At 39.1% G+C, this 129,583-nt stretch overlaps 12 protein-coding genes across 18 annotated transcripts; 6 read left to right on the top strand and 6 right to left on the bottom strand.

Annotated features, from left to right (window-relative positions):
- Positions 1-9,644: 9,644 nt before the first annotated feature.
- On the top strand, positions 9,645-10,985 carry LOC116260881 (transcription factor TCP19-like). The gene has a single exon (XM_031639403.2). The coding sequence runs from the start codon at positions 9,713-9,715 to the stop codon at positions 10,739-10,741; it is 1,029 nt and encodes a 342-aa protein (XP_031495263.1). The 5' UTR covers positions 9,645-9,712; the 3' UTR covers positions 10,742-10,985.
- A 3,825-nt stretch (positions 10,986-14,810) lies between these two features.
- Positions 14,811-18,223, bottom strand: LOC116261470 (peroxisome biogenesis protein 16). Of its 3 annotated transcripts, none has more exons than XM_031640241.2 (9): positions 17,781-18,223; positions 17,591-17,648; positions 17,260-17,473; positions 16,781-17,091; positions 16,379-16,644; positions 16,114-16,181; positions 15,974-16,035; positions 15,730-15,833; positions 14,811-15,337 (listed from the first exon to the last, which is right to left on the bottom strand). In XM_031640241.2, the coding sequence occupies exons 1-8, from the start codon at positions 17,847-17,849 to the stop codon at positions 15,772-15,774; spliced, it is 1,110 nt and encodes a 369-aa protein (XP_031496101.1). In that variant the 5' UTR covers positions 17,850-18,223; the 3' UTR covers positions 14,811-15,337; positions 15,730-15,771. The 3 variants fall into 3 exon arrangements, with proteins under 3 accessions (XP_031496101.1, XP_031496102.1, XP_031496100.1); XM_031640242.2 differs by having other exon boundaries at positions 14,811-15,237; XM_031640240.2 differs by having other exon boundaries at positions 14,811-15,833; positions 17,781-18,222.
- A 2,461-nt stretch (positions 18,224-20,684) lies between these two features.
- Positions 20,685-28,531, bottom strand: LOC116260790 (hydroxymethylglutaryl-CoA synthase-like). The gene is made up of 12 exons (XM_031639279.2): positions 28,066-28,531; positions 27,696-27,802; positions 26,544-26,676; positions 26,262-26,405; positions 25,402-25,560; positions 24,019-24,092; positions 23,845-23,920; positions 23,679-23,734; positions 22,013-22,100; positions 21,733-21,873; positions 21,501-21,650; positions 20,685-21,040 (listed from the first exon to the last, which is right to left on the bottom strand). Exons 1-12 carry the CDS (start codon positions 28,135-28,137, stop codon positions 20,819-20,821), a joined length of 1,422 nt encoding a protein of 473 aa, XP_031495139.1. The 5' UTR covers positions 28,138-28,531; the 3' UTR covers positions 20,685-20,818.
- Positions 28,532-35,482: 6,951 nt separating this feature from the next.
- LOC116260908 (ubiquitin-related modifier 1 homolog 2-like) lies at positions 35,483-38,581 on the top strand. Its single transcript, XM_031639444.2, has 4 exons — positions 35,483-35,608; positions 37,600-37,675; positions 37,762-37,844; positions 38,020-38,581. Exons 1-4 carry the CDS (start codon positions 35,586-35,588, stop codon positions 38,135-38,137), a joined length of 300 nt encoding a protein of 99 aa, XP_031495304.1. The 5' UTR covers positions 35,483-35,585; the 3' UTR covers positions 38,138-38,581.
- A 4,699-nt stretch (positions 38,582-43,280) lies between these two features.
- On the top strand, positions 43,281-46,250 carry LOC116259995 (ubiquitin-related modifier 1 homolog 2-like). Its single transcript, XM_031638044.2, has 4 exons — positions 43,281-43,358; positions 45,257-45,332; positions 45,419-45,501; positions 45,675-46,250. Exons 1-4 carry the CDS (start codon positions 43,336-43,338, stop codon positions 45,790-45,792), a joined length of 300 nt encoding a protein of 99 aa, XP_031493904.1. The 5' UTR covers positions 43,281-43,335; the 3' UTR covers positions 45,793-46,250.
- Positions 46,251-54,337: 8,087 nt separating this feature from the next.
- On the bottom strand, positions 54,338-59,228 carry LOC116261437 (ATPase GET3A). Its single transcript, XM_031640186.2, has 7 exons — positions 58,765-59,228; positions 58,309-58,433; positions 56,988-57,138; positions 56,490-56,600; positions 55,579-55,717; positions 55,373-55,488; positions 54,338-54,602 (listed from the first exon to the last, which is right to left on the bottom strand). The coding sequence occupies exons 1-7, from the start codon at positions 59,023-59,025 to the stop codon at positions 54,426-54,428; spliced, it is 1,080 nt and encodes a 359-aa protein (XP_031496046.1). The 5' UTR covers positions 59,026-59,228; the 3' UTR covers positions 54,338-54,425.
- A 1,727-nt stretch (positions 59,229-60,955) lies between these two features.
- LOC116260015 (SPX domain-containing membrane protein OsI_21475-like) lies at positions 60,956-69,459 on the bottom strand. Of its 4 annotated transcripts, none has more exons than XM_031638074.1 (13): positions 69,116-69,459; positions 67,777-67,893; positions 67,494-67,700; positions 66,344-66,415; positions 66,016-66,136; positions 65,563-65,874; positions 65,029-65,133; positions 64,444-64,901; positions 63,051-63,352; positions 62,766-62,953; positions 62,041-62,231; positions 61,350-61,483; positions 60,956-61,252 (listed from the first exon to the last, which is right to left on the bottom strand). In XM_031638074.1, the coding sequence occupies exons 4-13, from the start codon at positions 66,394-66,396 to the stop codon at positions 61,014-61,016; spliced, it is 2,103 nt and encodes a 700-aa protein (XP_031493934.1). In that variant the 5' UTR covers positions 66,397-66,415; positions 67,494-67,700; positions 67,777-67,893; positions 69,116-69,459; the 3' UTR covers positions 60,956-61,013. The 4 variants fall into 4 exon arrangements, with proteins under 4 accessions (XP_031493934.1, XP_031493932.1, XP_031493933.1 ...); XM_031638072.1 differs by having other exon boundaries at positions 67,494-67,674; XM_031638073.1 differs by having other exon boundaries at positions 67,503-67,674.
- Positions 69,460-80,848: 11,389 nt separating this feature from the next.
- LOC116261180 (uncharacterized) lies at positions 80,849-81,390 on the bottom strand. The gene has a single exon (XM_031639811.2). It carries the CDS (start codon positions 81,320-81,322, stop codon positions 80,978-80,980), a length of 345 nt encoding a protein of 114 aa, XP_031495671.1. The 5' UTR covers positions 81,323-81,390; the 3' UTR covers positions 80,849-80,977.
- Positions 81,391-93,900: 12,510 nt separating this feature from the next.
- Positions 93,901-98,214, top strand: LOC116260926 (sorbitol dehydrogenase-like). The gene is made up of 6 exons (XM_031639462.2): positions 93,901-94,092; positions 94,802-94,869; positions 95,042-95,278; positions 95,495-95,785; positions 96,351-96,538; positions 97,671-98,214. Exons 1-6 carry the CDS (start codon positions 93,978-93,980, stop codon positions 97,861-97,863), a joined length of 1,092 nt encoding a protein of 363 aa, XP_031495322.1. The 5' UTR covers positions 93,901-93,977; the 3' UTR covers positions 97,864-98,214.
- Positions 98,215-99,492: 1,278 nt separating this feature from the next.
- Positions 99,493-104,606, top strand: LOC116260847 (sorbitol dehydrogenase-like). The gene is made up of 6 exons (XM_031639366.1): positions 99,493-99,798; positions 99,904-99,971; positions 102,734-102,970; positions 103,225-103,515; positions 103,850-104,037; positions 104,212-104,606. Exons 1-6 carry the CDS (start codon positions 99,735-99,737, stop codon positions 104,402-104,404), a joined length of 1,041 nt encoding a protein of 346 aa, XP_031495226.1. The 5' UTR covers positions 99,493-99,734; the 3' UTR covers positions 104,405-104,606.
- Positions 104,607-109,714: 5,108 nt separating this feature from the next.
- LOC116261103 (calcium-dependent protein kinase 26) lies at positions 109,715-114,650 on the top strand. Of its 2 annotated transcripts, none has more exons than XM_031639717.2 (6): positions 109,715-109,872; positions 111,668-111,734; positions 111,946-112,542; positions 112,615-112,911; positions 113,619-114,005; positions 114,135-114,650. In XM_031639717.2, the coding sequence occupies exons 3-6, from the start codon at positions 111,963-111,965 to the stop codon at positions 114,392-114,394; spliced, it is 1,524 nt and encodes a 507-aa protein (XP_031495577.1). In that variant the 5' UTR covers positions 109,715-109,872; positions 111,668-111,734; positions 111,946-111,962; the 3' UTR covers positions 114,395-114,650. The 2 variants fall into 2 exon arrangements, with proteins under 2 accessions (XP_031495577.1, XP_031495576.1); XM_031639716.2 differs by having other exon boundaries at positions 111,668-111,759.
- Positions 114,651-117,539: 2,889 nt separating this feature from the next.
- On the bottom strand, positions 117,540-124,035 carry LOC116260867 (uncharacterized). The gene is made up of 4 exons (XM_031639387.2): positions 123,454-124,035; positions 120,981-122,666; positions 119,010-119,181; positions 117,540-118,878 (listed from the first exon to the last, which is right to left on the bottom strand). The coding sequence occupies exons 2-4, from the start codon at positions 121,914-121,916 to the stop codon at positions 118,364-118,366; spliced, it is 1,623 nt and encodes a 540-aa protein (XP_031495247.1). The 5' UTR covers positions 121,917-122,666; positions 123,454-124,035; the 3' UTR covers positions 117,540-118,363.
- Positions 124,036-129,583: the final 5,548 nt, after the last annotated feature.

The following is a 129,583-nucleotide window of genomic DNA, read 5'->3' as shown; positions in this document are numbered from 1 at the left end:
TATCTTACGACTAAATGCATCTTACAATTAAGAAAATACTTCTACCCATTTCTCAGATGATACGTTCTACCATACTTCAACTACTATGGTTCAAGTACTCTTAACTAAACTCGGGATGCTAGTGGGCACCAGCAAATCAATATTCACATAAAATAAGAAAGTTCAATATAGAGAGAATAGTCTCTTTGACATAAGCTGGTAGTAATATACTCAACTGAACCTTGCTTATCAAAAGAAAACAAAAATATGCCCCAGATGAACAGTAATACAACCAAAATAAGAGAGAGAGAGAGAGAGGAATTGATTCTTATTATCTTCACCAACTTTGAGTTCTGACACCCCTTTTGGTCTTGCTGCCCATATGTCTTGGTATCATATTGCCAGAGACCATGCAATCTTTGTTTCATGCAACTCTAAGGTCGTTTGAGAGGAAAAGAAGAAAAGGGAGGGGAAAAAAGTGAGCCCCTTTAGTTAAAAAGCTTCTCTGCTTTTCTCTTTAACCCTTCTCACCAATACCAAGGGCTAAGGTGCATGTTTGTTGGAATCGCTTTATCCTGTGAAAGTATATTCCTGATGCTCCCTCTCCCGCGTATGCAACACATATCTTCATGGGAAGAAAAGCCATCCTCTGCTGTTCTATCCTCACATCTTATGGCAGACCATTACCTGTTCGAGCATCCCCCGTACAAAATCTTCAAAGGATTTCCCCCAGTTTCTCGCTTTTTCGGGATTTTCCTTTTCCTCTGGGGCGTCGGACTTTTACAGATCAATCATCGGCACCTTGCAATGCTATCTTGTAGGCGAATTTTTGACCGCCCCACTCAACCGTACCCTGCACTGCAAGTCCAACCTTATCTCAGTAGCTTGCACTTGCGGATGCCTTAGAAAGTGGCTCCGTGTATCTTATAATTTTCCACATTTTTTTTTTCCCTTTCTCCTGCCCCGAGTGCACTAATTTTAATACCAATCACTGGTCTGGCCAGATAATGCGTCAGAATCCTTCAAGGTCTTTAAAGAAATCATCACGTAAAGCATGACCAAGTTCATGAAATTGGTTTTCCTTCTCTGGTCATCCATGCGATCTCGTATGCATGAAAGATTCGTCTCTTACTATTATGTAGGACAGTGCTGTGTGACAAGGCCTTCATTATCTGACCTTGTAGAGGGCATGCTTATCCATGGATAGGCCCCCCGTGGCTTCCGTATCCATGGGGTAGGCCCCCCGTGGCTTCCGTTTCCAGGGTTTAGGGTTGCTTCCGAACTTGAGTGGTGCTTGTCACAAAAGCCAACCACCAATTATACTGCAATCCTCAAAACCGTGTGACATTAAAATAGATCTTGCCCTTTTTGTATGTATGTTCAATAATCTTATACCTCAGAATAGAAGATCATATAGGGGTTCATTATTTGAGACTCCATTTTCAAATCCCAGAATTTTATGTTAGAAAATTGGTAGTCTAAGAAACAAACAACATTTCTTTTATCATGGAATTATCCGACGGACGGATGAGGGCAAGATCTTTAATTGCTTGAAAGTGGCTGGATCAGACCCCTGATATGGCTAGACTTAGTGTCCCTAACTAGAATATATCCTTGAAGAACTTAACTGTATGAACTAGTTCAGTCTGTACATAAGAAAAGAAGAACATCCGGTGTACCTTTATGTTAGTAATTATGCCTTGTTATCTTATGATCATGGTTTAAACGTAAGATGCTAATAAACAAGGTTAGCTCTGATTTGTGATTAGGGCTGTACAACTATATTTACTTCTAACCAATATTTCATTCAGTTTTTCTTAGCCATAATCATAGCAACATTTGTTATATATGTATAGCAAACGTCGACTCCATGTTTGTTGTTGTCCCATGGTCATTTGATCGGACGGCTCAAATAGTTTACAATTTTCTTTTCATTTCTTTTCCACTCTCTCTCCCTCTTCCCCTCTCCTTCATGCCTGGTTACATCGAACGCCGGCGTTCATACCTGAACATTGGGTCGGCCCGACCTGATAAGAGTCGGGCCCAGGTCGGTCCGACGTGGCGACGCCTGAAACCCAGGCCCAGCCCACCCAACCAGATTAAAATAAAAAATAATTTTCAAAATATAAAATCAAATATATTTTTAATAATAATATATATAAAAATAATAAAAAGTTTAAAAATAAAACCTACCCCATTACCCAAACTTAGTTACATCGGTGTCGAGTAGAGACACCAGCATGGGATGAAATGAGGCAGATGGAAAGAAAGAGAGTGGAGATTCTCTACCCAACTCCGTTGCCACGGCCTGTCACCTTGTTGGCAGGCTCACCGGAGCTCCGACGGCTTTCCCCCAATGCCGACAAGGGCCTGTTGGCACTCCGTCTCCCTCCCAAGACAGAAAAGTGCCAACAGGGCATTCTGCAGCAGGGAAGGATGCTAGCGTTGGGTGATGGGAGGGAAAGGAGTGAAAAAAAATTTGGACAACTTTCAATGAAGTAGAGTTTGATTTAAGTGGGCTTAGCTTGGTTGAACTCGGTTAAGTTTGAAAAAAAAAATAATTTAAATCTAAATTGGGTATGCATGTCTCTCTGGTAGATGGGGTTTCATGTTCAAATCTATATGCTGTCGCTTTCTTTAAAAAATAATTATTTAATGAAATATTTGTGTCAGTTCAAGCCAATTTTAGGCTCAAGTTTAATCGAACCAAATTCAAGTTTTAAGAATCAAACTCAACTCGAGCTCGAGTTCGAGTTTCTTTCAAGACACTCGTGCCATGTTTAAGCTGGCTCAACTCACTCGAACTCGCTCATGAAGAGTCCTATCTTCATGAACAACTTTTGGTTTCATATAATCACTGGATGTACATGGTTTGGTTGAAATTATACGCCACTTTACCCCTAAAATAAAGAATGGGGGAAGAAAAAGGCCAAGCTTTCTATTCCATCATTTCAATCGCTTTTTTCTTTTCCGAAAAAAAAAATATTGATACAAGCAAAAGTCGGATCGATCCGACCCACCTTTTATAAGAAGATAAAATAAAATAATTCAACATTTAACAGGTGAAAGGAGGGGAAAAGGCAGAATCTGGTTGACTTCTTCCTCTGGTCAAAGCACTCGGGAGTGGCAAATTCGTAAATGTCATCTAGTCAAAGCAGAAGGCTCCATTTTTCTACAAAGGCATCCAAGTTGTCCACCAAATTTGGTCTCAAAGCGTTTGTATTTTTCATTAATTAAACAATTACAAATAGCTCCTTCATATATGAGTGTGTGCCAAATTAGCGAATGAAGCCAAGGGGTCAAATTTAGGGCTTCACTTCCGCTTGACCAAGAATTTATGTCTTTTAAATATTTGTGCATAGTTAAATGAGCTCCTCAATATTAAAAAGGAAAATACGAAGACTATTTTATTATTTTCCGTTTATCTAGGCGTATTGTTCTAGAACTATAAATGTATTATAATTTGTAGAGCACAATTTTTTTTTTTTTTTAAAATATGGTCAAGGTGGGAATTTGACCATTGCAAGCTCGAAAGAGACTCATTATGTTCACGTGGACAAGCCATATCGCCGACGAACTTTACTAGAGATAATTCCAAAAATTTTATTTATATTATGTTTACCATGAAAAAGTATTTTAAAAGAAATGAAATAGTATAAGTATAAAATAACAGGGCATGTTCTTCCCAAGATTTGAGTGAATAAAAAGAGATACGTTTCGAGCATTTTTTTTTCCTTCATAGTTTAAGCGGTTTTGGATATCTGCTTTTCAACTTTTATACACATGTCATTCCTTTTTTTGGGCAAGATTTGAGCAATCTAAAAAGTAAAAGGGCAGGGATTCAATATTTTATTGAATCGGATCCGGACCATTGATTTGATTTAAATAGTTCATCACATTCAATTTGGAGAGGAGTGACATATCTGTCGATTTTTTTTTTTTCTCAAAATTTTTGCACTTCTTATCTTTTACTTAAGCGAGTATATTGATTTGGAAAGATCTCAATTCCGTTGATTCATTCTCTTGAACTTTGATCCGAAAACCAAATATATTCAGAAATTAACTTTCAAAGGATGAGCTCATTTAGGTTTTCGTTTTGGTATTTTGAGTCTGAGTTCACAGCAATGTCTCTACTTAGACTGACTAAACATGTACCTATGAGCGTGTTTGGTAGTTTGTCTAAACATGTACCTATGGGCGTGTTTGGTAGTTTGTCAAACACACATCCAGTGGCGGAGCAAAAAATTTATAGTTACCGAGCATTATGAGCTTAAATTTTAAGAGGCACTTATATGTAAATAAGAAAAAAATAAAAGAAGGGTTTTGATATATAAATATAAGAGTTTTAATGGGTTGTTGCGGCCCACACCAGCTTAAACGTAGCTCCGCCACTGCCCATGTAGTGTAGGGCTGGCACTGATAGCGTTTACCTATATAGATTTGGGACTTGTATCTAACCCGGGCCACAAGTTGAGGTAGAGAGTGTGGACCAGCAGGGAGGATGAGGCCGACGTATCAATCTTTTAGTGGGCCATATTGTTCCCAGTACTGCAAAAGTGGGTCCATAGCCCACCAACTGCATGCCGGTCAGTGGTCTTTGTGTCCCTGACGATCCAACTTGGTCCGGACCCACATTACCCAATATGGCCTTATCCTCTACCAACACATGCATCAGAAAACACGCATGCACGCACGCACACACACGTCATGTCTCCATTACATAACAAAGCATGATGGTAAATTTTCTTGTCATTTTCAAACAATGATATATATACAAAATCCTATTTGTGACAGAGAATAGCAGCAGCAAGCTTAAAAAAATAAAATATAAAAAATAGACAATTTTTTAAAAATTGTCACATACAAGAAGTTAGTGAACTTGGTAATATCATTATGTCTTGAAATATACGCAGTAAATTGCATCTTTTAATGGTGCGTAGATGTCTCACTTTTTTTGTAACCAAAAAATCCAACATATTGCACTTGGAAGAATAGTAAGCAAAGAAGCCTATACTCATTTCACAATTTAATGCGCCTATCGAGCTTTGCTGACATTTTCCTGATTTGAAATATAAATGGACATCATGCATTTGAAATATATGTAACGGATGGACTACCTATATAAACAAAAACACATGACAGATTGCATTTGAAATATAAATAATGAACGAACTATATATATCGAAGCTAAATATTCACTTGATATTTAGGCTTAGTTAAACATACGGCCTACCTTTGATTAACCAGCTTGGGGATGAATCTAGAAGCCTGTGACATGCCCAAATGAACAATGGTTGCTTGATTTTCCTTCTCGTTGACAACCCTAATCTGATTAGACTTGATTCCATAATGTTATAGAAGCTTGGGGGATGCTTATAGTTGTTAAATTTTGCATTTATGTGTTGTTGTTTTAGTATTGAAAAGTAAAAAGACTTTGCATTTGCATGATTAGACCCTTCTTGTATGGTGAAATGCCGGGTTGGACCTGGAGCTCTTTCGCCCCACAAAATCCGACCAAAAAGCCGGAAGATGCAACATGGCAAGGGTAGATTGACCCACGGGGATCCACCCGGGGCCATGCTACTGCAGTTTGATTCTTGTGGGCGTCACTACTTTCACCAACCAATTAGGCCAAACTCGCAAGAATTAGCATCAAGATTATGATAATCAACATGGTAAACATGACATTAATTCTAATCAATCGTCTCGATCCAATCCGATAAAATCTTGTTTGGCCTGGTACAATGGGGACCAGTGCGAAAGTTTACATCCATGGACCCACACATGCAAAGAGCAAAAGGTTCCACTTTCTTAGGCTTCGGTGGGCTTGGAACTCCCACCCGTGCCGCCGCCAACCTTGGCCGAGTCGAACGTTACGTCGAATTTAAAAATTTGAACGTTGAAACTCATCGTGTTGTCTATAGTTGAAGGTCTATTACAGAGAGCAAGAACAAGAAGAAAGAAATGAAGGCCAGCCCTTGTGGTCCATTACACAAGAGTGTGAGGTCATTCTCTCTAAAGCTTAGAGGCAGGCAACTTGGGCAAAGGAGTTTTAATATTTATCCACGTGAGACAAGACTTTAAGATTTTCTTATAATGTAATCTATAATTCTTTATGTTTACTGTAAATGCATTTGTAAAAAAAAAAAAAAGAATATATAGTTACAAGTGCAAGAATCTGCTTAGGCATTCAATTCCTGTTGGTCAGAAGTGGCGGCGGCCGAGTCAGAAATTTTTTGGCTGATGAACACTAATTTAAAAGATCCTAGACTCTTTAAATACGCAATGAGATGATTATGGGGTGGTAAGTTAATGAATGAGGAGCACCAATATATGAATAAGCAAATGGTTGGAGACAACCAATATGTAAACAAACAAATTGTGTTGGGCTGCATGTGCAACTGCCCACAGAAGCCTACAAGGGCAGGTCAATTCTTGAATGCTTTTGTTTGTATGGAATTTGGATTTTAATATGGAATTCCTTTTCACTTCAGCAAATCAAATGCTAAATCTAGTTCTCGGACTAAGACCATAAAAGAAGAACTAGAGAAAATCTAACGGCTGTATATGCAGAGACTTTGACATTAGACAACTCAAGGGCAAATCGTTTCAGCAACTAGCGAGGAAATGGCGGAAAGTCCATCTTGGTAGTAAAAGAATGGAGAGGAATGGATCTTGTCATCCCATCTGGTCTTCTGGAATCTGCAGGAAAATAGAAATGAAGGTATCTTAGCGCTCATGGCCAAGGTTTCTTGGCAGCCAAAATGATAAATTCAAAGACCAATATCGAATCAAGTCGCATTGATATCGTTGAGAAAGCAACAGAACTCATGGAAGGAAGAAGAACGAGTCTGTCAAGAGCTCAGAATCACCTGCAAAATCTTGCGGAAGTTTAGTCATCGTAAAATAATGGGGATACAATTATACAAACTACAGAACAGCCAGCTAATTTTGTTTCCTTTTACAAGGAAACTAACTGGAAGGAACAATAGGTCTCTCTTTAATGCATAGTTGCTGATTGTACAGTTACAGGCATCAACTGACAGGAATCAGAAAATAAATAACTACTTAGATCTTCGTTTTATTCGTTTACAATATATTGGAAGCATGAGTAGCAATGAATGGTTGTCCATCTAAAAGTTTTCTCAGAACTTCCCCACCTTAAGAAGTACTTAAAAGAGAGAAAGAAGAAAAAACAATGACGAAAAACCAGAGAGAGCGGAAGTTTCTAAGGAAGATGAAGACGGAAGGCATCGTACCATAAATTCTTGCATAAATTGTGTGGGTCCCTGGAAAAGACACCTAGCAGTGCCAGCTCCATGGATGCATTGTATAACCACAGGCGACAACCAGATACTTTGAAACCATGACAGGTCTATGGGAGGGAAGAAGACTTACGTTAGTCTGACACCTTGGTCCGTCCCACATACATCGCGCTTCTCCAGCCATGACAAGTAATTCAGTGAATTCATCTGCTTTGTTTGTAAGAAATTGTTTCCCTAGGAAACTATTTTCAGATTTAATTACTCAGTGTGCAAGTCTACAAAAAGGCCGCTCAAATTCTGGCACTGGATTAAAAAATGATGTAGCATGGCTGGTTAGGCAGACAGTGCTATAGAAGGCGTGTCATCGATCCCATTCTACTCTTCTGAACGGTAAACTGTGAGATTGTAATACTTTAGTTGACGGGTGTATAGTCCGCCACCCAATCTTGATGCAGCCCATGACTGTGAGGACAAGAGGAATTTGGACCCTTATTATATTGGTTATTCTGTTTCATTGGGAAATGACATTTTTTCCCTAGCTAAAGCCATCGATATATTTTCGTTACAAACACCTAGATTTCTTGTTTTCATCTATTTATTTTGCAAATGGGTTTCGGTGAAAAGAGAAGATTTCTAAAGATCTAAAACAAGTAAAAAGGGTGGAAATCATAGCGTCCTCTCTTCAACTGCAGCAGAAGTTAGGCAACCTTTTGTCTAGGGATCATGCAAATGGTTCTCTATCAAGGGACATTTAAATGCCTAATTGAGTGAGGATATATACGGGTTTGGATCTACAAAGTACCAATCGTAAATCCAACTCAATTGTTCAAAAGAAAAAGGGAGCAAGTAGTAGGCAATGAGATATTCAAACTCTTGATCATGACTTGTATGTCACCAAGTTGACGGTATGTCGTCTGTTGCAAGCACACAATGAACATTCCTCGTTCCAATTGATTGAGTTGTTAAAGAGAAGGTGAAAACATGAACTTCTATTTTAAGTTGTCAAATACGAAATTTCTTGATGGAGAACAAAGTCTGATATTATTTCTAGATATTGGCGTCAATTGGTTTCCATTTGTTAAGGGAGGGCCGTTTTCTACTCTTGCTTGGTTGTTGTGCGGTCACCGTTCACATTGAAGGATGCTGTAAAATACTGAATTTGTAAAGGCGATCGAAACTTTTCGTTTGACAGACGATGAGCTGGTAGCTAACGTGCAGTGCTCATATCTTTGTAAATTTTGAAAACTGACAAATATAAAGATGAAAATCAGCTATATATAATAATAATAAAGTTAGATTGCAAAACTTTCTTTTTATAACTTCAATCCTCTCTCTCTCTCTCTCGCATCAATGTCTAAAGCTGAGCATCTAATTTAATGAAAAGAGATAAAACCGAATTGTTTGAGTTGTTTCAATATGTTCAAACTCTCGCAATATGATGACGGGAATGAGCTTAAGTTTGAAATGTTTTTCATAAATTATGGCATGAACTGTGCTCTGTTTTTAATTAAAAAAAAAAAGACTTTACAACTAGAAAAATACATATAAAAATTTAGTGAATAGCTGCTGATTTTCAAATATTTATATTGGAAGCATACATAGGCATCGCAATTGAGCAAAGATGGTAAATGTTGAACTTTTGTTTTTTTTTTCTTGAAGTCACATATATGCGTCATATTTGAGCAAAATGGCTATAAGTTGTTGATTCTTATGAGTGATCAGTCGTGTGAATCACATGGCCGATGGTTACTTTGGACAAAAAAGATCGTATTGTCATACTTCGTTGCTGCCGACACACATGAAGCTTACTTTGGATTGCTTATTAATTTTGAACCGTGATTGGCAGCGAAAGTAGAGTCGCAACCGACCTAAGTGCAACGAAGGTGGGTCAGCTCCCCGCACTTTAGGCAAACATGGAGAACATGCCGATGGGTAGGTCCAGGCAAGATCTATATCGTAATACGCTCTCCTGACATGCAGCCGTTCCATCATCCCCTTTTAAACATATGAATTGGTTGTTCACTCGTCTTTCTTGTCACGTATTTCAAGTTTTAAAACAAGGTCATCTGATTCACATAATAAAAGTGGAGATGTAGATGCAGAAAGCAGAAGCAGAAGCACAAGCATGTCCCTTGTTTAACGACGAAGAAGAAGGAGATGAAGGAGAGAAGGGGAAAGGTGGGCGACGATGATGTTAATATTTAAAAGCAAAGAGAGAGGGGCGGGTGGAGACAGATGGACGCGTTTAGTCAATACCTAGATATCCTCCCCCCACCCCCCTCGGCCCCCCCAACCCCTCCATTTTTATACTCCATCTGTAGAGAGAGAAACTACTAACGAACCCACCTCCCTCTCTACAAAGCCATATAGGCACGGGTGACAGGTAAAAAGTGTAGGACAGGAAGAAGCATATCCATCTCTCTCTGTGTAGAAAGGAGCACATCCATCTCTCTCTCTCTCTCTCTGGCATGGAGATACGGAAGCGGGAGGTAGAGGAAGACGAAGACAAGGGGGAAGGAGGAGGAGGCACCAGCATAACGGCTCCCCACCTGGTTTTCCCGAAGCCGGAGCCTGACTCGTTGGTGGAGAGGAGTGGTGAGGGGGAGGAAGAAGGCGAAGGGCGGAACAGGACGACGGCCCTGGCGCCAGTGAAGAGGTCGCGGGGCTCCAACAGGGACAGACACACCAAGGTGGAGGGAAGAGGCCGTCGGATCCGCATGCCGGCCACGTGTGCCGCTAGGATCTTTCAGCTGACGAGGGAGTTGGGCCACAAATCCGACGGCGAGACGATCCGGTGGCTGCTCGAGCACGCCGAGCCGTCCATCATCGCCGCCACCGGCACGGGAACAGTTCCGGCCATCGCCGTTTCGGTCGACGGCATCCTCAAGATTCCCACCGACCACCCCTCCTCTTCCTCCACGGCCCCCGCTCGCTCCACCTCCTCCGCGTCATCCGACTCCAAGAAGGGACGGCGGAAGCTCAACACCACCGCTGCGGGCTCCGAGACCAGCACTTCAGCCGCCACCGACGGCGAACGACCTCCGGCCGTCCTCCCGTTCTGCTCCTCGATGATGTCGCACAGCATCTGCGGGCCCATGTGGGCGGTCGGCGGGGAGAGGGTGCTGCCCAACGCCGCCATGGGGATGGGGGGAGCCATCTGGATGGTCCCCGTCGGCGGCCACCCGCAACCCTCCGCCGTACCTCCCGGCCAGCATGTGTGGACGTTCCCGGCCCCACCCATCCCCTCGCTCGTCAACGTTGCCGCCCGCCCCATCTCCGCCCTCCTGTCCGCCACCAACGGCGTCCTCATGCCCCACCTCGACCTCTCCTCGGCCGCCGGGTCTTCAACCGCACAGCCTCCTCCGGCGGCCTCCGTCGAAGCCACGGAAGATTCCGGCGGGGACGTCAAGCCGGCTGAGCTCCACCAATTCATGGGCGAGGAGGAGGACCACCGCAGCGGTAACCGCGATCATTCCCGAATTACCCTCAAAAAATAGATTTTTCTTCCTTCTTCGTCTCTTTCTTGGTATGTTCTCTAATTTTCCATTTCATGTAAAAAAAAAGGAGGGGGGGGGCGAGAAAGAAAAAGGATAAAAAGAGTATCTCGAATCAAATAGCTGAGTCTTACTGACTTGATTCATCCCAAAGCCACTTTCATTTTCTTTTTTTTGGGGTTTTTCCCCCTTTCTTTTCTCCTTATGCATGTCAATCATACCGATGGTTCCTCTGTAATATTGAGCAACGTGAGGGGGCAGTTGCGGCTTTCAGACCTCCCCGTCCCCGAGCGTGGGGCGGGACCCGTAGGTGGAGCCAAAAGTGGAGGCACGTGTCAGCGTAGGAATGGTTGGAAAGAAAAACTCCCACATTTCATTGGTTGGAGGGAGTGGTGGGGCCTTGGGCTTCGCGGTGGTCAAAAGGGAGGTGCGGGCCCCGCTTCCTTTGTGTGTGTGTGTGTGTGTTTTTTTTTTTTTGCTGTGGGGTCCATTGGGCTCCGTGGACCGTGCTGGGTGGACCACCACCAGAGGTCATGTGATTGCTCGGGTTAGGTGCTCCCGCTGGGCCCCGCGTCGCTCTCTTCCCCACAATGTGCCAGCTCACCCCCGTCCCCACCAGAGCGCCTCGTGGTTCGCTCTCTCTCTCTCTCTCTCCCCCCTGCTCTTCCAGCAGCTACCGTGGGGCCCGCTCCCTCTCTGCACACGTGGGCCCACCTGCTCGTATTTAGTCCCAAAGAAACTTAAGTTGCCGTATTATTATTATTATTTTTATTCAAAAAGTAATTGACCATAGCACACGGGCTCTTTAATATTGGCAAAATGTCCGAACTGTCCCCGAAAGAGCCTTTGATATGTCATCCCGGTTTTGTGTGATATGATTATTTTTTATTGACAAAACTTTTTGTTTTTAACTATCTCACAACATCTGGTAATACAATGGAATATATATTAACTTTTAAGGACTCATCACATCCTGGGGTTGAAGAAGGAACCATTTGAAGTGACGAGAGACGAAAGAGAATTCAAAAAGCAGGCTTTCGAATGGCACGTGTAGCAACAATCTTTCTTGCTGCTTCCAGGAGAGAATTTGGGAGTCGGTATGGGTTGAGTCTTGAGACCTTCAGGTTGAAGCTATCACTTGGCATAAACTTCTAACATCATCTCTTGAACAAACAATAACTTTGCCCATCAAAAGAAATAATAAATAACAAGTGATTCCGTCGATCAAACAACATTCTATCAAGATCCAATTTTTTCGCTGTATCAATATCAAGAAAAAAAAAATGAAAACGAATACACAGGAACACCAAGATTTCCAGGTTTAGAAATACCAATGTCTTCCTACACTCACAACCACATTGAGTTCCAACTATTTCGAACTAGAACAGTTACAAGATATGTTGGCCTTCTAATGAAACAACAATTTGGAACACCACCATGAAAGCAGAAAATTATAGTAACATCACTCACCCACAAAATTTTGACACCCAATAAGGGGAAAGTCAATTAAATTGAGATCGGCCTCCACACTCCAACACTTTCCAGAGAGTACATAATAATGGCCTCGCAGTTTAAATGCACCGCAGACGAATGACTTTTCTGCTCGAAGAACATGTCCTTTAAAATATTTATTTGTATATGGCGGTTTCGTACAACTATCATAAGGTGGAACATGCTCATGTTTGCACGATAGACTTGTCACCAAGTGCTATATTCAACTTTGAGGATGTGATTAACATGGCTTACTTTACCTTTTGCACTTGAAGATTAAATCAAAGGTATGCACGAGATGTATGATATAACACCAAGATGTTTTGCTACTATAAAAGCATTCATTCAAACAAGACAACGTCTCTAGGTGGTGTAGGATTAACCTCTCCAGATTAAGCAGGCTTGAATGACGTAGCTGAATGGACAGGCGGCACTATTAGAACCATGACGCCTTCCTTTGGTGGCGTATTAACATCCACGACTCGTTTTTGTGTTTCATGCCTAATGCTCTCTCCAGTGCGAACCTCTTAATGTCAACTTGTCTCCTAGAACCTCAGACCGCTTAATGTAAACCATGGTGTCATGTTAGTAAGCACCAATTAAGGAAGTCACAAACAAAATATAAATGGAAACAGCTAATCTAGGTAGCACTGCAATTCCATTTGGTATATGATCTACTTCAGAGAACAATTTCTTTAAGCATTGACTGTTGTTCTCATACATTTTCATCATTGTATACAGTGTTCTTGTAGGGTTCAAATTGGAATTAGTAAGAAAAAGGACCAACCAGAAACTGTTCCGCGAATGGAAGAAAAACGAAAGGGCCAAAAGCATGTGGCCCCGAGACAGTGTCTGATCTTTGGCACATATATGTGCCAATAGATCATGAAACTGCTGCTGATTATCAGGAAAGCAATGATGCAATGCCACGTAGTGTAGTAGATGATGAGGAGACCGCATGATTGTTTAAGAGTATCCAGGATATCACTCATCATTAAATGAGATCATATATGGCAGCTCAAGGCACAGCACACACTTTTGAGAGGTTTAAAAAAGTAGGCAAGATTGAGACAAACAAATCACTAAAGGATGGGGGAAAAAGAAAAGCAGATAACCGTAGCATCCTCATACATTCCATCGTTGGAAGTATTCTTCAGCACTCGTGGACGTGTAACAGCACAAGGCTCCTTGCAACTCAAGAAGCAAAGATCAGCCCAAAGGTTCAGTTTCATACACCTGTATGGTAAGCCCCCTAAGAGTGCCAAAAGTTAAGACATCATAAGTTCAATATTCAGCGTTCATTACATTATCCTACAAGGTTAATCATAAGAGTGCTGCTAGACTTGAATGTCTTCATTGACAAACACCTGCACTATGTCTGCTGGGTTCACAGAAAACACTTTCCTTTGTTCATCAAGGAAAGAACTAATCAAAGTTATAACGGTATGAAAAGTTCATCGTCATACCACAAAAGAGACCAGCTACAGGGCCGTGACACCACAAAAGATGACCAGCTACAGGCCAGTGAACTAATGCACATTGACGAACTTGTAAAGAAATGGTTGAACCAAGTTTCTTTAATGGAAGTCCAGCGTGATCGATAAGCCGCACATATTCTTAAGCATTGATGGGTAATTGAGTATCAGTTTCAGTTGCAGCCATAGATGTAGGCTGTTATTTCAGACCTTTCACATTAAAAATAGCAAGACTTCCATTTCCAATCTCCATTTACCAAAAAGCCAAGGGAGGCTTCAAAGAGAATCCTACATATGCCAGTACCCAGGTTAGATGTAGAAAGAGGAAGACTGACACGACTGACATGCTACCATATCTGCAGATATGCAGCTTCTGCAAGGTGCTGCGAATTGAGATCAACATACGGTAGAATGTGGAGCAGCCCAGGCAGATGGAACGAAGGTTGTAATGATGAAGAGACAAGCAATGGCACACATATAGTCAAATGTACAGTAAATGTGCTTGAAGATATAAGTTACGATGGATATACATATCAATGAATCATGAAGCTGGCAACCTAGAACTTGTGCAATTGGCAAACAAGGACAATCTTGGACAAAAGGTAGGTGAACATACAAAATCTGCTCATAGGTAAACTAATAGAAAAACGTCATTGATTCTGTTGATTAGGTGAAATCTTCGCAATAAATGGAATAACCCATCTATAAAACCCAAGACGTCCGTCACATGGACACGCATGGAAGAGCACTGTACCTGTGTCATCACAGCTAGATATGATGGATACGGCTTGGACATAGGTGACTCATTTTTTGTAACTTTTTAGTATATTTTTCTTATTTTTGTATAGTAACATGAATATAAACAATCAATTTGTGTGTTTTATCGTTGCTCTCTGTCTCTCTCTTGCTATATATATGTGTATGTATATATATGTGGTGCTCCTGCACCCAAGTTTTCCTAAAAATATTTCACACTGTCTGCACCAGCACGTATCCATGCCCGTATCTGTACCCATGTGACATAGCCCAAGACAAATCCATCATTGTGTTCATACTCAAAATGGTTGCAGCACTATATAAAAAAAAACCATACCTGAATCCATGTATAAACTAATTTTTAATCATTTGGTATAACATAGGATGTAAAGATTTTCATACAAGGCAACATTCTTACTGTTAATTGCCACCTTTGCTTCATAATCTGTTGCTATTTGCCAGGATATTAAGATAAGAACAAACCAACATTTTCTTCACCTGAACACCATTTTTAAAAGTCCACGAAATTTCTGTCCCCCAGCATCATTCTTCGTTCACAAGTACAAGCTTTGTGACCAAAATGGTTGAATAAGAAACTCTTTCAGTTATACAAGAACTTCACTCGATGATGCTTGCATCACAGATCTTTCCTCCATTGTGTTCCAACAACATACAAAATAAGAAGCCACAGCAGCCAGATGGAACTTCTTATAATTTGAAAAAGTTCAGCAGGCAATAATTTTGAACAAAAGGTTCGCTTTTGTATCTGCATTCTGCCTGTAGATTTCACTATAAGTTCTTTCAATGCCATTATTGCAGTAACTTCCAATAGTAGAGCAGCCTATCTCATCAAGCAGAGATATGGAAAGGAAGTTTTCTTAAGAAGACAAAATGAAAAAATAAAGGTTAGGTTCAGGAGAATAAAAGTTAAATTTCCTAGATGATTTGCAAAATCAGTCATTAATCCATGCTAATAGTTCCTTTCGTGAGAAATGCAAAAGCCCAGGCCCTAAAGCCTGCCAAAATTGTTGGAAATATGTCCAACAAAAGAAGCCACAGACGTAAAGAATAAGCCCTTTTGACCTAGCATTGGGCATAAGCGCACAAAATATACCACAGCAAACTAATTTTAAAAGTATATAATCAAAGAAATATTCCTCAATTGCGATGAATGAGTTACAATGTGCTTACTTAGAAGGATAAATGGATTGAACCAAAGGGATTGAATGTTTTACAGACTAGGATTGCATTCCACAATATAATACCTACCTGAGGATCTAAACATAGAACTCCAATTGAAATACTTTTGGGTCATGATGCCGATGTGTACGTATACCGTGTTTGGGCACCAATAATCAGTTCAACAAGTTTCGCTGCATGCACAATATAAAGAAAACATTAACATGAACCTGCACTAAAGAAACTCAAATGTCTTCCATTAAGTTCAACAGCTCTTAGGATAGCGGCACAAGATATGGGGGACTGCATAAGTAAATGACGTAAAAAAGTATACCTGTAAAAAACCCTACAAAAGGTATGGGGTTCAATATTTTCTCAGAATTCTCAAGATGGTGCCTGAAAGACCAGAGTCAATATTATAAGCACACAAAGACACACTACGTAAAAGAACCATGGCAAAAAGAGGCAGTTTACCTAGTATATTTGCTGAAAAAAGGATCTCTCAAGATGTAAAATGCCCATAAAAGTTTTCTTCTTTTTAACTGCATTGTGGTTCAAGAGGACAAAGTTAGGTTTAATGAAACAGAGGATGCTAACAGAAGCAGTGCTTGCGTACAACAGGATGGATGATAACCAACAGCTCTTATCTTCTACTTCAGTTTGACAGTTTCTCGTTTAAAAGAACTGATTCATGAGCAAAATGATGCCATGTAGGAACTATAACTTGATGATTACTGACCTCATCTTTCTCAACAGCAGAAAGTAGAAGTGAGTTTTTGCCTTTCCGGGACAGATTTGATGTGAAAGAAAGCAGGCTCATAGCCAAAATGTCAATTGAAAGGGACGAAAACCATGGTATCCAGGACCGAAGTCCATATTTTCTGATAAATAGAACATAGATGACTGGTCTCATTATGTAAAGCACTTCTCCAAACACAAATGCAGCACCAACTAGACCCTTCTCAGAAAATACTGATGCAAGTGTTGGCTTCTCCTGTTGTGCATCTTGAACAAATAGAAGCAGCTATAATCAGCCAAGACAGTGCTTAAACTACATCATCAATGCTATAAGTTTCCAAAACGATTTCAAGGGGGAAATACTAAGCCTTCGGGTAAGAATGTATTGTTAGGGCTAACTTACCAGATTGTTCAAAGTCACGGCTCTGAGATCTGCTCAACCACGTTGGTTGGTAATTCATCTTCGCGTTCTCCCCAAATCTACTCAGTGCAACCATGGCCCTACCTTCTAGACTATGAGGACCACCGTCTCTGAAATCATAGAAGTGACCAGGGCCATAATGTGTACCAGGTTTGCCTGTAACAGACTGCATAGAAGGATTCCTAACGGAAGGCTGTGAAACATCCAAAGCATCTCCAATGTTCAACGTCACCCCTCCGTTCAAAAGCATCTTGTAGCCACTTTCACGCATCATGATCAAACGGATCATAGCCCTACAGAGCACATACCTAACGTTTAGAACAGAAACCTTTCTTCTCTATTTTACATGCCTCTTTCAAGGAGATTTTTAAAGGCACATTTTTGTTTCTATCGTAATTGAAAAGAACACAAAATACTCAATGCATTCATAAAATTCAAAAAGGGAACATAAAGGTGCACACTTTATAGCTTCTGTGAGAGCAATTGAGTTCCACTTTTTATCATCTCCATAGAAGTGTTGAGCTACAACTTCAACCAGTGTCTCCAACTCTTTGACAGCAGATAAGCATAAAGACCAAGGGAATCCATGATCCTGAACACCAAATTGAATCTGAGCTGCCGACTTTTCTATAATATGCTGATTGATACCAGCGACTATCCCCAAAATGGATGTCACTACACAACCAAAAAAAAAAAAATCATTCAACAAAATAGCCAAACCAAAAAATGGGAAAGTGAATTTGATGATGAAGACCATATCCTCATTAAAAATTTACCAAAACTCTACAAAACCTGCTTCTGGAGCGATCTCAGAATCCGAAAATCGTTCAGGAAGAAGCCAAGTCAATCCCTGCATAAGAATCAGTACAACATGAAAAACCGGTCAAAAGGAAAAACCTCCAATCGTCAAAAACAGCCACCATATAGGGAGCACAAACAAAAAGTAAAGGAAGTGCTGAGGGGGGTGAATACGGGAACTCACGTTGACGAAGGTTTCTAAGGAATGGACGAATTCCCTATTCTTCCAAACCCATCTCCTGTAGGCTTCCATTGCATCAATTATCAAAGCCAAATGCAACCCCCAAGATGAAAAGCTCAACCATTCGTTTAGAGAGAGGAAGGGAGAGGGAGAGTTTTCTTGCTTTTCACCATCAACTCTAGCAAAAGTACATGGGAATCAATTCTAAGTGACACAACAAATAGCTTACGCTATTTTAAAGATTCCTAAAGCCAAAAGCCCATGGGGGTATCAGGGTGAAACTGGGACGAAGCGGAGCTAAAGAGAAGAAACTGTAACCGAAGAATCACACCTTCAGACACATGCCCACCAACGAAATCGAGAGAGAGAGAGAGAGGGGGGGGGCTGAGGCGGTCCCAATGGAGGTTTCACCTGAGATAGAGGGGCCTGACCCGAAAAAATATCCGAGCCAGTTACATCTTAGAATTCCCCAATTATTGCTTGGATTTGTTTAGCATTTTAGATCTTACGGCGGCAGTCTGCTCGTAGGGTTTTTTGTTTTCTTTTTCTTTTTTCCTTCTGCAATTTTTTCTATGAAGTCTTTCTTATCGTAGTCTCGTAGATGATCGATAATTTATGATGTTATTCGCTGTTTGATTCTTCGATTGCCAATTTGGCATTGGTGCTTAGATTCGTCCTACTTTTCCATAACTTTGGTTTGGTATGTTGTTCGGTTATTGCATGTTTGTGTGTGAAATTACATCACCTGCTCCTCTTTACTTCGGTTGGTATTTCAAAGTTATTAGAATGTGCCTGAATTGAATCGAATCAATGTAAATCAATTTGATAATTTTGATTTAGTAGCCAATTCAAGAGTCACATCACGTGTTATTCTTACTTGTTTTTAAAATATTTTTAAAACTTAATTATTTTCATTGATTCTTATACCCTTTTTTTTTCTCAACGGATCAAAGGTGCACGGCGGATTTTGTCCAAAAATCCAACCAGGTATGCCAAAAGAAAGTTCTCTAATGAGGAGTGTGTTTAAGTTTTTAGTTGCTGTAAACAAGAGCAATCCACAATTTCAAGGGCATGTTTAACATAAATTTTACTAGGAAGGTAAACCATAGAGCATGCTTTCACTTGGAATTGTATCACACCTAAAAATCTCTGATGAGAAGGGGAGGGTTCCTTCTTTCCTTTGCTTCCTACTTTTCTCTTTCAATTTTAGAAATAAAAGTTTATATAGCTGGTGAGAAACGTTGGATACAAAATTGGTATTTTACCATTGTTCCTTGATTTGTACAGCAAGGATAATCTATCTGTGGAAGTGAGATTGTCATGTTTTTCAAAGAACAGCCGAGGTGTAATGGGAGAAGACCTGAAGAGGCTGGACAAGTTTGATAGGTGCAAAGACGGCGATCAAATCCAAGCATTATGGTGGAAACCCACCATGAGGCGAAGGGTGCAATCTTCTTTTTCCCTTTGTCACGAGGGTCCAAAGCTGCTTTTGAATCTAGATAGACCTATGGTATACCCGTCAACTTAAGTGTCTCATTACCATTGTTTGCAGTTTAAGAGCTCAGCACACGTAGAATCAAACTGCCGATGGGGCTCCCACTTACACAACTATCCAACCATCTATACTAAGCCGCTTAGGTACGACCCAACTCATGTTTTATTAAGGCTGATAATATATATATATATATATATATATATATATATATATATATATATAAAAGATTCAGCTTGTAGAAGCTAATCGATAACGACTGTGCATGTTATATATGTTTTTTATGGCGACTTTTTTATGAAAGAAATGTCTTGGACATCGCACTTCCCTACGGATAGAGTAAACCAAGGTAGGGCTAGTAATACCCGAGCCTTTTTAGAACCCACACCTAAAGAGCTCTGCGTGCTTTTAATTTAGAAAGTGCTATCTTGCTACATGCAATGCTACTAATTGGGTGACCTTGGTGGCTGTGGGTAGATAATGAAAGAGTTCACACAAACCTACCATTCCACATCTAAGAACAAAATAATTAGAGTTCCAAATCCTGTTGCCCAACTTAGAAATAATGTAACGTACTGTTTGAGATTTTGTTCTATTGTCTTAAATTTGTTGGTCTTAGGGTACTGCTTGGAACCCAGATATCTCAAATTCAATTCATGTTAGGTAGTGGTTGATCAGAGCCCAACCTGGAGCTCATAATCTTGTGGTCTTTATGAGCTCCAGCTTCGCCTCTGATCAACTGCAAGAACGCTTAGGGGCCGTTTAGCAAAAGTAATATGTTGTTACTGTTTCATGAATTTACTTCAAAAAATTGTGACAGATTATGAAATACTGCCATATTTATCTCGTGAATCTACCTTATTTTGTTTTTTTGAGTAGATTCATAAAACAATAACTTTATTTTGTTCTTTTGAGTAGATTCATAAAACGATAACTTGTTATTATTACCAAAAGTCGAGATCACATCCCTTGCTGTGGTGTTAGCACTGAAGACCCTTTGAGTTGAAGGAATAAAAGAGTTCGACAGACACCACTTGGGCATAATTTGATAGGATTCTCCACAAACCCAGCCCGCTCAAAAGGCCAAGAAGGGGGTAGCGTCAATAAATCGAGCGACACAAAGAAAACCCTACTTAAATTTGAGACGCTTACACGATCAGGGAGTTAGGAAAGGGCACCCGGCAGTTTATCAGTGAATCTTAAAAATAAGAGGTAAGCTTCGTATCAGTTGTGCCTGGCGTTGTGGTGGTACCAAATGATGGTACATTACAACGTCCAGGGTTCAAGGACTGGTATGGAAGAAAGGAACCTCAAAGAGGTAGGCTTTGCCGCTTTGTCAAATCCTAACGATGTAAGCTATATTATATATATATATGTAGTGAAGCACATGAAAAAGACAAAGATAGATAGATGACTTGCAGCAAAATAAATTAATTAGCACAATTCACCATGTTCAAACAGATGATGATCACAATCTAACACCTTCTGCACTACATCCTAAGCGGTAAAATACTAATTTCCTGCGGCTGACTGTGCTCATCATGTAAGATCAATGAGCATTAAGTTTGCCATTTTCACAGCTGACATCTGTTTCGCCCGCATCTTCACTTCCTGATTTCTTGGCATAAAACCTCCGGTACATGGAATCAACCTCCGTAAGGTAGAATGTTCCATTACTAAGCAAGCTCCTGTCCTTGGATGTCACGAATCCTTTAGCTCCATAACGGTGTTCCATCAGGACCATATTTTCGACAAATTTCTCCGGTGAAAACTGAAAAATAATGTATATATTCAATCACTATATTGAAAATGTCAATAGCAATGCCAAATTTTGAAGGATAAAAACAATGGCAACCCTGTTGTAACAGGACTGACCTAACGAAGTCAGGAGAACGATGGAACTCGAAATAGGCAAAATGAGATGAAAACCATCAGAAATAAAAGAAAAGGTGCTGCAAGAAATTGTGTGGTTGCTCCAAAATTAAGGGAAATAGTAATATGAAAGGTCGAAGAAACTTGAAAAGAAACAGCAACAGGGTTATGGCAATAAACGTTTGAGATGAGAAAGGAAGAAACGAAATAACAACAATTTTTCTACCTAAGATCGCTTATCCAAGACACCCATGCCTATTTTCCTCCTAAGATATACTTGATATGTACTAGACTTTTTCAATATGAAACAAAAGCAGCAGTTAATTTCTTGGACATATATCAAAAAATTATCGACATACCACATGTCTCGACTCCAGCTTTTCTGAGATATTTAGCACGTCAGCAATATTTGACAGGCTGAATGGATGTTCACCCATGTGTAGTTTCAAGGAGAACAAACTTGAAGCCAAACCGCTTCCATAGGAGAACATTAATATTCTTTGACCATCCTGTGGATATCATGTTAAGTGTTAACCCAAGAATATGCTGGATATGCTACAACAAACTAGAAACCTGACAATAAGGCATTACCAACGATTTATGCTTGTTATAAATAATGGACGCAAATGCTGCATAAATTGATGCAGTGTACATGTTGCCGACTTGCTTTGGCAACAAAGTTGATGGCTGTATTTTTATGTCGTATAGCTGTTTGGCCAGTTGTTGAGATACCTAAGTAAATTCCATGATAACTGTAAGCTAGTAGGAATGACAAGAAATCAAATTTTCAAGTTCGTAGAACACCCAGGCATAAGGATAATTTCAAAATTGATCCAAGCCATAACACTAAATCCAAAGAGCTGCATTAGACCTTTTCAAGATCCCGGTTCTGATAACTTTCATCACTAGACAGGCTTGCAAATGGTGCAAACTTCTCTTTAGCATTCTCCTCGACAGAACTACAAAAGAAAAAATTTACAAGCATGCTTAGTAACACAGATACCAAAAAATACATACTATAGTTGTTTCCAGGAATATGGAAAGAAAATATAGGGAAGCTCATTTTAAATATGTAACAATGCACTAGCAGATTTCAGTTAAAAAAGCTATCCCAACTAAGAGGCATGAAGTGTCTGTTGGATTTGGACAAAGGCCTTCAAAGGTGCCCCCACAACAACAGTGAGATACAGCAATTTATAAACGACCATCATTTAAGTCACATGGGTATGGGTACGGAGGTGCAGGTAGATACGGAAACTTTAGAAAATGTAGGTACGGAAATATAGCAGGTTATATATATATGCATATATGCAAAATAGCACAAAAAGACAGAAACTTTAGAAAATGTAGGTATGGAGACATATCAGGTTATATATATATATATATGCAAAATAGCACAAAAAGATCAAATAAAAACAAAATTTAAATAAACAAGTGGTATAAGTAAAAACATTATCTGTTAATGAACAATGACTCTAAAAAATAGATTGAAAAGTGAAAACTGAGTTAGAAAAAATTAAATCATCAAGTAAAATTAGGTAGATTGGATCAACTTTGAGCTAAGAAGTATCAAAGTGTGTCCAAGTACCCACTTTAGGTATGGGTATGGTGACATGGGTATGTGGACTTTACTAAAGTGCCCATGTGACTTTGACCATCAGAGATGGCGTTCTGTATCTTTACTTCAAGCCACACTAACAGAAGCTGAAGACCTAAAAGAACACTTCAAGGCATACTAAAAACTTGCCCAACCACAATGGCGCTAGATGATATGCCAACACCACTGGTGCCAGTACATGCCAATTTGAAATAAAACGTGTTTTCCATGCAAACCAACAGACATGGGATGCAGGATGGACAAGTTTAATTTAAAAGTGACTAAAAGGTTGAGGTTTAAGTTATGGCACCAGGAATAAAATTGGTAACATCTTTAATCAAGCTGATCTGCATGACTTAGGCGACACATAAATGGGCATAAATTGGTAGCACAGTTTCTGTGAACTTCATATCAAGGAAGAATCAGGTGCTAAGGTTAAACACCTATGCCTCCTGATCCTAGTTGAGGACAGAACGTTAAAAAGCTAAAGGGCAGACATATATGCTCATCCTTCCAGTTTAGTCCTTCTGTAATAGATAAAAAGTTTTAGAAGAACAGGTCCAGAAGAAATAAGTGGCCACAGAGGTTTGCAAAATGCCTGAATTTCACACTTCCGGTTTCTGCACCAGACTTCCCAAATGGAAATAAGTAAATACTATTATCAGACCAGATGTTTAAGATTTTATTCTAAAAATGAAGAACAGTGTGCTACTCTATTCAAGTGGCTTAAGCACCCCCAAATCCCACACAAAGGAACAAAAAAACAAAAAAAGCAATGCAGCATATTTGTTACAGAATTCTCAGCTGCTTCCTTATTCTTAGCTCATTGTCATCTCCATATTCAGTAGCTTAAAATTATCCCCTCAAATCCACGTGACAGCCATCCATTCAGACAGTAGGTGGATAATTGTAATCACAAAATCAGGTATATGGTGAAAACCTGGCATCCCGCAAAAAGTCATTGAATAGAAGCCTGGCAAAGCTTTTCTGCACAAGCTGCATTATCATTTTAAACCAAATAATGAAGAATTAGAACTGAAAGAATTTTAACAAATAGATCAGTTAAAAGAAATCCATGTTACTGGAGATTGAAATTAACAAGACACCTTATTGTATGGAGAATGAAAGGCTACATAATCTGCATCAAGAATAGAAAACTGCTTTCCCTCCAACTTCTCATATCTGAAATTGAACCAAGCAGGAATGAGATAAAATAATCTGCAAAATAAAAACCCACTAAAAGGAAAGAAACAAAAAAAGCAAGAAAGTCCTGATCTTACTTGGCACAAAATCGTTTGTAACAAGAGTCAAGTGCCATAAGGTAACAGGTCTGTGAAAGCTTTCCATCCACAACCTACACAAAAAGCACTCAGATTTACACCTGTTGACAGTATCATATGGTAGTGAAAACGATAAGTAGAGTAGAAGCTTCCATGTAGAACACCAAACTCAGGGAGCATAAGAGTCCCATGTGAGCAAAGCGAGGAGGATGGTGCCAAAATAAATATGGATACAAATCATTTATAAAATAAATATACAATCAGTAGTACAGAGAAAAGTGGAGTATCCTATGTGTTTCAATGAAAATGAACTCATAATTTGTCAGCTCGAATTTAGTCTGTGCATAATTTTTATAACTGTTGACCTAGTGAAGTTTCAAAACAGTAGTCTTAGTTGTCCCTAATAGCAACGGTGAGCTAGTTAATCCTCAAAAAAATGTATCTTTTTAGTTTATTGATTATAAAAAACCTATAGAAATACTGAAATAGTAAAGGGGTAGAAAATGCTTAGTTGAACAAAAATATTTAAAATCTATATCCCTTATAAGCTATAAAGTATAAAGAAAATCTTGTTTACTGAATTTGAAATTGATTACAGATCCAAAATTTTCTAAAGAAAGAAAATGACAAAATGCTCCCCAAAAGCATTAGTGATTAAATTCTTCCATTCAGACAATACGGATATTTAAATTGATATCTCAGCCACTGGGTTGTCAAGAGACATAATCATCTCCTTTATCTAGGTAATTACTGTTACAGTGATGAGACACTGAGCCGAATGCATATTATGAGCATCATACCCACAAGATTTACCAGAATTTATTATGCACTTTACCTTAATTAAATCTGCATTTACTCAGGTTAGGTGAATGACACAGCCTTCAGGCATTGCTAAATAAAGTTGCTGATGCTGACAGAAGACATTTTTTAAATGTACTTGAAATATAATACAGCATCCAAATTATCCTCAAGAGTACCTAACTAATAATGTGAAGCTCAAATTGGACAAGCAATATGGGCTTAATATCAATAATTAATTAAGCAATTAATTCATTAATTAATTAACTGACTAATTAATTAAGATGATGCAATAACATGAAATATCAGCACACTTTGCCTTCCACATGAGCAGGAAGGGATAAATAGGTGGTACTTGAGAAGAGAGAAGTCAAAATGATGATATACAGATCTATGGAAGTTACTTTCATTGCATGACAAAGGAATAAAATATAACAGTTTCTGGTATAACATAAATCTCAGTAACCACTTCATTCTGGTTGGCAGACTATGTTTTCACCAGATAAGCATTTGAAAAATCAGAATACCAGAAAAAGACATGGACCAAAATGAAAATTGTAAACATAGAAGAGCAGAGAAGCTTACTGGGTATTCACTTGCAAGATTGGGCTTGTAAAAGTCATAAACATGAGACATATGAGTTCCCCTGAGTTTACTTTCAAAAGCAAGAGGTGCGTTGGGCCCAATCAACATTGCAATAGCAGCAGCCCCTCCAGTTGGTCTAGCAGGTCCTTCAGCATAAACCTACCAAACAGAACTACTCATTTAAGTACATACAGCAATGAAAAGAGGAAAAAAGTTATACCTCCATATAAATCAAATCCCAACAGTCAGCAACTGAGTGAACAGGCTATTTTTTATGAACAGAAGAAGCACAGTTGAATGCTTTCATGCTAAGTTCTCAACCAAGGCATTTGATGGAAAACCACGCAAGTGAATACAAAAGGAAGACCCCCTTTTATCACTCATGGATGGAACTCTAGCTGCACAATCACGTTAAATAAAGCTAACGCCTCACCATCTCACTGTTCACCGATGCGGAATGGATATTAGCATGGCGTATAATAACTATAAATTGTAAAAAAATTTATTTAACAAAATGTTCTATTTATGGGGCTAGAGGCTGTCAATTACAAACTAAAGTTGTAAAGCATGTAACACACATAGTATTAACTAGAGAACATTGACGAACAGTTATATTTGTTGACAGCAAATAAACCAGAGGTTGCCGTGGGGTTAACGCCGGGAAATAAGTTGGAATGTTGACTAAAACAAGTCATGCACAATTTAATTGAAATTTCTTTATGCCAAACCAAAAGAGTACCCTGTACACTATGGATATGATAAGGAAATCAGAAGAAAGCACCCCGTTATGTAGTTTTGGTTGCCAACAATATCAATGACCAGGAACATCCGAACAGGTGATGCTTAGATAAAGTTCATACCGCACTATCTGTGCAGACGACGAGACCATAGCGCCCATCCCATGAGCTACTCTCCACCCAGTTTACACAATTGAACAAAGCAGCAGTCCCTCCATAACATGCATTTGTGGAGTCAACTCCTTCAATATCACTGTTGCCATATTCCTAAGCCATTTCATATTGACATTAAGTACATTGCCTCCAAACACGAAAAACATATGAATGCATTTCATTGTATCAAATAAAAAGAAAACAATTAATTGAAGACAGATACAGACATTTCATACGGTATTGAGATCTAACCTCAAATATGTGCATAAGCCAGGTCTTAATGGACTTGCTCTTGTCTATGACGGTTTCACTGCCCACTTCTAGACGACCAATCTGCTTCGGATCAACTCCATACTTCTGAAGAAGAGATGTGACAACTGTCAAGCTGAAAATGTTTGTGTCAGTTTTGAATCTACATGCAACAACTGATGTATGAAGAAAACAATAAAACGAATTAGGTGATGCAGGCTGTCAAATCTATAATTAATAAAAGAATACGAAAATCAGTTTCTTGCAGCTTATCTGGCTTTACAAACCCAATTTGCACGAATTTGCTTCGTAAGTGGTGAAAATCATTGAAGATTAGTAAAGGATATCGTCAAACATACTCACTTGTGGCTTATTCCGTTCAGTAACACTGATGGCTTTAATTTGTTCTTCTAAGGAACCTAGACCGTGGCATCCTAGTCTGTGAAACATAAGTTTTTTTTTTGTTTTTTCCGAACCAAATAAAACCCTGGATCTTAAACTTGATTAATTCAAATTTTGACAATTGAAAGACCATGTCAACCCAGTCATAGACCGAAACCTTACAAGTTGTAGGCACCGTCCATTTACCTTTTCACATATTTTTTTTCTCGGATCTCAGCGTATTCTTAATTGTTTAGATGAAAAATCATAACCAGAATGCAGCTAATTAATTGCATTTGGGGAGATTCGAAGCGAATTTCTCAAAGAGAAAAAGGGATAAACTACGTTATGTATTCTACCACCTAGAGAAATACCAACTTCACGCTGCGACACGCGGTTGGCAACAGCCATCAAATTCGACCGGTTTCGAACCACCAAAAGCATAACATAGCTCGAAAGTGGAGGACCATCAAAACCAGGCTAGCTCTGTTTTGCTAGTTCCAGTTCAAACGAACCAACACAATTGGTACAAATAAAGTAAAGATGAAGACAACTACAATTCATTATCATCCTTGTTGCTACTCTTCTCGGTGGCGATGCATACCAATTTCAACCTTCAAAGCCAAGGCAAAGTTGTTAGATAAATTGAATTTAATGAACCATTATGTCTTCTCTTCCCGTGCACTCAATTTAACCACATATCCTACTTTGATAGATGAAAATATTAACACGCACACACACGCAGAGAGAGAGAGGGAGAGAGAGAGAGAGGACCTCATAGAGATGACGTCCTCCAACTCTGTGCAGAAGGCCATGCAGTCTTGTCCCAGCCCAATTGTGTACTTCCCTTTGCTCGCCCCATCGAACGCCTCCAACGCTTCCTGAACGCCGTCCACCCGCTCAAATTTCTCTTCACACCACACATCAAGAAAAAACACACACACACAGAGAGAGAGAGAGAGAGAGAGAGAGAGGAACAAATTCCACGACCCACAAGCATTGGATCTCATAGAAGAAACCACGGGAAAAACCCACGGTTAAGAAATTTTGTTCACCACCCGAAAACAAAAGATGCAGAAAATGCAACAAGCAGATCGGAAAACAAGAGAGAGAGAGAGAGAGAGGGAGGGAGGGAGCTGTATGCCTGTTGAACGCAAGTAGGAGGGAAGTATATGTCCATTGCCAGGATCCCCACATTCTGCCTCTGCGACTCCATCACTCCCCAAACCGTGAACACCACCACCACCAAGTACAAGATTAACAAGTTGACGAGAAGAACACGAACACAAAAACAGAAGTTTGATAAAATTGACAAAACTTTTAGATACAGAGACAGAAAAAGCTCCTCCCTCCCTCTCTCTTGCTCTTCTCTCTCTCTCCCCCCCCCAACAAATGAAGCAGGATCCTAAGAAGTCGCAGACCCACTATTTATGTACAACAGAAAAATAAGGGGGAGAGAAAGAGAGGACGGCATTACACGCCCCACATGCAAATGGCGCCAATGCAGAAAGAGAAAGAGAGCAGTTTCAAGCCTCTCGCCCCTACTAGTTGGCTCTCTCTCTAGCAGATGCGCAGCAGCGAGAGAGCCAGAGCGGTGGCTTGCGCATCGCGGTGGGCGCTAAATCAGCCGATCTCCCGGCAGCCACCTACCGTATGCAATGCTGAATTGACGCAATTCTCCCTACGACCCAGCCGACCAAGCCAACCTCTTCGACGGGTCGGACTTCTTTCGGATCCAAGCTTTTCGAGACCCCCAGTTTCTGGGAAGGCTGAGCTTCCACCCGCTTCCGTCTCAGATATTGCTGAAACTTAGAGATCTTGGATCGTAGCCGGAAATTTGCATGATCGTCATCAAACTCTACTCAGTCCAGAAAAGCAAGAAGAAAACAAATTAAGTTGGATCCTGGATCGGAGATGCATCTCCCATCCTAAATCCGTCCTCCTTAAGATCACAGGAGCACCATTAAGCATTACCTTATATTTATAAAATGTTTTTGCATTTTAACAATAATATTATTTTGAGCCCAATACTACCAAGAACTAAAATCAAACGGCCAACGTTTGATTACAAACGAGTTTTGATAAGAACTCTTTGTCAAGGGTACATTTGTTCTTTAATCATGAAATGGATTATTTGTTACAGAATATTAAAAAAGGTCATCTTCATTGACCGGCCGGCAGATTTCAATTCCACTATTTTTCTTTTTGATTTACAACTAAGAGGAAATCTCCACGTGGATGCATAAATTAATGAGGCCGGCCGGACGCCCTGCCCCTGCCTGCAGGGAAGGGAATATCGATGTCCTCCCGCCCTAGAGTAGTGACAACCGAGACATTCGGGTCGGGTTACCGCAGTGCCATCGGGTCCACTGCAAGGCTCCTCTTAAGTTAAACCCAAGGAGGACTTCCTCTGGCCTCATTATTGTATCTGTGTGGATGCAACTGGCGGACCCAGATCCCATACTCAAATTCATTAGCCAAATCTGATGTTTGGATCTGGATTACTGTAATATGATTTAGATCCACGGTTTGGGGATTAAGCTAAATCCGATAAGGACACATGGTCTTGTTTCAAGTTGTCCACTTTTGGGGCTCAGGCTCATCTTTGGACCTTCACCAGATCCAAGACCGATCCAGTGGATTTCATTCCTTTGAGCGTGAGTAATCATGGCGTACCCATCGGGCCCAGATGAACTCGGACCATTTGGCAGGGTGGGTTCAAACGAGAGGGTGATGGGCACATGCGAGTGGTTGGTAGTTAGGGCCGCCGTCTGTGCATTAAGTAAGGCAATTATATATGGACCCATCCACCCAATAAATATTAAATGGCGAGCTGACCCACTTTTAGCGAGTCTACTATCCTGGGCTTGGACCAGACCTACTTGACTCTTAACTCTGATTCACCGCTTCATGTTCATGGTGAACTTGTTCTTTCTTTCTTTGCCTTGCAAATGGGTTTGATTAACTTCACTTGTGAGTACTTCTACCGATTATATTTATACATCCCCACGTCTTTCTGGTGTTGTGAATTAGGTGTATTTTAACACTATAATGGGAGGAAGGAGGGGCTGTTAGGATGTGATGTTGCAAGAAGATTTAGAGGTTAAACATAAATGTGCTGAAGGGGAGGCGGATGCCAACCCTGTGATGTTTCCTGATCATCACTTTTCTTGACTCTTGTGTGCTTGAAGGTTCGGTGTCTTTGGGTATTTGGTCACAAGTCCCAGCATCATATCATCACTTATATCATGATTTATACGTGATGAGACTCCTGTTACCATATATGGATTATATACTGATTCATAAAACACTTACAAGTTACTCTCATTGTCAAACTGGTCCTTATGGTACTTTTTTTTTCCCCTACTGAAAGGAATATCAGCCCTTCTTTTATGGGACCTACTTGATCTCTACAAAAAGAGAAAACATGAACTTCAAATCTATATCTTCCCTTCTTCCCACCCAACCCAAAAAAAAAAAAAAACTCAGATCTATAATTCCTTTTTTCAGTTTTTTTTTTTTAGTGTGGAGGAGGAACCTCTGGGGATCCCATTATCACCAAGAACTTTAGATCCTCGCTCTAACACACCCTTAGAGAATCTTATGTAGCTTTCATAAAAAAAACACTACCCAATTGACTTTTATTTAATCTCGGCCTAACGTAATTGGTCGGGCAATGAGTCGAGTGAAAGTCCCATCGACAATTAGATTCCTGGACTGCAAACAATGGCAAACATGATATTGTAGTTGACAGGTGTAATGTATGTCCACCTAGATCCCAAAATACTTGTAGACCCCAGAGGTGGGGGACGGGGCGTACCACCAACGGACTATTAAGTATATAATCTATGATTTTTTAATATTTACCAACAAAAGCTCCATTCCTCAAAGATCTTTAAGCTCAACAAGGCAATGAGTTCAAAGCCTTGTGGTGTGCCTCTCTTGGCATAATCTCGTACAAATCTGTTCAATCCCAGCCTCCCTAACCGAAAGAAAGAATTTTAGATCTTATGAAAAGTTTATGGATCCTAGCAAACTTAAACTTTAGATTTAAAAAATATTAAGAATTTTCTTGATGAAAAAGCAAAAGAAATATCTTCTAATTGTCTGGACACATTTCGTAGTAATCGCATCAAGTAGAAAGTTGGAACCATGTGCCAAGACAATGGAGAAAAAGTGAAAGGGTGTTCGATATTTGAGAAAAAAGAACCAATACATATTTAAAGACTAAAAGTAATCAGCTTTAAATGATGATTGGATGAGAACCAAAAAAGCAAGACCCATGAAAACTGATCACATAGCAAGGGGACCAGGCTAGCTGATGATAAACCATGCCTTCTCAAGGTAAAAATATCAGATCTACTAGAATTTATGATGCCATCACCAAATCTTTCCCAACAGGCATTGCCAGCCACCATCTAAGATTGCATAGATCGTTCAACTGTCAGTTAGCAGATGCCACATGCATGAAAACAGATGCCTCCAAAAGAGTACTTCTTTTCTCCCTTGTACCCACTTGAATCTTACATCTTTTATGTGAAGGACATAGCATGGCTGGTGTAATTGGCAGGCTGGTACAAGTCCCATCATCAATTCATTTTTCATGAATGTTATTCTTCTAAACTACAAATGGTGGATACATTACACTCTACAAATGTGAAGGGCACAGCATAGCCTTACTCCTCCATCAGGCCTTACTCCTCCATCAGGGTCCCAAAATAGCTGTAAACCCTAAAAATAATGGAAAAAGAGAAGAGCTTCGACCGCTTTAGGCATGTTTACATATTTTATCTTTCATGCATTGGTTAGAGTCCCATCAGAAGTCAAGGCTTTTTGCACTTGAACTTGTTGGTTGGACAATCAAACACGTCTTAAATAATTAACATTTCAACACTTCAAACAAGTCACGCTTTTTTTTTTTTTCTTTTTCATTTTGTTTTGTTTTTTTACCTTCAAAGCAGGGTTGGAGCCAGAGAGTAAGTATTTACCAGTTTCTGTAATCGACACTTTTATTTCAGTGGAAGGTTCCAGTTAAAACTAAACACCCAATTTGATAGATCTCAACTTGGCGTTTAACCTGTTTGAGTTTGGCACTTGGAAGAAACTATAGCCAAGGACATATACATGGTAAACATTGGTAAATAACATTTCCTCAAAAATTTGTAGTTTTTATTAGTCAAAGAAATTGAGTATTGAATTCCAGACTTTGCAGAACTAAGCTTGCAAGTGGACTCAAGTCAAATCCCCTGAATAGCTTGGCAGTTCCATTGGATATATAAAGTATTTGACATTTACAGGCATTTAGAAGTTCTGCGAAGAGAAGAAGAAAAGCATTGGAAAATTCAGGGCGTCAGGGAATCACGAGTCGCAGGAGACTTGACCCAATAAATGCTGGCTTGCATGTTTTGAGGAGTTATGGATTCCAACTTTCTTTGGGGAGTTGTCACATCATTTTCTCTGCCCGGGCATGTGCGGCTGCGGGCGTCGTTGTTTGTGGGAATTGAATTCCCCTGACTGCGTCTCTGTGAGAGAGAGAGAGCCATGAATGATCAACCACTCGGCTGCTGCATGCCTACTGATCTGACCAGCCGCACAAGTGGCACACGACCTTCTTTCGAATCGTGGCAGTGAAACTTTGCCTGTGGGAAGAGAGAGAGAGAATGAGAAGGTTAGAATTTTTATACAAACTGTATACTGTAACCGATTTCGTTTGTTAAAGGATATGTATATAGATAGGGAGAGAATGAGAGTTGTGGTAGAAAGAGAAAGAAGTTATATGTTGTGGGTCATTCTTGTTGTCTGGGAAGTGCAACTGGCCATTGTGTGTGGTCATGGTGTGCGGTGTATATTAACCACATCATCTATTCGATTCCGGAATATACTTCTTGATAGTATTGAGGAGCGTTCATGTGGGTTGATTTGGGCTAAAGATTGTTGTTCTTGATACTAGTGTGGTTAGGACTTACCCCTTTCTTCCCTTATATATATATATGTATATAAACGTGTTTTTCCTTTAATGATGCGGTGAAGACAAGCTCAAGTTTGTAAAAAAAGATAAAAGAAGAAGCATTTTCTAGTAAAATATTTGCAAAATTTTACTAAACAACATATTGGTACTTGTGCATATAATAAAGACAAACACAGTGCCCCCAGTTTTTATTATAAGAAAACTAAGTAACAGAAGAGCAAGAACAGAAGGCCTTTCTCAACGTTTTGAATGGTGGGTGTAGAGATTGCTCCAATACTTTTCTGCTCAAGTTTGTAAATGGTGAGTTGAAGACTGCAACAAATGTCTAGCAGCAACTCTTTAGAAGGAGGATGGCATCTTGGTCCAAGCTAGCTGCAGCCCCTGGATTTCGGAAGCTCTTGAAGGTCGCAAACAAATTCTTGTGGAATATTAGAGAGCGGTCTCAGCCGACATCGAACAACTTTTATTTCAGCAGCCTGGTTTTGAGTTCGGAGTTTTACCAAGAATGGGGTCCCCATGCTGCAGAATTTTGACAGACGGAGGCTGTGGTCTTTTTCGTCTCCTTTTCTGTAAAGCCTGTGATCAGGTCCCTATTGTTGTCTGTACATAAAGTTTGTTTCCAATAAAACTGGGCACTCCCACGCGGGAGGTTTCCTCGCAAATGCTGCAACCCTCGAAACACGATGCAGTGGGAAATTAATATCTACAAGTTTCTTTCTTTTCTTAAGAAAACTGCATATGGAAAGAGCGAAAAAATGTAAGCTAAGGCATTCATTATTTTAGTATTCGCATCAACGTTTCTTATAAGTTCGTCTTCCTCATTTGTTGAACCAAATTGGGTGCCAATATTGATACTCTCGATACTGGTTTATTCAAAATCATTCAAACATGGGATTTAAGGCATTATGTATCAGGAAATCGAACTGTAGATCCGAAACTTCGTCGTTTCGTGACTTGGGAGCTGCGATCTGCGATCTGCGATCTGCCATCTGCCATATTTATTGTAAGTCTCATGCCACTTGTAGAGAGCTCAAGCAAATCTGTTCCTGGAACAAGGGGAGGATCTGTCGAAAACTAAGAGAAAAAGTAATGTTTGCTTTACACATTCAAAGAGAATGCTGTCAACAAGGATATGACATGCAACTACTGCCAACTCCCTGCAGTCACAGGAGAGACTGCAGTTTTCACGTGAGAGTCTTTCTCTCACTATTAAAACTCTCTCTCTATCTCCGTGTACATAAAAACAGCCATCAAAGTAACGCGTATCTCAAGACATTTTATAAGAAAGATTCTTTTCCACACGTCACAAAATCTTGGCAATATATAATTCATTAGTATATTTAGAGAAAAATTGAAAAAAAAAACAAAGAAAAAAATAGTGATCAACATAGTTTAGTTTTTTGTCTGTTTTTACCTTGTTTTTTTTAAAAATTTATCACGATGGATTAAACAGCCCTCATAATAACTGTCATCATTCAATTTTCTTAGATATAAAAGAAATAATTGAATAATTTGTGGGTCAAAACATAGTATGCAACAAGGAAATAGGACTCTCAGCCAGCTTGCATTTTAAGTTGAAAAATTATATTTCCCAAAACATCTTGTTGGAGAATAGTGTGGATAATTAATTTAGTCCACCATTGTGGGATAATAGTATTAAATGTTTCCATGAGTATGTGTACGTGCAGCTTTTTAAGAGATTTAGTAGGCGTTTTTTTTTTAATTTATGTACTAATAAATTAAGTTGACTTGGGTTTCATTGCTATAATATGCGTTTATGTTCAGCAAACATTTTTTAAATAGCAGGAAAACACATTCAAGGAATGGTTGCAATGGGTTCCTATTCTTTGGAATCTTAGGTCTCCAGACTCAAGATCTTCGATTTTTAAAGGTGGTGTTGTTCATTTTACATTTGAAATCCATGAAAATGATATGGATATAATGTGACACACTTTAAAAATGTAGTAATAGATTCATGGTAAAATCTATGGTTGATGAAATTAAGGGTCTAAAGTCAGCCCCAAAATCCAGATTTAAAATTCTTATTTTACCTTTTTACATTGAAAAAAATGTCTCATTCAAAATATCCAAGGTTCATAGAGCTCGAGGATTTCAGATCAGAGACAATTTAACGACCCCCAAAGAATTTTTAAAAAAATTATTGTTTAAAAGATCCACAAATTTGAGATTCCTGCATCAGGAACTCAAGTCACAGCATCCTTACAGAAGAGACAATTTAAATTCATAGTTTTTTCGAGGTTCGTTGTCATATAGAAAGTGGTCCGGCGAGTTTAAAGAAAGCGATGGAGCCCATAGTTTTTACTTTTCTTGTTCAGCTATTTGAGAAGACGAGCCCCTTGTTTTTCTTTCTCATTGACGATTAATTGGATCAAGTTGGGCGGGGCCCGACAAAAATGTTATTATTAATTTGTATATTTATATTTAGATCAAATATAAATATTTTACAAAATGTTATTATTAATTTATATATCAAATATAAATATTTTAATTAAACGGAGCCGTCCTCACCCATAGTTGGTCCAACAAGCTCAATGGATCATGTTTGCGGGTCTCACTTCCCTCCTTTTTATCAGTTCAGGATTCACGTCCGACCCAGTAATAACGGAAAAAACGGAGGGAGAGAGGGCGGGAAGGAGAGAGGGGTCTGCTAGGGTTTCTCTCTGGGGCATACACAAATGCATTTGACTCTCGAATTTGGGTAAGTTTTCTCTTTGCTCGATTCACTAGGTCAGACTTTTTGTTCATAATCTACATGTTGGTTTAATGAACGCCGGTTTTACTAATTCGTTGTTGGGGTAGTTTAGAAATCTGGGTTTCGTGATTATGGATGCTTCTTATATGTCTGGTGGCTGGTCTGGAGTACGTGAATTGGAGATTCCGAGGATGGACTGGTGAACCGTTTGTTGGTTCGGACTTCAGGCGTTCTAGGGGTCGAGTTCGGGATGTTTATATGCTTGTTGGATATATTATGGTGATCTCTTGTGGTTAAAACCTAAATCTGATGCATCAAAATTGATGAATCTGAAATAGTAAAATTTGGCGGAGTTCATGTACTGCATATGTTTGTTATGCTTCCAACACTAATGACAGCTATTCTTATTCTTTTTGGATTAGAATCTAATAGCGAATACTTATTGAACCGTTCCCCTAAATTTGGATTGTTAATACTCATGAAAAGATTCGATAATGGTAATGAGAACTTTTAGTATCGAATAGTGGAAGTCATGAGCTGCGTGTTCATAAACTGCTGCATATGTTTATTATGCTTTGAATACTAATGAACGGGAATTCTCGCTTGTTTGTATTAGAATCCAGTAGCGAAGATACTTGCTTCGACTGCTCACCTCAATTTCAATTTTTTCTGCTCCTGGAAAGATTCATTAATGGTTAGACAAAATAGTTTAATTTTGATGATGGAGTTGATGAACTGCATATTATGCTTTGAACACTAATGGACAGAAATTCTAGTTTATTTCAATTAGAATCTGGTAGTGAAGCTACCTACTTGAAACTTTCACCTCAATTTAATTTCTTGATGCCCATGGAAAGATTTGTTAATGGTTGGTAGAGTATCAAGCTTTCTTGATTCGCCAGAATACAGCAACCTGATATTTGCCCCTTTTACGTTCAACTAATTTTTGAACAGAAATTTTTCCCATTTTTAATCCAGGGTACACAGATCCTAACGGAGAAGAGGGTGGCACCTTGTTGTGTTCAGTTTGAGATAGTTGTCTTGCTTCAGAATAGGTAGTCTAATTTACTAATAGCAGTTCCTTGGCTTCTCCCATTCTTCCATTTGTTGTGATCAACAATTCTCCAGTTGAACATCCAAGGATGGTGGCCAAGCTGCCATATGTGGCAGTTGGAAGCATGAAGCTTCTCTTTCTTACCTTGTGTTTTTGGCTAATTTGTCACCCTAAAGCAAAAGGAGTTGAATTTGATGAATAACATTACTTCCATCCAAGTTTCAAAATCTTATATTTTCCGTGATGGCTTTTCATATAATTTGCATCTTTTCTCTCATGCTGTATGCTGGTTCTATGTAATTACCTCTCATTGTAGGTTTGTATGAAACTGCCCACCATTTCACTTGGTTGGAAAATTCTTCCTTCTACATAACCACGTACACCACATTTTATGGGAGCTTCTGTAAACTTTTAACATAGCTATATCATTATATCGACCAGACAGAGTGCTCTTGATCTGATTGTTATGATCGATACGGTTTATAATGAAGCAACAGCAAAGGGTAGGATGGAACCAAAAACATCCAGTTTTTAAAAAGATTTCAAGAATATTGTGTCGGCTTTGCATACTTAATTTAAATTATCACAGATCTTGAAGGGAAGACAATTTCCCTGTCATATCCATGGAAAAGGTATAGGCCTTACTTCTTAGGATATTTTAGGATAGGATGTAATGGTAATTTTGTTGTTTTTCCTTCTATTTTCTGCCACTTGTCTCTCTAGATCTCTCCTATCCCATGGTATTTTTTTTTTCCTGAGATCATGGGCTTTAGATATTGTAGACTAACTGCAAAATGTTATCTGTGATTAATTTCACTTACAACTTCATAAAGTTGGTATTTTTGTGAGCTAATGCAAATGAATGGGGAAGTGATTTCTGCTGTTTATGTATATTCCTTCTTAAATTTTTTAAATCAATTCAAATTCTTTACTCGTTGTGCAGTGGTGGTTTGGAGCTTCTTTGTGCTTCTGTCAAGAAGCATCATGTTGATGTTAACTTGAAAACTGGCGAGGACCAGGTAAAGTCTCTTTCTTTGCATGTTGTTCTCTGGTTTTTGCAGTACGAAGAGTTTCAGCTTCTGAGAGAAGTGCTTATATATTGCAGTTAACAATGAGAGATTTACTCTCATGGGTCCGCAGCAATGTGATCAAGCAGAGACCTGAAATGTTCATGAAGGGAGAAACTGTGTATGTGTCCAAGTGAATGTTTGGATTAATCTGTTTGTTTTTGGGTCTCCAATAGGCAATTTTAATCATCAATCTGAGAGCAAGCACTCAAATAATGTCAAGTACTTCTGATTATTCTTTTGGAATTGATTCTCATGGATATTCTATTTTTATGTTTTATTTTATTTTCCTTTAGGAGACCTGGCATCTTGGTGCTGATCAATGACTGCGATTGGGAACTCTCTGGTCAGCTTGATGCATCTTTGTCAGAAAAGGATGAGGTAGTTTTCATCTCAACCTTACATGGGGGTTAGTTTTGGCAGCGGTATTATAGCTTGCTAAAGAAGTGCATCAGGAGCCATCTGAAAAAGATCGAGTGGTTGTTAGGGGAATGAAACAAAAGCTAGGGTATATATCTACTTCAATATGCTCTACTCTTTCTCTATAATTCAACTATCCTAATGGATAGAGCATGTTTTTGTGGTCGATTGGTAGTTGGCCAAGAGGTAACCTGGGAGGGATGATTAACTGGAATGGCTTGAACTATAATGTGCAGTTCCAAAATGCTTCCTGGGCTGCAGCTTGGTGCTCATAACCTTTTTCATCTTATATTTCCTTTTGGTCGACGTTGCATCTTCTAGCCTTTCCTGTGCTAAAATTTGTTAAATTGTATGCACATCAGTGCTCCGTTAAGATCAGCAACTCTTCAACTGTTATATTTGTCAATGCAGAAAATATTATAATATTTTAACTGCCAACACTTTGTCGACGTGCTCTTGTGCCTGTAATTTGTCTTGTATTGTACATTTCAGCAATTTACAGAAGGATTCGGATTTTTGAACCATCGACAAGATGGTACTCAACATTTTAATCATTCCAAGGAGGCGCTTTTGGTCCCAAAACCATTCAATTTGCCATTTTTGTCGATGAAGCCGACTTGCCAAATGGCTCTGCTGGTTATTTCCTTAGTGAGAGAGCATAAACTGCGAAAAACATGAGTCTGCAGACTCCACACCTGGACGATGGTTGACTGTAATGGCTGGAGACTTGCATCACTTTCGTGAATGACTGGTTCGTGCAGCTTTTCATTCAACCAAATTAGAGCAACCTCACACTCTTCATGGGCATCGATCGCAATCTATAGTCCTCATATCTCGATATTACAACTCCTGCACATGATTGGATGCAATCTGGAATCCTGGAACCATGGAAACAAAAATAAGAAAAAGGAACCAAACAGATGAGCTCTTCAAAAAATACAACAATTCAACCCAAAGGGTATATTCCCTCACAGCCTCGCTCGAGGTGCCAAGATTTGGTCAAAATAATAATGAACGCAAAACATAAAACTCGGTCGCCATTACCTCGCGATGAGTTTATGTATTTGAGTCAAGCGCATATGTGGCCTGCCCCCCGAGCCCGTGTCCTATTGGGGTTGAACCCAACATCATCTGTTCAGCTCGAACATGCAAACACGTCCCCCAGTACCCCTGCGCTTGGGGCTTATGCCTGCTTCGGCTTGTGCAAAAGGTGGCAGAGTTAAAAATATGTTACACAAGAAATTTTTGCTTTGATATATGTAGAAGAGTCGGTCTCTTTATTTTTCTCAAAAACTATGCAACAGGAGAAATTTACAAGCTACTGCTCCACTTGCGGTTGTAAACGTGAGTTGCACCAATTCATCTATCTGATTTTCACATTTTCAGTGGGGCTAGTCTGTGATGCTAGTAGTTTTTGTAGGGCAGCAGCAGAAGAAGGTAAAAATATCACAAACTCCCCAGAAGAATGCTCACGTAATTTTCCAGGAGACTGTAAAGCGAATGTAGAATTAACATACGAAGAAGAAATAGAAATAAGTTTAGAAAACAGCTTGATAAGTGTACAAAAAATATATAATAAATTAGAAACAGAATGCACAGAGGTAAGTTGATCTGATCAGAATATTAGAAAAGGAGGAAATTATAGGAGAAATACCAATGAAACATTGGGACAGAAATGAATGTTCTATCTTTATGTATCATGGTTGTGAAACTGACTTCAGGCCTCAATTTGGCAGCTTTAGCTGCAAATTAAAGGTCCTCTCAGAAAGCTGCCAAATTGAGGCCTGAAGTCAGTTAGGACGTTATTTGAATTCTAGAACTACAAATTTGAATGACTCTTATCATTCAATTGGTTGAACTACTTACCGCCTAGAGTCCCATCAGTTTGTAGTTTTTATTAGTCAAAGAAATTGAGTATTGAATTCCAGACTTTGCAGAACTAAGCTTGCAAGTGGACTCAAGTCAAATCCCCTGAATAGCTTGGCAGTTCCATTGGATATATAAAGTATTTGACATTTACAGGCATTTAGAAGTTCTGTGAAGAGAAGAAGAAAAGCATTGGAAAATTCAGGGCGTCAGGGAATCACGAGTCGCAGGAGACTTGACCCAATAAATGCTGGCTTGCATGTTTTGGGGAGTTATGGATTCCAACTTTCTTTGGGGAGTTGTCACATCATTTTCTCTGCCCGGGCATGTGCGGCTGCGGGCGTCGTTGTTTGTGGGAATTGAATTCCCCTGACTGCGCCTCTGTGAGAGAGAGAGCCATGAATGATCAACCACTCGGCTGCTGCATGCCTACTGATCTGACCAGCCGCACAAGTGGCACACGACCTTCTTTCGAATGGTGGCAGTGAAACTTTGCCTGTGGGAAGAGAGAGAGAGAATGAGAAGGTTAGAATGGGGTCCCCATGCAGCACAATTTGGACAGACTGAGGCTGTGGTCTTTTTTGTCTCCTTTTCTGTAAAGCCTGTGATCAGGTTCCTATTGTTCTCTGTACATAAATTTCGTTTCCAGTAAAACTGGGCACTCCCACGCGAGAGGTTTGACTAAAGGATTAGCATGAAAAGCCTACGGACCGTGTTGGGGAAACTTACGATGCAATGGAAGTTGCAAGTGGTCACCTGTAAGATTACCAGCGGCTTTAGTTCCATGTAAAACTCGTCCCTGCAGTAAACAGCACAAGAAGAAGAGGAGGAAGTTGAAGAGTATGTCAGTTTTGGAGTTTCCTTCTAAGGGACTCTTCATGTGTAATCAACAATATATTACTTAGTCTCACTGGATATAAATAACTAGCTCCTTAGGTTTTCCCCAAATCCAACAATGGTTACAGTAACTGAGAGATTTTAGGTGAGCATCAAAACTGCTTAGGACTATAAGTGCATAAAACCAATTTGAAAAATTGATTTCTAGTCCCAATCTGCCCTAATCTTTAAGATAGGTTTATAGAATCCTCACAAAGTATTTTAATTGCCAAACAATTACTTAAGATTCTATTTATAAATAGTTTTGCAAATAAAGGGTACCCATGTGCATGTTTCATGGGGAGCAGGCTCCACTTGATACAATGCCATTGACTGTTTTATCTAAAGATCAAACTATCTTTTTTTGTTCCATGCACACATACAAAAGAAAAGGAAAAAAAAAATTAGTAGTTATAATTTTGAAAAATCTTCATCTGACAACTATAAAATTTTGGAAACTGTATCTAACCCCTTATACAATTTAAAAAATTAGTTTGGCCTTCCCAAAAAGGACTGGCCTCAATCTTCGACATGCTTCATTCTAAATGGTAGAGTTCAAGTTCGAAACAACTTTTGTTTCACTGCAGATCTGACAACCATGGTGAATTGAGATTTCAGATCCATAGATTTAAGGTCCATTCAACCTTAAATTCATGGTTATTAACATGTGGCATGAACTTAAAATTCATGCTATTGGGACAATAAACTAATGATCTCTCAAAGAGACCTTTTCTCCAGCCTCAGGTCTAAATTCCAAGGCTATCAAATGCAACCTAAAAGGTTCCGCTTCCATCTTACTAGCAAATGTTGTCTTGTCGCTTTCATGAGGAAACAACATTACATTTGTTTGGGACATGTTCAATTATGCAAGAGGTTTATAATGTAACTTGGCGGGCTCCTACCATTGAGGTAGCAAACTCCTCTATCATCCGTGATTTGCTACTTGGTCCTGCTGTTATTAGAAGCACTAGCGGACCCAGAAATTTTGGTTGGTGGGGCACTAATTCAATAACCTTAGTTTTAAGGGTCACTTATCAAAATAAACAACCAAATATATGATAAAAATAAGTAAAGTTTTCACGTGAAAATCTTTCTCTCACTATTAAAACTCTCTCTATCTATCTCCAATCGAAGTAATGCGTATCTCAAGACATTTTATAAGAAAGATCCTTTGCCACACGTCACCAAATCTTGGGAATATATATATATATATATATATATATATATATATATATATATATCAAATATGGGTGGATGGTGAACTCATGGGTTAGTATATTTAAAAGGGTTCATAAAAAAACAAAGAAAAAATTAGTGATCAATAGAGTTCAGTTTTTGTACTTGTGTTTTTTCTTAAATGTTTGTCACGATAGATTAGACAACCCTCATAAATGAATTTGAATGACTCTTATCATTCAATTTTTTTTTATATATATAAAAAAAGAAATGAATAATTTATGGGTCTTCAACAACCCTTGCAACAGGTAGATGGAATAATTATATTTTCGAAAAAAATCTTGTTGGAGAATAGTGTGGATAATTAATTTACTCCACGATTATGGGATAATAGTATTAAATGTTTCCATGTGTACATGTACGTGCAGCCTTTTGAGAGATTTAGTAGGCGTTTTTTTATTTATGTACTAATAAATTAAGGTGATCCACCACGTGACTTGGGTTTCATTGTTATAATATGCCTTTATGTTTAGCAAACACTTTGAAATAACAAGAAAACACATAATACACATTCAAGGAATGGTTGCAATGGCTCAAGATCTTTGATTTTTCAAGGGGGTGTTTGTTCACTTTACGTTTGAAATCCATGAATATGATATGGATATAACATGACACACTTTAAAAATGTAGTAATAGATTCATGTTAAAGTCTATGGTTGATGAAATTGAGGGTCTTAAGTCAGACCTAGAATCCAGATTTGAAATTCTTCTTTTACCTTTTTACATGGAAAAAAATGTCTCATTCAAGATATCCAAAATTCATAGAGCTCAAGGATTTCAGATCAGAGACAATTTAACGACCCCAAAGAATTTTTTAAAAAATTATTGTTTAAAAGATCCACAAATTACATCACAATATAAATATTTTAAATTTAAAATGGAACCGGACGAGACCAGGCTAACCCATACGTACGCCAGATCCATGATGATCTTTGGCGTTACTAGGATTTGGATTAATCAATTATGAATTCCAGTCTGATTGTATGCAACGAGATCTCAATCTTGGTCCGAAAGTTTGGTAGTTTGTCACTGTTACTGATACTAGGGCCTTCAGTTGGTCCAACAAGCTAAATGGATCACGTTTGCGGGTCTCGCTTCCCTCCTTTATCAGTTCAGGGTTCACGTCCGATCCAGTAATAACATAAAAAAAGGTGGGAGAGAGGGCGGGAGGGAAAGAGGGGTCTGCTAGGGTTTCTCCACTGGGGCTTACACAAATGCATTTGACTCTCGAATTCGGGTAAGTTTTCTCTTTGCTCGATTCATTGGGTCAGACTTTCTGTTCATAATCTACTTGTTGGTTTAATGAATGCCGGTTTTACTAATTCGTTGTTGGGGTAGTTTAGAAATCTGGGTTTCGTGATAATGGATGCTTCTTATATGTTTGGTGGCTGCTCTGGACTACGTGAATTGGAGGTTCCGAGTATGGAAGAGGATGGACTGGTAACCGTTTGTTGGTTCGGGCTTCAGGGGTTCTAGGGATCGAGTTCGGGACGTTTTTATGCTTGAGTACTTGTTGGATATATTGTGGTGATTTCTTGTGGTTGAAACATAAACCTGATGCATCAAAATTGATGCATCTGAAATAGTGAAATTTGGCGGAGTTCACGTACTGCATAGTGGAAGTCATGAGCTGCACGCGCTTATTATGTTCATAAACTGCTGCATATATTTATTATGCTTTGAATACTAATGAACGGGAATTCTCGCTTATTTGTATTATAATCCAGTAGCGGTGATACTTGCTTCGACTGCTCACCTCAATTTGAATTTTTTCTGCTCCTGGAAATTAATGGTTAGACAAAATAGTTTAATTTTGATGATGGAGTTGATGAACTGCATATTATGCTTTGAACACTAATGGACAGAAATTCTCGTTTATTTCAATTAGAATCTGGTAGTGAAGCTACCTACTTGAAACATTCACCTCAATTTAATTTCTTGATGCCCATGGAAAGATTTGTTAATGGTTGGTACTTGGTAGAGTGTCAAGCTTTCTTGATTCGCCAGAATACAGCAACCTGATATTTTCCCCTTTTACGTTCAATGAATTTGTGAACAGAAATTTTTCCCATTTTTAATCCAGGGTACACAGATCCTAACGGAGAAGATGGTGGCACCTTGTTGTGTTCAGTTTGAGATAGTTGTCTTGCTTCAGAATAGTAGTCTAATTTACTAATAGCAGTTCCTTGGCTTCTCCCATTCTTCCATTTGTTGTGATCAACAATTCTCCAGTTGAACATCCAAGGATGGTGGCCAAGCAGCCATACGTGGCTGTGGGAAGCATGAAGGTTCTCTTTCTTACCTTGTGTTTTTGGCTAATTTGTCACCCTAAAGCAAAAAGAGTTGAATTTGATGAATAACATTACTTCCATCCAAGTTTCAAAATCTTATATTTTCCGTGATGCCTTTTCATATAATTTGCATCTTTTCTCTCATGCTGTATGCTGGTTTTATGTAATTACCTCTCATTGTAGGTTTGTATGAAACTCCCCACCATTGCACTTGGTTGGAAATTTTTTCCTTCTACATAACCACGTACACCACATTTTATGGGAGCTTCTGTAAACTTTTAAGATAGCTATATCACTATATGGATCAGACAGAGTGCTCTTGATCTGATTGTTATGATCGATACTGTTTATAATGAAACAACAGCAAAGGGTAGGATGGAACAAAAAAAAATCCAGTTTTGTAAAAAGATTTCAAGAATATTGTGTCGGCTTTGCATACTTAATTTAAATTGTCACAGATCTTGAAGGGAAGACAATTTCCCTGTCATATCCACGGAAAAGGTATAGGTCTTACTTCTCAGGATATTTTAGGATAGGATGTAATGGTAATTTTGTTGTTTTTCCTACTCTTTCCTGCCATTTGTCTCTTTAGATCTCTCCTATCCCATGGTTTTTTTTTTTTCCTGAGATCATGGGCTTTAGACATTATAGACAAACTGTAAAATGTTATCTGCGATTAACTTCACTTACAAATTTATAAAGTTGGTATTTTTGTGAGCTATTTTGTATACCTTCGGTTAACTGGTAAATGTTAATGCAAATGAATGGGAAGTGATTTCTTCTGTTTATGTATATTCCTTCTTAAATTTTTTAAATCAATTCAAATTTTTTACTCATTGTGCAGTGGTGGTTTGGAGCTTCTTTGTGCTTCTGTAAAGAAGCATCATGTTGATGTTAACTTGGAAACTGGCGAGGACCAGGTAATCTCTCTTGCTTTGCATGTTGTTCTCTGGTTTTTGCAGTAGGCAGAGTTTCAGCTTCTGAGACAAGTGCTTATATATTGCAGTTAACAATGAGAGATTTACTCTCATGGGTCCACAGCAATGTGATCAAGCAGAGACCTGAAATGTTCATGAAGGGAGAAACTGTGTATGTGTCCAAGTGAATGTTTGGATAAATCTGTTTGTTTTTGCGTCTCCAATAGGCAATATTAATTATCAATCTGAGAGCAAGCATTCAAATAATGTCAAATACTCTGATTATTCTTTTGGAATTGATTCTCATGGATATTCTATTTTTATGCTTTATTTATTTTCCTTTAGGAGACCTGGCATCTTGGTGCTGATAAATGACTGCGATTGGGAACTCTCTGGTCAGCTTGATGCATCTTTGTCAGAAAAGGATGAGGTAGTTTTCATCTCAACCTTACATGGGGGTTAGTTTTCAGCGGTAATATAGCTTGATGAAGAAGAAGTGCATCAGGAGCCATCTGAAAAAGATCAAGTGGTTGGTAGTGGAATGAAACAACACTAGGATATATATCTACTTCAGGATGCTCTACTCCTTCCTCTGTAATTTCACTATCCTAATGGACAGAGCATGTTTTATGGTCGATTGGTAGTTGGGCAACAAGTAACCTGGGAGGGATGATTAACTGGAATGGCTTGAACTGTAATGTTCAGTTCCCAAAATGGTTCCTTGGCTGGAGCTCGGTGCTCATAACCTTTTTCATCTTATATTTCCTTTTGGTCGAAGCTGCATCTTCTAGCCTTTCCTGTGCTAAAATTTGTTTAATTGTATGCGCATCAGTGCTCCATTAAGATCAGCAACTCTTCAACTGTTATATGTTTGTCAATGCAGAAAATATTATAATATTTTAACTGCCAACACTTTGTCGACGTGCTCTTGTGCCTGTAAATTTGTATTGTATTGTACATTTCAGCAATTTACAGAAGGATTTGGATTTTTTAACCATCTACAAAATGGTGTTCATCATTCCAAGGAGGCGCTTTTGGTCCCAAAACCATTCAATTTGCCATTTTTGTCGATGAAGCCGACTTGCCAAATGGCTCTGATGGTCATTTCTTTAGTGAGAGGGCATAAGCTGATACATTTATCGGAGAAGTGGGGGAAAAAGAAAACATGAGTCTGCAGAGCTCGGATAAAACTTGTGCTCTTTTGAATTTTTTTTCTATCACAATTAGGACCATCAGAGCTCGTGACTTTTCCCTCAATTTATTGTTTTCTTTTTCGAGCATACCTCTCACTTCCTCGTCTCTCAAACCTGCGTTCATTTATCCCCATTAACCAAACAAGTGGAACACTCGAGCAGCCGAGCTTATGCAGACTTAGTTACGCTCTTCATAACATAAAACTCGGTCACCATTACCTCGCGGCGAGTTTATGTATTTGAGCCAAGCGCATATTTGGCCTGCCCCCCGAGCCCGTGTCCTATTGGGGTTGAGCCCAACATCTGTTCAGCTCGAACATGCAAACACGTACCCCAGTACCCCTGCGCTTGGGGCTTATGCCTGCTTAGGCTTCTGCAAAAGGTGGCAGAGTTAAAAATATGTTAAGAAGATATTTTTGCTTTGATACATGTAGAAGAGTCTGTCTCTTTATTTTTCTCAAAAAATATTCAACGGCAGAAATATACAAGCTATTGCACTTGTGGTTGTAAACGTGAGTTGCACCAATTCATCTATCTGATTTTCACATTTCCAGTCGGGGCTCGTCTATGATGCTAGTAGTTTTTTGTAGGGCAGCAGCAGAAGAAATGTAGAAGATCACAAACTCCCCAGAATAATGCTCATGTAATTTTCCAGGAGACTGCAAAGAGAATGTAGAATGACCATACGAAGAAGAAATAGAAATAAGTTTAGAAAACAGCTTGATAAGTGTACAAAAAATATATAATAAATTAGAAACAGTTTGCGCAGAGATAGCTGATCTGATCAGAAGATTAGAAAAGGAGGAAATTATAGGAGAAATACCAAATGAAACATTGGGAGAGAAGTGAATGTTCTATCATTATGTATCATGGTTGTGAAACTGACTTCAGGGCTCAATTTGGCAGCCTTAGCTGCAAATTAAATGTCCTCTCAGAAAGCATGAGAAGGGTCATTAAACTGGGTTAGGACGTTATTTGAATTCTAGAACTACAAATTTTTTCCGAGCAATCATATGGGGATCCATATCTTGATTGGTCTAGCTATACAAAAAACAAGAACTTTGTGACAGATATCGGCTGCATCAGTCAATATTATAGTTTTTAACAGAAAAATCTCAACTTTGCTCTTTACTTTGTGTTGATCATGCTCTATAAACACAAGCTACCAACTTTGTTTTGCAAAAATATATTTTACCTGGTCGATGGCATAGATTGATGACCTTCCGGAGAAGGTTTTTGGCTTGACCGGGAAAAATGCTCTAAATCAGCAAACTTTACGGGCCTAACCGCGGGCTTTTTTGCAAGAGCTTCAGGAATCCCATCTCTTGATCCTGTATGCAATCTCTTAACAATTAAATCATGTTCGAATCATGTAAAGTTGTAAACCCTTTCTTCTAAATACTCTTTTTTTTTTTTGGAAATTAACAAGGCGCGACCATGCACCAAGCCTTAAGAGGACAACATCATGTGGTAGCCTTAAAGTACTAGAACTTTCAAGTTTAATTTAACTAATTCATCTTTCATGCTTTAGCTAATAGATCACATTTCAGGAAGAGGGCACTGGCGATGTGGTTTTGTGCTGTCGACAGTCCGACTAAGTCTGCTGGTCTAGGTGCAATTCTCTCTAGCTAGAAAAGAAAAGGTAATTTTCAGTGCTTTTGCACGCTTGATTTTGTACAAAATATTTAATGTGGCACATAATTATAGGCTTTTATGTGGTTTAAAATTCATGAGTCTAATGTTCAGTACTGCCTTTCTTATCGAAAAACTAGTTAATTACCAATAAATGAAGCATGCTGAATATGCTTGCAAGGTCATGTGTTCATGGAAAAAGGCCGAAACTATCCGATCTACATGTGGTGTATCCGTTTGTAGGATGCACACTTTACCTATATAATCATATCCGTTTGTAGGATGAACACTTTAACTATATAATCATACCTCCATTCACATGCAGTATATGTAGTTTGTAGTATGCAGTTTGACTTACGAAGCTAGCCAATAACTCATCTTGAGCTTGTCCGCGTGCAAATTAAAAAAGAGCTTAGGAGTGGTTTGGCGCTTTAAGCAGTGTATTACTGTTCCATAATTCTGTCTCAAAATAAGGACTGATTTATATAACACTTGTGCCTGTGTTTCATATATGTATTTAAATTTTGGAAAAGATTCATAGAACACTCACACGGTGCTCCTAATACCAAACAGCCTTATAGAGAATGCAAAAGGCAAAAGGAGAACACAAACAGTTTATACTTTATATTCACACGAACACGCACACATGTAGATGTTGTGGCTGGTAAAACATTTCATTATCAGGCCGATAATCTGCAACCAAAGAAGCAAAAAGGGAAAAAACTCAGTTCGAGATTATATTTTGCAAAGACGTAAACAAGAAATGTACATAGTAAGTGCAGCATTATATCTGCATATGTAACCATGTCAATATTGTTGAGATTGATGATCAGAAAAGGCGTTTCACAACCATCTCAACAGTGTTGAGACTGATCATGGAGCACCGGTGCATAATAAGCACCTTGCTGTATATAAGACCTCATGATTGGGGACAACCACGGCTCAACATATACTGATGTTGAGGGCTGAAAGAAATAAAGAGGAACACAGGGATTTCAGCAAGACTTTAGCTAACTTTGACTGCTAAACCTAAGGGATGAAATCTAAAGTTCTGAAAGATGAAAAGAATTTGAAATTAACTTTTGGTACATTGATGAGTTTATGACAAAAATGATTCTTCATTATGTTTAAAAAGGCTCTGGTTCCTGCTCTAAACTCACAAAATGCTCCACGGCAGCGGCAGAAATCACATGAAATATTATCTTCAACAAGAACAACGAACTTATTACCATAACAAATTTACATATCCAACTTACTAGCATGAACACAAAATAAACAGATCGAAAATTAAAAGTCATTCCATAAAAAAAACTAGCTGGTGACCCTGATCATGAGTTCATCCATCCTGAGTTCATCAATCCTGAAAACAAAAAGACAGAAGAAACACGACAGTAAATACCATGCTTCATGAGAAGCAGAATGTGAGTTCAACTCTAGGTCAGCAGCTGATAAGGCACCATTATTGAGCAGAAGCAGTTGCAGAGCAACTCTCCTTTGGCAGAGAAGATGAAGGAGAGTGCGGGCTCCTGGTTTGTCTGCCAAACGGAGAGAAGCCCTACAAGTGCTTTGCTCACACAGGCTAAGTTGCTACTCACAGAACCTCCCCCCACCTGTTTATAAACCCTCCAAGGTTTAGGGGTTTGTATAGAGAGAGAGAGAGAGAGAGAGAGAGAGAGAGAGAGAGAGAGAGAGAGCGGCATATGCTGGTGGTTATACCATGGATACCCTGAGCTGCTTTTTGTTGTGCGGCAGGCCAGCCTTTTCATGGCCATCTCCTGTCGCTGACCATGTCAACGGAGTTATTCTCGTAGCCATGACGCTGGTAACGTTATATCTATTATCTCCTCAAGAATTGCTCTTATTCAACCTGTTGAACTTGACGCTTCTCAGGGTCTCAGGGGTATGTTTTCCAGGACAAGGATGGGAGGAGAAAGCTGAAAATGGAGAAAAAGATGCAAAGTGGATGAATTGATGCATGGAGCAAAAAAGTAGACTGATGGGTGCCTGAACGCGAATATCCTTCGTCATATTCTCTCTCTCTCTCTCTCTCTCTCTCTCTCTCTCTCGTTTCAAAAGAGCACCTGATCTGTTCAAAGAGATTAGAGAGCAGCTGGTGTTTCTTGGTAGAGAGGCAGGAAGTTCACTAGTTCTAGAGAGGTCAAGTACTCTGATACCCCATTTTGTCAAAGGATATCACGATCAACCATTTTTCTTCTAATTTTTTGTTAATCTTGTTCAATTCAAAACATTCTTTAATCAAGAAGCGGCGGCAGAAGTCTGTGTTTCGATCATTAATTCAATTTTTCGATGTACCCATTGCCAATGATGATCAAATTGATCCATGATGATGATGAATTGCTGCTTCATTTAAGGATAGAAACAGAAAAAAGGAGATCGAAAGAAGAAATAGAAAACTTTACAAATATGTACGCGCCCACGACTTTTAATTGGTACAATAACATGAAGCATGTTGATGTTAAACTTGACTATCCTTTTGTTACCATTCAGATATGGATCGAGCATGCATGCTGCTGTAGAATGTTCTAGGGGACTGTGTAAGCAAAATCTACCTAATTCGTAAGCCTCATAAACGAAGGTTAACATCAACGATACTTTATACTATCCTAATTGTAGTATAATTATGCTAGGTAAGTGTGATCGGCAGTAACAATAGTTGAATTCAGGCAACTTTGGTAGCTCTTGAACTTCATAATTAAAACTCTGTGCTGCTTCTTGAAACTAGATGTACTTTTTCCACCATAATGAAAACCTTTCTGTTGCCATTAATTTAACATCTTGTTTTTAATTGAAAAGTAGTTCGTAAGTTATAAAGATATTTAAGTTATAGAAAACAATAGATAAGCAGTGTTGTCGAATTTGGGTAGTCGTTCTCTACTTATCAAATTGTAGCGTGTTTTATGAGTTTCTCCATGAAAATGGGAATTTAGGGCAGATCAATAATGACAGATACAAAAATCTCCATAAATCAAGGTTTTAAAACCTAGTGACTCGTGACTGACTCGGTTGTTTTCGACTTGTGATTAGGCAGGTCAACTCAGTGACTTGGATCAGGTTATGTTAATTTTTTTAAGAAAAAACAATCTATAACTTGTCTTTTAAGCGTTAAAAGTTTGTAAAATGACTTATTTCACTTATATGATTAAAAAAAAGACAATCTAACATAAAGTGAAGTCACAATTAAGTTCATCCTTTATGAATTGTTGCAATTTAACATGTCAAATGAAAAAATACAAGAAAAAATAATCAATTTCGTTAATATTGCTCAAATTGAACAAACTGAACTTGTATCTTTAATAAAGTAACAAACAGAATATCAACTTTAAACTATAAACATCAATAAAATATTGAAGCATGAACTAAAACGAGTCACCCGACTGGGTTGACTCGTTAGGGGGGCGAGCCAAGCCGAGTCACCGCTCGGCGAGCTTTTAAACGTTGCTATAAAAAAAAATTGCGACAGTACACCGACCAACTCATTCAGCAGGAAGTGACATGTGTAAGAATCTCGTTCTTGGAGAATTTATTGACCATATATGATAATTTAGTCGTACAGATATTCCTTTGGCTAGAGAAATGTGTGTACATCTGCGCATATTAGTATCTAGATATCGATTTCAGATCTGTTTATGATAGTTAGCCATCGGTAAGAGAAAGAAAGATGCTATAGTCGATATGAGCTGAGAAGAATTTCATTAAACGAGACATGTCCAAAGAGTCATGCCGGCGTAAACAAAACAACTTAGAGAGAGAATTAATGTGTGAAGTTAGCCAGAAGTTCAAGACTCCAAAAGACTCCAAACTATGGTCGATAAAAGTATATGGGCTATTCCTATAAGCTTCCAAATGAAATAAAAAGATTAAGTCTCCTTGGTCTAACTAATGTAGCCTGTCTCATTCTGAAGCTGAAGATCCCAGACAAGAAGTTAATTGCTGGTAGGAGAAGGTTCGTCCCCCACTGCACGAATGAGCTTGACGTTAGCGATAAGCACAAAGAACTGCGCATTCTTCCTAACCCTGGGACCCCACTCAGCCCTAACAACAGCTACTAGATTACCAGATACAGGGGCGTGAACCCATGAGCGGTAAACATACTAGCACCTGTCCTACATACATAACACGATATGCATAAAGTCATACTGCAAATCCGGATCACATCCTTACACTTGGTAATAAGCTTCAATAATTAGCACTACCTGCAATTTGTGAAGCCCTTTAATGATGGGTGTTCTTCTCTTTAATGAAGGCAAAAAGGGATTTGGAAAATTATACGAAGCAAAGAGTCAAATGAGGCCCCAGTTTTGGCTAAACCTCGACTCAAGAACGGACACGGGGAACTGAAAAGGGAGAGAGCATGCACATCTTAATTCTACGTGGATTAGGACGGACCCACCAATCACTGCTATGTCCACAAACAATCTGAAACATGTTTATTAGTTTCAGAAAACAAGCCTTATGCCAGAAGCAAAAGCCACCCCACCCTTACCCCTACCTTCAGGGCAAAGGACTGATTCAGTACCTTGCGTGGATCTATAGTACATCTTTCAACTTGAGTGTCGACCATGCCATTGTTTGCAATTTAGAGGAGTAGCATATACGAAAATCAAACTCAAGCCGTGTTGTCTACGTGTCCCTCAAGCCAACCAATTGTGTTGTGCCTCTCGTCGTTTCAGAAAAACGAGATTTTGCCAGCTACAATAAACAGGTAAAAGCATCCCTGCCTTTAGCTTGCCCCATACAAGGAAGGTGAAAAAAAGGAAAAGAAAACTCCTCCAAGAAACAAAAGTTCCAAAACCATTTTCAAGATATTTTGGGCTTAATGCTTTTTTTATAACAAGTTGAACAGACTCCTACCAAACGCATTTTAAGTCGAATGCGGTCCACAAGAATGAAGCTGACGTCATTCCATCAAAGGCGTGTTTGAATGCCCAGACAGGTTATCTTGGACCAAGAACGCGTTTGGACAGAACCCTAATCAAACGCCAAAAGCCAAATCCCGAATAACTTTTTTCACGTTCATGTGTAAGCTGTACGGCTTTTCTAAATTTTCAATCGGATGCAATGGTTCAGATGTAGAATTCATCATGGGATGGGATTGGGTGTCAAATTCCGTAATAACAATATTTGGATCCAACTGGTAATTGAATTCAAAATTGCAGAATCTGAGGGATATGTAATATTGGACAACATGTAACTTGACTACACAGATCCGATCATGTGCTTTAGAGTCCCACTCCAACAACATCCGATTAGTAAAATATCGTCATATTTATGTCCAATCTGTATCGGATCCATTCGCATCTCCATTCCACCCGATAAAATACAATCCTTCTTTGTCCGGGACGAATTTTCCTGCATAAATATATGCACTTCTCCTCTGTTTGATGTTTTAGAATTGTGGACAATCTTACAAAAAGAACTTATGAATTACGATCTCTGACAGTGTTGGCTTTGGATACCAAGATTTTTCCCGACAAATACGGTAAGAGACATCGATGTCAGGAAATTTGGAGCCCACCATTGGGTAAGCTAGAAAACTCTCTACGCTGCGGCTTCCAGGAATGGATATACATGAATCACGGTCCCAGTGGTAACCGGCGGCAGCCGGTCAAACCTGAAATGTTAACATGATAAATGGACAAGCTCTCACCTCCAACACCCACTTTGCACTTCGAGAAGCGATGGCCAAATCAATGGAGGTAGAGAAAGCACCTCCCCTCATGGTTGCGGTTCTCAGAAAGAGCCGCGGTCACAACAACATGCTCGACACCATCTACGAGAACGGCGACTACCAATGTGCCGTTGCTCATGCCGCTGCCTCGGATATTGCTCAGAGTAATGAGCAGAACTCAAGAAAGATGACGGCCTGCACGGGGCACCGACAATCTCCAGTCCAGAAGTGAGGGTGATTTTTTTTTTTTCTTCCGAGTTTTTAGAGTGTGTTACTCTGATTTTGGTAGATGTGTAAATTAGCAAGTATTAGTTTCATAATATGAAATCATTCAGCTTTTCTCTTGGATGATCAAGTCTCCTTTGCTCAAATCTGTATGTGGAGAGAGAGAGAGAGAGAGAGATGTTACGCTGCCCGTTTCTCAAAAAGTTGGGAATATTAGTTTGCCATGGATTACAGAAAAAAGGGAAAGAAGAAGGAACAATTGCAGCCAATTAACAAAGCAAAATTCTTCCAATTAATAACAAATTAATTAAGTCTAATTTCATTCAGCAACAAAATTAAAAGGAGTAAACGGGAAGATCAGAGCACCCGCTTCCCTTTCCTCAATCTGTCCAACTCCATCTCGGCTTCCTTCAACTGCATCCTCAAGGTGGACACCCTTCTCTCAAGCTCTTCGACGGTTCCTTTGGTTGTTGCGGGTTTGTGTGGTTTTATGAAGTGAGCAGAAAACGCCTTTAGTGCTTCCACACCGCAAACCTGAGATATTTGTTGATGTTACATATTTTCCTTTTTCTGCTTTCCAATCGTAGAGCTTGCAGCATTCATTGAAGCAAAATAAAAGGAGAGGAAAAAAAAAAAAAAAGGAAACCCCTAATTACCAAGCGACCTTCAAGCTTGTTGTCTATCATTTAGGGGCTCCTTCAGAACAGAGAGGCACCTAATTTGTCTATAAGTTGACGAAGTTGCACGAGGAGTATCATAATGATATGTAGCAAGTCATCCAGGTACCATCATGACAATCTCGACAACGAAACATGGCCATGTGACTATACTGAATACCAAAGATAATATTGGAGTATCTTAAATAACTCGATTACTCTGAAAAGTTACTATAAGAAGCATTTACCAAAACAATCCATAACGGATGTGAAGGATGTTCGGTTAAAGATCATAAAAACTTCGCCAACTGGGTGACTAGTGTCAGTACATTCAGCTGTTCTAAATGTGCAGGTTCTTACTTCAGATAGGGACCAGCATTTGTAAGTAACAAAGAGGGGTTCACGCACTTTAATTTACAACAAGATCTATCAACCCATTTCTGAAAGGACTAATCGTCGGAACCATACTGAAACCTCTAGAGAGAGTGATGTGAACAGACTCCACAGAAAACGACTCCTAAAGCATGAACCAGAGAACCAGTAAGTTCTCCAATCAATCATGAGCTTAGCTGTATTCATTAGTCCATATCTGAATACAATTAAAAGCAAAAAAACAGACAAGGGGAGAGCTCAGATGCAGGGAGTTACCTCTTCTGGAAGCAATGGCAGCAAAGTGATGTGAAAATCATCATATAATGTATAGAACTGGTCAAGATACTTCTGCTGCATGCGCATCCTTGCTTTCAACAACTTGGATTCAACATCTTATATAACAAGCAGGGTCACAATTAACATTTAACACTCGACAAAATGATGCCTAAATGCAAGATATTAACCAGATGATAAGTATATACCTTCCTCATCATACAGTACTTGATTAATGATGATGTTGTGGGTATCAATCTCAAACTTGGTCAGTTCTTGAACCAACCTTTCTGTTTCATAGAGGGATAGGAACTCTGGGATGCAGACACAGACAAAAGTTGTCAAGTCCTACAAGACAAATTTTGCACAAATTAAGTGGAATATATAATATCAACTCGGGCAGGTGTTAGCTCAAGAAGAGAAAGCAAAGTCCTTTTCACATGGGGATGATCAAAGAGATGGCATCATTTAATATCAATACAAAATCATGCATAGTTTCTGTTGGACCAGCCATGAGGACTGGAAGCCATGCGACAGTTTTAGGTAACATACAACTATGACACAACCTCGTTATTTTACATTAATAACCTAAAAGAAAATTGTTATTGCAATGCTTCTTTCGATGAGCAAGCATTTACTAAGAGAGAAACGTTTACTGTTATTTCAGTAGAACAGGAATTACCTATTTATGGTTATAAAACATATCATATTCAATACCGCTCCCACATTTATTAAGGTTCAAGGCTTCAAGCTCCATGGTTTGATTCGTTTTTTCCACAATTTTTACAGTGCGGATGTTTTGTTCGTCACACCACCATAATAGTAGCGTGTTTATTACAAGCTCCTATTGCAATACTTTATAAGTTTATTCTATTTAAAATTAGAGAAAACTTGCTTTCTTATCTTTCAATCCATGTACATATGAACAGACAGACACTGTAATGATAAACATATCAACGAACATCCAACAACTGAACTTTTTAAAAGGAGAAACAGAAGAAAAGAAAAGAAAAAAAAACCCACATATGACAACTGTATTTTCTGTACACATTTCTACAGCAAAAGGAAAGGAAAGCAAAGAGATGAAGAGAAGGAAACCGAACAAATTTTCTTCACTCACTGGATCGCGGAATTGTCTATTGACTTGTTCTATCACATCTTTCATGCCTTCTAGCTTACCAACAAGGGCATCTTCCCCAAATTCATCCTCCATACCGAACATTCGCGTTACCTACCAAAGGCAACTAGTTAACATAAACTTATTGTAAAACAAAAGCAACAAGAGATGTACTCCTTTTTTTTTTTAATGTATCAGCCATCAACAAAGTAGTATCATTATGTCATACAATCAATTGCTGAATTACATAGAAAAGTGCTTGATTCATGTAGGTCTACAAAGTCATTCTTTCGTTAATTAGTTGCAATCTCTCAGCAGATATGGATATCAAGCCAAACTGCAAAATAGTCATCTTCCAGACTAGAGAGAAAGACAGCTTAGCATAACATATGAAGAATCATAATAATAGGAATACTGCAGCTTTTCAGTTCAAAACTAAAGAACTATAAAGTTGAGAAAAGAATACATATGTGACCTATAATAAGATGTGTATATCTTTACCTGGCTTATGAGGCCACCAAATCTATTTCTCAATGCCATCATTTTCCCAAGACCCTTTTCCAATATGGAAGGAAATTGCAAGAGACGCAACGTATGACCAGTTGGGGCAGTATCGAACACTATGACTGAGTAGTCCATTGTTTGAACTAATCTGTAGGAAAGTGATATTTAGCACCAAACAGAAACAAACTTTGGAAAAGCTGAAACACAGCATGTACTTGTCAAATTAAAGCAAGAGACACTAAGCATAAACTAATAAATAGATAATATCATATAGATGACTTGAGCAGAGAAAAAATATTTAATGAATGTACAGTCAATGCTTACAGAAGTGGTCATGATGAACTGCTTACTTTTTCAAAAATTTTTCCCTCAGGTTTATGGCAAAAAGGTAAAGGCACAAGAAGAGACCAAATTTTAGAACACAAGAAGAGATTGCTGCTCTTACTACTGGTGCATGAAGACGTTTCACAGCTAACAAATACCATTTACCTTTTCCACTAGGAGAGAGCTACCATCCATCTTTAAGACTGATGGGAAACTCAGAAGTCGGAACAAATAAAAATAAAAAGTTTAGAAAATAGTACAGGAAAATGTTATACTCCACAATGTTATATTTTCTTCTCTTACAAAAGAGACAGATGGATCTAGCAGTACGATATGCAATGCGGTTTTTATCTCCAACGTGGATGTCCATGATGGACATCGACATGGATCCCATGAAAGCCTATTCACTTCAGGCATATTCCTTAAAGGAATTAACACATTCTTCATTGTTCATCTGTTACTAACCTCCCAACAATTGCATTCAACAGAACAGCCGAAAGAAAATTCAGCAATTCTGGAAAGCCATGAAAGAGCTTTACTCATCCAATTATGCAACCAAGTTCATTTGACTTGACCAGATTGTCATAGATGGCGGGAACTGAACAATAAGTTCACTCCACGAAGAAAGTGAAACAAGCATATAAAACAGAGTAACAAACTTCACCCGATTTATCAATGACTGAACGTAAAGCAGTCAATCTCCACCACATAGCACATGTTCACTTTATTTGCTCCTTCAAACTTCAATACAAGATAGCTGACTAAATTTGAAATGATCAACTGGCAACCACGCAGATACAACATAGAGGGTTGATAAAAACAAAACAGTGATGCCACCAATTTAGTTTCAAACAGCATTTAACTAAATGGAGTATTTATCAAGCAAAACCAGGTACTAGATGCGTTCCATCAGAAGCACGAGCAACCAACAATTCCATCCAACATAAGGATCAGAGAGAAACGGCAAGGAAAAGAGGAGAACAGAGCAATTTACTTGAGCATCTCAGCAAAACTCATGGCCTCATCAATGCCTGGAATTGCGTTAGCTAATTCGGAAAGAAAACTATCCATCCCTTCCACATTGGGCATCTCATCCTTCTCCACGTTTGGATCCACTTCCTGAAAAACGCAACTCTCAGGTCCTATCAAAAGCATCACAAATTGCAAATACTCATACCCAACAAGTAAGAAAAAAACTAAAATTTGCAGCGCATAACCAAAATAAAAAATCACCCGAATCGTAAAAGATCACTAAATCTCAAAAAACAAACACTGAAGTTCAGAGCCCACATCCAGAAACACAGAACCCAGATGGTACCAAATTCACGAACAAGATGAACAGAAAATCAAACAAAAACCAAAGAAAAGATCATCATAAGCCAAAAAAATCAGAGTGAGTATGCCGAAACAACAAAGGAAGGATCCAAAAATTTCAGAACCCGATACACACCATGGCGAATAGATTCGAGAAGCCATTGACCAAAGTAGGGGTCTTGGTGAACTTCTGCTGGAAGGCATCGCTAAGGTTGTGGGCAGGATCCGTGGAGATAATGAGAACGGACGATCTCACTCTCGACAGGAGGATCGAGAGGATAGAGCTGCAGGTGGTCTTGCCGACGCCGCCCTTGCCACCAACGAAAACCCACTTGAGCTGGTCCTGTTCCAGTATATTCCTCACGCTCCCCTCCAACAATTCCGAGTTCTCCACCATCTTTACGGCGACAATACTATCGAAGCAACACGAAGCCTGACGATTTCTTCGCGATCAATCGGCCGGATCCATGGGGAAGAAGGAAAAAAGGTTGGTCCTCGTGTCACGGATTCGCAGCGTTGGGTGCCTGGTGGGAGGAACCGGAACTCTTCACTGGTACGACCTCTGGGCGTTCACCCTTCCCTGGTTTGGCATTTGCACCTTGTATTTATTGACCTGAACCCACCCAGAGTCTCATTACCGTGGTCCGTATACCCTATTACTCAAATGGATAAAACGCCAACATCGAACCCAAATCGGATCCATCACACTCCTCTCAACAAAGGAACTCATCCTGGATTGAACTTGGATTTGGTTTACATATTTGGGGGTCTACTTTTTTGTCTACAAATTTTAAAAAGGAACCATCTTTTTGTAACTTTTCTAACAAAAGCCACATATTTTATAGAAAACTCTCAAGTAGAGGCTTGCATTGAACTTTTCAATTCGAGAAATTCACTTCAAGTTACGTTCTTCTAAAAAATATAGTAGTATTGTTCTTAGAAACTATAGTAAAAAACAAAAAAGGGCTAAGGAATAACTCTTGAATTCAAGGCTCCATTCCCATGAGCATACCGGTCCTGTTCATGCTGCATGGAAGGAAGTACACTACCGTGCTCTTCTATGGAACAAACGTTCCCCATGTTCATATTGCCTTCCGTTCAAACAGTCTTGTTATACCTTTGTTTGTATGTGGGGAAGGACTGTGTTTTAACCAGCCAATTCCATATGAAATATAGAGTGAAACTCTTAGCTTCCCTAGATTTTCGATGGAATAGGTCTCACTTGGCATAGTTGGGAAACTCACCGATCTGAGCTATGAGTCGCCCAAATCGGCTAGGATCATCCCATTATTGGGTCACTAGTCAGGGCTTGCCAAGTCAACTGGGATTGTCATCTAATTATATGTTTTTTTTGTCGTATGCTATTAAATACTGAAGTTTATTATTCTTTGAATAGTGAAATATCATAAATTTAACTAAGTATACACGTATGCTCATATATTACATATTATCTAGTTTTAATTGATGAGAAAATTAAACTTGAAGCTCTAACACATTTACCTTCTTCATCTATTTATAGAAAAAATGCACTATAAAAATTTATGACCTAACCCAGTAAGTCATTGAGTCAACTCATTGATCCAACAACCCAATTTTCAACCGACTTGAATCCGAGCACATATTTGCCAAATAAGTTACACGGTGTCCAAGAACAACAATTTCATGCCTTGGTTCCTAGTATACTTTGTGCCTCCATTACATTTGCATGTGTTTCCTGAATCAAACATGATCAAGCATGGCAAAACGCACGCGGGCGTCCAATGCGTGACAGGACTGGGCATCAAACACGCACTATTGGAGCTTTACTGTCGACAAACTTTAGGTCAGATTTGACGGTTTCTGATTACATCCAGAATACTATTTTAAGTCAGATCTAGCATCGACCTACTACAAAATCCAACTTAAACGTACACAACTTGCTTTAAATAAAATTTTCCAGGTTGTGGCTGATACGAGGATATATGCTGATATTCAAATTGAGGTTTAAATTGTCAGATTTGAACCCACAGTAAGATGCAGCCTCTGCCTGAGTCCATGATCCGATTACATAAATTTTTATTAAGTTGGGATTTCGTCATATGCCCAAACCCCACACTGGTCAGAACCGTTTCAAGTTCCCAACTGAGCCACCTGAAGATCCTGGTGCTGCTGGTTTTGTCGACGATGGGTAATCGAATCATTAGCCAGTATACAAACGCTTTGCATGCCTTTTAAACGGTGAAGGACGAGAAGGATAAAACTTTGGGTGGGATCGAAGTTATAAAGAATTTTTGTATTTTGTGGGCAGAACTTCCGAGGAACCGAAGATGAAATAATAGAAGCTTTATATCATTGACATTGTCAAGAAGGGAAGATGTTCTCTATACATGCGCATACAACAGATTATTAATAAAGAGAATTATAGGTAAGAAATGTGGCTGTTATAGAAGCCAAACATATTAACAACGATGGAATGAGTGTGACATTTAAAAGCATACTCTCACCCAAGTAGCCTGCCAACGTGATTGTGCCGTCTGCGACCACTCGAGCCAGTGTTCCTGCTTCCGTTGAGAGCAGACCACCGTTGTACGTTCCCCTGGCTAACCTCGACGACATGACTTGCGAAAGAAGCGACAGATTCACACCTGAGCGCAGTGCACCGTCAAATGAATATACACTTCAAACTCAAACAATGAAGCCTTCAGCGAATTTAGGTACAATACAATTCAAGATAGAGTTTACCTTCGAGAACTTCTGCAGAGACGAATGTGATAAGAGCAGACGAAACGTATTGAGGTACAGAGTATGGGATTGCAATGTTGAAGCTCATAATGATGCCAATTAACACAAAGATCTCTGAAGCCAGTAATAGTTGCCTGCTCCCATTCAAACCAACAGGGATAGTCGCGCAAGGAGAATGACGAACATGAGCAAATAACCACGCATTTTAGAAGCATCGTAACACAAAAATAGAAAGGAACCGAGAACGAGAAGGACCCAGAGCGATGAGATGGACTCAAATAAGTTCTTTTATGCAACGACTAAGGTTTAGGACATTTTTTTCAAAAAAAGAATGTTCAAGACTTTATAATTGAAAGCAGAACTGAATAGTCTGTGTGATGCACTGATCGGTCATATGGTCCTTTCTCAAAGTTGCTGATGCAAAAACTCTCACCTGCTAAAAATTTGACAAGAAGAAAGCAAACACTACAGTATAAACCTTCTTCATAAGGAGAAAGAAGCTCCAATTTTTTTTCTTTCTTGGTAAACAAGAAAAAGAGTGATTATGAAATCTTTTTACAAAAGTTGACCTTTTGCACGTACATGGGAAAACCAGAAGATCTGCTCACTCGTGTGAAGTGAGGATAAGGTCTATCGGTAATAACGAAATTGGAAGACATCGAAAGAAACTAATCTAGAAATATAAATTTACCTTTCCTCAAATAAATTGCTAATGTATGTGCCGACAACTATATTTACTGGCAATACAGTGAAGCCAAGGCACGCAAGAAACAAGGCAACTTTGCTTGTTGACCAATTAAAGTAGAAGGTTGCAACAACACTTGATTCGGATAATAAGACCTCCATTGCATATTTGAGCATGAAGTATATCAACAATTGAACCTGCAATAGGACATGACAAAATTCAATCAGATTGATAACGTAACATACAATCATCTCTTAAGATGTCATATGGTATTTCTTTTCAGTCTCCGGTTCATGTAAAATTGGCAGAAGTTTGTCAAGATATTAATAATGCTAGAGAAATCAGAAAAAACTTCATACTGAAATCTGTTAATAAACAACGCATGGTGGCATGACATAAGGTCCAGAGTGGCATGACATAAGGTCCAGAGTGTTAATTGAACAAGAACAGCTACAAAACTGTGATAAGAGTTATAAAGAAAGAATTTAATCCCTGGTTCCGTCGGAAGTGCAGTATCTAACACAAAGAAAAGACACTCAACTCAGGGGCTTGCTTAATGTAAACAAGCACACATCTTGTACAAAGCATAGAACTGCGCCAAAACCTATTCAGATTCCTAATGTCAGTCTCAAGTCTTTAGCAGAATAAACTAAATAATTTATCTGAAAAGTGAAAATTTTAGTAGTGAACGTTGAGGACAGAATAAGAACGAAGTACAAGATTATCCATGCCTTCACGGATGGAGTAAGCAGTCTATATGCAGATCCAATAGTGGTGGCAGGTTTGTGTGATTCTTCTGGAGCTTCTTCACTGTCATCAAATTCTTGATCTTCTTTCTGCGGCTTCTCCTCCACAGTTGAAGATGAGAGAAGGGGTTGTGCAAGTCCATTGCCACTTGAGTGCACCACAATTGCAGTTACTGCAGGTGTATTCAACTGGGTTACATGCACCACCAACAGAAACGAAACAAGAGAATTTTTCTTGAATGTCATACAACTAAAATGATGAAACCTTACCGGTACTAGAGTTGTTAGCTGAGTTAGACTGTTGGGATTCATAAACAGGCTCTTTAAATGATATCCATAGCCAACACAGATATATTAACCATGCAAGAGACATGAACCATCCTGGTAAAGTGCTTGCATTGATTGTGACGACATAAAACTTAAAATTAGTTTGAAGCAATCCTGCAAGAGCAGGACCACATGCCATTCCAAGAGCACTCGCACTAACAAATGCTGCAGATGCTTGCATACGAATTTTGACAGGCACGCAGTCGCTAATATAGCGTCGATTAACAGCTCGTGCAGATCCCAACCTGCATTTTGATAATATTCATGTACTTAACACAATAAGCAGATCCAGGAAACAGAAAGAACATGATAATGCCAAATAACTGATTAAACTCACTTTTTTAGAGCAAATGAAGCTGTAAGAATCAGTCAATTGAGATATCTATTCTTATATAAAGCTTCAAGCATGGTTGATAATCAATCACTCAAACAAGTGACTTCAGCATAATAAAGCATAAATGTGTCTCTGTGGTACATCTAGCCTAGAGTTGTGGCCATTAAATCACGCATGCATGTTGTCCAGTGCAGAGATTTATTATGAATATGCTGTCGTTTCTTAGCAGGATTAATTCTCTAAACTCTAAAGTCTAATTCAAGAATTTCAGCTCTTCACACCTCCTATTAATGGCAATTTCTTTGAGCATCTTAATTCTGTCTTATTACTTGAAATATTTATCTATAAGTGGACACTTTCTTTACCTTGAGAAAGGGGAGGAGCGACTCATACTCCTTGTCAATCAACAAGAAGCAATGCTCCAGGCCACCTTGATTTTAGGTAATGGAATTCATTTTCAAGAGAAATTACCTTCAGATATGGAAGGAAGCTTTACATGATCAAAATAAAGATGATATATAGGATTATAAACTTTCATTCATTTTTGACCTCAAAAGCATAACTACCAAATTGGTATGGATTTAGGACCTGTCCCATTTGGATGTACTTGCAAATGGGACATCAAGCGTAGTAAAAACTAAAAACTAAAAAGTCAAGTCTGCTCTGCAAAGTTCTGGAAAATGGTTTTTGTCCTCGAAGAAAAAAAATGGTAGTTAGAGAAGTTCACTTATGTTAATTGAGAACTAATCAAAGAACGATCAAATGAGCATCATATAAAACATCCTTCAGGTTTGGCAATAAACAGCATAAAAAACTCCATTTCCAGTAATATGAAAATGTAATTCCATCTAAGTAAAATGAGATACCATTACTAAAATACTAATTTTTTCTCTAGCTAATTAAATGAGCAATAGGTGTGCATCATACGAGAACTTAACTGTTATATTAAAGGAGAGTAAAGTAAATCTGTAAAGGGTATCATACGAAAGAGTAAAAATTTACCCACAAAAAAGGCGGCCGACTAAAAGTATGGTTATCGAGTTAAGATCATATGCCAGTGCATATAAAGTGTTCCCAAAGAAAAGTACGATGCTGCTAAAGACAAGCGGCCTGAAGTAGGACTTGTTTGACCATGCGCTGAAATATACAGAAGAAAACACCTGGGCGATAGCCATTGACCCAATCACTATCCCACATACTGTTGGTGCAGCTCCAAGGCTAATCGAGTAGTCATCTGCAGTGGGAACGATTATGTAGGTATTAACCATATAAAGGAAAGTATTCCCCAAGTTCAAGACCAATGACATGAAATAATATCTCTGCTCATCAATGGGCTCCTCTGTTGCTGGTGTGGGCAAGTCATCGTGAATGATAAGTGCATGTTGTCCCAAAAATTTGAGGCAATTTGTTGAGTGAGTTAGCCTGTCTACAGCTGCTCTAATTGAATCAATTACTGGGTCCTGCATGTTACATGAATAAAAATATTTCAATCTCCAGTTCTCCCCAGAAGAAGAAGACACAGAACAAGCTCCTAGAAATTAAGCCTCAATTACATTTAATAAAGAGAGAAAAAGCAGTGGGTGCAACCTGCAGGGCAACCGCTGGATGATCATAAATAGAAAAATAGCTTCCGTGATGGTTCTGCAGATCAGCAATATTACGGGATAATGCACCCACTACAGCACCAATGCCCTGTTCACATCATTAACCAAGACTATATAAACCCACATAGATATATGAGTAACTCAACCTAGGGATATTTATGGAAGCCGAGGTGAATTCAAATTAACAAGTATGAAAGGATTCATATTTACCGTCCTCATGTGGAAAAAATATCATGGTTTTTGCATATAACTGAATCAAATATGAGAATAGCAAAGAAGAAGAAAATCTTATATTTTAGGTGATGATCAAATGGATATTGGATTTCAGCAAAAATTCAATCGCATATGAAGAAAATATGCTCCCTGTTCAAGCAGCAACTAATTAAGATTTTCCATTACAGTTTTACTTGGAATTACCTTTGAAAAAAAGTAAACAGGAACTGGAAGAGAAAAGGCAAAGAAAGATGCTTCCTCGTTATCATTTAAAGACAAACTACAAGTGATTGAGACACATTACCACATGCTTGAACACTTGCTGAAGCTGAGAATATGGATGATTTGCACGAGTTGTGACATAATGATCTGTAAATCTATAAGAGAACCGCTTATCAAATTTTTTCAATATCTTTCTAATGCCGATGGCATTAATCTCAACAAAGAATAAAAGCCTCAGAAGATCTTGTCCTATAGCTCTGTATGCTTCCCGAAGTTCAGATATCTTTCCAAACTCAGTCTGCTCCAAAACAGTCTCATGTTGCTCTCCTAGCTTTTCTATGCGGCTTGCAAGAATACCTTGTTGTTCCAGCAGAAACAAGACAATCTTCTCAATCTGAAGTCAAGAAATGTGAGGATAAAGTTTCATCTGCATATGATACTTCACGTGGTCCAAGTTTAAGATGATAAATGACAAGGAAAAGCTCTCAGAACTATGTACTTTAACATAGTCCAACCGGAACTTTTGTGTACAAACCTGGTGATCTAGCATCCTTGAAAACTCCTTCAGAACTTGATTACGGTCCTGTTCTCCAACCTGAATCTGGTGTGCGTACTGTCTGACCTTTTTCTTCATTAGTTTGTAGTTGATATAATACCTAGTACAATTGCGAGTATTAAATATCATCCTGGATGGCAAATTTCACCTATTTGAATGGCGTCAAGCAGACGTAAAGGAACATATCAAACATGAAAACACTCTTCCTGCAAACTAAATCCCCAGCTACCATGATACCATCTACAATCTAGAATTACAAAGACAATAGAGTTTGCATTAATTCACAGGCTTAGATGAAAAATTATACCTTTCCCATTCTGGAAACCTGTACTCCTTTAGCTTTTTACCAAAAGCTACCATTTTGTTGGAAAAGGATGAACTGCATGCAACAAGCACAAGACATAATAAATGTTCAAGTAACACTTGGCAACTAAGTCGATTGTAGTGTTATTGCAAAAGTTTCTGGCAGAAGCGTTTTTCATCAAGATGGACAATAGGCACAGCAATTACAAAGAACAGACACCCTCGGCACCACGATATCGAAACATGAACATGGAAAAGGCACGAGAGAAATCATTATTATATTGGCTAGTGATAGTCAGGCCCAATTCTGACTGAAGGGGACACCAGAATGAACCTCCCTTCACCCCTCCTGTCTTTGGACACTAAGATGTGGGGCAGAGCTTTTTGTTTCTTCATGTCGTAAAAAAATGAACAATGACAATAGATGATGAGTCGCTGAGTGCCCTCTGCTGCATATATCACTCCACTTCCAGTTGATACCTATGCAACTTCTCAAGCAGTCAAGCATTCAAGATTCAGGAATACATGAAACTATTACCAATAAATGCGTACGGTCAAGCGACCTCATGTGCACGATGACAGTGGACGTCTTGGCGAGACGTTATAAGCATTGATTTTGGCGACTCCAATCTGGGGTCTTAAACGAATGCATGGAAAGAAAGGAGACCGTATAAGCATCAAATCCAAAAAGTTGCCTGTTACTCTGTTAGTGCCTAAATTCGGACAGCTGCAGCACATGCCATGTCAGAGAAAAATGATTATAGCTTAATTAAGCTTCATCTCGTCCTTTTAACACGGAGATAGTTCCCCACACAAAAAAATGGGAGCAGCACCACTGGGTGCCCTTGCATGAACAAGCCTGAGAACGACAGTTTTCTGTCATCTCTGAGATTGATGGGATGTTTGATCTGGTTTTGAATAACCGAGTTGATCCATAGGCTCCCGTATCTGTAAGACCTAAGGCGTTTGATCTGGTTTTGAATAACCGAGTTGATCCATAGGCTCCCGTATCTGTAAGACCTAAGGCGTTCAACCGCACTAAAAGTCATTTGACAACAAAAAACTGGAAGAGTCGGACGAAGCAATAGGTATATCGTTGAAACCACGAGGAAAATACTATAGTGCATGAGCGTAGATTCCAGTATCAAATTTACATTGAAAACCTGAGGGATAAATTGTTCACTCGTTCAGTTTGTGCTGATACGAACGCCTGTTGCTTGTGTAACGCTGAGCTACAGAGCCCCTTACTTTTAGATGATCATCAACAAGCTTCTTTTATCAATCTCTGGTTGCTTTAGCGTATCCCCAACAAATCAGCTCAAAGCATTGTATGATCTGGAAAAAGAAAAAAGGAGAAAAAACTGCTGAAAATGTCATATTTAAGCTGAACATCTTAAATTGAAGGTCACCGATGCCAGAGCAAATTCAGATTCTGACCTTGCAATAATTAGACTTTTAATATCAATTCGGAAGCAACATGGCAGAATGAGCACCCACGAACGAGAAAGCACTTGCAATAGTCCCACACAACTTTCCAAGAACGATTTCTCCAATCTGAAAAAGGTTCATTAACGCTAAACAAATCCAAATGTACAGCAAACAGAGGATGACAAAAGAATCTCTCTGGATGTCAATTAGCAAGTGTCTTATATCCACAAGAAAATAATGTCTATAAACCATTATTGTACTGAAATTCTTTTGGAATTTTTGGAAATTGGCTAAGATCCAAATAAAATTTTCAGACTTCTTTAAGATGAAGGGTTCACTGGCTTTTTTTCTTCAATAGAATGCCTCCACATTTGGCGAAGGCAACGGACAACCAAGGAAAAGGTTGCTGCGGGATGAGCTCCCTGCTCTTTATTGCGAAAATATACTATGTACAGGAAGAAATATCCATCAAAAGAGGAGACAAAAGATCGGGTTGCAGAGCGTCAACCAATGAGACAAAAAACTGGAAGCAATAACGCAACCTCCCAAGCCCAAAAAAACGAGCAAAACCAGTTAGCACACTAGTACAGAGAAGACAGTAGGACACTAATGGAAACAGCGGACAGAGTTAGGCGTAATTCACGTGAAATGGAAGAAAATAACAGAGTAGATCCCAACGAACAACAGAGAACTGGTTCCGGTTTTCAGGTTTTCTCAAGGACGTCAGTTGTCAAACGCGAGCATCAAAGCATATTCCGTTGCCGCTGGAAGAGTATCGCAAAAGGATAGTTCGAACATCTGAAGCGGAATGAGGTCTCTGGACCTTTCCGCTAAAACTGGAACTGAAACCATGTTCTTAGGATCAGAAGAAATTGGAAGCGTGGAATTTTTCATCATTCCAGAAATTCCCGTGGTTCAGGAGATATGTTTTTAATATTAGCTTCACTGATTTTATTCATGAAGCAAGCTTGAACAGAAATGTGCATGATGAATGACGCAAAGTGCATCAAAGAATCAGCATGCAGAAGAACCAAAGCCATGTACGACGAGAATGAGATTCGGACTGAATCCTACAAGATCTTCCAAGTCTAAAATTTCCTTTCCCGCGGAAAAGTAATCGATTCAACGAAATCAAAAGATTAACAAGTTAGAACAACTTCTCAAAAGACCGAAAAGTTCGAAATCTCGTCCCATCGCCGAAAACCAAAAAGATCAGAAAACAGAACGTTCAGATTCGGAAAAACAGACGCCGAACGAAACGCTTAGGGCCTTCAACTCGAGATTCGCTCGTTCTATCCAAAACTAAAGCATCACGCCTCAAGAATTCACCCGGGAGACCGACACTCACCGCAGTTCCGGAATCTCCAGCAGGAACAAAACAAGACGAGGAGCTCCCTCCGTTCACGAGAAGGAAGAGGACGAGAGAAACCGGCGCCATGCAAGATATGTCGACGAACTCATAGGGCTTCAATCTCTCTGGGCAAGAGGAAGAGGCGCGATCGGAACTCCAAAGAGAAGAACGATTTCCTCCCCTGCACCTGACGACGGAGTCTGCTCTAGCGCTCTCACCCGAAGCCCGGACAACTCTCCTGCCTCTTCAGATTCTCAGCGAGAGAGAGAGAGTAAGCTTCCTGAGAAACGAGATCTCTTGTAGTGCGGGGAAATGGCGCTCAGAGACTGAGGCTAGCAGTCCACGTTATATGGCATCAGTATCATGTGAGGCCTTGCACATGTACATATATATACGATCTTGGAGCTCGTGGATCGTGGCCGTCTGGAAGAGAGCTTTCCGTGGTTTACGGGAAACTCCCAAACGGGATTTTTCACAAAAGAACAAGATTTCATTACATTTTAAAACAAGGAATTTCAGGATATTCGCGGGATATCCAACAACTTGCACGAGGCGTTCTGATACTTGGAGGACCTTTTTCAGTCTTCAATTTTTCTTTTTTTTTTTTTGTTTCACGTTCATTAGTATTATTATTTTTCTTTTTAGCGGCGAGGAAGGAGAAAAGACGACGGAAAAAAACAAAATGGAGAGCATCATTACTCAAGCACCCTCAAATTGTTTTCAAATTTACGCGAAAAAAGCAGCCTGGTGTTGTGATTAATATCACAACGGTGACACGAACATTTCCAGACTTATATTGCAGGCTGCTTGCCTAAGATGCCAACGGTTCAAACGTATCAACTACATCTAGATTTTAGAGGGGAGAAAGATGGTAAAAATTTTCCTTGAGTCTCATTGATATCTGATTTGTAGGGACACCTAAACTATAATAAATACAGTTTAATATTATTGTATGTACTTTGAAGCTTATTATGAGTCAAATCAATAGCTATCATAACCTAATCCGAACCATTAACGTCCTGGCAAACTCACTAATCTGAATGAATTAGGGTTGTCCATTTACTGGGTCATGTGTGAAGTTCCATCGAGTTAATCGAGATCATCATCTAATTACACATTAAGAGTATGATGTTATCTAGTTCACGAGGGAGTTGGTACAATAGTTAAGGTAGAAGTTACTATACGCCCGTTTTCGTTTTGAATCTTAGGGGCATCATCAATCATTTGTACTGCAAAAAAGGAGTCGCTAACGTGTTAATTGGGCGGCACCCAGGTCCTACATTTCATATAGAGAAGGGTTGGATGGAAGCTTCTCTCTCAAAATCTCACCTCCAGCTCAACCAAAAAGTATGATCTTATCTCTCGCTAATCCAAAAAAGTGAGAAACTGTACACCAAGAAATCCAGAAAAGTTGAAAAGAATCGGATAATGGTGATGTGTAACCCGCTTTCATTATCATGGAGACAACAAGTGCGGGATCAAATATTATAAAAGGCTCCAGGTGTGCAAGTAGCAAGAACTTGCCTTAATTGGTCGATCGGTTTGAGAATGATTGAGGGATTGACAACGAGGTTCGAAACCGAGCAAGTGCTAAGGTCAGGTCTTTTTCCAAATTAATTAAAGGTCTTTGTCCACGATGGTGTCCAAATCTACGTTGGACAGTCATTTAGTGCTTTCTTCTACTGGTTCGGACTCAAACCAGGATTATATAAAAATTATCGGAAAACATGAAAAGCTCTATAAATAACATTTACAAGTAAATACAAGATTTCTGCTTATGTCATTCTAGATGTAATTAACTTGATAATCAAGCTGATAAGCCATCATGGTTTTGAAGCTCATTATATTACAGTCACTCTTGGTTGCCATAACGTTGAAGATTGTTACTCTTTAAGAAGCAGTGAAACCTCAAGCTGTTTGCCAGGTAGAAGCAGCCAATCAACGTTGGCAGTCAGAAATTTTCTTTAAATCTGCTTAAAAGATGGGAAAAAATGAAAGCAAGAGGAATACTGAAGTTTTTGTGTCCCGTTTTATGGCTGCTGCAGGGGATAAAAGTAAAGGTAATGGCAATTTGGGGACATCACGTCATGTTGGGATAGAACCTGTCCCGGACATAGACAAACAAGAATTTGCACTTTCTAGAACATTAAAAATCAGGATATTTCATGGTCAGGAAAAATAGGAAACGAAAGCTGCTTCTGCCAAGAAATAATTAACCAAGTAGAGGTCCAAAATTTTCGCCTGAGAACAGCGAAACGAGATAACGAATGGCCGACTTCGAGACAGGAGACCCACAAAATAGCAGAGAAAACAACAAAGTAGAGAAGGCAAAATAAAGAGAAAAACAAGGAGGAAGAATGTGGGCCGCGGGGGTCACAGAAAGGAACAGGACGTCGGTACAACCTACTTCTCCACATCCATTCAAAGGGGTTCCTGTGCAGAGAGAGAGGTTTGTCTTTTTAGCAAACACGACTGCACGAGTTCCATCCGTCCAATTCATTGCCTTGGGTGTAGATCCCACCAAAGCGTTGTTCAGATGACAAACTAGAAGCCAAAGATTCCCTCCCCATCCTTCCTTTTGGCCTTGAGGGTTTTTGCCCCGTATGTCTTGTGGAGTCTATTGATGCCTGTGAGAATCGAGTCAAAGACTAGCTTTCTACCAGCCACTCGCAGGGACTTGTACTTATGCGATATGATGCTGTGTATGCAACTCCAAAACTTCCGTTCCATTTTCAGAAAATACCCAAGATGCTCCAATGTTTCTTTGGTGCATGTTTGTTGTATGAACTTAATTACTGCAGGCTTCGCACTGCTTTTTTTAATCTTGTTTAAAAGAAAGAGACGGAGAGGGATTAGCTGGTAGATGTAGCGAGTTGTATACACAGGGTCGGGACAGGGAAACAACATTTACATCAGTTTTTTTGCAAGCCTAAGTGTGACTTTGGGGATGAGTGGAGAACGGGAGAAGTCCTGACAGAGCCTTGCCTGGCCTGCTCTTATTTATAAACCCTAAGATTAAACGCGTTGGGATGGCACCATCAATGTCATACGAACGATATCCCGTGTTTGAGACCGAAGATTCACGAGCTTGGCTTGATTGTTTTCACTGGAGTGGTGGTGAAGCCAACCGCCTTTGGGACACATTGGTGGGGTTTGTATTATTATACCATGATCCGGCCTCCTGGATTTGTCCACCTTCATCATTGACGACATCTTTTTTTGTATATTGGTCGGAAGGTGGAATGTAATTATCAAGGCTAAAGGGGAAAAAAGAAAAAAAAAAAAGGAATGGAAAAAGCTATTTGCTTGCTTTTGACCGACGAAGACCGGACAAGATATCCGCTGTTTGACAGAGGATGTGGCACTCGGGCAAGCTCAAAATAAACGAAAATGAGCGACTCACCTCCTGCCGCCTACCGGTCTTTTTATCATTTGATACAGTTCATAAAATCCTACCCTCTTTAAAACTTAAAAGTTTACGGCTGCTTCTAAACGTATACTTTTTACTACCTAGATGAATAACATTTTAAATTAAAAATGATTCTTTAGCACAATACTCAAGCCAACCAGATATGCCACTATAACAATCTGATTCACTCCTATACTCGGGCCCCTGGTTCAACAGATTTCAATCTTTTTTTTAGCAGTTTCAGTTCCAACCTTAAAAAGGTTAAGAATCAGGATAATCTTTTCATCAATGACCTTCTTAAAGATTCCTCATAATCTTTGATACAAAACTAAATTTCTGAGTGAAGGGCCCTGCACAATTAGCCTGGACCCACAACCACCACCAAATCCGGGTGGGTCCAGCTGGTCGGAGTTACTTGAATGAATAGCGCCGGGTTCCAGCCATGCCCGTTAATGGGGAATTCGAGTTATCAAACCCTATCTAAAATGCTGTTGGCAACAGTAACACCCAATATTGTTTCAATTGCCTGTAACATCTCACGCTTTATGGATGCATTCTTTATTCATGAAAAGACATTTAATACTAAAAAAATTAACAAATAGAGTTTCGTCCTCCATGAATGAGAACAAAAATAACTGACCATTGGTTAATATTTAACAAGACGGATTCAGACATTTTAGGGACTAAACTAATCTCTCTTTCTAAAAAGGCGAGAACTTATCAGTTTGAGTTATGTCCATATGTTAGTAATGTTACCAACCAGGAGACCAGGGTGACACTATTCATAGAAGTCTCTTTCATCCCATATTCTACTAAATGCCTGGTGGAGGTCTTCATCTACACCGTGCAGGTTGTCTTCGTTAAAGCCAAAATCTGACTAGCAAGGCACGTGGATTTGACGTGTAATCTTACTAACAAATCAGATATTCTTAAATCATTTGCTGTGATATATCTTGATCCTGTCTACCCTCCACTTTTACAACGGTGAATTTTGAACATATATCTTTAGAGAGCTGTCTGTCTAGGGCAAAAGCGCCACCTATCTTCCTTCGAAAATGGTTCGATGGCTTACTTTTTACCTTTAAATATGCCAGTGGATGACTCTATAGAAAGTTTGTGAGAGGTTAAGACTGTTATCTTTTCCTCTCTTTTTCCCATTTTTGGGTCCAAAGTTGCTTTGAGATTTGGATGATTTTATGGTTGCTCCAATCAACGTTAAAGTAATGTTTGTAATCATTTATAGTTTAAAGAAGTAAAGTAGCACCTATGAGAATCAAACCAACAGCACCTATCAGAAAATCAAACTATCAGAAAATCAAACTGACGATTCAACTTTATGAACTCACCAACCTTACCAATTACACTATATCCCTCAAAGTGATATTGCATGTGAATTAGCATTTTAGGCTGTAAGAGGTCTTTTTAAGTGTCGTAGCTAGTCATGCCTCTAGGCGCCGGTCGTCGTTTGGCACCACAAATTAATTGAAGGGAAAGAATGGGGATACTGACTTTGTCGAGGGGTGACGGGAGACGAGGAGGAGGCACTTGAAGCTTATCCGAACGAACGGGGACAAGCAGATGCAGCATGCATGGGATGATAAATGTGTAGTCCCTTCGGTTGTCAACTCCGACCTGTTCCAAAAACTTTGGTGGGTTCTCTTCACACAACTTTGCATTGGAAAAGACAGCTAGTTCATTGATGCCACTAGTTATATATCTAAAGGACCTCTCTTCTCTAGTCCATTGATGCCCTGTATATCTAGCGGATATATATATATATATATATATATATATATATATATATATATATATATATATATATATATATCTTACACTCACCACCTTCAATATAATTGGAGTGAAACAAGAGTTAGGTTGCGAACATGACAAGTTTACCTTTGGCTTTTCTAGAAAGCGGTTTGCCAATTTGCAGCACTCCAGCTGAAGATGAGGCACATTTATCCCACCCTTTGCTGGATGATGTTGTCAGCATCTCCTTCTCTCTCTTCAACTCTGTTTCGTTTTGCTTTTGAATCTGAATCCATTTGTAGGGTGTCAAATAATTGCATACTTAACTATAATCCATTTTTTCTCATATTCAGTACATATTCAGATTTGAATAAGAACGAAGAAAGTTGCATCTGAATCTGAAACTTGGTTTCACAATTTGAATCTGATCTGAATCTGACTTTTGTGGATCCGAATCTGAATTTCGAACCATATCTGGCCGATTTTCAGAATGTAAAAGCGTTAGGACTTTGTTTAAAGCTAAATTCTACTCTGATCGAATATCATTTCTTTAGTTTGAATCTGATCTGATTTCTTAATCTGAGGTTGATTTTTTTTTTTTCTTTTGACTGCCCAGCCTCTGTGCTTTTGTTTCGAATGTAGACTACCGGACTTTGCCCTTATTTGTGATTTACTTTTGATTTTGAATCCTCTCCAATGTTCTTTCATGTATAATTCTTGCTGTTTTCTCTCCGAGGATTTAATGCTCTCGGTTCTGATTATTGATTAGGTGTTCGTCGACGTTGAAGATTTTCTATCCGAAGCTTCTTCCCCGCGCAATGAGAGATGAAACAAGAAAAATATCCGAAACAGAAACAGTGCATCTGTTGCCGTCCAAGTAACAAACTTGCGACTTACTTTAAGAGCAACCGAATTCCTAAAAACTTCTCCATTTCACGCAAACAGAGGAGTTCTACTATGCAAAGAATCGATCGGCCAAAAAACTCTCTGGGTTCATAAAATCAAATTTCAATCTATAAACCTTGTGAAAAGTTTACTAAATGTCCTATACCCCTGAGCACATGCCCGGCAAATGCCTAACCAGTTTCCATTAACACCAAGCTGAAAACTTAGACACGACCCCAAAATTTCCACTCATAACAATCAAAATCTCTTCATACACAGAAGTCGTTTCCTGCCATTTTTGTCTGGCAACTCTCCATGTGCCATGCACTTCACTCTTCCAACTAATCCCTGCCATTGATTCAAATTGAAAGAAAAACTGAAAGTTGAGAAGAAGCACTGCTATATCACTAGATGCCGCTCCACAAACTCATGGATTGAGTTGAGAGGGGAGATGAGGGAGCCAGCAAGGAGCTGTTTGTCCATTTTCCATGGAGAGAGTGACACCTTGGGGTGTTTCAAAGGACCATGCATCATTGATGCTGCCATCTTGTGGAATGTCATGTCTCAATATTATTCTAAAGGGCTTCCTGTTATGTGGCGCATTTGGTGCATGTACTATTCATTCTTTTGTATAATATAAGCCAAACTTGTCTTTTGTTTTGGTGCTCTTTAAGGGGCCTTTTGTTTGGAGTCCTTTAAGGGTTATTCTTAGGCATGGACCCACAAATGAAGTGCCCTAAACGGTTCCTATTGTAGTGAAGTGGGTTGTCCAGCTCCCTTCTCTTTAATTGGGTGTAGAGGAATCTTTGGATGTGGAAAAGTAGAGTGAGATTTGAATCTGGATTTTGCCACACAATATCATCCCATTTTTTCCCTATAATTTGCAGCTTAGTATTATTCTTCTTTCTTAGCCTTTAATCAGATTTCAGAAATTGACGGAGGAAAACGTTTTCCGCTTCCTTGGCAGTCCCTGTACCGATCATGCAAGCATATCATGGACATTGAGAGATCGTTTGGCAGTAGCAACACTATGTAAGCATCCCATCGTATTCATGGAGTGCTAGAATAAGTGTTTAACGAATCTACCCCAATCTTTAGTTACATTCACAAAACATGTGTAAAGATTAAAACGTCGTTGCCACTAAATAACCCCTAAGCGATGTAGTGGTAGAGCTAGGGATGCGCATGTTAGGGTAGCTAGTCACATGGACTCCCTCATTTGCATAATTAAGCTACAACTAGTAATACAAGCTGCCTCCTAGGCCCAGTCCAAAGCTCTTATATTTGCCTCTCAACTAAAAATTTACACTACAGAAAAAAAAAGAAAAGAGATTTTTGTGATGTGAAAATAATGTGAGTAAATCTTAGAGAAACATGAGTAAAAAATTACTGACGTTCCTTCTAACGCCATGAAGAATGTCAATAAAAATCATGTCAGCCAAGCTATCACTGACATTTGAATAAAGATTGGTGATGATAAGCCTTTACTGGTGATATAGCATGGCATTAGAAAAAGATCGAGCAGACATGGAATAAGTGGAGGACTTGCGTCATGTGTTCAGCTGATTTCTGACATGCAAGGATGTTAGTAATTAATGTATTATGTCAACCTCTTGGGAATTGGTAATTTAGTGTGTTGGTAGACGCTTCATAGAACATCAAAAAAGGGTACCGCACTCTTTTTGATTCTTACTGATGCTTCGAGAGAAATTTTAGTGATACATGCTTCACTGGCGGAATTACTTTCTCTGCTTCACTGACATTATTGACGCTCTCTTTTTCCGGCATTTATATATAGCTCTCTTTTTATAGTGCTAGTCTGCCACTGAAGTGACAAGCTGCCCAGGTCCAAATTAAAAAGAACTTCAATATCCCTTTTTTGGCTATTTAGTTGCGATTCTAAAGCTTCCCTGAACAGTTTTTTCATTAAAATACGAGATCTAACGACGGTAAATTTTGTCTACCGATCGTAATAATGTGTCGGCATGAGTTGATGGCCAGGGCTCAGCCTTCGTTATCGGAAAATAAAAATGTCAGAGTTGCCGACTTTTGAAAGTACATGCTTTCTTTATCTATTTCACTTTTGAAAGTACATGTTTTTCTTTATCTACTTCATTGTGGTGGATACCTTCGAAACTTTTTCGCTCACCAGAGGCCTAAAACCCTCAAACCCACTCATTCCCTACCTCCATAGTCGTGAGACGTGTTCAAGTTCTTGTAAAATCTACTGGCAGGTTTTATGATTTCATATGAAATTGAAATCTGAGGGTTGGTTTAATTTGGAAGCTTTAAATTAATCAAGTGTATATAGTTTAAGAATTGAACATGGAACATAACATAACTGGTCGAATAGTGACAAAAAACTAAGGGAGGCTGACCAGTGTCATTTTTTTGGGTTCAATTTTGGGTTTGGTATAATTTACCCGATAAATAAAAAGCCTAGCAAGAGCGTGTCAGCACCACATGACTGATCTAATGATTAGACAAGATATGCCAACTATGTCTAGAAATAGCAGTCATGTGTTTTACCTTTCTTCGTTCTTATCCGCAACATCATTAATAAAGTTCACTCCTGCGCCTTATCGATGAGCTAGCTTGTCTAGAACCTCATTAAACATACATCAACACAAACATATCATATGTATGGGGACGGCAATATATATATATATATATATATATATATATATATATATATATATATATATATATATATATATATATATATATATATATATACTCACAATCGATTGGCTTTTTTCCAAAGCAGGTAGTTATGTGACCTGCAATAATGGCAACAGACACACGGCTGTCGCTATTTTGACATGAATAGTATGGGTTTTAAATTGGGGAGGTGACACTGTGAGGGCTATTGCTAATACCCGCAGAGGTTGATGAAAAACGAATTAAGTTCAATCGACCATCCTATTTCAAACTCTTGTTTCATTTCATTTGACTATTGGGCCGAACTGGCCCGGCCTTACCTGGCCCTCTCTCATTCAAAGTTTGGTTCTAGGTGGCCCAGGGCCTGCACCCACGGCCCAGGCCTGGCCTGGTCCGACCTACTTTTAATAAAAAAATAACTTAAAAAATGTATATTTAATATAAAACATATATTTATAATGAAAAATATATAAATGTGTTATCATTTTTTTAATCACCTTCACAATACATATATGTGCGTGTGTTAATGAGAGAAAAAGCTGAATGGGCCGGATTATGTAAGTTTTGATGTGCCGTTGTATGTTCCAACACATAAGTTACGCATCTTACTCATAGCAAAGATGGGTTCAAATTAGCTTTTTTGTTAAGAATTAGTTTTGGTTCACATTATTTAAAAACAAAGTCATGATTTTGTTTTTTAATGCATTTTGGTGGTTTGAGGACCGTTGAATTTTTAATGTCCTTGATTTGTTTTCAATGCCTAGAAAGAATATAATCTAAAACCCTTTTTGGGTTATATATATATATATATATCACACCTATAAAAGTTTCGTCATCCATTTATCATCTAATCAAACAGCTTTAGAAAGCCGATCGGATCAACAAACTGAATCACCGATGTCCACCTACGTTAAATTCTAGCGATCTGTTGTCTATGATATTCATGAATGCCCACATAAAGATGAAACCCAAAGCAGTGGGGGAAAGACATGAGAGCTGGTGTAGGCCACTGTCCATACCAGTTTATCAAAAGTTTTGTTTTAACTATTTAGAATTATATCAAAAAATCCTGACTCCACCACTAATCAGAAGTATCTTATAATATTTGATCAACGTTTCAAGGCCCGCTACGGATGATCAGGTGACCAGACAGCCTGAATCTTGAGGGGATGAGGGAAGGGGAGGCTTAAGCCTTCACTCGAGTGGTAGAATTAGCCTCCTGCTTACTCGAAATCGAAAGGTAAGGTCTTTTAGATGCATTACACCAGGGTTTGGATTAAGATCAGGTCCACCCTTAATCGGACATACGTAATCAAATTGATACATGGATAGCGGCGTCTTCTTAAAACTGTATTCAGACAGGAATATTTAGATTTCTATTGAGGCCTCGGTCCGATTTTGGACTCTGATTTGGAATATTTAGTAATGAAACGTAATCTGCACACCATAGACACAAATCTGATGAATAATCACATCCCATTTTAACAGATCAAACTAAATAATGAATGTGAAACGAATCAGGAATTGGGTATGTCTGATCCATTGACATCCTTACTGGTAAGTGGATGTTCACCATGTCTGGTTTTGATTGTTCCACTGTAAGAAAAAAAGCCAAAGAGCTCTCCTCTTTCTTTACAGGAAAAGAAACTTACCCCACTGCTTCACCCTCATGGCAGAATGAAGCACAACCGGAGCATTGAGTCGTGCGTCCTCTTCATCTTGGTGAATCGTATTGCAGAGCTCAATTTCAGGTGTTCAAATAAGCGTTTCGCTGAACAAGGTCGAGATGGTGGAGGGCAGGTTATAAGCGTTCAATCTTCCGGTGAACAGAAGATTGAACATTAATTGTCCCGAGGACTCTTCCAAGGGAACTCGTGGGGAGCAATTACTATACGCATGTTCGATTCCTTTTATATCACACGAATCCAAAACACGGCACAAGTGTGGACTTGAATGCTCCAAATTGAAGTGAACCCTCTCAATTGCAAGCTCCCACATCAACCTCTTATATGATCAAGAGAAATTATGACCATAATTTTAATTCTCATCAATATGGGAGGAGATCCACCATGACATTGGACCACTATGAAAGAAAAGCACTAACGAGTTCGTCAACCTACTAAGAACGATAAGTGTGTGTTCGTTTTTTCAAGATTTTGCAACTGTTTGATGGCTTGGATTAGTTGTCCAAGCCTGCTTTAGTTCTGAAAAGCTTTTCCCCTCCATAAAAAATTCAACCACCTTGGTAAGCAGTTGGCCCGCCGCTGCTCAACGGATCAGCGTGCTGCGTGTATAATTTTCCAGAAGAGGGTCACGTGAACCGGTGAAGACTAACGTGGAGGTGGCCAATAATTACAGAAATGAATGAAAGAATTTTGCCGTATACGCCAACGGATGGAACAGAGCGCTTGGATCGACCGCCGATTCCTTTTAATTTAGAAGCAGAGAAACGGCTGTCAGTATGATGGCTTTACTCCCCGAATAAAGCCAACCGCCTCCTCTCCTTTCGTTTTACATTTGTTTGCACCCACAGAGGCTCTCTCTCTCTCTTTTTGTTCGTGTTTGAATTGCTTCGAGAAAACTTTAAGCAGTTCAATCCCTTCGTGGACGTGAATAGCAGAGCGGTGTCCCCTGTTCTGATGGTTCCTCACCAACCTAACATCGCGCGCTCTCTCCTACCTCTTCGTCTCTCTCTCTCTCTCTCTTTCTGAATGGAATCACGACTGCGATTTCTTCACCTGTGTGCTTAAATGGTCTTGGTATATAAAAAAAACTTATCCAAACCTTGATACTTTTGATGTATATATGAAATAGAGCACAAACTCTTCTTCCAACTACCAACCACTTGCATAACACATAGTTACTGCAAATGCAACGGAAAAAGAAATTTTCAGGAAGGGAAAACAAATCAGCGGCAGGCAGGAACTGAACCATAAATACAACAAGGCTACAAGAGGGCGGTGTGACAAACCATCAACAGGATCATACTTCTGCATTATCTACACATCTAATCATCTTACAACTAGTGGAGCTGTCGAATTGTATCTCTTATTACCCTTTTTGTTCTTTCTCTATATGATTATTTCTCCCAGCTAGACTGGATTTTCACATTGAGAAAAAGGAGAAACACAGGAAGCCATTGAGCTAAAACACCATCACCTCCTGGTGGAGGTGGAAGGAGAGAGCCTAATAACAAGACCGGGGAAGATATCATCGGGGTCGTGGATGTGAGGATTCCTTTCCACAATGAAAGGATCGTCACACCTGTCGCTAATGGTGTGCAGCGTCTCCCCTTCCTCGACCACGTATATCTCGTCGCAGGGCCGGCCCGAGACGGCCACCGCTGCCTCTGCGGCTACTGCTCCGCCCGGCCGGTCTTGATGGAAGAGCGCCAACAAGATGAGGGCGACCACCGCCACAGCGCAGTACCAGGAGGCTGCGTCCACCGCTGCAGCTGCTCGGCGGGACATCGGCTGCCTGGGGGAAGGTGGTTTCGCCATCGGATGCCGGACTCTGCCCTGACTGTCGAGGAGCGCGGGGCGACAAGCGAGTGCAGGGGCCACTCTACAAAGGACACTGAGACCCTTTAAATAGGAACAGGGAATAACGGGAAAATAAGGGTAGGGCCCCTACTTAATTTCCCTTGTTCTATTTGAAGAAATTAATGAATATTTATGTTGCTTAATTAATGGATTCGGTGGCTAATTAATGCGAAGCAATGTCTGATATAGAAATTACAAAATTTTTTTTAGTTCAGTATATATACAGATGTATATATATACATTTGCATGAAGTTTGATTACCACGAGGGTCTTCAACCTAACACCTTTCACAATGTTCTTCCCCTAACCTCTTGATCGCTGCCTGTGATTTAGTAGTTTAGTTCAAATTCTATAATCTAAGTAATCTCGATCCAACTAAATGGTGTGTGGGAAAGAACTCATCCTGCAAACAATCGCCCTTTTCAAGACCAAAAATGACAAGTGTTTCGGAATCTACAATGCTTGCCCTCTTCTTAGTCATTACTCGCTTCGCCAGACTTTCTTCTCGATGTTAATTGAATAAACTTAATTGATACCAAGTTGCTTGTGATAAGATCGTCTTTTAGTCATTCCCAAATATAATAAGCTGGGTTTGGATCAGCAAGTGTCACCTTTCCACACAATCACTCTAGGTTTTCAAAAGACAGTTCCTAATAGATCATATGTGGACGTAGGAATAAAGACAACAAAATCTGTTGAACAATCTTTTAAGAAATGGGGTGAAGATTTTGGCGATCTTAACTTTATCTCGAACAAGGGAGTGCACATGTGACTGTGTGAACTGGGTTTTTCAGGATAAAATGGAGCTTTTACCGCGATTATTGCGTGATATTCAGACATAAAAAAAAAAACTAAATAATACAAAAAAATGCCAAATGGATTTTCAAAAAACAAAAAAACAAAATTATATTTGGTGGGGGGAGAGACATCCACGGGCGAGCACACCACACACCAAACATTCCCAGCGCAGCGCTCCCCGTGACTGTATTGGGACCCACGTGGGGACCACCCTCCTCCTCCCCGTGAGCTTCCTTGTGGTCCTTTTTCTTCTTTGTGGTCCCAAGGGGCCCACCGATGACTACGTCATCGTTGACTTGGTAGTTGAAGGGACTTGATTCAGCTTGTGCCCCAATCAAATTATTTTCTTTTTTTTTTTTAAATTTAGAAAAACAATTTAAATGGTCATTTATTGTGGACGTATAAAAAGTATAATTAGCTTTCGAAAGGAATGCTGTTGAGAGGAGGAGGAGGAGGAAGCCACCGAACTACTTAAGCATGGGTTGTTGAGAATGAAGCCAAAAAACTAAAGCAAACAAGGAACCTTCCGAGCCAATGTTCAAAAGATAATTGCTGTAAAGTTAGGCTTGGTTATTTTATAGAAGAACCTTTCATTTCTATAGTCTTGTGTGGACGGAGGTGAACGTTTCGGATTTGGGTAGGACAAGTGTTTACTGGATTCCACTTAATTGGGTTTATTTAATTCAAATTCATTTGGGATCAAATGATGCCCTAAGAGGTCGTTTGATGACCACAGGACACGCGTGTCCTGTCCTAAGCAAAATTTTCATCAAACACCGTCCATAAGACAGGTTGGACACGATGGACAACTGGACAACACTATAAATAGTTTTTTTGTCCCATCCCGTTCCGACCTAACCCTCGGAACGGACAGAACTCTTCCCTCATGAGCCCCCGAGCCCTCGACGCCATCTCCGTCTCCTCCCCCGTCTTCTCTCCTTCTCCTCCGTCTCCTCCCCCGTCTTCTCTTCTTCTCCTCCGTCTCCGCGAGAGAGAGGCTACATCCTGCCCTTCTGCCGACCGGCCGGTATTCTTCCCTCACGAGCACCCTACCCCGAGCCCTTGACGCCATCTCCATCTTCGGCCCCGTCTTCTCTCCTTCTCCTCTGTCTCCGCCAGACAGAGGCTACATCTTGCCCTACTGCCGACGGGTATTCCAGCCTTCTATTCATCTCCAACGTCTCAGTGACCATCTGCATTCCAGGTACTGGTCTATTCCTGTCTCTCTCTCTCTCTCTCCTCTCTCTATTGTTCGATTGTATTGTCAATGGTAGTTGAAGCCCCTTTTGCATTGTCTATATGGAGATTTGTTGCAAATGGCAACGATTGGGTTACTAGATTTGGGTTTTTTACTTTTTTTGTCTCTTTCGCCTCTTGAAAGGGGGAAAAACTCAGCCTCAGTCCTCTTCCCTTCCTTACAAGCTTCTTTTCAACACGTCTGCACAACACAAATAAAGCAGAGGGGGTAATTTTTATTGAAAACGTTTTTCTTTCCCTATTCTTTCACCTTTGTATTTTTTTCTCTTCAAGAACCTGTTTTATAGGGCGTATCGTGGTCGAGAACCACACGTGTTATTGCTTTTTCTGTATTGTCATACTATTTTCCTGATTATTGAAGTTGAACAGAAAATTCCAGTGGGATTTATGTTTTGACCTTATTTTTCTGTCTGTGCCTGGTTCCTTTTCTCTATCCATCTTTCTTAACTTGGGTCCTTTTAATTTCCTCCAATGTGTGATAGTAACTAAGCCAAGGAATTTCTTGTTCTCAATCCTTTGGAGTGTGGACCTCTTCCGTTTAGCTTATGTGCAAGTTCCAAGTTTACTCTATTTGGCTTATGTGCCATGATAGTGTAAACATTTTCAACAACCTGTTTTAACTCTCTAACTGGGGTGTCTTTGTGCTGGAGCTTGTGCATATTGATTTTGATATGGATGAAATAATGATAATTACAAGCCATCATTATCATGGCTGTTGCTGTTTTCAGTGGCAGAGTGTTTCATGCAGTAAGGAATAAGCTTGCAATCCATGGAGCTGAATGAATCACCTGACATGACATGAAAATGTATTGCTGCCTGGGGGGAGTTAGTTCTTAAGTCAGATTCAAGGAGCAAACAGACTTGGTTTATGTTGAAGAACCTCGTCACTGTGTGAACTTTTGTACTCTCCTAGGTATCCTTGGTCTTGTTCATACTATGTTGGATTATGTTGAAGAATCATGTCAGCATGTGAATGTAGTCTTGTCTGGCATTCCCAACTATCATTGTTGAACTCGCTGCAAAATGTCATCTTGAAATATAAAAAGCTTTCACTGTGTGAACTTTGATTTATGTGTGAACTTTGTTCTTGTCCTACCTGTCCTGTATTCATCTTGTTCCAAGTATATCTTTATTGATCAATGAGGAAAAGGAAAAGAGGGAGATCATCAAACCTATTTTGATAGTCATGTTCTGCAGACATTGTCTTTCAGAGATGCTATGTTCAGAGTTACACTTACATTTTGTCTTTTGTCACAATCTCCTTGTTTTCGATATTCATGGAGACATATTACTTTGTGGATTGTACAAAATCTGTCTTTGAAGAAAGGAAGGTGCAATCGGTGCAAATTTATTGCTTTTCCTATCAAATTCAGAAAAAAGAAAATGAGAAGGTTGTGGTTAAGTTGCTGCTTCTTTTTGCCTCCTTGATGTTTATTCAATAAAAGCAAAAAGGAAGAGTAAACACATAGAAAGAAATTTCATTTTGAGGCAAGCATCATTACCTTCTGTGTTTACCACTGCATTGCACGTGGTGCCCTGAATGACCCACCACTTTGCCCTACTCGAGCAGAGGAGACCAGGCGTGTGATCTCTTCAACATTCTTTTCTTCAAAGGGATGGATGCCTCTTGGGCGTGCCATGTGGCTCAACCCCCTTGATTGTCATGTGATGGGGAGTCGATTCCTTGTTTATCTTGGTTCACACAAAATCATTCCCGGATTTGCACATTCTTACATCTTTGTTATTTTCCCTTAACTTTTATTTGGCAAGCTTTTTTTGTTGTTCTGATTATGCGATTATGCAAAAGATGCCTCTGCTGCCAGTAAGTTATTGCCATCCATTTCTCGTTGTTGTCCAGCAGCAAAACTGCAGAACCTTGAGGAGTTTTAGTTTATGTATTTCAAGTCATCGTTAGTGCGTGGAGTCTGGTCCACTCATGGCATCATCCCGGATGGTTGGCCTTCTATTGGTGGGAAGGATGTTTGCCTGCAAATCCTCTCATGTTGGAAGAAGGGGAGGAAGTGGCAGTCTATGGTTTCAAGCAAAAAAGACTGCATTTTCATCGCTTAAGCTGTCTTGGTTTTGAGACAGCGAGAAGCTCAAGAGGAGAATTTGTTGTTGGAGTAGATTTAGTGTGAGCAGCTGTTTCATAGGGTTGCCTGTATTAAAATTGTCTCTATTGGGCACGTTCGAGGTGGATGCAGGAATGTCAATGTATTGTATTCAACATTATATATGTTTTTTTAATAACACTTATCAAATATGAACTGCATTATATATGCTTTTTTTAACAGCAAACTTTCAGAGTATGTATGTACATATTAACGATATTAATGATTATTATTCGTTAGAATATTCATTTAAGAAGGAATTTGAATTTGATTATTTCTTAAATTTGGAACGCATCCCATTTCTTAGGATTACGATTTTTTTTTTTACATCCAAACAGAATTTGTTTAAGCAGTTTGATTGGTTAATTAGATATCTAATCCGAATCTGGATCCATTGGCATATCCCAATTTACATTAGATTAACATAAATAAAACAACAAAGTATCCAGTATTGCAGACAAAGTTCGAATTTATCTTTTATAATTGTAATTAGATTTGTTTAATATGCGAACAAACGTTAGACAAGACGGACAAAATAGACAGAACAGACATATGCAAAACAAACGCCGGACAAGAATAACATGGTGTTATGTTCCTAAAACCATCAAACGTTGGACAAAAAACATCATTGTCCATGAGGACAGGACAGTAGTGTAACAGACAGGACGTCCTGTCCCAATGGACAGCAATCAAACGACCTCTAAGGGAGCGTTTGGATGACACCTTCAAACAACATAGTTTAGTTTTGTGAAAACCTGGTTGAGGTGCAACTTTGCCACGGGTTGTCATCCGACATCCTTCTGTTCTTTACCCAAAACTGAATTTGAATCCGGCTACTATGAAATTTGACGTTTATGTGTAATTGAATCGATCAAATTGCCGTCAGAATCAGGCTTGCATTCAGATTCGGTTGTAAAATTATACACTGCAGCTGAATGTGATTAGTAATTTTATCTGGTTTTCCTAACTAGATGTGTTTAAACGGTTTCAAAGTTAGAATGGTAATCATATAAAATTGATTCATTGATGTCCCTAATCATGCATGGTTTTAAGTTGAGAGAAAGAGAGAGAGACAAGAGAGCGTAAAAAATGGCACCCCGAATCTCAAGATCAACACTACTATTCAATACCATCAAAATAGCACTCATCAAGAATCAAACTGAGGACATGGCCATAACATGCCACCCAACTCGACCGGTTGTACTACCCATCATTTGGTATAGACATACAAAGAGAGTGAGAAATTAAAATGTGGCCGCCGAAAATTGTTAGAAGACAAAACCTTTTAAAACCATCACTAAAAACACTTTGTAATAGTAGCATTAATTAGTAGTTTATGCTATAGTATGACAATTTTGCCGACAGTTTATGGTGTTTTTTAGTAGTGGATTTAAATATGAATTTAACCATCTGATAATATTTGGTAGCCGTGATTTCAGCTTTCCTATATATATGCTAAGTAAGGTTTATTTTCTCCTTAGAATTGAGCGATCCGGAAACTGGGAGATCTGTCCCTCCAACTTCTTACACTCGTATTTAGAGTTTAAAACCTGTGAGAATAGATACGCATCAGTTAAATGAAATCGGAATCAGATCAGGATCATACACATGCAAACAAAGGAAAACTTATTAAGGGTGTGTTCTCACCCCGTGTTGTTTAGCATTTTCATGTGCAAAACAAGTGAAAGTAGTCACACCAATAGAGGTCCAAGTATGAGTATTTTTACGCGACGAAAGCACAAAATGTCTCACGATGCTTCTTTGTGCCTGATCATCCAATTTGATTGGTCTCGTGATTTTTAGTTTATCTATTCAAGTGTACCTAAGAATGAGTAGAATCAATGGCGGTTTTCAATATCTCACATCCAAAATTTTCTTCTCATGCAGGGAGAGCTGATTCCTAATACAATTCCAGTACCAAATTGGTGCTCTGGTATCAAACTAATGCAACAATAATGCACTGATACTAAGCTGATGCAGCGAAAAGTTGCCATACCACTTTCGTAACTAAATTAGGATCATTTAGATCCTAAATACAGCAATCATCTACAACCATGGGATACGAAACAGAAATATGGGAAACAAAACAAACGAAAGACGATAACTTCCACCTAAATTCTAAGTCAACTGAATATCCTCCCTATAATTCAATATATGTTTGGGTTTGGATCTGTTTGGCATCCGCTCAACATTCTTTTTTGTGGAGCATAAATATGATCTTTATGTTGGTTGAACAGGAAGAGCATTTCATTCTACTACTCAACAAGAAGGCCAAAATCTCCACAATTGCTTTCATCTTCTTAGAATAATATGACTTCTTTTGGTGTCTTTGAGTGATACATCGGCTATGCTTCAACTTGTATATCGTTGCCATCTATTCTTTTGTTGCACTTGAAGTTTAGACCTCAAAATTTTGAAATAAGACCGGCTACCTACCAATCTCTATGCCATACATTGTGGCAAGTCCCTCGAGGATATGATCTCCGCGTGTTGAGATCGGGTTCCTTGCTATGGCAAGTTAAAATACTAAAAACTATACAAAAGGCTATATATATATATATATATATATATTGCCGGATTCAAACACAACCAATTGAACTAACCCGCGGAATCGACGGACTATTCAAATGCATGTTGCAAAATTCTTGCCCACCAAGCAATACCATCAACAGTGTTTAGTAAATGAAACTAAGAAAAAAGTTATAATTAAAAAACATGCTTAACTTTTGACATATCTGCACGCACTCCGCTCAATTTTTGGGAAATTACATTTTCTTAATTAAGAAATAAATTCTTGAAGACGTTCTCTCTTAAATCTTAACTTTTTTTTTTTTCAATATGGTCATGGGTTAGAGACGACAATCTAATGAACTAAACAGTACCATTTAATGAATTCATTATCGTGAAGCTTTCTTTCCTAATTAGTACGTGAAAATGTATTTGTGCTATTAACCATGAAATTGTGTACTTTGGGCAAAATAAAACATACCCTAGAAATTATACAACCTTAGCGTGAATCCAGAAAATATGTTAGAAAAACTATTAGATTTTTTGCCAAAATTAAATCTATATGTGCTTAGAAATTATGAACTATAAATGTCATGTTCTATAAAGTGAAAATTAGGGGTTAAATATAAGCTAAACTCTTGTTTGAATTCAGCCTCATGAAGAAGACAATCTAATTTGGCAAATGAAATCCGATACAAATGCAAATGCAGATAGTGATGTAAAATTTGTTGATGAAACTAATTTGTCCAAGATCAGTTGAAAAAGGTGTATTCTTTCAAAATTTATTACTTATGGGATGCGTTTTCTCAAAACGTAGACCGTGCTCATGTAAACATGACAAAACTAAGGTGCATTTTCGCTAAATGTAAGAAAAATCGTTTGGATTACTTACGGACCACATTGTCTACTTATTTTTTTTATTTCACACTCAGCGTTAAATAAAAATTGTTAAATTTGACGTAAAAATGGTAAGTGAAATCCGCAGCAATATCTTTTCTTTTTTTTCCTTTCAAGGCTTTCTTTGTCTTGAAATCAAATTTGCGTCAGTACGTAGTCACGTTACAGGCTGTTCGAGATTTTCTCTCACGTATAAATTTTTCCTTGGTACTTCACTCATCAACTTAGGGAAAAATGTTACCCCATCTCATTTCTCATATACATTTGTGTCATTGTTTTTTCACTCTTCAACTGTAGGGAGAATTTGTCATCCCAATGGGGCTAAGTAGTATCTACTGTCATGATATTGATTCTGATGTTGTGAAAGAGAAAACACCGGTATGTAAGTTGAAGCATATCTAAACATCATGTCGAAATGCTTAAAGCGTGTTTGGTATCTTAGGGGATGGGGGAAGGTATGAGTTTTCGCTTTCAGTTGGGTGGTTGGATAAAATACAACTTTTATTCACCTAAAATTAAGGGAACATTGTTAAAGTTTTCGATGAGTTTTAGCATAACTGGTTGTGCTAGCTGCCACTGATAAGAGCCCAATCGCTGGTTTGATTCATACATGGGCATCATCTTCTCACACAAGGCAAAGCAAGTATATGCTTCAAAGTTTTACCCTGCCCAATGAGTGACAATGCCTATTGGCTTGAGCTCAGCATCCTCCAGCAGCAAATAAAAAAAAAAATGAAGAAAATTGATGTTATTCAGGTAAAAATGTTATATCTTGACACTTTTTATTAAATGTGACCAAAGATTAATAAGTTAAAAAAGTGGAACCTTTTAACATTTAATTCTGTCACAAAGCATGGATACAAGTAGTGATGCTTGTGGGAATCAAACTGATGAGTAAAGTTTCACCGATCCACCAGTGTCACCAGCTATGCTGGATCCTTTTGCACAAAAGAAAATAAAAACAAATGTGTAAGTATAGATTTACATAAAGCTGAAAAAAGTAAAAAATATATATATATAAAGAAAAGAAAGTCAAATTTGCATTGAGTAATTAAAAGCAAGTCATAACTTAGTCTCCTATTTTGTAGTTGTCAACGAAGGTTGAGCAGGCATAAAAAAAAAAATATAAGCAGACGTGAAACTCATGTTTTTCTTATCACAGTTTATAACTTAATGGCGATTAATAATATAGATGTGTTCGTGACCAAGGTTGAGAAAACATTGAATGATGACTTTCAACATTGGATTTGAATTATCTCGTTGAAAAAGCAGCGATACATGTGGCGAAGCCCCTTCTTCCAATCCCCTGCCTCAATGGCTTAGGTTGTAAGTGAATTTTACCGTCATTTTTCTCAACTCAAGACTAGCGTTTTCTACCATTTATAGTTTAAAAGGATGATGCTTATAGGAATCGAACTCAACTCATGACCAAGTTTTCACCACACTAGTTCAACCAGCTATCCTACGTCATTCTAGACAGACAAAAGAAAAAAAAAACATAAATCCAAATCTGTACGAGTAGATTGACAGAAAACTGAAAAAAAAGTAAAAAACATAAGGAAAAGAAAGTCAAATTTACTACAAACGCACCGAGTAATTAAAAAAAAAGCCATAACTTAGTCTCCTATTTTGTAGTTGCCAACGAAGGTTGAGGTGGCATAAAATATTATAAGGAAACGCGAAACTCATTTTTTCATGTCACAATTTAAAAATGGGCTTGCAGCAAATAAGAAATAATCCGATATTTTTTATTGCTGTCAGCCAAATAGCAAGCGTAGTTGGAGTCAATCCAACCAAAATGCTCTCACCCACGGTGTTGATTCATCTCATATTTTTGCAATCTAAGATGCATCTAATTGTTATTTCAAATTGGTCCAATTTCCTGGAGACTGCTTTGATTCAAGAACCCGTAAAATAAAAATCTTCAACATTCCTTAAATTCAAATCTTGCCAATTCATGACAAGGTTCGTAAATATTTCAACGAGTTTTAGATTGCCAAAATATATTGTTAATGGGGCCGTATATAACGTGGATCGAAAGGCGTCCCTCCCGGTGCTTTGCTTGATCAAGGACGGCACGAAACCTCACATCAATTGGAGGATTAAACTTAAAGGCAGCCGCTGTTTATTTTACGGTCCAAAACAGGGGGCGCCAGCTTCTTCTCCGGTTTGATCTATACATGGCCGTCTGTTTCTTCTCCTAAAAATTCAAGTCTGCACCACTGTTAATAGCAACAGCTCCTTCTCTTACATTTTTTCCGAGGGGCTAGCACGACCAGTCAGCCGGATAAAATTAGGGCATCAGTTTGATTACATTGTTTATTTGAATTGTAGACATTGAATAGTGACGTTCTAATTGACAGACATACTGCTCCTCATTCAAATCTTAATAGCAAAAATTGACAGACATACTGCTCCCCATCCAACTCTTAATAGAAAAAAGGGTTTGGGTCTCTAAGGTTAAGTGTAACCCCTCAGTCTTCTCTCCTCCTAGTCATGCGTGCCATGCACGTTACTTGTGCAAGTCCACTTTGGCACCCAAACCGGCGGGCTAAATTTCTCAGCCTCAAAATGTTTTAATTGATTCAAGAGTGACCTCGCGGTACACCATGCAACACATGATATGTTTTAAACAATAATAATTATACAGCGTTTCCCCAAGTAACCTCACACACCACAAGTATAGATAAAGACCACTGATTTTTATTTTACTAGAAATAATGTTTTAAATTATATAGTTTAGATATAAAAACATGATTTTTTATGTCATGAAAATTGACATGTTGTATCTAGAACCTTGGCCTTTTCAGAAATTAAATTGATTTATGTAATAAACCTGTCTTGTTCTAGAAAAATATATATCTAGACTATACTTTTAAGGCTGGACAAAACAAATGAACATCTGGTCAAGTATGGTTATGTGCTCCAAAGTGCTTACCATCATTTCTACTCAACTAAAACTCTATTTCTCCTGTTGTTGTATGAGTTTTCTAACTAGGTTCCTTTTCTACAAGTTCAACTAGTATGAGGTCACTGACATGTAAGTTGAAATACAACATTATGTCACCTTGATGCACCAAAAACAAGCCTTGTACTTTTGAGGAAACAATGGGTTAAGGGTAATTTATAACTCAAGTTAGAGTATGGGTTAAGGGTAATTTGTTCACCCAGGTCTAGCGAGTATGGTTAGAGTACATGTTAAGCTTTTGATAGGTTGTAAGCTATCAATTACCAACTTATAACTCAAGTTATTAACTAATATATTGTTTCAAGGGGGCATATATAGCTTAGCTAATTGGGATAGAGGTCTATTTAAGACAGGTCTTTAGTTTGATTTTAATGGGCATTATGTCCTTGTATCATAGGTGATGGGACGTGATATCTAAGCTGAAGAGTATGCCATTGCAATCACTATCGCTGAAGCAGCTTAGGACCATGGAAACAGGGGGGAATGGGGGTCTTTGGGCCTCTATAAAAATATATTATTATTATTATTATTATTAACCAATATATTACCTCAACCGCTCCTTCCTACGTTGTGTCTTACTATAGAATTCCAAATTCTGGCTTCCTATGGATGATGTAAAAGATTCAAATAGAGACCTTATGTTTAGAGTCTGATTAATAACCGAGTCTGTCATTTTTCACAAGTCCAACTAATCAATATGCAAGCCCGTACGTCCATATCATAAACCTAACCCATTGACAAACACACACACACATATATATATATATATAGCTTTAGATTTGAACAGGCCAAACATATCATCCGATACGTGCACCTTGAAATTATTACTGTGCTGCCAATGGTCATTAAAGAGGAAGCAAAAAAATTTGTGGCATTTTTTGGGTCCAAGCATGGAGTCTCTGGACCAATTCTTCTGGGAAACTTGCAGCTGACTACTTTTTTGACAAATTTCTTTACTCCTTTTTCCTCGCTGCCCTGCTGTGGTGGATTTCAAGTAATCAATCACATGCACCGCCCGGGAACGTAGCATCATCATCTACAATCTAGAATATGTCATGTGGGTATCTCTTTGTTTTTCATTTCCTTGGAGAAGAATCTGATTGCTAGGTATCGGAGGATCCAACAGAACGTGTTGACGACGATATATACCAAGCTTTGAAGATCTGCCAGAAGATGAGTTCACCGCCATTACTCCGTCTCCTCGTTCTTTACTCAACTCAAATACATAATTAAATTCCTGAGTTGTTGTGCAACAGCTCACACGGTACGGCGAACCAGTCACCTTTCAAAACTTGGGAAGAAAGGGTCAGCTGCAATTCGATTGCACAAAAAAGTAGTGACGAAATTGTAGGATTGATGGAAAATCAAACTTGTTAATTTTCTCCTTGGGGATCTTAGTTACCCGCTTTTGATGTGCTTCATCTAGAAGCTTCAAAACCCAGAAATTGGTTCTTAGATCAGTTTGTTTGACATGTGAGTAGGATTTTAAGAAGATAAATTAAGAGAGAGAGAGAGAGAGATCCAAGGATGAAGTTTTACTTTTTTTTAAATCATGCAAAATATCTTTTTTAATAGCTAAAGAAGCTTCATTTTAAAATGAACTTGCAATGAAACACCGGCTTTTTCTCCTCATTCGTGGAGACTGTACCATGAAACAAGGTGCGTCTAAGGAGAGCCATGCTGGAGACATGGAGGCATATTCCCCAGGGAAAAGGCATCCCCACCCGTCCATCACCATTCGAGGAATGATGGTATCACGTAGTGCGTCATTTCAGTACTTGATCTTATAACCCTTCACCTGTAAGAAATTGGTCGCTTTCCACTTATTTAGATTTCAAAATTTATCGATGACTTGCTTGGGAGAACAGAGTTGAAACATACCTCGGAGACAAAGCCAACGTCAGTCGATGTAATACTATGGGCTACATGATGCGTGCTTCTCTTATTATAAAAAGCTTCGCCCACCTCTTCCTTCTTCATATCAATTCAAGCAGCTACTCTGTTATCTTCTTATCGATCTTTCTTCTTAGATCAAGTAAGCGTTGAGTGGACAGATCCGGATTGATTAGTTGACATGGGGGAAGTAGCAGGTTTCGATGAAAGCCCGGTTGAGGTTGAGGAGAACATGGGAGCGTTTCTTATTGCAGCAAACGTTCTTAAAGTCCAACCTTTCAAGCTCCCCCCGGTTGGTATGTCTCTCATCCTGCTATACCTCTTCATTTCATGATCGTCTTTTTCTGTTTATTATTGTTTTGAGTAAAAATTGCTTGTAATTTGAAAAACAAAAAAAAAAGGTGTTTAACTTATCCTCATAAGTGTTGACGATATATATATATATATATAGAGTCACATATTCTGACCATCAATTTGATTCCTGTTGGTATTATTCATTTACATTACGAATGGTGTCGGGTGCTATTTTGAGTTGAAGGGAAGTAATTAAAAGTTTGTTCAGGTGTTGAAGCTTTGGACTGAGGTAAAAAGAAGACAGGTGGGGCTTCAGCCTCTTGAGAGTATCTTCCCCTACTTGATTTGTTTTGATTAGTTCCTTAATCTGCCGTTCAATATATAAGCCAGTTATCCTGAATTCAGTGCATAATAATTGTGACAAAAAGGAAAAAAGCTAAAATTTGGCGCACTCCTTCCTATAATAACTTTTAAACCTTGAATTTTACTTGCATGTTAACAAACTCGATGAAAGAAATACTTTTGATATTTACCCTTTCAAGAGGCTTTATTTTTTTAATCTTACCTGAAGTTTGTGACAATATCCTTCTTTAGATCATTTCGGACTCCGTCGCAATAAATCAACAAGTTTTTGTTTCTGCTTCTTTTCAATTTGGTACGAAATGGGCTTCGATTGCTAATTTAATCTGTTCTTTCCCCATTTTCTGTTAGGTCCTCTTGAGGTCCGACTGAGAATGAAGGCTGTGGGCATCTGCGCAACTGACGTTCACTACCTAAAGGTATCAATGTTTTGGTGTCATTAGTTTTGCGTTTTCCCTATCATCTCCTCCTCGGAACCTCCATTAATGATAATTAAAAAAAAAATCGAATAATGAATGAGAATGGTGTTATAAGAAGCACTCCAAGTTTTTTGTTTCTCTTTTCCCTTCTCCAAATGCATCGCACTTGCAGGAAATGGAAGTTGCAGGAAAAGTGGTGAAGGAGCCACTCGTAATCGGGCATGAGTGCGCCGGAATTGTGGAAGAAGTGGGCAGCGAGGTGAAGAACGTAGCGGTGGGAGACCGGGTGGCCGTAGAGCCAGGCGTCAGCTGCTGGAGATGCGATCTCTGCAAGAATGGCAGATACAATCTGTGCCCTGATGTTAAGTTCTTGGCAACACCTCCTTATCATGGTGGTCTAGCTCATCAGGTTCACTTCCTTCTTCATAAAACCTATCCTGCATCATGCATCTGTGGGTGAATAGGCAGTACCGCTCAAAGAAGACTTGAAGTTGAGGGAGGGTAGTTCCTAGTTTATACATGGCGGCAGTGACTTTGATTTTTGATACAACAGATTGCATGCATGGGAATGGATCAAAAATTCACCATAACGGCAGTAATTGTTTCTTTGCTTAATTTTCTGCAGATTGTTCATCCTGCTGATCTATGTTTCAAGATCCCTGATAATGTGACTTTGGAGGAAGGAGCAATGATCGAACCACTGAGTGTGAGCATACATGCTTGCCTGCGGGCGGTGGCCGGGCCGGATACCAATGTTCTGATAGTGGGTGCAGGCCCACTTGGGCTTATGACCATGATCACGGCTCGAGCCTTCGGCTCCCCAAAGATTGTGATCGTGGATGTTGATGAACAGCGGCTTGCTTTTGCTGAATCCCTTGGCGCAGACAAATGCGTCAAGGTTTCTGCAGATGTGAAGGTAATACCAAGTAAAAAAAAAAAAAAAGAACTCCAAAAAGAATGTCATTGGAAAAACTTCACAAAGCCGAGGAAGTTTTTTGCTTCCCCATTAGGCCAGAGAAATAGTCCTAGTGTCAGGATATAGATTCTGAAAAAAAATGCAAGTTATTAAGAGTTTCTTGGATGGTGTTAAGGAGATATTAGTGAAATTAATAAAGTCTGAGCAGCTTAGGGCCTTAGGCTGTTCCACTATTCAGATTATTATTCTTATGCTCTATATATAGGGAGAAAAGCGTATGCTCTTCGAATTTTGGTTGAAAAGTCGTGTTGAGCATTATGATGCTGTTGGCTTCAGTTTTGAATTGAACCATTTGTCAAAATGATTCTGAGAAATTAATCGACAAAGTTAAAAATCACTTTTTGAGTTTGAATTTTTTTGAAAAATCTTACAAAATCGAAAGAATAACCAATAAGAAATTTGTTATTTAAAAAAATAAAAATATTAATAACTAATTAGTAGATAAACAGTGATGAACACTCTCTGAAGTTTACCAAGGTAACCTGCCCTTGTTGAAATTTTTTAGGACATGGCCGAAGAAGTGGTTGAGATGCAGAAAGCAATGGGTGGTCCGATTGATATCACCTTTGAATGTGTTGGCTTTAGCAAGACCATGTCGACTGCTCTTAAGGCAACCCGGTCGGGTGGTAAAGTTTGCCTCCTGGGCTTGGGCCACAGCCAGTTGACTGTACCTCTCACCGCTGCTGCAGCAAGGTATCTATTATATATATGTGTGTGTGTACATTGTTTCTTAGTTCCTTCTCCATGACTGGACTATGGATACAAAACATTTTTGATGCAAAACATTTGATCAGTGATAATTAATTGATTATGTGGCTATGGATACAAAACATATTTGATGCAAAACATATGTACCCACTCAACACAAACAGCATGCATCATAGGTGGGATGGGGATCTAATTTTCTATAACTATTATCACAACCCAATTTGATGGATCTCAAATCATCCCTTAACAGCTTTGATTCCAATCTAAAAAAAGCTAGGAATTGAGACAACTAATCATTTAATAACTTCTTGTATTAGATATGAGACTAAATTTTTCAATAGGATGTTACACTTAAAATGCACTGGAATGTCCGAACATGGAATTACACATCATCTAATAGATTATGTCAAGAGATGCAACGACTATTTTGAATTGTTGACCTCCTTCAACTTTAACTCTTAAATGTAACTGCACGCCTCAGTGGACAAAAATCTATTGGCAAACTAGCCAGGATCAGGCAAACTCTACAAGTCTATTTCAAAAGTTTGTGAGAATATATTAGTATTGAACTTTCGATTTTTCTTTGACTTAAATTTTTTAAAAAAAAATTATATAAAAACATTTAACATTTGAATCAATAGCAAATCGCAGCACAATTTTAATGTTAACGAACAGGTGCTCAACTTTTGAGAGGGGGAAAAAGAAACAAAGTCATTAATTTTGATGTAAGTTGCAAAAGTGACCCTTTAAAAGATGGAAATTAAATATCTTTCTTCATCAATGATGGTGTCTGTCCTTTCTTTCTCCATTAGAGATAATTAATGAAAACAAATATAGTTTGCATGCTTCGGAACACCATACCATTTGTGTTCACGATTAATCTGAATAACTTCAAAATTGGTCTTAGATGGTTGCTTCCGATGCATCTTACATAATGTCCTTAACAATTATAGAACTATATGTATGTATACATAACAGCTCCGGTTAGCCTTTTCTGTACTAAGGACATGAAATATTCGCATCCCCTATATAATAGCTTGCTCTACTTGGCCTTTTCTACACTAACGACACGAAATATTTACATTATATTGCAACTTGTTATGTGTATTTTCTTCAGGGAAGTGGACGTTCTGGGAGTCTTCCGATTCAAGAACACTTACCCACTCTGTGCCGAGTTCATGGGAAGTGGAAAGATTGATGTGAAGCCACTCATCACCCACAGATTTGGGTTTTCACAGGAGGAGATTGAGAAAGCCTTTGAGGTCAGTGCTCAAGGAGGGAATGCCATCAAGGTGATGTTCAATCTCTAGAAGAGCCAGCAATGATCTGCAGTATAAAGCTAGCATCTGATCTGACATGCATACAATATAGCTTTATGAAGGCGAATCAGAACAACAAAATTTCCGATTCTATTACTGAATAACGATGGCTACCGCCATCTTCGTCGTGTATTAATCGTATGGTTCATCGTCGAGAGGCGCTCTTGAGGTTAGCTTTCATCTGTTTTCTTGTTCTCATGTAAGAAAACTTGTGAAGTTTATCCTCATGAGTTTCTATGGCTGTATCAACGTGATTTGTGGTCCATCTGTATTCTGTAATTCTTTTCATTTCATATTCTGTAATTCTTTACAGTACATATTCAGTATCTTGATGTGAGCGTAGCCGTCGTTTAATGCATTAAAAACTGAACAGCACGAGTAAGGGAGCCCCAAGGAACTTGAGAGTTGAGAGCCAGCTAGCTTCTGCCATGTAGAGACAAGAGTCCACCGCTCATTTTGGTGGTTCCTCCGTCTGCCGAATCCGTGAGGAACGGATGGCGATGGCGTTCTGACAGTGTGATCCTAGTTTATCTATTCTCATAGGCTTTTTTTTTTTTCTTTCCGGATGAACTTTTTTAAGAAAAGTCTTGCACGGAACCTCGTAGTATGGGGTGCGCCAGTATAATATGGTTATGGCGAAAATATCTTTATTCACACACCAAAAAAAAAAAGACAAAAATGAAAATTAAAAATTAAAAAAGGTAAAAGACATAATTTAAAATTACTAAAATACCGTTACTCTTTGTGGATCCAGCGACTGCCGGACTCCGTGCACAAAAAGCATTTAGTGTCGTTCATTAGATAATAGATACCCTCATCTTAGGTTGGAGTTCTAAGTAATTTTTGTTGATCAAAAACTTGTTTTAATGTTTTCAAGAGTTTTTGTTCAATAATTTTCGGGTGGCTTTCATGTCTTCTTTAGCAAATTAAGGACGGACTGACATGCTCCTCAAACCATATAAAATTCTTGTGAGAAGCTGGCTAATTGGTTTCCGTATGCATGACTCACTCAAAGGTAAACTTTGGAAATCAAAAGTAGATTTGATTTTGTAATGAAATGTATATGAATTACATAATACTCAAGGAGCCAGTTAATTGGTTTCATTTGGATTAATGGAGCACGGTGGTAGCCTGGATAAATGTGATATTTTGCTTCTTTACGAAGATTTAAAATTTTAACTACTTATAAATGAAAACAGTAAACTTCCCCCTTTGAAGAAAGTAAGAAAAGCCAACATTTTGCTTTGCATTAACTTGTTTTTTACTACATCTGTTAAATAAATGAACGAAGCATCATTTCAGAAAGAATTTAAACATCAATTTTTTTGGCATCCACTACTATTCTTTTTTGTGCTTTTATAATAATTTAAAAAATAACAAATCGGCTTCAGTTAGCCATGTGGTTCTTGTAGGTGAAAGAGAAACGAGGACGTTCTTTTGGGAACACACACAACGGAAATTCATGAAAAGAAAGACCACGAAATGGGAAATCTCGTGAAGGCTTCAATTAAAAGCCATAACAAATCTACAACATAAGCAGATAAGGCTTTGTCTGGGCCAGTCGTCTCCTATAAATACGGCTGAGGTGGTGGAGGGAAGAACTATTTTTGTCTGCCTTGAATCCGTCCATCCTCGACACGTAAGATCTGGATGAACACAAGAAGAAAACAAAAATCCCCTGGAAATACGATAAGAGCGTGGCCAAGTCTTCGTCGAACGGCATCTTTCTTCCTCCTCTTCCAAAAGCATATAATAGAATCATGTGATGGTGCTTGATCTGAACCACTTCGAGACAGCAAGAGAGAGATGGGGAAGGGGGGAAGTCCCATGAGAGCTCGGCAGAAGATGCGCAGGAAGAGAACATGGCAGCATGGCTGGTTGCCGTCAACACCCTGAAGATCCAACCCTTCAAGCTTCCGCCCCTTGGTAACCAAGCATCGTATCTCTCTGTTTCCGTTTTCGCTTCTCACTGATTTACTCCACACGAACTCGGAGGAGGAGGATCCGATGGTCTGTTTGTTGTTTTTTCAGGTCCCCATGACGTTAAGGTGAGGATGAAGGCAGTGGGCATATGCGGAAGCGATGTTCATTATCTCAAGGTGCGGAGTACTTTTCCCCGTTTTGATTTCACCAACCAGTCTAAATTTGATTGTTTTTGTCTATTAATACTCAGCCTTCTGGAAATCATGGTTGTGCTTCTTGTGAGTGTGGTCCGTGTCAAAAAGACTACGAAACAGAACATTCATTGATGTTTCTCATATTTTCTTTTGTAAGTAAGTTGAGAAGTTTGTCAAATGTCATGTTCATCATCGTTAAAATAAAGGGTTTATGTCTCGTGTTGGAGGTGGAAGCTTGGGAGAAGAAATTTTCATGGCCAGTGTCTCCTCACACAATCTACAGACATGCTGAACTGACAGGGAGGTCTTTTCCTGAGAACTAATTGTTCGGTCATGCCCATGAGCCAGAGCCTCGATATCGTACCACTTACCGGCCCGGGGTCAGTCACAACTAAGAATAAAACAGAGAAAAGAAAAAGGTTATCCATTGGCCTGGTAAGTGCTCAGCTGGGCAGTTGAATAATCCAAGGGGGCTGAAACACATGCAAGCTCGAAGCAGACGCGTAAAATCCAAACTCGCTGTCTTTTTGTTCTGGTTATCTGTCTCTTCTGTTTGCTGTGCTTCGGAGGTGCTGAAGCCTCTCAATAATGGTATTACAGACAGGTAAATTCACAGAGAGGAAAATACAAAACAGTTGGAAAGCTCGGTTCGTCTGTCAGTGTGCACATTTCCACACCGTCAGACTTCTAATCTGTTTCTTTAAGATCTCTGCTATAGCCTGTCCCTCAACAAAACGAGGCTGGTCCTTTTTTCTAAGAATCAAGGACATATGCTATTTACCTGTATTCTTTCTGATTACCATACTGTCTATGCATGATTGGAGAAGAGCACAATACCTCACTCTGCAATTGTTGCATCAAAGTGGTGCTTCTAGATCTGTCCATACGAGACAAAGAGAGAAATTAGAATCAAACTGCACGTAAATATAAATGAAGATATGATTTGTTTCTTTCCCCTGTTTACACTTTCTGCTGTAGTACAGGTAGCTCTTCCATTGAGTTCGTTTCTCTGTACAAGGAAAATGTATAATGAGAATTGAGAAATACTATTCAAAGGACGCAGAGCTCAAAGCGTCTGCGCCTGGTGGAAGCTGGTTCTCGGGTCTGAGACGATTAGGACCTTGAAACCAATGAAGGAAATAAAAAAGGGGGTTTTGAGGCCGTCCGTCATGGGTTTTGTTCTGTGGAACCCTCCCTTATTATCTATCCTTCCTGTCGCTGTGAGGGAGGAACAAAAAGAAAAAAAAAAACAAAAACCAGGAAACTTGGAAAAATGGAAAAGGGGAAATTGAAGCTTTACCTGTGGCGGGAACTGTTTTATGGGGAAACCATGCGTCTCGTTCAGCCCAGAAGCAGGAATCCGTCGTGGACGACGGAAGGATCTTGCAATATCCTTTCCCAGGTTATCATCTTCGCAACCGTCAGAAAATATCTGGGCATTTGCTCTTGCTGAACCCTGCTGCTCCGTCGATGACAGGCTCGCTGGTCGCCTGAAATTTGGGTGGCCCTACTGGAAAAAGAGAAAGCAAAGAAAACCACTGTGTTTCCTGCCGGCGCCACGGCCTTCGGTTGCAGCGGCCCCCGGTGGCCGCTGATGGCCGGAAACGGCCTGCATACGCTGTTTATTGATGAACCCTCAGAAGTTCCGGTAGAGGAGAAAGAATGTGAAACGGAAAAACGACGAGAAGTCGGCGTAGAAAGGGTATTCACACCCGCCTGATTGTTAAATTCACAAATTACAAAAAGATGCTTGAAGTGTTTGCTTTCATTTTCCACCATTTTAATGGGCAAAAGCCACAGACGGAGTTGTGTAGAAGAAGGAGCTCAGTCCATGAAAAACAGCGTGTATATAAAAATGACTCGGTCTGACCTTACCTTAGAACTTTTATTAGGATCTAAATAATCATTGCTGTATCGTTCATATAATATTTGAAATTGGATCCTTTCATGTTTTCAATCCATATTGATTGTATTTTGCACATTGTTGTGTTTAGATTTCATGTTGATGACCTCAAGCTTTATTTCCACTTTGCATTTGGGGCTTGGATCTGATTATAGTTTAAGATTCTTGTCCAATTCAGTTCAAGTTCATGTTAGATTCAAATTTAGATTAACTTGTTCGGAGCTACCATACTCTATTTATGCTGAATCTAAACATATTATAATATTGATGGATTCCTGGGATCTAATCATTCTACCATTTGATCTTTGGACATTGAGCCGTGTAGACTTAATTTGAGTAGCTCTATATTCCTATTGACTAAGATTTTCCGTGTTCCTTCCATGTGAAGGGATTTGGTCTTAGAACTTGTCCGAACATATGAAGGTTTTCGAATCAGGTTTATTTCTAGTAATGTCTCAATAGAAAGTTTTGAAGTTCATTGAAGCAACATTGGAGAAAGAATTAGAAGATTTTCATACTATTTGAAAATAAAAATTACACTTCTAGATGCACAAAACATCACAGGATAATAGTGTTGTTGAGAGGTGTAAGGGAACATTATTGGACATGGAGAGGTCCATGTAGAGCCCTTTACCAGAGTTTTTTGGCATGTGGTTGTGTCTACAGCTATGTATTTTCTAAATTGAGTGCTTTCTTTCTCCCTCCTCCTCCTTCTTCTTCTGCTTCTTCTTCTTCTTCTTCTTCTTCTTCCTGTTTGTCGTGTTTTGCTGCAGGAATCTGTGGTCATGTGCATGGAGGTGCTAAATTCGCAGGGGTTAATGTAATTTCTCTTTTATTGCAGACGTTGCAATGTGCACATTTTGTGGTTAAGGAGCCAATGGTTATTGGGCACGAATGTGCTGGAATTATTGAGGAAGTGGGTAGTGAGGTTCGCAATGTCGTCGTCGGGGATCCTGTGGCAATAGAACCAGGCATCAGTTGTTGGCGCTGTGACCACTGTAAAAGTGGTCGATACAATCTGTGCCCAGATATGAAGTTTTTTGCAACACCTCCAGTTCATGGATCTTTAGCTAATCAGGCACGTGGTTTTAGTTTGTTTTCCTTTTTTGAAAGATCAACATAAAATTCTAAAAGCAAATCAAAAGTTTGTCCTTCTATCTTTAGATTTCTCTATTTTCCCTTGTTGAAGTACTTCTTACATTTGCATCGATTTTTGGTTTCGGCAGAAAGCAAGGCATCATTACCCATATTGCTAATTTCCCCCTAATTCATCCACGTTTCTTCTAACTTGGAAGCTTGATCCGTTTCTTGTTGTTTCCTGAACGGCGGCAGATTGTGCATCCGGCTGATCTCTGTTTCAAGCTGCCTGATAATGTAAGCTTAGAGGAAGGGGCGATGTGCGAACCACTAAGCGTTGGTGTACACGCCTGTCGGCGTGCTAATGCTGGTCCAGAGACAAATGTACTGATCATGGGTGCTGGCCCCATTGGCCTCGTGACCCTTCTCGCAGCTCGAGCTTTCGGTGCTCCACATATAGCTATTGTTGACGTAGATGAGAAAAGGCTGGCTGTTGCCAAATCCATTGGTGCAGATCTTTGTGTCAAAATCACTACAGATACTCAGGTACACAATCTGCTAGGAGCTGATTTCATTTGCTTCCAGTTAATAACTCTTCCAATCCTGTGGAAGCTTTTCCCCCCTGTGAGCAGAATTGATCATGAGGGAAGAGCTCATGAATCCGGAATCCACCCTGATTGATTTGGTAGCAGAAGAAAGAGCTCGACTGGCTTTCTGTTGGGTTTTTACACCTAGAGAAACAGGAACATGATGCATTTTTTTTCTTGTTAAGCTAATGCATGTAAATCAAGTCTTTCAATATGGTATGCTTGACAGCTTTTGTTTATAGCATGGAGAATGGAGATGAGTTCAGTGACTAAGTTTACTCTCATATTGACAGGATGTGGATGAAAATGTTACTCGAATACAGGAAGCCATGGATGGAGAGATCGACATCACATTCGATTGTGTGGGCTTCACCAACACCATGTCAACTGCCCTCAAGGCTACTCGTGCAGGTGGTAAAGTCTGCCTTGTGGGTATGGGCCATAATGATATGACGGTGCCCCTTACTCCTGCTGCTGCAAGGTGCGTTGCGTTGCAGTATAATACTTTTGTCAATTATCCTTTTTTCTTGTTCTTTGAATCTCTTTCGTTGGAAAAGCACTTTTTCTCCCCCTGCATAAAAATTGTTGGCCAGGAACTTTGAAGGAGGAATTTCGTCTATTGATTGTCTATATCTATTTTCGTCGTTGCGCACAGGGAAGTAGATGTCATCGGTGTGTTTCGCTACAAGAACACTTGGCCTCTCTGCATCGAGTTTTTGAGAAGTGGAAAGATCGATGTGAAGCCTTTGATCACCCACAGGTTTGGTTTCTCACAGCAGGACATTGAGGAAGCCTTCGAGACAAGTGCTAAAGGAGGTAGTGCTATCAAGGTGATGTTCAACCTGTAGCAGTAAATGTGTTGGATTGCAGATGTGTAATGGTCACTGGACTATTTAGACTAATGCTCATAACCCATGAAGGGACAGTTGCAGTTCTCCCTGCCATGGCTGGTTAGGCTGCTTGTTTGAGAGAGATTATGCTTATTATGGAGATGGAACCACCGCCATGTAGATGTGGTTTCCTGGTGAATAAAACGTTAGCTTATTGTCACTTGTCTTGTGATATATCCTTCTTCACTGCTATCATAAGAAATCCCCAAGAAATTGGCGAGTGACAGGGCAACCAAAACAATTAAATAAAACAACAAGTTCAGAATAACTAGACCCACAGTAGTAAGTATTTGTGATGGCACTATTTCTATACGGCTAGGGCTTGTTTGGTAACTGTAACAATCTATTTTTACTCTCATGCGCATCTCCAAAGAATTCATGGGACACTAATGAATTTGCCGCCTCAATGAAACAGTAACAGTTTATTACTTTTGGCAGATGACCCTAAAAGGAACAAATTCTTCTTGCACAAACTTTTCCTTTCCCCCTCCAACAAAAGGGGCACATTTGCTTTGCCATAAATACGTGCTGTTGCACAATTTTGCGGATCTCGTTCACATTTTCCTCATTCTGTAAAGGTGTGGAACTTTTCTTTTCTGTGAGAGGTCGTATTGGTAGGTCATGTGAATCTTTTAGGCAATGTTTGGTATGGTTTTTTTCCACATAAACGTGCTCAGATGAGACATAATGTGATTATGCATATTTGAAGAAAAGTATGTCAAGATAAACTAAGTTTAGGATTGCATCGATCTCACCTTGTGTGCTTCCATTTCCCACGTTTCACCTAACTCTTCTGAAGGACCAACTTGTCTACTATATCACTATTCTAATGGAACAGACCAAATATGAAAAACAAAAGATATAATTTAATCTGCAGTGGTTTGTGCTCACATGGGGTTTCATCGACGGATAAACAATAGATCAGGCTTCCCAAGAACTCCCTTCGACATTTCTTTGTAAAGAATACTTTTAGTTTCACATTTTTGTGAAACATGCTTCTCCCCTTAATCCGTCTCCATGGAGATTTCTCCTCCATCTTGGTGCTTCTCAGCTCCTTAATCGAACAAGCGTGAGATTTTTTTACCTTCTAAAAGTCTCCCTCTCATTTGTGTCTCGAAAGGGTAGTTTTGGACAGGCCTGACACTCAAAACTTGAGCCATGACCCAGCTCAACACCAAAAACCCGAGTTCGGCCTGACCAGGCCTGATTAAAATAAAAAAACAACATTTTAAATATAAATAATTTTTTAATATAAAATATATTTTAATAATAAAATATATATCATTAATAAAATAAAAATAATATTAAAAAACAAACCGAACCGACTCGGGCCAGTTTTTCTAGGCCCGATCGAGCCAGATATCCAACCAAATGCCCAGCCCTAGTTTCGAGCCATCCCACAATTGAAATTGCTCGAAGCCGCCTTATATGTACCCCTTCAGATTTTTATGTACCATCCTGAATTTCAATTTTTTTAGCTACATGAGAGGAACTTTGATCTCTCTCCCTCAAATTTCTTAAATACGTAACTGTAACTTTGATCTCTCACTATTTTTTTTTTCTCTCTCTCTCTACTAATCTTCCAACCCCTCATACTCAAAATCCCACTAGTCCTGAGCAATAATCTCAACATCATATCGAAGAAAATGAAACCAAAGTCTACGCCAAGCAATCAAAGAGAAGCCAAACTAAAACCTAACAAAATGAAATAAGAGAATAGAAAGAAGTGGCTCCAGATGTTCATCACAGGCGATTTTTCATAGACTTGAAAAGGTCTATTAGCATCAAACTTCAGGTAAGGAGAGTTTCCAAAAGAGAAATCATACCAATCGTGCTGAAAATATTAAACAAATGTTAAAAATTTGAAAAAAAATATGTTTGTGTCCCCATGCTTCAGTGTTATGCCATGGCCCTCCCTTATATTTTTGAAAAATTAAAATTTTACATGTAGATTTTAAAAAATTTTGTTTAACCACAATAAAAAGTATTAAAAAATTATATTTTGACTTTTATTAAATTTTTGAAACTATAGTTCAACTCTACAACTAAAAATTTCTAATTCTACTCTCCTAAGTCTGCCCACATCACGATGTATCGAAAGAGAGAACGAGGATCAATGGCTGAGAAGCTGTCACTGATTTTACAAAGAGAGAGAGAGAGAGAGAGCGTCGTTGATTTTAATGAGACGTTATTTTACACGTTCTTTTAGAGCGTAAAACTAGGTGAAAGAAGCTCGTTGCTTTTCATGTTACCAATATTTCTCGGTATTAGAGCGATACGGCTGATGTGATACATGACCGATACAGGGTTTTCATTTCTAAATTTTTAATTGTAAAATTAATTTAAAATGCTTTAAATTTATTTAAATCACAAAATGAGGAAACACAAGGCAGCAAGCCAATCTCGTTTTTTCAACAAGAAGCTAAGCTTCCTTTTCCCTTCTTTCTTATTTCTTATCATAAAAATAATCGGCCTTGTACAAATTCTACGTTCTAACAACCAAAAACAATTCCAGCAAACACACGTAATGAAAAGCTAAAACTATAAAACAGAAAGTAACTTATAAAGTTAGTCGAAGGACCAAGGAGAGAAATAAAGCAAAAGCAGCATCGAGTTTTTCTTTTTATCATCTTTTTTCCTTTGATCGGCTCGCCTTTTGATAACGATTTTTAAATAAAGCCTCACTCTTCGTTTCTTTTTTTTCCTCATTTGTTTTCTTTTTATACGAGGGCAAGCCTTCTGAAAAAGTTCAGAAGCGACATTCATCAGAAAGTTTTGGAAAAATAAGAGCCATGTATCTTAGATCAAAAAGTGAGCCCTGAAATTATTTTGTTTTTCGTTTCTGGTAATTTCTTCTCTTTTTTTTTTTTTGAACTATCAAGTTGATAAGCATGTTAATTCTAAGTAAGAATGTTACTACCTTGCCTTTAAAAAAAAAGAAGTAGAAAAACGATGAACACCTGGAGCCGCTTATTCTTCTATTCGCTTGTTTCATTTTCTTAGATTTTGGTTTGGCTTCTCTTTTGTTGATTGGTTTTGACTCTCGTTTCATTTTTTCAAGATGATGTTGAGATTATTGCTTTGCTCCCGAGTAGTCGACCTATTGTATTTGTAGGCATACAACATATTTTCTTACCAATAACTAAGATTGTGTTAATTTTTATCAATTTTATGATAATGACATGTTATTTTGATTTTTATTTTTCACATTTGACATCATTTTTATGGATATTATATACTTGAAATTTTTTGTCATCGTTAATGCATCGCTTCTTATCAACACACTTAACAACATCGAAAATTGTTAACAAATATTTTTTGAAATAATAAACTTTTATTGAGTGCAGTTTTTAAAATGCCACTTTGGGGGCTTAAAAAACTTGTTCGTCAATCAAAGGGACCTATATTATTCATACTTCCCTTCTTTCCAGCAAACTTCAAAGCCTTCCCAAACACTCAATTCATCACACTCACACCCCTGGAACCAAGTCAAAGCCAAATTGACAAATATGCCCCAAGTGAAATGAAAAAGCCCAATATTCATAAACTTTATATTTTAAAAAAGTCAACTTTTGAAATTGATTGGAGAGTCGATTAATGATTTCCACTTTTGCCCTCACAGGAGGAAGCGCTCTTTTTTCACAAGTAAAGTGGCATTTTGGTCATAATTTTCATGAGTTCAAAATTTGCAAATTTTCATTCAAAGTCCTGTGTAAACACTAATTTACAGCCTCGTGAGTAAATGTTGTTTACAAATTCAAATAAACTTTTTGTCTTCTTATTAGATTCCTCCGGCGATCCGATCAGGAACCGACAATTGCGAGATTTTTCTATAGCTTAGAACAAAATTAAAATAATAAATATGTTTTTAGCTATAAAATGTAAAGAAATGGTTTGTGGAGAAATGCCAAGTCATTTCCGTCCGATACAAGCCCCACCACCTACCGAAGCTACGGTGTCTGTCCACCCCTTTTCACAGCGTTATACAGGCATTTATGTCGTTCGCCAACTAGCAGATGATACAAATTATTTAGTCCTTCTATATGTAAAATTTGTGGATTTCTCTGTTTGAGCTTAAATTAAATGCCCTTCAGCTTCCTACCGGAGACAATGTATTGATCGCAGGTTGTGATTCATATTACATGAAATAACATATTTGTTATGAGACGGTGAAATACCAAATAGATAAATGTATGAGATTACATTAAACATAAACATCAGATAATATTTATGAGATAACAAAAGATTTATAAGACAATAAACAAATATATAAGATGACGCTATACATAAATTTGAGACAATGCTTATAAGATACTAAAATATTTATGAGATAGCATGAAATAATGTTAAACAGATAATGCTATGAATGTGACAATTACTGCTTAAAGATAAATATTGGTCATAACAATATAATTTTTAGAATCCTTAATTTTTACAGTTTTTTTTACAAATTTTTTTTTATATTAGTCACAAGTATTTTTTGTTATTATTATTAAACTGACACATAAAATTTCGTACACTAAAACAGTTAATACAGCCATCTTTGCAAGTTTCCAACCACTTAAAGCGTTAAACTTCAATCCTTGTCGAGCAATCATTATAATATTATTAAATATTAAGAGGCATATTCACTTAAGTGGGGAATTTTGTCTGTTATTTTAAAACTAAGCACGATTTTTAATTTTTTTTTTTTTAGTACGATCCGCGCTTTTTCTGTTCACTGCGGAAGACCTTTCTTGTCATTGTGAAAAGCTTGGCCAAGATTCCTCCTTTTCTGTATTAAGTTGTCGTTAACATTTTTACGAAGAGAGTCCGAGGCTCCTAGGGAGCCACGTAAATGAACTGAATGCCGATCAAATATCTAAAATCGACCCGGTAATCTTGGACTCAGATCATTAAAATAAGATCGGAATGCAAATTTAGATAAAAAAAAAAATCAAACTATGTGTCAAAGTTTTAAGCCACGATTAAGTGTTATTTCTACTCGATAATTGGTCTAAAACATTATATACTAGATCTAATACAAATAAACATGACATACATGTTTCGGATTTAGATTTGTGTTCTGAATTCAGATTCGGGTCAACGGAGCTCCTAAATTCTTTTGTTCACACCATCCAATCCAGACAACACTGGGTAGGTTCACCAGAAGCCTGTTTTGTCAAAGTCTACTCAAAATCCTTGGCGAATGGCAGAAATATATTTGCAACTCTTTTTTGTCAAAGAAGGTCGAACGGCGGACCTTAAACGGAAATTTGCCACAGGGGCCATTTTTCAAATAGTCAGGGAAAGTAAATTTCCTAGGTTTAAGAGCCTCGCCCGCTCCCCACACATTCTTAAGCTTCCCTCTTACCTTCCATCTCAGTAGAAAATCTCAGAGGGAGGGAGAGCTTCAGAGGGTTCTCCAGCTGTCCTCTTCCTTGGAGGTACTTTCCTCCTCTTCTCTCATTCTTTCATTTTTTTTCATGTTTCCTAATTGTTCTTTTCTTTACGGTTTTGTTTTCTGGGATTTGTTTGTCCTCTTCCCGGTTGGTATGAAGGGAATTCCCTGCTTTTGCTGTTTGGGGTTGAATTGGATGTGGGTTTTTTTGAATCTTGGAGAAGGAGGAAGGAATTCCGGTAATGTGGTGCGTTCACAGGGTTGTGCTAAAGAGATCTGAATGGTTGGAAGAGTTTTTGGTCAATCTTCTGTCTTTTCTTCGGGATCTTTGCTTCTGGGGATCTTGGTCTTTCTGCTTTTTGGTTTGGGGCTTAGTTTTAGATTCCTAGAAGTTGTCTTGAGCGAAATCGTAATTTCTTGTTTTTCTCTCTCGTTTTTTTCTGTTTTTCTTCAGTGGTTTTCCTATTTGAAGATGAGGGTTGAGTGTCTGGTTTGGTTTATGGGTTTCAAGAATCGATCAGGAACTCTTAGGTTTCTCTACAATTTAGAATTTAGTGATAACTTTTAGCTTTGTTTCATTTCCTATGGAGCGTGGGGTCCCTGCAGCTTAGTAATATGTTGCAGAGTACGGTTACATGAGAAATATTGGGTTGGTTGGGAATCGAGTGCTTCATTTTCCCTGTCCCTTTAAGGTGTTTTCCTTTGTCCCATGTATTGATTTATCCGACGGTAGAATTATTCTGGGCTCGTGACTCTTGCTTCTGAAATCAACGATAGTCCAAAGAAATGATGTCAATTTCAGAAAATTGTGTTGATTTTTCACTTTTAAATGTCAACATATTTGTTTCTTCTTGCACGATGACTCCTTGCGGAACTATATCATAACGTTTGTTTGATTTTTTTTCTTTGCACCACTATTTGCTAGGAATATGGTGGTACAGTTGATGCCGTGCACGTTGTTGTAATCTCTAATTTTTGTGCAAACAGTAACTGCTTGTGATTTTTCCACTTTCTATATAATTTAGATTTTGGGGACGTTTCTAGTGAGGGAATTTCTTTGTATTGCTTTTTTGTATTCTGAAAATTTATGGATGTTAATATTTTATATCCGCTGATGTGAACTTTTCTTATTTTTACTTTCAAATGAATGCTTAAGTATTTGGTATCATTTTTAGTTTGTTTCTCTGTTTATACTTTAAATTATTAAGTTGTTGTTGGTAACGTCAATTTGTTTGGATTGTGTTGCTGAATCCTTTCCGGTTCATCAATTTTCCTTTTTCCTGATGGTGGCACTGTTATGTAAACCACCACAATTTCACAGCTATCACCAAATTGCCAGTGGCATTATGGTTTTTTTAGAGTATCATCAGTCTGGCGTAGATATTCCTGAATTGGATTGCATGTCCTTGTTTTTGAATGCTGATCTTTGTAACCAAGTTGTTTATTTCTGATATTTTTTGCAATGTTCACATTGAGTTATGACATTTGAATTTCGAAATAATGGAATCAAACTGATATAAGTTCTTCATTTCTTTCTTTCTTTTTCTGTATGTAGTCTCTCTCTCCCATCTCTTGTGAAAAATATTTCTTTTGGCCTTCTTGCATCAAGAAATTTCTTGATGTGGATTACATTGGTTTGCATAAAATGAGTTAGTTGAAGTTGTGGTAATTGCATTGTAATAGGCTAATAGCCAAGGTGCTTGAGGTTGGTTCTAAGCTTGATTGATGAAAAGGAAAAGGGAAAAAAAAAAAAAAGATCTGTTTTTGGCTTTTCATTTTTTGCTGAAAAGATTGAAGCATGATTCACCTTAAAATGTTTTGAGGGTTGAATTTGTTTTCAGGATTGGGAACCCGTCTGATGTGAGCCTTCTTGACACTGTGAAACTGCCCAGAAGACTGCAGTTACAAGTGAGTCACATGCATGAAAGAACTGGTAATGCGGAACTTATGAACATTTCGTATGACATCTCAAACACATCGTTAGGGCAATAAATGAAAGATCTTACTGGTTTATAGGAATCTGGCTAGGTTGACCAAATTGGCTTATCACTGGAGTCTATAAGGGACCTATTGCTTTTCCCCTATTGGGTCAATCTAAAGCAGCTCCTCCTTGTGGCAGGGGCTGTAGGATTGGTAATGGCTGTTGCCAAGGGCAATAATTCTTCTCCTTATTTGGCAATTTGTCACAAAGATCGTTATCTTACTGAGGCCATTCTAGATTCAACACAAATTTGCAATTTGGAGGATAGGTACTTGCTTGGGGAGCAGCTAGGATGGGGGCAATTCGGGGTGATCAGATCTTGTTCAGACAAGCTAACAGGGGAGATTTTAGCTTGCAAATCTATTGCAAAGGATAAGCTGGTAACTCTAGAAGATGTTCGTAGTGTCAAGCTAGAGATAGAAATAATGGCTCGCTTATCTGGTCACCCAAACATTGTGGACCTCAAAGCAGTTTTTGAGGAGGAGGATTATGTTCATCTTGTTATGGAGCTTTGTGCAGGTGGTGAACTTTTCCATCGGATAGACAAACATGGTGCTTTCTCAGAAAGTGATGCCGCAGTTCTGTTCAAGCAGCTGATGGAAGTTGTGATGTATTGCCATGACAAGGGTGTTGTTCATAGAGATCTGAAACCAGAAAATATTTTGTTGGCAACAACGTCTAAGTCATCACCCATAAAATTAGCAGATTTTGGTCTTGCAACCTATATTAGACCAGGTATTATTAATCATAATTTCTATACTTCTATAGTTGCTTCTCCCTAATTGCTTGAAAATTTCCCTCCAACAGGAACATGTCTGAATGGGGTGGTCGGCAGTCCATTTTATATTGCTCCAGAAGTCCTTGCTGGAGGCTATAATCAAGCGGCAGATGTATGGAGTGCTGGTGTGATCCTCTACATTCTTCTCAGTCGAGTTCCTCCATTCTGGGGGCAGACCAAGTCAAAAATCTTCAATGCTGTCAGGGCTGCTGATGTATGGTTTATGTCAGATCCTTGGGATAGGATATCTGCCTCTGCCAAGGATTTGATCATGGGGATGCTATGCAGAGACCCGAGCCAGAGGCTTACAGCAAGACAGGTTCTTGGTATGTCGCTTTCATCAATTATTTCAATTGGGCCACAGATGTGTCAAGCAAAAGTTTAAGTGCATAGCTGGCTTAAGCATAGCTGGCTTAAGAGATACTTTTGAACCGCATTGGTTTGCTGGTGTAATGTCTGGCGAACTATGATGCCAGATGGACTCCTTAATCATGACCTGTTTATTCTACATTGTCCAATCTGTTGAAGCTTCATAGGATTCTCACTTGCAAGGCTTTATCAATTTCAGGGTTCTGATTTATTAAAGATTAACTTTTTTAAGCACTAACTTCATATATTAGATTCTTCATTCTTCTGGTGTCTATGATCTGCCCAGAAAAAAATAGCTATACTGGGGGAAAATCAGTTTTCAAAAATGTTTATACTGATCAAAGAATTGCCTTGGGTGGATCAATCTAGTCAAGTTCTTTAATGAATAATGAAACGGGAATTGTTAGGAAAGATTGAGAAAAATAAAGAAAAAATGAAGATTCAGTTGACTGCCTTATTCCAGCAAGGGGCTGTTCAATATTCCTCACCATTAGCACTGCAAATATGGTTCTGTGCAAAAGACAGAAAATGAGTACTTTTTCATAGTCACCTGAAGATTGAACCTTTTTCCAATGAAAGATTCTTTTATAGAATTTCTTCCATGATCTTTTTCTTGTCCTTCTTTGGAGTAATACGAAACATTATGATTGTTTTCTATTTGCAGATCATTGCTGGATTAAAAATGGAGGGCAAATTCAGGGAACTGAGCTCCACTTTCAGTCAGCTGAGAACCCTTTGCTTCAACAACCCATTTCTGCACATCGTGATTTTAGCCTGAGCTCTGGAAATACAGCTTTTGTTAATGCTCCAAAGGCCTGCTCGCCCATGTTTACCTGCAATTCATCGTTCTCTTCGTTTGTGATCAATGCTGCAGCTTCTTCTCCATCTGTCGGATTCTCATTTCGTAGCTGTGAATCTACTGACCAGGAATTCACCTCACCAATGGCTTCAGTTTCAAGCTTTGCATTCTTCAGTCCGTCCAGCCATATTGAGCAGGAGAAGCAGTCTTCTTTCACAGATAATACTGATAATTTAACAACTATTGACAGAGGTGATGATTTCTTATTTTTTGGGCTTTCCATGTGATTTGGAAACTTGGTCGAGCACCAGTGTTGCATTAGTTTTTTTATATTCATTTTATGTGGTGATTTCTTCTAAACTTTTATTTCATTTCATGCAGATCTGAGTTTTGGGAAGATGCTTACATCAGCCCCTGCAACTCATGGAGTTAATCTTGCTGCAAGAAAAGCTGAGCTGCGGGAAATTGAGATTCGTAAAGCACCTACACGACCATCAGGTATTCATAGCAGGAGAAATCATACGATTGGCTTGGGTGAACTGGAGCAGCTGGACCTGATGGTGACAGAATCAGTAATACGCTGGGCCTCTTGTACAAATCTTTCAAGCGCTGCGTCACTGCGGTCATCCTTGGTCTGTTAACTTTTTGTAGTGCATGTGAGTAAAACCAACAACGGGCAAGTCTAGCATCTCGATTCCGAGTTGCCAACTTTTCTGTAATGTGGAAAAATTATTATTATCTACAGAAGAGGTGCTGTAGTTCTCCTGTTGGCTGCTGCTGACATTTTGCAATTTTAGGGTGTAGCTCTCACTTGCCATTTGCCAGTTGCACTTACTAATTGTGGAACTTAGGTACCAGTGTAAAGTGTATCCTCCTTTGTGTTTGTCTTTCTATTTATGCATGTGGTCATTGCTCGTAATGGTCTGTATGGGAGTATTTCTTGCTCCATGATGGTGTGGTTGATTTCATTGAATCCCGTGACCTCTTCCTTGTGAAACGGTGTGAGTGGATTTGGCATTTGGCTGGCATATTTATGTTGGCCTTTGTTTTGATGATGGATTGCTGGTTATTGGCTAAAGCATCTTTCATTGTCATATTTAGTTGATTTGCTTACATATTTGCCAACCTATTCGGACAATTGTTCTCCTTAACATTGCTGTAGGAAACTTTTTTGCTAGTGATCTTCAGTGGATATATCAGGAAATGACATAAGCTTGTGGATTAGTCTCTTCCTACCATTGTTTTTGAAATGTTGTCAATATCATTTTGCTGCTTTCAGTCTTACTGCCCTTTTACCCTCTCCTACTTGATAAGGAACCATCCCTCTTTCAAAGTTTCAAGCCCCGTGTCCCTATGTAGGTAAGTGATTTTCAACGTTTTCTCCTCCATTTTCATTACGTAGACATACAACGTTAGGATCCGTCGCCCAAACTGAGTCACAACAACCATATTTATCAAGTACATCATGAGATATCTAATCGTTATCTGTCATCCTAACACCAGAAAAGTAAGAAATGATCACCTTTGTAGATGGTGGTCAAATTATCATTATTATCTGTGAAAGAAGACTGTTGCTCCTGCTTAATATGGCTGCATGGATTGAAGAATGCAAAGCTTGAAATGAGGTGAATTTAGGGATGTCAATAGATAGGATTTGAATCGGATTTATACTTTGTCATATCTGCTTTTTTTGATATCCATATGTTCGATATTCAAATTCAGATAAAAGAAAAATTATACTGTATCCGAATCTGAAATCCCAATTTATAAACAGAATCCCATTTTAGATTAACTTCCGAATCTGAATCCAATTGTTAAACCAGATCCAAACTATATTATGAACCTGAAGTATAAAATATATATTTATTTAAAACTATATTCAAACGGAATCCGAATCCAATCGCTATTTACTTAAATCTGAATTTGGATCCAATCGGATGTCATATCTTATATCCAATGGACCTTAACTCTTAATTAAACATCAAAATTTTTTTCATACGTAAATTTTAATGCGGTTCTGTAAAATGTCACATTTACATCGGATTTAATTCAGATTTATTGACATCCGACATCTTGGTGAATTCTTGGTTGTCAATGAAGTTGGAGAAGAAGCTGCAGCACTGATTGGAAAGGAAGAGAATGATGAATTGCAAGTAAATATGGGCGAGCAGGCCTGCGAAGCATCACAAAAAACTGTATTTCCAGAGCTCAGACTACGCAAAGCGTTCTCAACCGATCGAAATTCGAGCTCAGTTCTCTGAATTCTTCCGTCCATTTCTAATCCAGCATTGGTTTTCAAATAGAAGATTATCATAATGCCTAGTACTACTCCAAAGAAGGACAAGAAAAAGATTGTGGATGAAATTCTAGAAACCAATCATTCAAAGGAAAGAGGTTCGACCTTTCCATTTTTTTGTCATACTTATTATTTTCTTCAATCTAATCTTTCATGTTGTTCTTATTTTTATCTGTTTTTCCATTTTCCTTTATCCTTATGTACTGTTCATGGTATTTTACAGGTTGGTATTCGTATAATTTTCTTCCCCACGATTTTCTTAAGCATGATAAGCTTAAGCAGAATTCCACTGACCTGGTTAGAAGATTGAACCATATTTAGTGCTTAGGAACCCAAGGGGTCCAACCTTCGTCACTGCCCCGTGGTTCACCAGAAAGTGAAGAGTTCGCAACTGAGAGCGCTCTCCGGCAGACCGGTGTCTCTGATAACCCTGAACGACCGAATGGGATCTTCATCAAGACCCAGCTAGCGGGAGAGAGACCCTCCACTGCTTCCTCCACCATTTATAACCACCAAAGAAACCGTATCCGACTCCAACCCCTCTTCCAGGGTGTCCATTCTTGCCCGCCAGATCTCCTTCCATGATTTTTTCTGTTTCACGTGCCCTGAGAGCTAGAAGCTTGCCGTCCAAATCCGTCTTCGCCGGTTTCCGTATCTGCGGACGTCTCGATCTTGGGATCGTTCAATGGGGACATGGGTCGCTACCCATTGATACGTTTTGTGCTTTTCCTTTCAATTTTACGAACATAACGTGTGTGGAGCTGTTGATTTTCAGTGCAAGGAATACTTCCCATATTTGATGATCAAATAGATTCTGAAAAATTCCGTGATTAAAAAGTGTCAAGTTTATCGATGCTTAATAGTTCCATTTAAATTGCTGTTCCAGTTTTTCATTGAGCTTGTTTAGAAAATTGATGAAAATAGTATCTGATTCAAGCATATGCCTGAAAATTGTCATCAATTGTAGGCAAAGGACGATAGGACATTTTTTTCTGTTTCATGGGTGCTTCAATAGACAAACCTGTCATTTTTGACACAAAACTATGATTTTTTTGAGCCAAAACTTCTCATCAAACTGGAGATCTTTTATGCCCGAGAACAAGTCCAGCTTATTGTCCTGATTATGTCTTTCAAGATCCCTGTTCTATTGATGCAAATCACGTAGATCATATTCATAAGGCCTAATTCACCACAAAAGAAAAAAAAAAGATAATATATTTTTCTGTTCAATAAAGGTGCGTGCCTACCCACTGGCACTGTTTTTCTGGCAATGAGCCCCAAATCAACTTAATCAGGTCCAGTAAGTTAATTTGTAAACAGATTGGTTGATCACTCATCAAGTATGATTTTTTAGATCACTGGTCACGCACGAGCAGCACTTCGTCTTTCTACATGAAGATTAATTCATTTTGGCGAAGATTGATGCAATGGATCTTGGTTCTTTTGATTGTTGCATTATCTGTCAATCATGCACCTGGAACAGCCTGGAGTCCAAAAGGATGTATTGCAACCTCTTTGATTATACTTAATTCTGGTACAAGTGAGTCCATACCAGGGTGCTCAACTGGGTTACAAATGGATGATGAGTGCTTCCAAATACATGCAGGTGTCTACCACTTCAATCTAGCTCAGATATTCGATGAAGCCAAACGCATTAAATTTGGACCTACTCATGAATCCAATACCCCACTGACAACCCAATCTGGATCTGTTCTACAATTTACTTTCAAATAATGATTCCAAATCCAAACCGAGTCACAAATTTTGTGCGCCATAAAGTGTAGCCACATCTCTCATGTGAAGAAGATGGATCCATGAAGTACTAATCATAGTGCTCACCCTGTTGAAGCTACAATTACAGTAGCCTTGTAAACCAAATGGGCATTCTTTTCTTCCTGATTCATGATACTCACTTCTAATAAACATGTCTCTTCCATTTCTTTGGCTAAAGATTTCCTCAGCGCACATCAAGTGTTAGGATTTTGGCTTTCATTCTCTCCGAAAGCTCAGTTACAAAATTTATTCAACATGAAAAGGAAAAAAAATTGTAGCTCATAAGTTGAACCCACCAACTATATACACTCGTTTAAGAGATTAAGGCATCAGCATGCTTTCTAAATGCATTGCTGCAAACAGCACATTCCCACTCAAGCATGAGCACTCAGAGCTTGGTCTGTGACAATGGAGGTCAACCATGTGGAATTTCGAGGAATGGCATGTGATCAGACTACTAAAGTGATGCTGATCATTTTGTCGAGCGGAATCTGAGGAGATTACCTTCGCAGGCTAGTCCTTGGTCTTAATTCACCTGTACTTATACCATAAGATCAACCAATAGATCATCAACCAAGGACCATAGAATATCTACCTCCATCTCTGCTGCCACCTCTTCTTCATCCATCACAAATTTTCTCCAATCTTGATTTCTCTCCAATTCCTTCAGACAGAACTCCCTGCTCTGGTCTACTGAGCCTGTCTGTATTACCCATTCTTTTACTCGACCAACAGCAATTCCCACCAACTCATCTGCCTCTAGTTCACCAGCAGAGCTCAGTTCTTCTCTGAAGACATCAATAACCAGCGATTCGAAGGGTAACCAATTTCTCTTTGTTGTTTCATCCAGATAATCAAGTATTATCTCTCTTATGTACTCCTCCGCATTCTCCACTTCTTCTCCAGCATTACCATCATGGTACCCGGTGAAACTCTCAACATCTTCGTCTGAAAGTTCAAATTCAGTCAATGCAAACTCTCTTTCAAGGTCCACAGGATCAAGTTTCGAGAGGCTCTCATATCGGCCAATCTTGTGGAGCAGCTGCTGCTTTTTCCCTGGTTACGCATGAGCATCATCCATTATTTTTCATGCAAATATCATAAAAATCAGCTTAACATTCAACATAGCGCATTTCTTTCGCAGAAAAAGTAGTCAGGAAAAGAGCACATAACACATCAGGACATACTTTCGATATCGGCAAGGCTCTCCTCGAATGATGTCGTTCCACCTTCATCTTCATCTTCGAACGGGAAGTCCAGAACAGAAACAGGGCTGAACTGTTCCTTTTCCTCGTATCCTTCAACAGCACGACACATGGTGCAGCCATCATTCGCACGTCCCAGCTGCTGGACATCTTCCTGTTGGTTCAAGCAATTGCAGTGAGTGACATAACATACTGTAAATTGGAAGCTAGCGCAATTCAATCGGTGACAAACGAGGAAAATTAGTCTAAAAAACTAAAAGAGCTATTTCAAGCAACATTTGGGACTCCCAACAAACTAACCCTATTTACGTCTGGCTGGTGGCCAGCAGAATGACTCACTGAAAACAGAAACATCAGGGTCGCCCCAATAGGTCTTGACTCTTGACATTCTCTATATGGCCTCTGGATGTTCATTTAATGAAGGGAAGTAAGTTCCACGTACAATATATTTGGAATGGACAATGTCCCACCGCTGACAGGCATTGAGAACTACTACATCATAACATGAAACAGCTAAAACAAGGACACCCATCCGAAGGTAGACAGTGACTGAAAGTGGTCTCACTGGGTTAATAGGAGTAACACTGGGCCAGCCTCTCATAATGCATCCACAAGCCATAACACTGTCTTCAGAATTCTTTATATCTTACATTAGAATAACTGCCAGTAGTTAAAATTGGACCGATCACCTAACAGGGTAACAAGCAGCTGACGGAAATTGGAAAGAGACCGTCGGTCCTTAACCAGTGCATCCGTCACCCTCGATGACAAGACAAAAAGCAAGTATTGGTAAAAATATTTACTCTTAGCAGGTATGGCGTCCGGCTGAAGCCGCAGGGAAGATGAAGAAGCTGTCGTGATAAATAATTCGATAAAAATCTCAATCAACTCTAGTTGTGATCATGAATAATAAACATGGGCCCCAAAATTTTAGTGTAAGCCCCCCTCTGTCCTGTATCACCGGTCTGTCTTTGTTATCCCTTGCATTCTTCAAGGGAATGAGAACCAACAACACTCAAACTAGTCCAGGAATTGAACCCAGATCTCTTAATGTTTCGAATCTAGGCATATTTTTTCATATTTGGAGGTCAAAGGCCTACCCATATACGGCGGAGAGTGGAACGGTTCTTCTTTGGCAGAACTGCAGAGAAGTAAATTATTACTTTTCCTGAGTTTCTGCAGACAGAAAGCCCCAGTTCGCAGTATTTCTGATTCCCTTGAGCCACATTAATGCCATCGTTTGCGTTCAACCAAGTTATTTTTAGGTTAATAAAGCCAGTTTCTTTCCCTTGCCTGGCAACCACAAATGACTCTCTGGAAATATGAGCCTCCTAATTTTCTGAAATGCTAACAGGAAACATCCAAAATATAAAAATACTCCTGGAAATTTTTACAAAGAAGCTGAACCACACGATGCCCGCACTCACTGACTACAAAAATGTAAATATTACACGCGTCCTGAGATCATCTAAAGTTACCACTCACCGCGAAAAGGTGTCGGCAGATAGTCATAACTTCAGCAGACAACAACCATTAAAAATATTTACAGCAAATTGACAAATGGGCTGAGACTAATTCGTCTCTTGTCTTATGCATGGTATTCCAAAATCTATATAGCAGACAAAAAAGTACGCTGCCAGGTAAGACCAATAATAATAATAACAGTATTAATAGAAAAAAAAAACAAAAACTAGACCGTCAGAGAAAGAGGAAAGAAAAGACCAACTTGGAGAGGAAGGATGCAATAGCGCCAACAAAGAGAAAAACAGAAACCAGTGAAACTGTCAAAAGTATATATGCAGATCAAAAGGGTAAAACCAGAGCATGTGTTGGAGAGAGATTGAAAAGAAACGTGCACCATAAACGGCTGACCGCATGGCGTCGCAGATCATAAAAGAACAAGGAAATTCAACATGAGAGAGAGAGAGAGTTCAACGCAGTAAATAGGCGCACCTCTTGTCCACTGGAGCAGCACGTATCTGCTGCATTGAGTGAATCCGACGCTTCTTTCATCTCCACTGCACGGTTAAACCCAAGCGAGTGAATTGGTGTGTCGGTCGGTGGTTGCACAAAGGAGCTCTTCTGAAACTCGCCGTCTACTCCATCTTTGACCTCTCGATGGTAACTCAGTAAAAGCATTTTGTTGTTCAATGCACCAGACACAACTGAGCACTCTGAGCTACCACAACAAGACTGTGAATTCGACAACGATTCGCTCTCGGACCACGTACAGCTACTCGTCCGTGAAGACGAGCAAGAATCCGAGGTTCCGTCTGCAGTACTCAATTCCTCTCGAGGTGGGGTCTTGGAGTTATGGTACTGAAGATACGGGATCTCTTCTTCATCGCCGAAAGATCTCCACCGCACTATGTCCCGAACACGAACTTGCACTTCGACGTCTCTTTTGATGCAAGGCTCCCGACGAGAGAGGCTTCTCATGGCTGCAGAGATCCTGCGGGACAGGCCTCCTCTGGGGGTTCGGGGTTCCCTCATGGAAGCTACCCTTCTGAAAATCGAGCTCAATTTGTTGACGTTTTGCCGGCGGATGACTGCGTTGCCCTGCCGCTTCTGAGGTGGAGTCCGGCCGGAAAAGGGGAGAAGCCTGACTATGACCTCAGAGGCCTTATGCAGGGCAGAGAGGGTCGTTGAAGCAGGCCTGGAAAGCACCAGGCCGGTTCTTTTCGAGCCCTTGGTATCCATCTCCAGAAGATTCCTCATGGTGGTAGGGGATTCATTGCAGCTCTGGTTTCGGTGCCATTTCCTATTTGAGTCGCGTGCAGGGCTCGCGTCTCTCAAGAAATCTTTGAGCATTAAAGGCCTCTGTTTCTCCTGCATCCTTCGCCTTTCAACTTCCGCTTCTCGTCGCATGGGAGAAACAGCAGCTTTCATGCTGAAAGAATATAGCTAGGAGAAACAACACTAGCAGAAGAAGGGAATACACAACAGGTGAGGCCTGTACTGGATTCAATGAACCAATCAGCGGAGATGGTTTTTCACCGAAGGGATCCTATTGATGGGACTAGAGTGCGCTGGTATGGGGATCGGAATTAACCAAAGGCGACACCCCTAGACTTAATGATGATGTTGAAGCATTTCAGAAAGGGAAAAGCGGATGGGAATCACAAGCGTGAACCAGAACAAACAAAAAAAGGAAAAGGAAGGAGGGTGGGACTCACAATCTATCAGCTACCACTCGGATAAGACCTACCACCAACTACAAGCCTTTATTGACTAAAGAAATGAAAGAAAGAAAACTTGGCAATGATAGAAGAAACACCAATCGGCTCTATTATAGGAGCGGAAGACGAAAGGGTTTCATCTCTATAGATCTGACAGACGTACATGAGTGGTGAATTGTTAAAGAAATCAAAGAAAAACTCAGGGGGTTGAAGCACAAGGCCCACCAGAATGGTTGGCAATTGCTTTCGCTATAATAAAAAAGGGAAGCAGAGAGAGCGAGAGAGAGAGAGAGCGAGAGAGAGAGACAACGAGAGTCAATGACTGGAAGTGATGCTTTCAATCGGCAATTAAGAGGAATCCTCAGAGAGAAGCAAGCCAGAAGCTGAGCATTGCCACAGAAAACCTATCCTTAGAGCCACTGGCTCTGGCAAAAGCCTTCCTGCGTCACCCCTGCAAATACTGAATCAAGAAAAATGCAGCATATGAGAAAGGCTGGCATATGGACAGACAAGCATGCAGAGCTTTAGCAAACGAGATCAAGTGTCTGAAACTACAACAAAGTTCCAAATAAGAACCATTCTAAAAAAGGTTCTAGCAATCCAAATTTCAAATTTTTTCAAAGCGAAGGCGAAGGGAGAGCTGAAAAAGGAAAAACAAATGGCTGACAAGAGAAAAGCTCGTAAGTGCTAGGTACTCCTGGGAAGCCAAACCTCTGACACGCTCAGGCATTCACAAACTTTTAAGAGTTACCCGCTAAAAAAAAAAAGTTGAACATAATTTTTTGCATAAATTCAAATAAAGGTACGATAAATTGGTACCGCAATCCAATGGGAAATCAGATTTTTGAACAGCTCCGATCTAAGACAACAGAACTGACCGTAGAAGATAGTTCCCGGCCAATTCAGATTTCCGGGAACAGATGGCTGCATTAAAATGGGAGTCGTCCCCGTCATTTAACAATAAACGAATTGTATCATGAACAATTTAGCTGGAATCAGAAAGTTGACAGAACAATGGATTCGCCAAGAACGGCATAGAAGCAGCTCAAGTTTTTTAGCTAGACAACTTATAAGGCAGGATAATGGCCAGGTTCGGCGAGCAAAGGTCCAAAAAAAACGCCAAAGAATGTACTTTTTGGAGAAGGAAACTTCAAAAGAACGCAAAACAGATTCCAAAATGTTGGCTCAAAGCAGGACCCAACTCAACAAACACTTATTAAAGAACTAAACAACCCAACCTCACTCACCTGAAAATCGAACACCATCAACCGGAACTTAGGATACTGCCTGAAGGAAGAACGGCATTCTTTCGCAAACTAAAATTCCAGCGTACACCGGTCGATGAGTCTTCCAAACCGCATTAGCAATGCCTTGACAGATAGAAAAGAGAGCGGAAAAGAGCCTGCATCTCAACACAAACTCACCTGAATGGAATGGATTTATAGGCCGAAAACTGGCGGGTAAAAGGCGAAGATGGCGCAAAACGAAATGTTGGTTCACGGTAAATCGGTAAAAATAAGATTGTCTTGCAGTGGAAAAAAACAAAGCAGGGGACGGACAGAGAGGAAGGATGGGAGAAGGTTCTAGCAAGCAAATATTTTAAACTCTTTCTGCACATAAGCCCATTTCTATCTCTCCTCACAGGCTTTTGTTTTTGGACCTTGGGCAATACTATTTTAACTCTCTCTCCCTATTTGGATCAATCCTCCTCTCTCAATCAATTTGAAGAAGAGAAGAGGAAAGAAGGAAGGAAGGAGGAGACTTCTCTCTGACGAGAGCGGTGATCTCCAGGCAGAAGGGAAGGCCAAGGAGTCTCCTGCACAGCCGGTGCCACAGACGCATTTATCGACGCCCCATCCCCCACTCTCTCTCTCCCCCGCTACGGTTTGGATTTTTTGGGTGCTCGGTTTCATTTGAAGTCTCGATTTTTACCATTATTTGAATAAGAGCCTCCGACTTTTTGTATTTCAGATACGGGCTCAACTTTTTCCAATAAATATCAAACATGGGCGCCAAGCTTTAAGGCAGCTAAATTCAAACTAGCGAAAAGTGTACGTTTTACTTCTATTTTCTTCTAAATGGAAAAGCTATTTGTCGGCTTGGCCCACTCTATAAGATAAAAACCACCTTACTTTTCATTTCCCTTTGGCAACTAAACTAAGGTCAAGCCCGGAATTTCTATACTTTACAAAAAAAGCAAAATCACGGGTGACTTCTATCTGCAAAATGATATAATCTGGATTTGATTTTATAGAATCAGATAATTAAGGCCTCGATTCAGGGATCAAAGTGGCAGGACATGGATGGTGAAAGATATGAAATTAAGTTTGAACTTTATTTAACAGCTAACTCTTTTGCTATAGAGTAGTAGTTCCACATATTCGGTAAATTTGAAAAGTTTTCATCTTCCAGAGTTGTTGACAAAGAGGTGTCCTGTCCTGTTTGCATTCAATGACCTTCTTTGAAGGATTTGTAAGGAAGGAAGCGGCACAAAGTTGAAGGCAGTGAGATCCAAAGAAAGATGAATTTGAAAAAAGTCATGAACTCATAAATCATGAATTCAATTCTTCGTTGAACTTAGAAAAAGGCAAATCAAGTTAATGAGTTGTTCGTTTAAAGTTAGGATACAAGAAGTACCATAGCAGCTATGGAAGCCATATTTATCATTGGAAAATGAATTTGACCACATGGCTAAAGACGAATTTTGAATTAATGAAGGGCAACTTCGCTCTTCTGTCCAAGCTAGAGATAAATTGAACATGAGTTGGTGCAATGACTTAGTTGGTCAGTATTTATGTTGAATGTTAGAAGCATCAACTTCATATGAAGCAAAAAAAAAAAAAAAGAGGATGGAGAGACCAATGTGTGTGTAAGTTGAACTGTAGAATCAAAAGCACCTTAAGAAGATAAGAGTTTTAAGAAGATAAGAGTTAGGTGAAAACTTCATCTCTCTATGTCAATTTTTTTTTTACCACAACGCCTATAACCAGGTCACATATAAACTTTGAACGTGATCTTGCTTAAAAGGGTTTCATACTACCCAGATTCGACCTGCTTCTTGCTTTGGATGTCATTGTAGCTCATTTTCACATGAAGCTTTTTTTTTTTCTCTCTTTTTACCTTGAGGCTAAAAAGTCTAACTTAGAAATGAATGCATTTCAAATGCTTCAATGCGACGTAAAATCTCATTCAAGTATTAATTCATCGTGCAGCTGATGAACAATAAAGCGTTCTAATTGTTTTAGTTGACTGTACCACCGTGAAAGGAACGAGAAAAAGAAGCAAACAGTTTGTACGTAATAACGAAATTCGTGGCGATGATTCGTAAATAATTTAAGGTCCGCCCCCCTTTATGTGAAATTTTCGCCTTTCACGGGGCCGTCGCTCAGAGAGCCAAAATTCCTTTTCGCGTTGCTTTGAAGGAAAGCGCCACGTGGAATTCGAGATCCGAGTTGGACCAACTTCGACGGCATGTCGGGGCGGAAGGTGTTGACCGGCAAGGTCCGCTCCATTCAGCGCGCGTTTCGGCTTTTTAATTCTCCAAATGACTAAAATACCCCTCCGCGCCTCTAGTTTTAGCTCGGGTTCGGGCCTGCAAGCACGGAAACCAAATCCCAGATCATGCGATCTGGATCCGGCAGATTCTTTATAGCGCAACAAGCGGATCCGATCCGTTCGATCTGTCGGTCTGAGGTGTTCAAGGGTCTGGTAAAACTGCAGGGCATCCAATTTCGATGTTGTTAATAAATGACAAAACTGCCCCTAACAAAACCCACTTTATTAAACACAGTCCAAGGGTAATACCATAATTTACGGCTTAGGTTTCCAGGTAGTCCGTATGATCGGCGCACGCGAGGCCAGTACGGGGAATTTTTTTTTCTTTTCTTTTTACCATTCACGAAAAAAGGAAAAATTTTTGAACCTGTCTTCCAGCGGCGCTCGGCGACGACCTGGACGGGGGCGTGGTGGGAGGCGTCCGCACGCCACGTGTACTTTTCAGTCAGCTCCAGCGGGGCCCGCAACGGTGGCGCTCGTGGGCTTCCTTGACTCCTTGTCGCGACGCCGACGCCGCGCGCTAGGGTTTTCCGGTGGACCCCGCCGACGCCCTGGAAAATCATCCGGCGAGGATTCTGTCCCCTCCCTACCCGCACCGATGCCGTCGCTCACCCCATGCCCCCGCTACTCCTCCTTATTTACGCGCAGGACTACCTGCCCGATGGCTGTATCCAAAGGGCAGTTTGGACTTTCCACATAGATAATTGTCCCGGCGTGCCGTCTGCTTTTTGAACCCCTTCTTTTCTTTACTTTTTCCCCTGTTTCCAACGTTACCGCTTTCATTGCCTTCAACACTTTTACTCTTGGCGCTTATACAAGCGCAACTAAGCCGTCTATAATGCGAATCTTACGGTATTTGATTTTTATGAATACTATGCTTTTGAAATATAATATCGACTAACTAATACCTTATAAAAGGTATATAAGAATATAATGTCGACTAACTACTACCTCTAACAAGTATATAAGAGTGGGCAGAGCATGGGTTGAGGCCTGAAAGGAGAAGAGGCGTGTAAAGGAAGGTGGAGAGATTGGCGGTGAGAAGAATTTTGGTCGAGGGATTGAAGGGTAAGTGACTGCAACGGCGACTAGCAAGGCTCAATAATAGGTGGGCCCCAATCGACTGGGCGAATCTACACCATCAGATTGGCGTGATGGAAGGTGTACAGTTGAAGGACAGACCTGCCGTAGCATTAATTTCCTCCCCCAATAATAACAACCCTCCCCAAAATTGTCGGTGTCCCCAAAATAACGCTGTTTTGTTTGCTTTCCTCCTTCAATCTAACTTCCTAGTTTTTTGGTCTATTCTCAATCGATATATCAGTTCGATTCTTCTTTAATTTAGTAGTTAAAAACTGTTTTTAAAAGACAGGGAATTCCCTGGCAATGATTTTGGTATATTTTTTTCGATATTTCCATTTCACTTCGGAGTCCAATTGAGCAATAAAACTAAACTTATACGAATTTGATTTGGGGTTCTCTAGCTGATTCAGTACAACTGTGATCTGAATTAGATTGCAAGTGGCAGATCAATCAACTACCGTAATTAATTATATTCAATCTTTTAAACCTCGCTGGGGCATAGTAGATCTGGATCGAGATTGGAGTCAGTTTGAGCCACAAGATTTTGTCGACATTTTCTTTCCTTTAACGGTCCTGAAAACCTTAGCGATCCGAAACCTGCAAAGACCCGTATCTGATTTCTAGTGAAGTTAGATGGACCAGGCATGGTGGCCTTTTTTTGATACTCGAATCCAAAACTCAGGTCAAATTCGGTCGGATCCGGTTGCACTTTTCAAAGCCGACACTGCTGTGGCCCATTCACAAAAACTGCAAGTGGTTTTCCACACTTTGGTACCATCTTCGACCGGTTCCCAGGATTTGGCACGGGAACTAAGATCCAATCCGGATGTTGTCTGGACCGCCCTAGCATCGATTGTCAACTTTCAAGATCCGATCCACTGACACTTTCACCCTTATAATGATTTCACAAATAATTAAAAGATATTTATTTGTGTTGAATACTTTTTCCGTGAGCCTGGTTGAGAGCTGAAACCCACACCCTTTACCAAAAAAGCCCTTAAACCGGAGTAGGGGTCAGCAAACGCTTCCAATAGTGGGACCAGTTTCTGGTCCACCGTGTGGTTTAAACACACGAGTTAGGACCCGAGGTCAATTTTTTAAAATTTTTGAAATTCCTTCACGCTCTCTCTCTCTCTTCTTCTTCTTCTTCTTCTCTCTCTCTCTCTCTCTCTCTCTTTTTAGTACTGCAGTACGCAGATCGAGTCGTTCCGTGGTGTACTTTTTTGAATGTAAAATGTGATTAGAGATTTAGAACTACATACATATATATATATATATATATGTAGTAGTTGACATGCGATGGACTATTATAATAAATAAGTTCTCGAGAGATGAATGTGTGTAGTTTGTGGTGCATATTTTATTATTATACAAGTTACCTGATCCGGGCTCGACCACTCACGGTGCATCTCGAGAACAAGCTGTTCCAAGCTTCATTAGAGTTTTTCTTCACCTTGTCCTAAATTGAGAACTTGGGGTTTCTAACAAGCTAAGCTAAGCTAGGTGTGGTGTCCTTGTTGATCATACATCAAAGGGTTGGCTAACATTAAAAGCGATGCATTTATCCGGCACCTGAAATAGTGGCACACTCAAATTCCAGGAATGTTGCTTCTTTTCATTGTGGGGGAAATGGTTACCTTAATGAAAGATATGCAAGGAGCTTTACCAATGCTGCCAAAAAGTTCCAGGTAAGAGTTCCTTGTGATCATGTATTTTTTTTTTTTTTTGGGGTCCTTTGTATTCTGCCCCTAATTTAACCTTTGCATTTCCTAGTTAAAAGCATGCTGTATAAATTATTGCATCAATGATCCGTATTCCATATAGCTGACTTGCTGAGAGCAAGATTAGCTTCCCTGCAGATGTCCTTTCCATAGTAAAGTAAGTCAGAACATTAAAACTGCACGCGCAGTGAATCATTATCCAAGCACTCTAAGCGCATATGATTAGTGGTGGAGGAACATGATGAGAAAAGGACAAAGAAAGAAGAGAACATCACCACCAAACAATGATTCTTCTTAACAACCATATTCTCTTTGGCGATAGAGAAATCAGTTCATGTTGATACAACTTTGGCTTTCTTTTAGGATGAAGTTACATCAAATGAAAAGAATCTTGGAAACTTAGGAAAGACGTGGCCATATTATATTTGTTCAAACCAAAGGAAAAAGAAAATGCTGAACCCTTATCTACAGTAAGTCCTTGCCATGGACTTGACCTAAAAGACGGTTTGTAGACCATGTGGGGAACCACAAGTAATTAAATACTCAGCTACCCAAGTCATTTTTTTTATTTGATTAGTGTACATGCATTGAGCCCATAAACTCCTCCTTCAGAAATGATCACATATGAACTTGGCACTCAAGATTATTTTATAAATCGCCATTATCTTTTTGGAGTCATGACGAAGGATTGCTGATGACAGATTGCCTCCTCATCTGCTGCATGTACCATGATAAAAATTTCAAGTACCCATATGCACAAAGGTGACATAGCTTTGAAGAAAATTGAAGATCAGGAATCGAAAGAATCATCTCCTTCTACTAAAAAATTGGATTTGAAAACTGTACAGTGTAAGAGCCCACAAACTTCACCAGACCGCTATGCTCCCAAACACGTACCAACGATTCCAAAATTGTTTATTTCATTAAGAAAAAGGAATAGAGATGAGATTTGAGACATTTGGCGCAGATTTCAATTGAAAAATAAGGGACCAAGAAATCGATCTGCCCCTTTTTCTTG

This window comes from Nymphaea colorata, chromosome 9 (genome assembly GCF_008831285.2).
Source record: "Nymphaea colorata isolate Beijing-Zhang1983 chromosome 9, ASM883128v2, whole genome shotgun sequence".
Classification (NCBI taxonomy): domain Eukaryota; kingdom Viridiplantae; phylum Streptophyta; class Magnoliopsida; order Nymphaeales; family Nymphaeaceae; genus Nymphaea; species Nymphaea colorata.
The sequence above is the reverse complement of the archived record's forward strand: the minus strand, read 5'-3'. Positions and strand labels throughout refer to the sequence as shown.

Excerpts from the sequence above, each read along its gene's own strand:
- LOC116260881 (XM_031639403.2), top strand. The coding sequence starts at position 9,713 with ATGGAGATACGGAAGCGGGAGGTAGAGGAAGACGAAGACAAGGGGGAA.
- LOC116261470 (XM_031640241.2), bottom strand. The coding sequence starts at position 17,849 with ATGGAAGCCTACAGGAGATGGGTTTGGAAGAATAGGGAATTCGTCCAT. Across the intron at positions 16,645-16,780 it reads CCGTGACTTTGAACAATCTG|ATGCACAACAGGAGAAGCCA; the intron begins GTAAGTTAGCCC and ends TATTTGTTCAAG. Across the intron at positions 16,182-16,378 it reads CTGCTGTTGAGAAAGATGAG|TTAAAAAGAAGAAAACTTTT; the intron begins GTCAGTAATCAT and ends ACCACAATGCAG.
- LOC116260790 (XM_031639279.2), bottom strand. The coding sequence starts at position 28,137 with ATGGAGTCGCAGAGGCAGAATGTGGGGATCCTGGCAATGGACATATAC. Across the intron at positions 27,803-28,065 it reads CTCCTACTTGCGTTCAACAG|GAAGCGTTGGAGGCGTTCGA; the intron begins GCATACAGCTCC and ends GACGGCGTTCAG. Across the intron at positions 23,921-24,018 it reads TACAAACGATTTTGTGCCAA|ATATGAGAAGTTGGAGGGAA; the intron begins GTAAGATCAGGA and ends GTTCAATTTCAG.
- LOC116260908 (XM_031639444.2), top strand. The coding sequence starts at position 35,586 with ATGCATTTGACTCTCGAATTTGG. Across the intron at positions 37,676-37,761 it reads TGAAAACTGGCGAGGACCAG|TTAACAATGAGAGATTTACT; the intron begins GTAAAGTCTCTT and ends TATATATTGCAG. Across the intron at positions 37,845-38,019 it reads TTCATGAAGGGAGAAACTGT|GAGACCTGGCATCTTGGTGC; the intron begins GTATGTGTCCAA and ends ATTTTCCTTTAG.
- LOC116259995 (XM_031638044.2), top strand. The coding sequence starts at position 43,336 with ATGCATTTGACTCTCGAATTCGG. Across the intron at positions 45,333-45,418 it reads TGGAAACTGGCGAGGACCAG|TTAACAATGAGAGATTTACT; the intron begins GTAATCTCTCTT and ends TATATATTGCAG. Across the intron at positions 45,502-45,674 it reads TTCATGAAGGGAGAAACTGT|GAGACCTGGCATCTTGGTGC; the intron begins GTATGTGTCCAA and ends ATTTTCCTTTAG.
- LOC116261437 (XM_031640186.2), bottom strand. The coding sequence starts at position 59,025 with ATGGTGGAGAACTCGGAATTGTTGGAGGGGAGCGTGAGGAATATACTG. Across the intron at positions 58,434-58,764 it reads TCTCGAATCTATTCGCCATG|GAAGTGGATCCAAACGTGGA; the intron begins GTGTGTATCGGG and ends TGCGTTTTTCAG. Across the intron at positions 55,718-56,489 it reads ATAGACAATTCCGCGATCCA|GACTTGACAACTTTTGTCTG; the intron begins GTGAGTGAAGAA and ends TTTGTCTTGTAG.
- LOC116260015 (XM_031638074.1), bottom strand. The coding sequence starts at position 66,396 with ATGGTAGCTTTTGGTAAAAAGCTAAAGGAGTACAGGTTTCCAGAATGG. Across the intron at positions 63,353-64,443 it reads GTCGGCCGCCTTTTTTGTGG|GTTGGGATCTGCACGAGCTG; the intron begins GTAAATTTTTAC and ends ATCAAAATGCAG. Across the intron at positions 62,232-62,765 it reads TGCTTACTCCATCCGTGAAG|GTTCAATTGTTGATATACTT; the intron begins GCATGGATAATC and ends GTCCTATTGCAG.
- LOC116261180 (XM_031639811.2), bottom strand. The coding sequence starts at position 81,322 with ATGGCGAAACCACCTTCCCCCAGGCAGCCGATGTCCCGCCGAGCAGCT.
- LOC116260926 (XM_031639462.2), top strand. The coding sequence starts at position 93,978 with ATGGGGGAAGTAGCAGGTTTCGATGAAAGCCCGGTTGAGGTTGAGGAG. Across the intron at positions 95,279-95,494 it reads ATGGTGGTCTAGCTCATCAG|ATTGTTCATCCTGCTGATCT; the intron begins GTTCACTTCCTT and ends AATTTTCTGCAG. Across the intron at positions 95,786-96,350 it reads AGGTTTCTGCAGATGTGAAG|GACATGGCCGAAGAAGTGGT; the intron begins GTAATACCAAGT and ends GAAATTTTTTAG.
- LOC116260847 (XM_031639366.1), top strand. The coding sequence starts at position 99,735 with ATGGCAGCATGGCTGGTTGCCGTCAACACCCTGAAGATCCAACCCTTC. Across the intron at positions 102,971-103,224 it reads ATGGATCTTTAGCTAATCAG|ATTGTGCATCCGGCTGATCT; the intron begins GCACGTGGTTTT and ends GAACGGCGGCAG. Across the intron at positions 103,516-103,849 it reads AAATCACTACAGATACTCAG|GATGTGGATGAAAATGTTAC; the intron begins GTACACAATCTG and ends TCATATTGACAG.
- LOC116261103 (XM_031639716.2), top strand. Across the intron at positions 112,543-112,614 it reads TGCAACCTATATTAGACCAG|GAACATGTCTGAATGGGGTG; the intron begins GTATTATTAATC and ends TCCCTCCAACAG. Across the intron at positions 112,912-113,618 it reads TACAGCAAGACAGGTTCTTG|ATCATTGCTGGATTAAAAAT; the intron begins GTATGTCGCTTT and ends TTCTATTTGCAG.
- LOC116260867 (XM_031639387.2), bottom strand. The coding sequence starts at position 121,916 with ATGAAAGCTGCTGTTTCTCCCATGCGACGAGAAGCGGAAGTTGAAAGG. Across the intron at positions 119,182-120,980 it reads GCTGCTCCAGTGGACAAGAG|GAAGATGTCCAGCAGCTGGG; the intron begins GTGCGCCTATTT and ends TTGAACCAACAG. Across the intron at positions 118,879-119,009 it reads GAGCCTTGCCGATATCGAAA|GGAAAAAGCAGCAGCTGCTC; the intron begins GTATGTCCTGAT and ends ATGCGTAACCAG.